Source organism: Phoxinus phoxinus (genome assembly GCF_949152265.1).
Source record: "Phoxinus phoxinus genome assembly, chromosome: 12".
Classification (NCBI taxonomy): Eukaryota; Metazoa; Chordata; class Actinopteri; order Cypriniformes; family Leuciscidae; genus Phoxinus; species Phoxinus phoxinus.
In genome coordinates this window covers 2642326-2777325 of record NC_136887.1, presented here as the reverse complement: position 1 = coordinate 2777325, position 135000 = coordinate 2642326, and the positions used below count along the sequence as shown (strand labels likewise).

General features: G+C 41.6%; 7 protein-coding genes across 16 annotated transcripts in view; 4 read left to right on the top strand and 3 right to left on the bottom strand.

Annotated features, from left to right (window-relative positions):
- Window positions 1–2355: 2355 nt before the first annotated feature.
- trim105 (tripartite motif containing 105) lies at window positions 2356–16953 on the bottom strand. Of its 2 annotated transcripts, none has more exons than XM_079629741.1 (8): window positions 16506–16953; window positions 14299–14605; window positions 9583–9678; window positions 9343–9495; window positions 8015–8095; window positions 6944–6963; window positions 6305–6411; window positions 2356–4223 (listed from the first exon to the last, which is right to left on the bottom strand). In XM_079629741.1, the coding sequence occupies exons 2-8, from the start codon at window positions 14569–14571 to the stop codon at window positions 3634–3636; spliced, it is 1320 nt and encodes a 439-aa protein (XP_079485867.1). In that variant the 5' UTR covers window positions 14572–14605; window positions 16506–16953; the 3' UTR covers window positions 2356–3633. The 2 variants fall into 2 exon arrangements, with proteins under 2 accessions (XP_079485867.1, XP_079485868.1); XM_079629742.1 differs by having other exon boundaries at window positions 14299–14589; window positions 16506–16612.
- Window positions 16954–50703: 33750 nt separating this feature from the next.
- npy7r (neuropeptide Y receptor Y7) lies at window positions 50704–59011 on the top strand (the record flags this gene model as incomplete). Its single annotated transcript, XM_079630034.1, has 2 exons — window positions 50704–51845; window positions 58048–59011. The coding sequence occupies one exon, from the start codon at window positions 50704–50706 to the stop codon at window positions 51793–51795; it is 1092 nt and encodes a 363-aa protein (XP_079486160.1). The 3' UTR covers window positions 51796–51845; window positions 58048–59011.
- Window positions 59012–63909: 4898 nt separating this feature from the next.
- Window positions 63910–78561, top strand: prelid1a (PRELI domain containing 1a). The gene is made up of 6 exons (XM_079631643.1): window positions 63910–64226; window positions 64827–64942; window positions 74664–74889; window positions 75992–76105; window positions 76910–76988; window positions 77897–78561. The coding sequence occupies exons 2-6, from the start codon at window positions 64851–64853 to the stop codon at window positions 78016–78018; spliced, it is 633 nt and encodes a 210-aa protein (XP_079487769.1). The 5' UTR covers window positions 63910–64226; window positions 64827–64850; the 3' UTR covers window positions 78019–78561.
- A 5258-nt stretch (window positions 78562–83819) lies between these two features.
- On the bottom strand, window positions 83820–93916 carry mxd3 (MAX dimerization protein 3). The gene is made up of 6 exons (XM_079630030.1): window positions 93691–93916; window positions 92959–93061; window positions 92035–92064; window positions 91833–91947; window positions 87524–87689; window positions 83820–86376 (listed from the first exon to the last, which is right to left on the bottom strand). The coding sequence occupies exons 1-6, from the start codon at window positions 93758–93760 to the stop codon at window positions 86261–86263; spliced, it is 600 nt and encodes a 199-aa protein (XP_079486156.1). The 5' UTR covers window positions 93761–93916; the 3' UTR covers window positions 83820–86260.
- Window positions 93917–95289: 1373 nt separating this feature from the next.
- Window positions 95290–113415, top strand: rnf103 (ring finger protein 103). The gene is made up of 4 exons (XM_079631498.1): window positions 95290–95915; window positions 99004–99146; window positions 105825–105940; window positions 110673–113415. The coding sequence occupies exons 1-4, from the start codon at window positions 95690–95692 to the stop codon at window positions 112012–112014; spliced, it is 1827 nt and encodes a 608-aa protein (XP_079487624.1). The 5' UTR covers window positions 95290–95689; the 3' UTR covers window positions 112015–113415.
- Window positions 113416–114674: 1259 nt separating this feature from the next.
- On the top strand, window positions 114675–132080 carry immt (inner membrane protein, mitochondrial (mitofilin)). Of its 3 annotated transcripts, XM_079630858.1 has the most exons (14): window positions 114675–114958; window positions 115960–116024; window positions 117005–117197; window positions 117644–117794; window positions 121072–121170; window positions 121644–121745; window positions 121851–121984; window positions 122547–122650; window positions 122943–123078; window positions 124201–124330; window positions 126605–126828; window positions 127482–127613; window positions 130160–130289; window positions 130672–132080. In XM_079630858.1, exons 1-14 carry the CDS (start codon window positions 114917–114919, stop codon window positions 131277–131279), a joined length of 2250 nt encoding a protein of 749 aa, XP_079486984.1. In that variant the 5' UTR covers window positions 114675–114916; the 3' UTR covers window positions 131280–132080. The 3 variants fall into 3 exon arrangements, with proteins under 3 accessions (XP_079486984.1, XP_079486985.1, XP_079486986.1); XM_079630859.1 differs by lacking the exon at window positions 121072–121170 and having other exon boundaries at window positions 114734–114958; window positions 130672–131724; XM_079630860.1 differs by lacking the exons at window positions 114675–114958; window positions 115960–116024; window positions 117005–117197; ... (6 more) ...; window positions 124201–124330; window positions 126605–126828 and adding an exon at window positions 126994–127026 and having other exon boundaries at window positions 130672–131723.
- Window positions 132081–134745: 2665 nt separating this feature from the next.
- Window positions 134746–135000, bottom strand: part of ptcd3 (pentatricopeptide repeat domain 3) — a 35487-nt gene continuing 35232 nt past the window's right edge. For 2 of the 7 annotated variants that reach the window (XM_079630490.1, XM_079630485.1), the window contains exon 25: window positions 134746–134931. The gene's annotated coding sequence lies outside the window, so the exon portion shown is untranslated. The other 5 variants (XM_079630491.1, XM_079630487.1, XM_079630486.1 and 2 more) reach the window with 5 other exon arrangements.

The window sequence follows — 135000 nt, the reverse complement described above, 5'->3', positions numbered from 1 at the left end:
TCTAATCAATTTTACACAAAATATACTTTAAAACAAACACCAGAGACCGCTTAGACAAATGTCCCATGTGCTGAGAACGCTAACCTAACATATAAACACAAAATCATTAATGTTTAAGAATCACTTACCTCCGGGCGATTCATGACAAGGGTCAGAGAGTGGCAACCTCTTGAACCACCACCACGTTCGCGCTGGAAAACTTCCGCAGTCCCCAATTGGCCAAAATGCTCTGTTCGACTTTTCTGAGATCATCTACTCTTCCCTGTGGATGACCTGTGACCTACTTTCTGTCAGATCTGAATTTTTGAACTTGAATATTTGACATTGAATTTTAGAAAACTGAATTTGAAGTTCCAAATTTCTTCATCTTGAAAACTTGAATCTGAATTTTTTTAAACTGAATATTACTGTTTGAAAATACATGTCTATAAAATTCAGCCATAAAAAACGTTTCAATTTGTTAAATTTCAAATGTTCAATATTCGTTTAAAAAAATTCAAATTCAGAACTATTTAAACTACCACCTAAAATTCAATTTTGTTAGATTAAACTTGCAAATAATTCAAATTTACACAATTCAAAGTCAAATCATTTTGTCATAATATTAGCTCCATATGACTGGAAGAGGTGAACTGGTCCTGACAGTAACACACACACACACACACTTGTGCTGCTCGCGGTCAGAAACGAGCGCATTGTAAATGAACGAGAGGAAGTTCCTCTAGTGGAAGCGTTTGGTACTGCAGCCGAACACACTCTCACTGAAAGATCATCTACTCGCATATCAGCCGCACTTCTGCAACACGACTCGATTACATTTATGGCTTTCATTTCCTCAGTTTTACAGTAAATATGTTTTTGAAAATATATATTTTATTTAAAATTTAAAATAGTATTTTTGCACATTTTTCATAATACACGTAAAATTATGTAGCTTTTAAGTAAGTTCACTTTTTAAAACTGTTTTCACTTCAGCAATAATCTGCCAAGTGTCGTCTCTGAAAATAGATCAACTGAAGTCTGTTGCTTTAAAACATTCAAGATTTAATTTTCAGGTCTTTGCTCAAAAAGTGAATTAATGGATTATAAATAGGCTACAGCGTAAATATAATGTAGTATTAAAAAATCCCCTAAAATACACAATATTAAATATAAAACATTTTCAAACTAAAATATAGTACATTTAAAGTCATGTTTGTCCACGGAGAGCAGCAGAGGACACTGATCCTCTATGGCACACGCTCCCTTCGCACTTTTCCACTTTAGAGAGACAGCATTTAAATGACACTTCCAGTCACCTAACGTCGAGAGGCTGTACATGTACACATGCACACCGAACATAATCAACTGTACATCTGTATTATGCTCTCATGTTCATGTGGATGAAAGTTTAGCAGTGTTATTAGTGTTTAAATCACGGCTGTTCGTGTGTCTAAAGCCTGTGGAGGAGCACGGAGCGTGTGTGTGTGTGTGTGTGTGTGTGTGTGTGTGTGTGTGTGACCCCTCGCAGGAGGAAGAGGATGTTGATGCACTTTTCCTGCTCCGACAGATAATGCCCCATCCTTGCTGTTTTCTGCATCCGGGATGCCACAACTCAACCACCCCCCCCCCACACACACACACACACACACACACACACACACACACCCCAAACCGGACAGACTTTATTAACCAACTCCAACCCTTCCAATTTAAATATGAGATGCAGGGGTGTACCGATTCCCTCACGTCACGTTTTAACACACATCTCGATGCTGAACTCATGATATGATATTATCGCGATACTCCAAGACACATGATAAAAGATTAACACAAAATGTAGTTGATTAAACTGCTAGATTTGATATCACATAGTGTGTGTAAATGAATAGAGTTGGACTCGTGCTGAAACCCAAAGCTCAGGACAATAGAGACGCCAGAATAACAATATTCATGATCCTGAAGATGAACACAGGATTATTGTAGATGAATATGCTTGATCTCTGTCACTGACTCGATATATTAACAATAATGTCGACACTTTTTACTGGTAACATCAGACATCTGGCATTATCAGGACACACACATAGTCCCCACTGCATTATTATACACTATATTCAACATTAGTTTAATGTAGTCCTGACACTACAACTCTCAAAACTTTCACACAGTCATTTTTATTTTGGGTGAACTACACACGACATATATTGCTGCATTTTGTATTGCAATATATTGTGACACTATATATTGTGACGCCGCTAGTGAGATGTAATTGCAGGTGAATGTTGCATTGTGGCATGCATATTTCAGTGTGTGTGTGTGTGTGTGTGTGTGTGTGTGTGTGTGTGTGGAAGAAACCACTGGACAACACACTGGAAAGAGCAAAGTATTTTAATTTGTTTCCATGCAATATCTACAATTACTTTCTGTACATATCTATAAAGGCAACGGTGAGAAGGATCATGTGTGCATGGCACAGAATGCTGTTGTTATTTTAATTTTTTTTATCAAAAGCTGGAATGATTTATATCATACAGAATTGATTTACCATTTCTTCAGCATTTCTAATTCACAAAGTAAAAGAAAAACATTAATAAAAATAAAATAAAACAGAGCACTTTCTTACTCCACAGGCTAAGGAATTTTGTCTCTATAAAATAAAATAAATAAAGCACTTTCTTACCAGACAGGCAATAATTAAAAATAATAATAAAATAAAGCACTTTTTTACTTGACAGGCAAAAAAAAAATTTGTCTTTAAAATAAAATAAAATAATAAAGCACTTTCTTACTTGACAGGCTAAAGAATGAAAGTGCTGAATAAAAGAAAATGATAAAGTAAAAAAATAAATAAAGCACTTTCTAACCAGACAGGCAAAAAAACCATTAGACTCATTTGATTCTATAAATAAAAAATAACAATTCTATCAAAACAGTAAATAATAATAAAAAGCTAAAAAAGTTCAGATGATGTTTCTTTTATTAATCAACATGTAAAGTCATGTAAAATCAATATCTTTCTCACACACACACACACACACACACACACACACACTCACACACACACACACACACACACACACACTCACAAACACACACACACACACACACACACACAAACACACACACACTCACAAACACACACTCACAAACACACACACTCACAAACACACACACACACACACACACACACAAACACACACACGCACACACACACCCACACACACACACACTCACTCACAAACAAACAAACAAACACACACACACACACACACACTCACAAACACTCACTCACAAACACACACACACACACTCACAAACACACACACACTCACTCACATACACACTCACAAACACACACTCACTCACAAACACACACACTCACTCACAAACATACTCACAAACACACACACACACACTCACAAACACACACACTCACTCACTCACAAACATACTCACAAACACACACACACTCACAAACACACACACACTTACAAACACACACATGATTCAGAATAGTCTGTGGTCCCTTTTGTGTGTTTGATGCACCAAATAAAGAGACTGAAGTAACCTCCGCTGGTAACGATTGGTCAGCGTGGTCATGAGGTCATCCGAAGAGCCGGTAACGGTGAGCTACGGAGGCCCAGTGACGCCTCAGGGCATCTCCGGCGGGAAAGGGAAGTGCAGGATGCGCATGGCGTGGGCTCTGTGGCCGTGCTCGCTGAGGCACGTGCTGAAGAAGGGGAAGGCCCGTCCCCGGGGCCCGCTGGAGAAGGAGTGCAGCAGTGCCATGCTCTCCGCGTCATAGAACGACACCCTCCGCTCCTCGCAGTGCAGGAACACCCCGATCCGGCCGGGGGCCGCGCCGGCGCCGAGCGGGGTCCAGGGCTGCGCGCCGGCGCCGAGCGGGGTCCAGGGCTGCGTGCCGGCCGAGAGCTGGTTCCCGTTCCGCAGCCGCAGGGTCCAGTACCCGTTCTCAGGACACAGCCTGACCCGGGCCCGCCGGTTCACCGACTCCAGGGACACTCCCAGGTCCCATTTGGGGCTGTTCCTCACGTCCACCTCCCAGTAGTGGCTGCCCGACTGGAAGCCCTCGGTGGCGAGGACGTTGACGCACTGGAGGAAGCGCTTGGCGTCGCACGCGTAGCTGATCATCGTGTCGCTCTCGATCACCTGCGTTTTGTTCCGGGACAGCTGCAGACTGGGGTGAGCGGTGTCCTCGTCGAACATCAGGGGCGCTGGGCCTGGGAAGAACACACACACGGGCACAGGAGTGATTATGAAACATCGAGGGCCCTATGTTAACGATCGAAGCGCATGGGCTAACGGTCACTCGGGCGAGTCCGGATACACTTCTGCTAGTTTACCGACGGCGCTCCCGGCGCTGGTCTGAAGGTCTCATCGCGAAGAGGCAAAAATAACGCAAGAAGTGCTCAAAATACAAAGTTCAGGCATTGCTCAGAGTAGCATAAGCCAAACAAGGGAGGATTAAATATATCTCTAAATCTAAATGTCTCATTAATATGTTTGACACATTCATAATCATGACTTGTGCCGGATCTTTGTGACGGCTGTTATTGGCAGCGTCACCCTCCGGTTACACCACCGCATCCGCACCGGACACATGGACATTTTATTTTAGAGAATAATCGCACAACCTATTCGATATTCTATCATTAAATAAACTAATCGAATATTCCAAAATCGTGAATCTCTTGTTTCGCTTCCCAAATCTTCTCTCACGTCTCACACATTTCTAAGGGGATTATAAACGTTTCTTCATTGGTTCGCTTAAATTAGGTGTATTATATTCGTATTCTTTACTGTGGGAAACCATAGAGACTCAAAAAACTACATTTAATAAACTTTTAAGATGCACTAGCATATCATTTGCCTCACAGATATTGACTAAAAGCCTCACAACCAAAATGTCCTTTCATGAAATAAAGCAGAATCATAGTGGAATCTGTGTGCTATGAAGATATGCTATGAAATATAACAGTACCTACAATAATATTAAAGTGTTTTTATACTGATCTGTAAGTTTTAAAACTCTGACAGACAGGAAAACAGTCAGTTTTTCATCATTTCCTGATAAGGGTGTAACCCTACATTTTTATGTAAAGTAAAAAGCTGTGAAGGCGGCTGAAGCGAGCCACTGAAGCCTTCGCTGCGCGTACATCTACTGTCACTCTGTGGCAATAACAGCATCCGTACAGCGGCCATAACTACGCCAGCTCCTCCGACTCTCCTCTCTAGAACAACTAATATCACGTAGCACTGCTAAATAAATGTGTGATGTGTCGTGGGTGAAGAACAACCAGTGATGGGAATAACGGCGTTACTAACAGCGATATTTGTGTGTGTGTGTGTGTGTGTGTGTGTGTGTGTGTGTGTGTGTGTGTGTGTGTGTGTGTGTGTGTGTGTGTGTGTGTGTGTGTGTGTGTGTGTTTTTCGAGGCGCCGGACTGGAAAAAAGCGAAGCGAATGTCGTCAGCGCGCGAGAGAGACCGAGTGTGTCCGAGCATAATATAGTTTATCATCTGCAACATTTTAATTAGTTTACATGGTTATAAAATAAAACTCCTTTGTTTGACCGGTTGTGAACACGTGCTGAAAACACAAACTAGAATTTGGCTTAAATAACCTCTGATGGTTTATGGTTAAAAATAAACCCCCAAAATGTTATATTTTATTATTATTATTATTATTATTTATATTGGTACATTGTTCAGTATTATATTGAGAACACTTTTAGTTAAACTGTTTACTTTAGTGAGGAAGAAAATACGTAAAGCAGGCTCTACAGTATATCTACCAGTTGTAAAGGTTTTATCATTTTAATGTGCACTACAAAGAGTTTATGTGTATGTATATTTTGTCTTACTATTTATTTATTTTTGGTACATTTCTTAAAAAGCATAATTTATTTTGGGATTTGTTGGCCAGTTGTGGTCTGTGCAATAAATATTACAAGTTCTAAACCATCTATTGTGTTCAGTTGTTCCACTATAGTAATAATAATATAATAATATTTAATGTTTCTCACATTGTCCCACAGCAACATTAAAGTACAATTAGATTAGAGTACAATTTTTCATAATAATAATTTGTTCTATTTAGTGGCCATTTCATTCATTTAACATTTAATATTGGGGGTCTCCAAGCTATTTCACTTATTTATTTATTTATTTTTTAAAGTAACGCAATAGTTACTTTCCCTGGTAATTAGTTATTTTTGTAACGATATAACTCAGTTAAATTTTGTGAGAAGTAACTACCGGTAGTAACTATGACTAATGACTGTTTTAGCAGACCTGGCTTACCTGGATTCAGGTGATGGAACATTTTTCTCCACACGGTGTACTGAAGAGGAGCGATGCGTTTGCTGGTGAAAGTGTCCAGGTTGATGTTGAGCTCTTGCAGAGGTGATCTGGAGTCAGCAGGGGTTTCATAATGAACACAAGACATTGCATTAAAATGCAAGCATGGTTAATTCAATGCATATTGTTTTCAAGTAGTGCAATACAACAGGCTTTTTTATTTCAAAAACATTTGGCATTATTTTACTTCCATAATCATGGGACTGCAGTTCTGTCCCTCACTAAAGCCGTTAAGTTCACAGTCTTTCCATTTTTGTGCGATTTTCTAATATTTTTTGGCTCACAATCATAGTTTGTAATGTTATGGTTCACCTGGTTGGTTTGCTTTATGGCATATAACGGTTTAACAAAGACTTTTTTTAAAAATCCCTATGGGAGAGTTTAGTTAAAATGATCATTTATAATTAACTCCCATAATTGAATATCTTTTCCCCTGTAAAACTGCTACAGAGAACAGTGAGAGTGCACTAGCATTGGCAGCAACTGCTTGCATTATCAAATTGAATTAGCGATTACACCAGGAACATGATTAGGTTTATATACAGTGGTAAAAACACAAAGCCGTTTTTAATTGCTACTCACCCAGAAGTGAGTTCTGGAAGCTGTGGAGGAAGGAAACAGAATACAGCCGGTTATTTATCTGGACAACGACAGAGACCACAGCACACGCGCACCATCTGTCTGATAATCACCAGCACATGCTCAAAATCAATATTTCCACAGTTCTGCTGTTGTGTGAGACACACGAGCTCTGCTGCGCTCACTCATAACTCATAACTCCGGTTCCTCGTGGAAATATGACATTCATCTTACTAATATTAGTTCTTTGACAGATGGATACCCTAGTGAAAAACAAGTATACTTTATTGTATTTGAAATATATTCCCTTTTTCAATGGTACATTGCACCAACACATTTTTTTACCATCTCTAAATATATTAAAAGTTTATTAGCATCATGCTTTTACCTATTTTCACAATACAACTTTTAGCACACTTTAAAATATTCATACTTTGGTATATTTTCTAAAAAAATAAAAAATAAAAAGATATACTTGAAGTGGAAATTCTGTTTATTTTTTAAAAGTGTATTTATTTGCACTTTATTAAAAATATATTTTAACTGTGTGCTGGAAATGATAATTGTAACAATGCATTGAAAGTATACTTTCAAAATACACTATAGTATATTGTACAAAGTAATATTTTGTTTATTAATGTGCATTTGTTATTGAAGACAAAGTGTGCAATTTGTAGTATTTGGATTTAGCCAAAGGTATTACTGAGCATATACTTTATTATATAGCATTATTACTCTAATATGGTATATTGCTTGTATGTTTCGAAGACACAATGAATTTGTAATGTACTTGTAACACAAATAAAGTACACTTTAATATCCAAAATCAAGCATGTAATTAGTCGCTCCACAGGCATAAAATAAAGTATACTTGAAGTTGGTCCAATTTAGCACACCATAGTAAAGTTATGCTTTACTACAATTTAATTACAGCTAAAATATGCAAAATTAGCACACTTGAAGTTAAGTGCGTCTGCATTCTTAAGGGACCGGCGCTCTGGTTGCTGGTGTAACGTGGCATGAGTGTTGTGCACATGAGCAGCTGGTGTGTGTGTAGAGCGTCAGTGTAATCACCTCCACGAGCACGGACTGGTGTGTGCCGCTGGCGGTGTGTCGGAGTGTGTGGATGTCCTGCTCCAGCTCTCGGATGGACACCTGTGTGTTGAGCGGAGTTCAGTTTACAGCAATACAGGAACAATTACAGTAGCAAAACCTCTTTGTCAAGGATAACACAATAAAGTTGCATTAACTAATTCCATTGTGGTTCTTGATTTTTTTTAACTAGACATTTTCATGACAAAATAAAAAAATACACATATGTGACCCTGGATTTGTTTAACACAGTCCCAGTCTGGAGCCGCACGGGTATATCTGTGGCAATAGCCAACTATACACTGTACGGGTCAAAATTATACATTTTTCTTTTATGCCAAAAATCATGAGGATATTAAGATCATGTTCCATGAAGATATTTAGTAAATGTCCTACCGTAAATATATAAAACATGTATTTTTGTGAGTGAATGCAGCACAATCGTGAACATAAATGCACAACTTTAAGGCGAGACGGCAGGCAAAAACTGATAAATCTTTAAAGCCCGTTTTCTCAAAATGACTTTTCTCTCATTCTCCAAGTCCGAAATCTCCACTTCAGTCGCACCGATACACACCAAACCTTCCAGTCTTGTACCTACCGGTAGTTATATTATGAAGACATTTACTGAGGGATTTGTAAATATATTATTCCTAGCCTGATTTATACAACATTTTATTCCAAAAAACATGGCGAAAATCTCTTTTTTAAGGCTATTGACAGTATATTCTGAGTTACAGGATTACAAAAGTAGATATCCATAAATCCCACTGTAATTTTTTTCATATCTAATATGTGAACACAATGAAAAAATATTTTTTAACCTGGCTTTATCCAATACTCAGATTTCGTTTTTTAAAATATATGCAAATTAGCTCATATTTAATTAGATATTGCCTAATTTGCATATTTAAACATTAAATTACAGAAAACTTGTAATAAATTTTTTTCTCATCTTAATGTAGGTAATCAACTGGGAAAGTTTCATGGTGATATCTGCTAGTTTTTACCCTATTCACCTGTAGTGTCTCGCTTTAAAGGAGATTTTCTCAATGTTTCGATTTTTTTGCTCCTCAGATTCCAGATTTTCAATAGTCATATCTCGGCCAAATATTGTCCTATCCTAACACACCACACATCAATGTGAAGCTTATTTATTCAACTTTCATATGACGTATACATCTCAATTTCAGAAAATTGACCCAAGTGACTGGTTTTGTGGTCCAGGGTCACATATATCCATGTCTATTAAGCCATCCAAACTAAAAACAATCTCTTCACTCTTATCCTAAAAAAATCCCGCTGTTAACCTGTAGGGCCTCCAGATGTTCCTCCAGGCCCTTCAGCATCTGCTCCGTCTCCTGCTTCAGCTCCTCCATCATGGCGTCCTCCTCCACCCGCAGGAAGTGATGTAATGCCTGGAAGTCACTGCGCACTCGCCCCGCCAGCTCCACTCCCGCTTTCTAAACGGAGGAAACGGAGAGTTGTGTGATTCCCAGTTTGCAGGAAGAGTCCCGTTGTGATCTGTCTCTGGTCAAAGATAGACCCACTCTTATTTTCTCCATCTGGTCTTTGTCTGCCCGGGTCATGCAGACGTAGGCCTCTCTCAGGGAGCACTGCGACTCCAGGCGCTCCTTTAACTGCCTCTACAACAGAGACGCAGACGCAGTATTAGAGAAACTCACAGAGCATTCACTGAAAAACGGGAAGACGACAGCATTATCTGATCTAACTGGGAGTCGGCATCGACAGTCAGCACCTGAGAGCAAATATCGGGTTCCGGAAGTAGAATCTCCATTCATTTTCTCCATAAGGAAACTGATTTTTAACGATAATTAATTCAGCTTTCAGAGACAGCTCTACTGTGAGCTACGAGGTTGCTGCTGTTGAAGGCGTCAGTCTGCATTATTTCAGCTTAACCGTGTTTAACCGTGGGATTCATAGTGAAAAACTACATTTCCCATGATGCTGCAGAAAATTCCACCAATCAGAGAGTTGAAAAGAACTCTTTAGCTTCTTATAAATATAATTAACAAGAACTGTCCTTTTCATAATTTTTTTCTCCAAAAATCATGCTTACCTTTTACTATTTTAACCTACAGTAGTTCATCCACGTGTAATAGGATAAACAAGACGGATTTCTGAAGGATCATGTGACACTGAAGACTGGCGTAATGATGCTGAAAATTCAGCTTACATTCTAATAATATTTAACAATATATATATATATATACAGGTGCTGGTCATATAATTAGAATATCATCAAAAAGTTCATTTATTTCAGTAATTCAACTTAAAAGGTGAAACTAATATATTATATAGACTCATTACATGCAAAGTGAGATATCTCAAGCCTTTATTTGTTATAATTGTGATGATTATGGCTTACAGCTTATGAAAACCCACGAAATCAAAATACCAGAAAATATGAATATTACATGTAATCACACAGTAATCACACAGTAATCACACAGTAATCACACAGTAATCACACAGTAATAGCATGGCCATTGCAAAATGCTAAATTGTCTCTCCTCAGAAAAGAGGACTTTGGTCCACATGCTTTATTAAATCCAGAGTCAGCGCCGCCGTCTACAGGACATGTCCAGAGCACTTCATGCTAACTTCATTTCCCAGCAGGATCTGCACCGGCCCACACTGCCAGAAGAACCAACACCTGGTTCAGTGACCATATTACTGTATGATTACTGTGTGATTACTGTGTGATTACTGTGTGATTTCATGTAATATTCATATTTTCTGGGATTTTGATTTCGTGGTTTTCATAAGCTGTAAGCCATAATCATCACAATTATAACAAATAAAGGCTTGAGATATCTCACTTTGCATGTAATGAGTCTATATAATATATTAGCTTCACCTTTTAAGTTGAATTACTGAAATAAATGAACTTTTTGATGATATTCTAAATGACCAGCACCTGTATATATATATATATATTCTTTTTTTTTATCAAAATAAATGCAGCCTTGGTGAGCATAATGACTTACAAACAAAAATATTACTGATCCCAAACTTTTGAACTGCAGTGTACATTTATTCACACTGATATGAATTGATTGGATTATCTCTCTCTCTCTCTCTCACACACACACACACACACACACACACACACACACACACTCTCTCTCTCTGACTCTCTCACACACACACACTCTCTCTCTCTCTCACACACACACACACACACACACACACACTCTCTCTCTGACTCTCTCACACACACACACACACACACACACTCTCTCTCTCTCTGACTCTCTCACACACACACACTCTCTCTCTCTCACACACACACACACACACTCACACACTATCTCTCTCTCTCACACACACACACACAGACACTCTCTCTCTCTCTCTATCTCACACACACTCTCTCTCTCTGTCTCTCTCTCATATTCAGCAAATCGGTTTGAGCGAACACATGCATTGTGATCAATATTCGTTCGCCCATTTATTGATTCCTCATCTGCTTTTAATTCCCAACAACCCTGTATTTTAGCAGATAAGTGGATTACTAATTTTGGTCTTGATCTTAACTCGGTGGGTACGGTGACGGTCGGAGATGTTTTCACTGAAAGAGTCGGAGAGTCTCTCAGCCCGTCTGACAACATCTACAGGTTGTGTTTGTCTCCCTTATTCTATATTTTATGTACAAAAGATTGTATAAGTAAATATAACAATAGGTTTTTTTTTTATTGTGCAGACAACAACACAGTTATTGTGAGTCTTCTAGAAAACAATGACACGTGCCATGGTCCAGTGGTTGATGCCTGTCTGCAGTCCAGTGGTGATAACTACACATAAACTACATAAATTCATCAACTAACCATTCAGAAATGTCCTGTTCTTCTACATGTTGCTTCTTCTTGAGTCTCTCCATCATTGTCTGACTCCGGTTTGAACATAAAAGGCTAAACGTTTTTTACATTTTCAGGACACGAGCTCTTGAAGCTCCGCCCCCTGTGCCGGGAGCAGCAGCTCATTTGCATTTAAAGGGACAGACACAAAACGGTGTGTTTTTGCTCACCCTCAAAAAATGACAATTTTAACATGCTATAAAAATATCTGTGGGGTATTTTGTGCTAAATCTTCACACACACACTCTGGGGACATCAGAGACTTATTTTACATCTTGTGAAAAGAGCATTTTACCACCGCTTTAAAAGTTCTTACAAATGCTATCGCAAATTAATGTATCTTCATAAAAATCTGTGAAAATCTTATCCTTGTCTGAAATATGTGTTTATCTCTGTGCAACTAAAGTCTGGCGGTTTAACTAAAAAATGTTTTGGCCAATGTCAATTATATTACCATTGTGTGCTAACAGGGTTGCGCTTTATTATGAAATGGTATATTATAATTCAACACAATGGTAACACTTTACAATAAGGTTCATTAGTGAACATTAGTTAATGTATTAACTAACATTAACTAACAATGAGCAATACATTTGTGGTAAAGCTTTATTTTACAGTGTCCTTGTTACAGAACTAATCCTACTCGGCCTAAAGCTGTAAGTACATGTTAATTAATATTACTCAGTACTTACGTGTATTATTACACTGTAACAATGACACCTTAAAATAAAGTGTAACCACATTTGTTACTATATTTATTAATCTTTGTTAGTTAATAATAATCCAGCAGTTCATTGTTCATGTTAGTTCACAGCGCATTAACTAATGTTAACAAACACAACCTTTGATTTGAATAACATAATATTAAATGTTGAAATTCATATTAACTAAGATTAATGCTGAAGTATTGTTCATTCTTAGTTCATGTTAACTAATGTAGTTTACTAATGTTAACTAATGAACCTTGTTAAAGTGTGACCAACACAATTATATTAAATCTTTGCCAATTGAACAAAGCAATATCAGATGATACACGCACACACACACACACACACGCACACACACACACGGACACACACACACACACACGCACACACACACACGCACGCACGCACGCACACACACACACACACACACATGCACACAGTTCATTTATGGTGTGTTGGAAATTCACTAACATGTGACATGACTATTTTAAGTCTTGTGGTTTATGAAACGAAAAAACAATCATAAGCTTTAGCTATATCTCAAACATGCGGAAGGGCATTTTCAAGAAATGTTTATGGAAATACAGAACTTGTCATTTAATGCTGACATGATGTAGGACAAAGAGAAAGTGAAAGAGGGTCACGAGTCTTGCCGTGTCCTGAGTAGAGCTGGGCAAAAAAAAAGATTTTTCGATTAATTGTTTTTTAAAATGTGGTCGATTCAAAATCGATTCTCAAACACCACGACTCGATTTCTTCCGTATCTAATTACCGTATCTATCACCCAAAAGCCAGTATTAGTCCTCCTCCACTGTTCACAGGCGTGCAGCCTCCATGTTACAGTGAATGCTGGGAGATTTATGTGTGTTTTCTCTTAAACATAAGATAACCGGACCGTGTTTGATCGAGGCGTGCCACTGTTCTGACTCGGCCAATTTTCAGCATCAATTTTTCCTTTGCATCAAAATCTTGTGTATTCATTGAATGCTTTTGTGTCCCTAAAATATAAAGAGTTTAATATACAGGTTTGTGGCTCTTCATTTATTTTGATTCATTAACCACTTGTAAAACTTATGATCACTGTTATTTTATACGTGACCCTGAACTACAGACCCAGTCTGGAGTCGCACGGGTATATCTGTGGCGATAGCAACTATACACTGTGTGGGTCAAAATTATCCATTTTTCTTTTATGCCAAAAATCATGAGGATATTAAGATCATGTTCCATGAAGATATTGAGTAAATGTCCTGCCGTAAATATATAAAACATGTATTTTTGTGAGTGAATGCAGCACAATCGTGAACATAAATGCACAACTTTAAAGGAGATTTTCTCAATGTTTACATTTTTTTGCTCCTCAGATTCCAGATTTTCAATAGTTGTGTCTCGACCAAATATTGTCCTATCCTAACACACCACACATCAATGGAGAGATTATTTATTCAGCTTTCATATGATGTTTAAATCTCAATCTCAAAAAATTGACCCATGTCGAACTGGAAATCGAAATCAAAAATCTAATCGAGAGCTTGCGAAATGAACTCGAATGGAACTGGAACAATGCGGAAGGGCATTTTCAAGAAATGTTTATGGAAATACAGAACTTGTCATTTAATGCAGACACGATGTAGGACAAAGTGAAAGTGAAAGAGGGTCACTAGTAGCAGAAGCTCACCTCCAGATGCCTGATAGACGCAGGCGTGGAGCCGGCCCTGACCTTCTCCACCACACCGGCCACTAGGTAGTTGGTCTGGAAGCTGCGGTTGGGGAACTCCTGCCTGCACTGAGGGCAGGACGCCGGACCCCTGACGCTCCTCCAGTACGCCTCGATGCACCTCCTGCAGAAGTGGTGCATGCAGCCCAGCATCACGGGCTCCCTGAAGAGCTCGAAGCAGATGGCACACGTCAGGTCCTCCCGCAGACTCGTCTGGCTCCTGCCGGACGCCATGAGGACGCAGGTCTCCCGCTGCGTTTCACACACACTTCATGAGAGAACAGAGATGAACAATGATCACCTGGGGCCAGTTGCATAAACACAGCCAATACGAGACCGTTTGCTAAAGATGCATGATATAGCCTAATAAAACCATTTTAAAAATCAAGGTAACACTTAAAAATAAGGTTCATTAGTTAACATTAGTTAGCATGAACTAATAATTAACTAATTTATTAATCTTTGTTAATGTTAATTTCAACATTTCAACAAAGTAACACATATTGCTCATTGTTAGGTCATGCTGGATAATGCATTAACTAATGTTAACTAATGAACCTTATTGTAAAGTGTTACCAAAATCATAATAGATTTGTGCTATTGTGAAATCTCAAAGACTGTGATTCAATTAATTATATATGCGCTGCGGGTCGCAAACCTGCGGGTTACAGTCAGGTTACAACACAGGAGATGCTTCTAAACATACGAACTGTAGTTCATCACGATTTCAAAATCAAAGTTTAAACCCTCGCTGTAGCATTTCTATTATAAAGAAGTGGCTAAATATTTAAGATTAGGTGGACATTTGAAATTTAAATGTTGTTTGACCAATATTAAACAAGCATTTGATCTGCTGTAAAGTGTAACAACAATAATCGCCAGGCTGTTGGCGCCTCTGCAGGCATTTGTTATAATACATTATGTCCATAACTTGATAATGTTTATATTTTGTATTTTAACAGTGTTGTTCAATAAATCCATATGATTACTTACTCTTGAACCAATTATTTAAAGTAATTTAAAGGCTATTGTTCACTTAGATTAATACAAAAATTATCCATTTACTCGATTAATCAACAAAATAATCAACCAATTACTCAATTACTAAAATAATCGCCCTAGATTAGTTAAAACCTTTCAAACCGCATCTGTATTTTTTAGCATTTTGTGACTTTAAGTTGAATAAAAGGCTATTTTTCCACTCATGAATTTCATCATTGAGTATTTCTTAAAAACAGTGTTAAAATATTGTTGTCTCGTTCTCGTGAACCCAATATCTTGTATCGTCTGCATGTCTCTTGAGGTAAGCATGTCGCCACACCGCTAGTAATCAGTTTTCGGGTTCATAGGCCAGTCTACGCTTAAATTATTTAAAAAAAGCATTACATGTCTTTAAAGGAAATCAGATGACTTGAAAGACTAGTCTAAGCAGTTTATCAACCGGTCAGTTTTCATTTTTACTACTCAGTAGGCTATATGATATTAATGGTTTCTCTTACAAAATTATACAATTGTCAACATACCATAGTTAATTTCTTATTACTACAGTAAAAACATTATAAATGATTATGGGATCAGCATCATATACAGTGAAATGGCTCAGATTATAAACAGCATGAGAGTACTGATAGGCCTATATAACAATAACATGATAAAAATCACTTTCATGCATGGTACTCCCAAGCATGCATTAGCCTACAATGACACGTCTGAAAACATGTCCTGTGTGGTTAATGATTGACGACAGTCGCAGCAAACACTTAATGTTACCATACCACGTGTATACTGAAACTAAGATATTTAGGCAGAAACTATAAGGTTAATATTGTGAATTTTTGTATGCTGTAACAGTGCTTCCGAAACTAATACATTTATCGACGAACTGCATATTAGTAGCCTTTTACAACAGCTATAAACTTTAAACGTAAACTTTTTAACTACACAATATGATAGTATATTTTTATTAAAGCAAATGCACAAACATACAGCACGTATCCTGCTGTTAAAGCTGCTGTTACGCGCTCTCGTGTGAATGTAAACAACACATTAGCCTGCTGTGAGTTAGCTACACGGCTAAACACAACTAACGTTACACTAATTACACGAAAATAAAGATGCAGGTATGAAAAATATGTGCTGCTATTAAAGAAATAAACAGTATAACTTACCCTCTGTACTTTGGTTTGGTTGTCAGTGAAGCCGCAGAGAGACTGGGAAATCAGTTCAGTAGGTTATAGTCTCTTGTGTACGTGAAGTGCTTTCGGTTCACTTTCATTCTGATTCAGACAGCCGCACAATGGGTTAAACACATGATGGAAACGAAATCAAAACTTTGAAAAGTAGGCTTAGGCCTATACCACATCTTGAAAAAAAGTTTTTTGTATTCACAGCCCTACTGTGCGGGGGGAACAATAACTAAAACCAGCCTAAGCTGGTTGTCTGGTTTGAGCTGGTCTCCCAGGTTGGTTTCAGAGGTGTTTTTTGGACACCTTTTTTTTTTAGCTGACCAGGCTGGTCTTAGATGGGAGACCAGCTAAAAAATCAGCTAAAACCAGATGCACACCAGCTTGGCCAGGCTGGAAGACCAGCTTAACCCAAGACATCAGCCTCTAGACTGCTTTTAGATGTTTTTTTCCCAAGGGGAGAGTGGGATGAGATGAGCCATTTTTTACTTATGTGGTCCCCAAGATAAGAGAAAATTAGGCAGAAGTACAATGAAAGTATCTAACGGAATTTCTGGATGTTTCCTATCATTTTAAATTAGCAGAATACATCTGACAAAGGGTTCTAAAAATATGGCTTCTTATAAAATAAAAAAATGGCTTCTTATAAAAGGATTGTTCCTGTGGCTCGATTTAACCGGTTAGGGGGAAATTGATACGGGTCAGTGGGGAAGTTGCGACATCTGGGAGTAAACTGACTATATAAATGAATCTGATTCAAACCCATGTGAAACTTTAAAGATAATTTTCCATTTTTAAAAAACAATTTAATCATCAAATTTCCTTTTACAAATAGTCATATTTCTTTTCTTGAAGGCAACTGAAACAACATAAAACCAAATGAAGGTGTAATTTCAATATATTTAATTGTTTGCATTTCTGAAACAATATGTTGAAAACCAAAGTTGTTACATTCCCAAAAACAAACTAAACAGGGAGTTTGTTAAGTAATATTAAATAAAATCTGAATTAGAATAAATTAATAGATATTCTGAATATAATAACCTTATAGTAGACTTATGGTAGTAGCCTAAATTTCATTGTAATATCTCTCGTGTCTTTGACAGATAATAGCCAAGTGCTAGTCCCTTACACAAAATGTAGTTTTTACCTATCAACATATATCACACTATTATCATAATAGAAGTTTAGATGGAGTGAAGTCACATGGAAGTCACAAGATCTGTATTTAAATAGCTAACTTCAGAGTCAAAAGTCCAAGTAAGCAGGCTTATCTATTTTCAAAGCCCTCTTAAACTAGAATGATCATGTTTCTGAATTCTGTGCTATTAAAATGTTAATATTTTCATATTTCTTGTAATAGCCTAGCTGTTGGATAAACAAATAAGTAAAATCACACTGACAGATTGAATAAGAATTGAATTGAAAAGTTTGTTCTCTGGACAAAAATACTCACAAGTATTTTTCATAAATGTCAAGTCGGGGGAAAGTTGTCGCATTTTTATGTGTTAGATAAATTCTTTTTTTCTGTTTTAGAAAGGTCTGTGACTTTTAAAAAAGGATTTACCCTGAAAAAAGTGCACTAAAGAAAAAGGTGTGGCAATATATAATAATTCAGTGATGTCACTGGCTAAAGTTTACATGTTACATGCAATTAGGAAAGCAAATGCAGTTTTAAAAAGAGATAAATTAACATTCTCCTAGTGTGTGTGTGTGTGTGTGTGTGTGTGTGTGTGTGTGTGTGTGTGTGTGTGTGTGTGTGTGTGTGTGTGTGTGTGTGTGTGTGTGTGTGTGTGTGTGTGTGTGTGTGTGTGTGTGTGTGTGTGTGTGTGTGTGTGTGTGTGTGTGTGTGTGTCTCAGGTGTGACTAAAAAATAATAAATTAAATCTACTCAATAAAAATGTGCGCTGTAAAAAATTGTATGATCAATAAGTTATGACAACATGTGTTCAACTAATTTTTAAGTCAGTTTAATGTAATTTAAGTTGAAATCACAAGTTGATTGTACTTAAAAATGTAAGGCAGGAACTTTTTTTACAGTGATTACAAGCAATATTATTAATTCAATTCATCAAATAAGAATTTAGTTAGAATTATAGAACAGAAATATCTGAATAACAGACGTCAAAGATGAATTAAGAACTCTTTATTTTTTTATTTGGCAACATTGAAGACACCGGTTGTTAACACGCAGAATCACTGAAGAAAAGAGAAGCACAAGAAATGAAAGCGTTAGCATAAATTCTGCCGGGAAGACTCAATTGTTACGTCACTTATTACCTTCTCATCTATGCAATCATATTCTTATACTCGTGGTATAAAAGATCGGTACTTACACACGTCGGAGTTCGCAGATGCTGACACTTCCATTAACCTCCATCCTCCCCAACACCACCAGGATGGTCTCTTCCCTCCATCCTCCCCAACACCACCAGGATGGTCTCTTCCCTCCATCCTCCCCAACACCACCAGGATGGTATCTTCCCTCCATCCTCCCCAACACCACCAGGATGTCTCTTCCCTCCATCCTCCCCAACACCCCCAGGATGGTCTCTTTCCTCCATCCTCCCCAACACCACCAGGATGGTCTCTTCCCTCCATCCTCCCCAACACCACCAGGATGGTATCTTCCCTCCATCCTCCCCAACACCACCAGGATGATCTCTTTTCTCCATCCTCCCCAACACCACCAGGATGGTCCCTTCCCTCCATCCTCCCCAACACCACCAGGATGGTCTCTTCCCTCCATCCTCCCCAACACCACCAGGATGGTCTCTTCCCTCCATCCTCCCCAACACCACCAAGACACCCCTCCATCCTCCCTAACACCACCATGATGGTCCCTTCCCTCCATCCTCCCCAACACCACCAGGATGGTCCCTTCCCTCCATCCTCCCCAACACCACCAGGATGGTCCCTTCCCTCCATCCTCCCCAACACCACCAGGATGGTCCCTTCTCTCCATCCTCCCCAACACCACCAGGATGGTCCCTTCCCTCCATCCTCCCCACCACCACCAAGACACCCCTCCATCCTCCCTAACACCACCAGGATGGTCCCTTCCCTCCATCCTCCCCAACACCACCAGAATGGTCTCTTCCCTCCATCCTCCCCAACACCACCAGGATGGTCTCTTCCCTCATCCTCCCCAACACCACCAGGATGGTCTCTTCCTTCCATCCTCCCCAACACCACCAGGATGGTCCCTTCCCCTCCATCCTCCCCAACACCACCAGGATGGTCCCTTCCCTCCATCCTCCCCAACACCACCAGGATGGTCCCTTCCCTCCATCCTCCCCACCACCACCAAGACACCCCTCCATCCTCCCTAACACCACCAGGATAGTCTCTTCCATCCATCCTCCCCAACACCACCAGGATGGTCTCTTTCCTCCATCCTCCCCAACACCACCAGGATGGTCTCTTCCCTCCATCCTCCCCAACACCACCAGGATGGTCTCTTCCCTCCATCCTCCCCAACACCACCAGGATGGTCTCTTCCCTCCATCCTCCCCAACACCACCAGGTTGGTCTCTTCCCTCCATCCTCCCCAACACCACCAGGATGGTCCCTTCCCCTCCATCCTCCCCAACACCACCAGGATGGTCCCTTCCCTCCATCCTCCCCAACACCACCAGGATGGTCCCTCCCCTCCATCCTCCCCAACACCACCAGGATGGTCCCTTCCCCTCCATCCTCCCGAACACCACCATGGTCTCTTCCCTCCATCCTCCCCAACACCACCAGGATGGTCTCTTCCCTCCATCCTCCCCAACACCACCAGGATGTCTCTTCCCTCCATCCTCCCCAACACCACCAGGATGGTCTCTTCCCTCCATCCTCCCCAACACCACCAGGATGTCTTTTCCCTCCATCCTCCCCAACACCACCAGAATGGTCTCTTCCCTCCATCCTCCCCAACACCACCAGGATGTCTCTTCCCTCCATCCTCCCAAACACCACCAGGATGGTCCCTTCCCCTCCATCCTCCCCAACACCACCAGGATGGTCCCTTCCCTCCATCCTCCCGAACACCACCATGGTCTCTTCCCTCCATCCTCCCTAACACCACCAGAATGTCTCTTCCCTCCATCCTCCCCAACACCACCAAGATGTCTCTTCCCTTCATGCTCCCCAACACCACCAGGATGGTCTCTTCACTCCATCCTCCCCAACACCACCAGGATGGTCCCTTCCCTCCATCCTCCCCAACACCACTAGGATGGTCTCTTCCCTCCATCCTCCCCAACACCACCAGGATGGTCCCTTCCCTCCATCCTCCCCAACACCACTAGGATGGTCTCTTCCCTCCATCCTCCCCACCACCAGGATGGTCCCTTCCCTCCATCCTCCCCAACACCACCAGGATGGTCCCTTCCCTCCATCCTCCCCACCACCACCAAGACACCCCTCCATCCTCCCTAACACCACCAGGATGGTCCCTTCCCTCCATCCTCCCTAACACCACCAGGATGTTCTCTTCCCTCCATTCTCCCCAACACCACTAGGATGGTCCCTTCCCTCCATCCTCCCCAACACTACCAGGATGGTCTCTTCCCTCCATCCTCCCCACCACCACCAGGATGGTCCCTTCCCTCCATCCTCCCCACCACCAGGATGGTCCCTTCCCTCCATCCTCCCCAACACCACCAGGATGGTCCCTTCCCTCCATCCTCCCCACCACCACCAAGACACCCCTCCATCCTCCCTAACACCACCAGGATGGTCCCTTCCCTCCATCCTCCCTAACACCACCAGGATGTTCTCTTCCCTCCATTCTCCCCAACACCACTAGGATGGTCCCTTCCCTCCATCCTCCCCAACACTACCAGGATGTTCTCTTCCCTCCATCCTCCCCAACACCACCAGGATGGTCCCTTCCCTCCATCCTCCCCAACACTACCAGGATGGTCTCTTCCCTCCATCCTCCCCAACACCCCCAGGATGGTCTCTTCCCTCCATCCTCCCAAACACCACCAGGATGGTCCCTTCCCTCCATCCTCCCCAACACCACCAGGATGGTCTCTTCCCTCCATGCTCCCCAACACCCCCAGGATGGTCCCTTCCCTCCATCCTCCCCAACACCCCCAGGATGGTCTCTTCCCTCCATCCTCCCCAACACCCCCAGGATGGTCTCTTTCCTCCATCCTCCCCAACACCACCAGGATGGTCCCTTCCCTCCATCCTCCCCAACACCACCAGGATGGCCCCTTCCCTCCATCCTCCCCAACACCACCAGGATGTCTCTTCCCTCCATCCTCCCCAACACCACCAGGATGGTCTCTTCCCTCCATCCTCCCCAACACCACCAGGATGTCTCTTCCCTCCATCCTCCCCAACACCACCAGGATGGTCCCTTCCCTCCATCCTCCCCAACACCACCAGGATGGTCTCTTCCCTCCATCCTCCCCAACACCACCAGGATGGTCTCTTCCCTCCATCCTCCCCAACACCACCAGGATGTATCTTCCCTCCATCCTCCCCAACACCACCAGGATGGTCTCTTCCCTCCATCCTCCCCAACACCCCCAGGATGGTCTCTTCCCTCCATCCTCCCCAACACCACCAGGATGGTCCCTTCCCTCCATCCTCCCCAACACCACCAGGATGGTCTCTTCCCTCCATCCTCCCCAACACCACCAGGATGTCTCTTCCCTCCATCCTCCCCAACACCACCAGGATGGTCTCTTCCCTCCATCCTCCCCAACACCACCAGGATGGTCTCTTCCCTCCATCCTCCCCAACACCCCCAGGATGGTCTCTTCCCTCCATCCTCCCCAACACCACCAGGATGGTCCCTTCCCTCCATCCTCCCCAACACCACCAGGATGGTCTCTTCCCTCCATCCTCCCCAACACCCCCAGGATGGTCTCTTCCCTCCATCCTCCCCAACACCCCCAGGATGGTCTCTTCCCTCCATCCTCCCCAACACCACCAGGATGGTCTCTTCCCTCCATCCTCCCCAACACCACCAGGATGTCTCTTCCCTCCATCCTCCCCAACACCACCAGGATGGTCTCTTCCCTCCATCCTCCCCAACACCACCAGGATGGTCTCTTCCCTCCATCCTCCCCAACACCACCAGGATGGTCTCTTCCCTCCATCCTCCCCAACACCCCCAGGATGGTCTCTTCCCTCCATCCTCCCCAACACCCCCAGGATGGTCTCTTTCCTCCATCCTCTCCAACACCACCAGGATGGTCCCTTCCCTCCATCCTCCCCAACACCACCAGGATGGTCTCTTCCCTCCATCCTCCCCAACACCACCAGGATGGTCTCTTCCCTCCATCCTCCCCAACACCCCCAGGATGGTCTCTTCCCTCCATCCTCCCCAACACCCCCAGGATGGTCTCTTCCCCTCCATCCTCCCCAACACCACCAGGATGGTCTCTTCCCTCCATCCTCCCCAACACAACCAGGATGGTCTCTTCCCTCCATCCTCCCCAACACCCCCAGGATGGTCTCTTCCCTCCATCCTCCCCAACACCCCCAGGATGGTCTCTTCCCTCCATCCTCCCCAACACCACCAGGATGGTCTCTTCCCTCCATCCTCCCCAACACCACCAGGATGGTCTCTTCCCTCCATCCTCCCCAACACCCCCAGGATGGTCTCTTCCCTCCATCCTCCCCAACACCCCCAGGATGGTCTCTTTCCTCCATCCTCTCCAACACCACCAGGATGGTCCCTTCCCTCCATCCTCCCCAACACCACCAGGATGGTCCCTTCTCTCCATCCTCCCCAACACCACCAGGATGGTCTCTTCCCTCCATCCTCCCCAACACCACCAAGATGGTCTCTTCCCTCCATCCTCCCCAACACACCAAGGATCGTCCCATCCCTCCATCCTCCCCAACACCACCAGGATGGTCTCTTCCCTCCATCCTCCCCAACACCCCCAGGATGGTCTCTTCCCTCCATCCTCTCCAACACCACCAGGATGGTCCCTTCCCACCACACACCTCCTGCAGGGAAACCCCTGAGATTAAGGCTTTAGAGGCCGCCATACTCCTATGAGCTCTGACCACCAAAGGGCACGGCTGGCCAGAGGACTCATAAGCAAGAGAAATAGCCTCGACTATCCACTTGCTGATCGTCTGCTTAGAAGCTGGAAGACCTTTCTTTAGATGATCCAAAACAGACAAACAGCTGATCTGATCTTCTCCATGGGGCAGCGCTGTGGACAGAAGTGCACAGAGGACATTCAGCTTTTCCTGGTCCGGGGTCGTAAAAGGAGAAGGACAGAAAGCTTGCAACACAATAGGCCTCTGTATATTGGTCGGCACTTTAGGGACGTAGCCCTGCTTAGGATATAGAAATGCCTTGACCATCCCTGGTGCAAACTCAAGGCAGGTGGGAGAAACCGAAAGGGCCTGAAGGTCTCCGACTCTCTTAAAGGATTAGTTCACTTTCAAAAATGAATTTGCTGGTAATTTACTCACCCCGATGTCATTCAAGATTTCCATGTCTTTCTTTCATCAGTCGAAAAGAAATTTAGGTTTTTGAGGAAAACATTCCAGGATTTTTCTACACAGAGTGGACTTCAATGGCAACCATCTATCCCAATGTTTAAAAGAAGCATCAAATGTCCGTCTCAATGCAGCTTCAAAGTCTCAACACGATCCCAGTCGAGAAATAAGGGTCTTATCCAGCGAAACCATCAGTCATTTAATTTTTTTTAAAAAATGTATATACTTTTTAACCACAATTGTTCGTCTTGTGCTGATCTGCGACGCGCCAAGCATTACGTCATCACGTTGGAAAGGTAAAAAAAAAGAAGAAGAAAAAGATGTCGGACGATTTTGAAGTTGGAGGAGAAAATGAGAGTTTTTCGCTCTTCCCTACTTTTTTGAACCGGAGTACACAGACAAATAACTTATAGATGACGTGAACGGGACCTTTCCAACGTGATGACGTAATGCGTGGCGCGGCGCAGACCAGCACAAGACGAACATTGGTGGTTAAAAAGTATATACATTTAAAAAAATATATATATGACCGATGGTTTCGCTGGATAAGACTCTTATTTCTCGACTGGGATCGTGTCGAGACTTTGAAGCTGCACTGAGACGGACATTTGAACCTTCTCTGAACATTGGGATAGATGGTTGCCATTGAAGTCCATTCTGTGTAGAAAAATAGTGTTTTCCTCAAAAACCTAAATTTATTTTCGACTGAAGGAAGAAACACACACACATCTTGGATGACATCGGAGTAAATTATCGGCAACATTTTTTTTTTAAGTGAACTAATCCTTTAAAGGATAATTCCGGTATTTAACACCTTGAGTCTATATTGTAGTTTGTTTTGGATGAACAAGAGTGGTGGACAACATTTTTTTGACAATGGTTCCTCTCTCGAGTTTTTGACTATAATAGAATTGGCCATGGACCCATTTAACATTGGAGTCAATGGGCATGTCCGAAAATGTCATTAAAACAGCCAATAATGTTCGTTTACAAAACTGTTAAACTCACCGAGTTAGTTGATGTTCCAGAAACAAAAAGTGTTGCGAAATACAGTTTCTGTCGTGTTTTATTCGTCATTAATCCCATTGAATTCTGTTGAAGGACTGAGTGCTCGTTAATATAAATGCGCTACCGGAAACGGAAAGGGGGCTGTTTACATTTGGTCGATGTAGTCTTTTTGCTCGCTTCCGTTTCTCATAAGGCTAGCGAGCAGAGCAACTGTGCTCCGGGAGAGTAAGCCAAATAAACAAACAAAACCTTGAACATATTGAAAGACGTGACCACTGACCAGTGCAATATGAAGTTGAACTCGACTGTGACCGTGAGTGTCCCGCGAGACATAAATATCGGTTATCGCCATCAAGTGGTCGGGAGTGTGCTAACGCTTCAGATTCAAATATTGAGCGGAAGTTACACGGTTGTGAAGTGTCTGAAAAAATAGTTCCACTATAGCAAAATAAACGAATTGGAATCATATATTGCGACGATATATTGTTTATAATCATCAACGAACACCACTAATCACTCGGTGAGTTGCACAGTTTTGTAAACGAACATTATTGGCTGTTTTAATGACATTTTCGGACATGCACATTGACTCCAATGTTAAATGGGTCCATGGCCAATTCTTTTATAGTCAAAAACTCGAGAGAGGAACCATTGTCAAAAAAAATTTGTCCACCACTCTTGTTCATCCAAAACAAACTACAATATAGACTCAAGGTGTTAAATACCGGAATTATCCTTTAAGGGACGAAATAGCCAGAAGGAAAATTGTCTTGAAGGTCAGAAACTTTTCTGACACCGACTCGAGGGGCTCAAAGGGAGCCACAGATAGGCCCTCTATAGCCAGGACCCGAGCCGGGAGCCGGGTACGAGTTGCAGGCCTCAGCCTCACGGATAATCAGTGTGTGGGAAAACCAAAGTGGACAGTGTGTCGTGTGCTGAGACGCAAACAGACCCACTTCTGCTTCCTTTACAACAAATGATGTGCTTTAGCAAAACACTGTTACAAAAACCACAAACTCCCATAAAAAGCCAAGAGTCAAACTGTCCAACTAAAGGAAACACCGACAACCATAATGATGACCAAACATTTTCAATAAAACATCAACATCTAAACCTGTTAATTCTCAAAAAGAACTGTAGACGAATACAGAAATAAAGTCAGTCTGGTTTGTAATAAGACGGATGTAATGTCTTTGATTTGATCTGGCGGGCGCTGAAGTCAGCTCTTCTCTTCAGTGATTCTGCTCATTATCATCCGGTGTCTTTAATGTTGTTTATGTAATAAAAAATAAATAGTGCTTAATTCATCTTTGATGTCTTTTGTTTTAAATTGTACTTATTTTTTTGTATCCTGTTTGCAGTTACTCATTTTAAATGGTAGACTTTTAAGGAACTAATTTGATTAATTCTAACTCAATTCTTATATGTTAAATTTAATAAATAATATTGCTTGATAGTGGATAGTAGATCGTGTATTATTTGTACAGATATGGCCTCATTCACACGGGTCAGTAACAAGCACCTGACTCGCCCACATGTACTTTATGGCCAGAATATGAAACAGAGCATTTGCACTCAGAAACAAAGACTGTTAGTGATATTCCAGATCACAGCCATCGCTTAGTTATCCTTCTGCAATACATGATGTCAGTTTGACAGTTTCAGTTATTCACAGTGTCAGAATGAGATTGGTCTTCGGCAGGACGCTATAATTATAATCTCGCTATGGATGACTGATGGCATGCGCTTCTGAAATAGAGATATGCTTGCCATCCCGATTCAACTGTCATACATGAACCTCAATGCACTGGCTGTCAATCATATCTGATCTGATTTAATGATTGTATTGAAAAGCGTTACATTGCATGGACAGAGCCCTCCACTAGCAGTTCCTCCCACACACACACACACACACTCCCCGCATGCAGAAGCACGCATGCACCTAAAGTTCTCCAGCTACATCTGATCTCGGGGTGCTTCGCTTTAAAAAAGAAAAGTGCATGTGTTTTCCTCCGTGCACGGATATGCATTGAGTGTGTGTGTGTGTGTGTGTGTGTGTGTGTGTGTGTGTGTGTGTGTGTGTGTGTGTGTGTGTGCTGTGCATCGGGGTTGTTTGCGAGGATGAAGCGGATCCTGAATGTTCATTAGCGTGAAGCAGTCGCGCGCAGTGGAGATGCGTGAACTTCCCCGCGCGTGAACTATCACCACCATCACCACATCCCGGCGATCGCAGGCTGATGTCTCACACACATGAGGTGAGTGCGCTGATCTCTGGCTCACAGCGAGTAGTGCTCAATGCGATGCAGAAATGTGGATGTCAGTTAAATGTGCCGCGCGGCAGGTGTCTGTGTGATCGTGCACAATTCTAAATATTAATTCGAATTTGAATTTCAGAAAATGGATTTAAAATGGCATGACATTCAAAGAAATTGATAACTCTGTAATCTACCATTTGTTCAATATGAGATATGATATACTAATAACAAAAAATGCTAGCTACAGAATAAAAACATAGGCTACTTCGTTTATTCGTTATAATACATTAAAATTCAATACATTTCACAGATTTACCCCAGATGATCAAAATCATGTCATATCTATATGCATAATTCACATTCAGAGAAATACAGTGGGTCTAATTAGTTGATAAATGGCATAATTTGTCCAAAATTAATGAAGTGATTATATGTTTTGTGCCAAAGATTTAATGAAATTTCTGTGGTGTGTGTGTGTGATTATTGAATTTCTTTGCATTCCACTTCAGTAATTCCTCTTCCTGTCACTCAACTCCACATCCCGTGGGACACGCCAACCCAACTCATGAGTTCCTGAAGTCTGCTCAGCCCAGGTTTGTAATAGATTTTTGAGTTGTTTACAAAACCCACAGAGCAGTTCATTCCTATATTAGGCCTATGTATTATTATTATAATTTAGCAGATAATAACATTAGATAATGTTCTGGTTAACATCACGCACAGTTCTCCCAGTGCTTTGGCTGTGGTGTGACTGCGTCGTCGGCTCAGTAACGCTCCTCGTGAGTTAGTGCGGTGTTGATGTGCAGGAGGAGGAGCAGGACATCATAATGCCAGTCGAGCTGATTCATGAGGACACAATCATCTGACCCTGCAACACAACACCGCAACTGGGTTTCATCTCAGAATGCTTGATATTGATATTGAATCACTTTGGATGATTTAATGCACACAATGCCTTCAAGAAAGAGTCAGTATTACAAATGCAGAGAGATCATAAGAATCCAATTTGTCCTGTCTTGATCCATTAGGAACAAGTGACTGCACTCTCATGGTTTAAATGAACATTAAAAGGAAAGGTTGTACGCACAACTAATCACTTGTTTCTTGAGGGACATGAACTGTAGATGAAGAGTGTCCTGCAGTGAGTGTGTGTCTCTGGTGTGTCTCTGCTGGACACACTCAAACATTGCAGATTGCACTGCAGGACGTGAACAGAAATGCTGAAGCACAGGCTTCGACTGCAAATTTAAAATGTCCTTTCGGTATTTGGCATATCCCTCGACATGATATCAAGAGTGACCTTGTTTACTTTCATAATTCACTTTATTTTTGACACATGATATTAAATATATGCTATTATGTCACGTCATCCGTAAATAGAGTTGCTCCAGCTGTGTGTGTGTGTGTGTGTGTGTGTGTGTGTGTGTGTGTGTGTGTGTGTGTGAGTGAGTGTGTGTCTGTGTGTGTGTGTGTGTGTGTGTGTGTCCGGTGTGTGTGTCCGGTGTGGGTGTGTGTGTGTGTGTGTGTGTGAGTGAGTGTGTCCGGTGTGTGTGTGTGTGCGTGTGTGTGTGTGTGTGTGTGTGTCTGTGTGTCCGGTGTGTGTGTGTGGGCTTGGTTTATTATGCATTGTGGGAACCGAATGTCCCCACAAGGATAGTAAAACCTGAGATTCACCTCCATTGTGGGGACCAGCCAGCGGTCCCCATGAGGGGAATGGGTTAATAAACATACTAAATTATATATTTTTGAAAATGTAAAAATGCAGAATGTCTCCTGTGATGGGTAGGTTTAGGGATAGGGGCAGTGTAAGTGTGTGTGTGTGTGTGTGTGTGTGTGTGTGTGATGGGCAGGTTTAGGGATAGGGGCAGTGTAAGGGGATAGAATATACAGTTTGTACAGTATAAAAACCATTACGCCTATGGAATGTCCCCACAAGGATAGAAATGAAAGCTTGTGTGTTTGTCCGGTGTGTGTGTGTGTGTGTGTGTGTGTGTATGTGTGTGTGTGTGTGTGTGTGTCTGTGTGTGTGTGTGTGTGTGTGTGTGTGTGTGTCCGGTGTGTGTGTGTGTGTGTGTGTGTGTGTGTGTGTGTGTGTGTGTGTGTGTGTGTGTGTGTGTGTGTGTGTGTGTGTGTGTGTGTGTGTGATCTAAACGGACACAGCAGTTTTAATTTTTGCAAATCATACATTATTACAAAAATATTAACACACGAGGGAAATCATTGTTGTGTCTGTGAAGATGTGGAAAAATAGGCATAAATCTAGATTACACATTTACCCAAATTATTATACGCCTGTTTAACCGAAGCTAATGTGTGTGTGTTTCTCCATCATCCTCATACAATGTCACTTCTCTGTGTTTTACGGCCCTGACGAGAACGTCGGTCTCCTCGGCTGTGAACCGCTCCTGGCGTGCGCCGGCAAACCCGCCGTTATAATAGCAATCCGCCGTTATAATAGCGATCCGCCGTTATAATAGCGATCCGCCGTTATAATAGCAATCCGCCGTTATAATAGCAATCCGCCGTTATAATAGCAATCCACCGTTATAATAGCAATCCGCCGTTATAATAGCAATCCGCCGTTATAATAGCAATCCACCGTTATAATAGCAATCCACCGTTATAATAGCGATCCGCCGTTATAATAGCGATCCGCCGTTATAATAGCGATCCGCCGTTATAATAGCAATCCACCGTTATAATAGCGATCCGCCGTTATAATAGCAATCCACCGTTATAATAGCAATCCACCTATCCATCCATCTTCTTCCGCTTATCCGGGGCCGGGTCGCGGGGGCAGCAGTCTAAGCAGAGATGCCCAGACTTCCCTTTCCCTAGCCACTTCCTCTAGCTCTTCCGGGGGGACACCGAGGCGTTCCCAGGCCAGCCGAGAGACATAGTCTCTCCAGCGTGTCCTAGGTCTTCCCCGGGGTCTCCTCCCGGTGGGACGTGCCCGGAACACCTTCCCGGGGAGGCGTCCAGGAGGCATCCGGAACAGATGCCCGAGCCACCTCAGCTGACCCCTCTCGATGTGGAGGAGCAGCGGCTCTACTCTGAGCTCCTCCCGAGTGACCGAGCTCCTCACCCTATCTCTAAGGGATCGCCCAGCCACCCTGCGGAGAAAGCTCATTTCGGCCGCCTGTATCCGGGATCTTGTCCTTTCGGTCATGACCCAAAGCTCATGACCATAGGTGAGAGTAGGAACGTAGATTGACCGGTAAATCGAGAGCTTCGCCTTGCGGCTCAGCTCTTTCTTCACCACGACAGACCGGTACATCGTCCGCATTACTGTGGAAGCTGCACCGATCCGTCTGTCAATCTCCCGTTCCATCCTTCCCTCACTCGTGAACAAGACCCCAAGATACTTGAACTCCTCCACTTGAGGCAGGAACTCTCCACCAACCTGAAGTAGGCAAGCCACCTTTTTCCGACTGAGGACCATGGCCTCGGATTTGGAGGTGCTGATTCTCATCCCAGCCGCTTCACACTCGGCTGCAAACCGTCCCAGTGCATGCTGAAGGTCCTGGTCTGATGGGGCCAACACGACAACATCATCCGCAAAGAGCAGAGACGAAATCGTGTTGTTCCCAAACCAGACACCCTCCGGCCCCTGGCTGCGCCTAGAAATTCTGTCCATAAAAATTATGAACAGAACCGGCGACAAAGGGCAGCCCTGCCGGAGTCCAACATGCACCGGGAAGAAGTCTGACTTACTGCCGGCAATGCGAATCAAGCTCCTGCTTCAGTCGTACAGGGACCGGACAGCCCTTAGCAAAGGACCCCGGACCCCATACTCCCGGAGCACCCTCCACAGGCCGCCACGAGGGACACAGTCGAATGCCTTCTCCAAATCCACAAAGCACATGTGGATTGGTTGGGCAAACTCCCATGAACCCTCCAGCACCCTGTAGAGGGTATAGAGCTGGTCCAGTGTTCCACGGCCCGGACGAAAACCGCACTGTTCCTCCTGAATCCGAGGTTCTACTATCGGCCGTATTCTCCTCTCCAGTACCCTGGCATAGACTTTCCCAGGGAGGCTGAGAAGTGTGATCCCCCTATAGTTGGAACACACCCTCCGGTCCCCCTTCTTAAAAAGAGGGACCACCACCCCGGTCTGCCATCCCAGAGGCACTGTCCCCGACTGCCACGCGATGCTACAGAGGCGTGTCAGCCAAGACAGCCCCGCAACATCCAGAGACTTGAGGTACTCAGGGCGGATCTCATCCACCCCTGGTGCCTTGCCACCGAGGAGTTTTTTGACTACCCCGGTGACTTCAGCTTGGGTGATGGACGAGTCCACCTCTGAGACCTCAGCCTCTGCTTCCTCCATGGAAGACGTGACGGCGGGATTGAGGAGATCCTCGAAGTATTCCTTCCACCGTCCGACAACATCCCCAGTTGAGGTCAACAGCTGCCCACCTCCACTGTAAACAGCGTTGGTAGGGCACTGCTTCCCTCTCCTGAGTCGCCGGACGGTTTGCCAGAATCTCTTCGAGGCCAACCGACAGTCCTTTTCCATGGCCTCACCGAACTCCTCCCAGGCCCGAGTTTTTGCCTCCACAACCACCCGGGCTGCAGTTCGCTTGGCCTGCCGGTACCCGTCAGCTGCTTCAGGAGTCCCACAAGCCAACCAGGCCCGATAGGACTCCTTCTTCAGCTTGACGGCATCCTTTACTTCTGGTGTCCACCACCGGGTTCGGGGATTGCCGCCTCGACAGGCACCGGAGACCTTACGACCACAGCTCCGAGCGGCCGCTTCGACAATGGAGGTGGAGAACATGGTCCACTCGGACTCAATATCTCCAGCCTCCCTCGGGATCCGGTCGAAGCTCCGCCGGAGGTGGGAGTTGAAGATCTCTCTGACAGGAGACTCGGCCAAACGTTCCCAGCAGACCCTTACAGTACGCTTGGGTCTGCCGAGTCTGTCCAGCTTCCTCTTCCGCCATCGGATCCAACTCACCACCAGGTGGTGATCAGTTGACAGCTCCGCCCCTCTCTTTACCCGAGTGTCCAAGACATACGGCCGCAGGTCAGATGAAACGACCACAAAGTCGATCATCGACCTACGGCCTAGGGTGTCCTGGTGCCACGTGTACTGATGGACACCCTTATGCTTGAACATGGTGTTCGTTATGGACAAACTGTAACTAGCACAGAAGTCCAATAACTGAACACCGCTCGGGTTCAGATCAGGGGGGCCGTTCATCCCAATCACGCCCCTCCAGGTAACACTGTCGTTGCCCACGTGAGCGTTGAAGTCCCCCAGTAGAACGACGGAGTCTCCAGTCGGAGCACTTTCCAGCACCCCTCCCAGAGACTCCAAGAAGGCCGGGTACTCTGCACTGCCGTTTGGCCCGTAGGCACACACGACAGTGAGAGACCTATCCCCAACCCGTAGGCGCAGGGAAACGACCCTCTCGTTTACCGGGGTAAACTCCAACACATGGCAGCTGAGTTGGGGGGCTATGAGCAAACCCACACCAGCCCGCCGCCTCTCACCATGGGCAACTCCAGAGTGGTGAAGAGTCCATCCTCTCTCAAGGAGTGTGGTTCCAGAGCCTAAGCCGTGCGTAGAGGTGATTCCAACTATCTCTAGTTGGAACCTCTCAACCTCACGCACAATCTCAGGCTCCTTCCCCGCCAGCGAGGTGACATTCCACGTCCCTAGAGCTAGTTTCCGTGTCCAGGGATCGGGTTGTCGAGGCCCCCGCCTTCGACTGCCGCCCGATCCTCTATGCACCGGCCCCTTACGGCCCCTCCTGCAGGTGGTGAGCCCACGGGAAGCAATATAATAGCAATCCGCCGTTATAATAGCAATCCGCCGTTATAATAGCGATCCGCCGTTATAATAGCGATCCGCCGTTATAATAGCGATCCGCCGTTATAATAGCGATCCGCCGTTATAATAGCTATCCGCCGTTATAATAGCGATCCGCCGTTATAATAGCGATCCGCCGTTATAATAGCGATCCGCCGTTATAATAGCGATCCGCCGTTATAATAGCGATCCGCCGTTATAATAGCGATCCGCCGTTATAATAGCGATCCGCCGTTATAATAGCGATCCGCCGTTATAATAGCGATCCGCCGTTATAATAGCGATCCGCCGTTATAATAGCGAACCGCCGTTATAATAGCGATCCGCCGTTATAATAGCGATCCGCCGTTATAATAGCGATCCGCCGTTATAATAGCGATCCGCCGTTATAATAGCGATCCACCGTTATAATAGCGATCCGCCGTTATAATAGCGATCCGCCGTTATAATAGCGATCCGCCGTTATAATAGCGATCCGCCGTTATAATAGCGATCCGCCGTTATAATAGCGATCCACCGTTATAATAGCGATCCGCCGTTATAATAGCGATCCGCCGTTATAATAGCGATCCGCCGTTATAATAGCGATCCACCGTTATAATAGCGATCCGCCGTTATAATAGCAATCCGCCGTTATAATAGCAATCCTCCGTTATAATAGCGATCCGCCGTTATAATAGCAATCCGCCGTTATAATAGCAATCCGCCGTTATAATAGCAATCCGCCGTTATAATAGCAATCCGCCGTTATAATAGCGATCCGCCGTTATAATAGCGATCCGCCGTTATAATAGCGATCCGCCGTTATAATAGCGATCCGCCGTTATAATAGCGATTCGCCGTTATAATAGCGATCCGCCGTTATAATAGCAATCCGCCGTTATAATAGCGATCCACCGTTATAATAGCAATCCGCCGTTATAATAGCGATCCGCCGTTATAATAGCGATCCTCCGTTATAATAGCAATCCGCCGTTATAATAGCAATCCGCCGTTATAATAGCGATCCGCCGTTATAATAGCGATCCGCCGTTATAATAGCGATCCGCCGTTATAATAGCGATCCGCCGTTATAATAGCGATCCGCCGTTATAATAGCAATCCGCCGTTATAATAGCGATCCGCCGTGGAACACGCGCGTCGGCTCTTAAAGGGAATGTGAGAGGACGCTCTGATTGGTTTATTTCACGTTACGCCCCAAACCACACCTATGAATAATGAAGCGACTTCAGATCCGCCGTTATAATAGCGATCCGCCGTTATAATAGCGATTCGCCGTTATAATAGCGATCCGCCGTTATAATAGCAATCCGCCATTATAATAGCGATCCACCGTTATAATAGCAATCCGCCGTTATAATAGCAATCCGCCGTTATAATAGCGATCCACCGTTATAATAGCAATCCGCCGTTATAATAGCAATCCACCATTATAATAGCGATCCACCGTTATAATAGCAATCCGCCGTTATAATAGCGATCCACCGTTATAATAGCGATCCGCCGTTATAATAGCGATTCGCCGTTATAATAGCGATCCGCCGTTATAATAGCAATCCTCCGTTATAATAGCGATCCGCCGTTATAATAGCGATCCGCCGTTATAATAGCGATCCGCCGTTATAATAGCAATCCGCCGTTATAATAGCGATCCGCTGTTATAATAGCGATCCGCCGTTATAATAGCGATCCGCCGTTATAATAGCGATCCGCCGTTATAATAGCAATCCGCCGTTATAATAGCGATCCGCCGTTATAATAGCAATCCGCCGTTATAATAGCGATCCGCCGTTATAATAGCAATCCGCCGTTATAATAGCGATCCGCCGTTATAATAGCAATCCACCGTTATAATAGCGATCCGCCGTTATAATAGCGATCCGCCGTTATAATAGCGATCCGCCGTTATAATAGCGATCCGCCGTTATAATAGCGATCCGCCGTTATAATAGCAATCCGCCGTTATAATAGCGATCCGCCGTGGAACACGCGCGTCGGCTCTTAAAGGGAATGTGAGAGGACGCTCTGATTGGTTTATTTCACGTTACGCCCCAAACCACACCTATGAATAATGAAGCGACTTCAGACCAACACATTTTAGATTTGTAAACCCACAAAGTTACTTGTGTTTCGCGTTTGATACTTGCGCTTCAGATCTTTAAAATAGGGCCCAATATCTCTTAAAGGGAACCTATTATGCTCCTTAACCCTCTGGGGACGAATTGGGCGGTACCGCTCAAAATGGCATACTTTTACAAATGTGCAATTATCTTCAAAACTATTAATGATAGAGAGTTGCAGTCTTTTTTGCCGTCTTCCTCAGATTCCGCTGAAAACAGTGATGTCCCGTTTGTATTAGACACACACTTCGCTGTTGCGCAATACCACTGCATAAAAAGGCCAATGAAATCGATGTTGTTAGGCAAACTCCACCAATGGAAAAATTGCCGCTGGGAGGATTATTTTTTTTACCCAATCAGAGGAAGGTTACCATGACGTATTCTAGCCAATCAGAGGACTCTGTAGCCTTCAACATGTACAAACAAACAGCGTCATGTGGACGGAGAATGAGACAGATAGCGAACGGAGCGGAGTATTACAGAGCGCACAGAGATCTATATAAGAGAGAGACAGAAGAACTTAAATAGCATTATTATTGTATTGTTTTAGCACTTTTATGATGGCAAGCAGTAAGATTTACGGCAGAACAAGCTCTGGAACAGTTAGTGGAAAGTAAATCTGCCAGGTTGTGAGTGTGTCTGTTCTTCAGAGCAAGCAGTTCTCATTTAGTTCTGAGCAGACCGCTTTTTCACGCCTGGGACTGTTTGTAAAAAAAGTTCCTTATTTCATTGTTCTTAAAACATTTGATTAAACAATTACAAGTGGCTGTCAAGCAAAGGGTTTGACAAATATTTTTTTTGGTTCAATAACTGTTCACTATTGTTGTGTGAGGTGTGATTTTCAGTAATAAATGACAAAAATCTAATTTTCGTTTTTGAAATTCACTCGATTATTGTACATTTTTCACTCATACTTCCTTTATAAACACATAACATGCATGATTATGTTAGCTTATGGTCTTCTGAATCCATAGATACCAAACACATGGTGTTCCATCTCCATTACATATGGTTTATAAGCCCAAATGTAAAAATAGAGAAAACGGACCAAAAAGGGCTTAGTCCTCAGAGGGTTAAGTCTCCAGTGTCCCCATAATCATTTATTACCCCACAGATAATTTCACGAGTTTACATGTTACAGTTTTTTTCGATTGCTAAACGACAGTGAGCACAACTGGAGCTACATGTGCAAAACTCTAACTACAGTCTGCACTACCAACAGTCACCTGAGCTAAACAGTTCACATCACCTGCAAAACTCACTCCAAGCAACACAACTCTTAACACATGGCTCAAAACAGGCTCAGTGCAGCCAAACACTGTGCACAACCCTCACTGCGATAACACACACTGTCACTCAGAACACACTGAGAGTAAAAACACTGTGCACAACCCTCACTGAGATAACACACACTGTCACTCAGAACACACTGAGAGTAAAAACACTAGCATCAAACACCAACACAGAAAATACAAACTTTTCATCTTTACAGTTTGAACAATTTCAGTGACTTCATACAAAGGAATATTTTCTTCAAAGAAAAGAGTGACATTCTTTCACATGATTTATTTACATTTTTAGAACATAACAATTCTTTAAGTTAAATGAAAAATAGCAGTTTGCTTCAATAGTCTGTAGTAATTTACGGAATTACAGTAATGAGGGAAAAAAAGGTAGAAACTAAAAGTACATGTAATTCAAACAAATAATTGAGGGGCTAATCCTGCCTCTCTCCAGCATCAGGCCACAGGTTTTCATCAACATCACATCTAATGTTCTCTCTTGCCATGCACCTGGAGAAGAACCTTCTGGAGTGCCTTATCCATCCCTGTCCTCTGGACTCGTGTCCTCACATCCGGCACGCATTGCTTCCAAAAGAGACATTTGGTCACGTGGGTGGTGACCAAACACTTTACACCTCCAGGCAGAGAAAAACTCCTCTATTGGGTTGAGGAAGGGTGAATATGCAGGCAGGTACAAAACCATAAATCTGCGACAATAGCATTTTTCTGCGCATCTGAAAATATTTTTCCTCTTCCTCCTGTTGGGGCCAGCCTTTGGGTCCTGTTGTATATTACAGTATATACAGTAATACAGTAAAAACTATATTTTACAGTCAAACTTACTGTAATATATATATCTGTGTAAATATTCTATAATTGCAAAACAAAATATATTCCTGTAATGTTCTCATTTACTGTAAGGATGTAACTCTCCTGTCTCAGCTGAAGTTGCCATCAGCAGTGTTTGAAAGACACAAGGCTGAAATCTATTCTGTTTTGAATGTGTGGTTCACAGTTTTGACAGCAGTGTGTTAGCATTTGAACAAAGTGCTGTAAAGCCACAGTGTTGTGCAGGTTGTGGTTAAAGTCATGGGATAAGTGTGTAGAGTTTTGAAAACTGTGTTCAAGCAATGGAAAACGAACACGAGTTTGGTCCACATGAACTGCGGCTGTGCAGACTGTAGTTAGAGTTTTGCACATGTAGCTCCAGTTGTGCTCACTGTCGTTTAGCAATCGAAAAAAACTGTAATGAAATCTGATGTAATATTATAATGCGTATTTGGCTTGCTGTCCGGGGGGAGGGCTCCGAGCTCAGAATTCGGCCCGACCCCAGAGTACTCCCCCATAACTTTAGAGATCATAGGTATCTATGAGCGGACCCAGCCGAATGTGGGGTGAACACTTGAGTCATTACTAGTTATCATGATTCCATGCTGTAGTTACTAATGAAGAGCCAACCCGAAAGGGTAGAATCATCTAAGTATTAAAAAAATAGTAGTTATTGATTAGTTATTAGTGAACTACCAATTAAATCTGTGTGCTATTAATTACTAATTTTTTAATCAGAGTTACTTGTTAGTTAACTGTAGTTACTAGATTGTTAACATTGTGTTAGTCATTTGTTCCTGTGTAGTTATTCATTAACAGAGGATCCGTATTTTAAAGTGTTACCCTCTTTAAATGCAAATGAGCTGCTGAGTCCCCGCCCCCTTTCCAGAAGAGGGCGGAGCCTGTACAGCTCGTGCCTCAGATACTCTGCTGAAAACTAAAACATCTGTTTGGTTTTGATTATCATCTCTATCGCGGTCACGCTCACATGACATGGCAGTTCTTCATCATCATGAAAATGTATTATCTGCATGCATGTTAACCCCTTAAGCCGCACCCCCTTTTTTTAATAGACATGAAAATCCACATCCCGAACTTAAATGGTTGTAATTCAAGAATGCTTTGGAATATAGATGTAAGATTGGTCTTGTTTTAAAGAAAACTTTTGGCAGATTTTTGTAGAAGTGACATAAATTAAGTGTGTGTGAGTGAGTGAGTGAGTGTGAGTGTGTGTGTGTGTGTGTGTGTGTGTGTGTGTGTGTGTGTGTGTGTGTGTGTGTGTGTGTGTGTGTGTGTGTGTGTGTGTGTGTGTGTGTGTGTGTGTGTGTGTGTGTGCATCAGCTTGTCTTTAGGAGATGAAGAACTGAGGGATTAAAATGTTGTAAAGTGACGTGGAGATGATGGTGTTTTATTACACAGTAAAACAACGTTGGGTTATTTTTTAACCCAACCGCTGGGTTACACATATTAGGTCACTATGTTGGGTTATTTTCCAAAATTGTTGGGTCATTTTTACAATAATTAGGTAATTTCTAGTAATAACCCGGCTGTTGGGTGAAATATGTTGTATGTTCACCTGTGTATTTTGAATTTATTTACACACTCAAAAAAATTATGGATTGTTTTAACCCAATTTTGGGTTAAATATGGACAAACCCAAACGTTAAAAAAAATGTTTTGTCCATATTCGGACCAAATTTGGGTTGAAACAACACTGTTATATTTTGTTTTAGCTGGATCAATGTGCACTGACCGCCACAGTGTTCTTGTCAGAGAACTCAGAGTCATGGATAGATGATAGCATTTTAATGATTGCTTTGGCATCAATATAACATGGACATGTGCAAGATTTTTTGTCCTTTACTCGTACAATGTCCTTATAATGCAAGCAATCCCGCGAACTTTCCAGTCAGAACGGCTGGTTCAACTCTATGACGCTACTTATTCTCAGTCTACTAAATCAGCGTAGGCTCCGCAACTGCACTAGTCGCGCACTATCCAGTGACGAACAGCGCTGATTCTGTGTGCATCTCCGTTATTATGCTAAACATGGAGAATTCAGAACAGCCGCCCCCACATTTGAGAAGCAAATGTGATGATCAGTAGAAATCTTTATGTTTGCGGATTTTCTGTATTATCTGGCAGCCCGGGAAGTGGGATAAGACGGGCTACAGGTCGTGTGTAGATTTTATCCCGTACTTGGACTTCAACAGTTCGTACACAATCATCTCTGCTTTTAAGGAGTTTCACCACACGACCTATAGGCCACTGGGCTCGTGGTAGGTTGGGGTCAATTATCATTACCACGGTATCCAGTGCAAGGGGCTCTGTTGGATGCTGCCATTTGTAGCGGGGATGAAGGGTTGGCAGGTAATCTCGTAGGTAACGGATCCAAAACTGATCTATCAAGTTCTGACAATGCCGCCATCTACGTCTTCCTATGGTCTCAGGAGCGTAAATGGCTTGTGGCAAAGAAGCGTCCCGCCGCCCCATGAGAAGCATATTTGGTGTTATAGGGTCGGGATTAGCCACATCAGCTGAAACATACCCTAGAGGCTTGGAATTGAGGATACCTTCCACTTCAACTAGCATGGTGTGAAGTACATCTTCTGACAATGATTGAGCTCCCACAGCGACCTGGAGTGCACTCTTAATGGAGCGAATCTCCCGCTCCCATGCTCCTCCAAAGTGCGGTGCATTAGGGGGATTGAATTTGAAATCAATCTGGTAATTTGCCAGTTGTTGTTGAAGCTGTGGTTCCAATTCCTTGAAAGCTGTTTGGAGTTCCCTGTCAGCTCCTTTAAAATTCGTGCCTTGATCCGAAATTATTTCTGCTGGTTTGCCTCGCCGGGCAATGAACCTACGGAGGGCTAGTAGGAAGGCATCTGTATCCAGTGAATTAAGGAGATCCAAATGAATAGCACGTGTCGTCAGGCACTTAAAAATCACTCCCCAACGTTTCTCATTTCGTCGGCCTATCTTGGCAATGAATGGCCCAAAACAATCTACACCTGTTGAGAAGAAAGGTGGGCTGAATATGCGTAGACGAGCCTTTGGTAGATCTGCCATTTGAGGAACTTTAGGCTGTGCTCTCCATCTCTGACATTCTGGGCAGCGAAGTTGGTACCTTTTAATGACTTGTCGACCTCTAAAAATCCAATACTGTCTTCTGATTTCTGCAAATAATCTCTCAGAACCAGCATGTAGAAGCTGTTCATCATAGTCTTTAATTATAAGCATGGTAGCGGAATGACGAGGGTCGAGGACAATGGGATGAATATCAAGATCACTGACATGCTGTAACTGCCGTAGCCTCCCACCTACTTTTATGAGACCTGTTGTTTGGTCCAGCTCTGGTGATAGATTTCTAAGTCTGCTGCTACTATGAACTGGCTGGCTTGCTCTTAGAGAAACGAGCTCTTCTGGAAAACTTTGTTCTTGGCAAGCTCGCAGTAGAATAGCTTCTGCTTCACGGTAACTGTTGATCAATTGAGTCTGGTTTGGCTCTGCCGCCCCGTGGCATTGCTGACGTACAGCCTCGACAAGGTCTTTCCATGAATCAAACTGGTTTGCGTCTGGAATATTCTGTGGTACCGATGCAAAACTACAGAAAGTCCGATTTTTTAGTTCGTTGGACTTATGTGGCTGAGTTATGTGTGGTCTCTTAGGCCATTCATCTGAAGCTTGCAAGAGGAAAGACGGCCCATTACTCCATCTGCTCGGTCCAGTAAGCTCTAGAAGGGTTTTGCCCCTTGTCAAGTCATCAGCTGGGTTATTAAGTGAGTCAACATAACGCCATGATCGCTGATCTGTCAGTTCTTGTATTTCGGATACACGTGTGCCGACAAATACCTTGAACCGGCATGACTCTGACTGCAGCCATTCTAGAACAGTTGTAGAGTCTGTCCATAGTGTGGTCCGTTTCAAGAAGAGTGACAATTCTGTCTGGATTAATTTTTTCAGCTGTGCTCCAACCAGCGCCGCGCACAACTCTAACCGTGGCATGGTCTGTTGACGTTTTGGGGCCACTTTTGACCTGGCCATTATGAAGGAGACATTGGTAGCGCCTTCATTGGTTGTAGAGAGGTATGCTACCGCTCCATACGCTCTTTCCGACGCATCGCAGAAAACATGAAGGTGGTGCTCAAGTTCAGGATTATCCATTGCTTCAGAAACATAGCAACGCTGGATTGAAACTGAACTGAGGTGTGGTAATTCACTCTCCCAGACATTCCAAGACTCACGCAGATCTGCAGGGAGATCTGGGTCATCCCAGTCTCTTTTCTTTGACCATAGCTGCTGTATGAGAATCTTGGCTCTGATGGTATAAGGCGTGATGAATCCCAAAGGGTCATACTGACTTGCTAGTATCTTGTAAACTGTGCGCATTGTTAGTGCTGAATGTTTAATAGGTCGATGTCTGTAACCCAATGTGTCTGTTCTACAATTCCAGCAGAGTCCTAATGCGGGTTCTTGAGGGTCACACCGATTGTGATCAAGCCACAGTTCCATATCCTGGGATCTAGCATCAGATGGTAAGTGAGCCACTACTGATGATCGGTTACTCGTCCACTGCCTAATTTCAAATCCGCCATCTGCCAGCAGTGCACGCAAGTCATCCACTCTGTTCTTGGCTGCTTCAGCAGTAGGTAGACTCTCCAGACAATTATCAACGTAGAAATTGGATTTGACAGACTGGATGAGGTCAGTAGTGCTGCGTGGGTGTTCTTTGACGTGCTTTTGTAGTGCATAGATAGCACAGCAAGGACTACTGGTTGTCCCGAACGGTAGCACCTGCCATTCATATACTCGTGGCGGGATCTCCCGTAGTAAATCCCGCCAAAGGAATCTCAGTAAGGGTCTGTCCTCAGGTAACAGTCGAACCTGGTGAAACATACCCTTGATGTCTCCACTGATCGCAACACAGTGCTGTCGAAATCGCAGTAAGACCCCGAGCAGGGATGGTCCCAGGTTTGGTCCTGGCAGGAGCTGCTCATTGAGTGAAGTACCTTTGTAGACGAATGAGCAATTGAACACCAGACGTGCCTTGCCATTGTGATAGACGAGATGATGTGGCAGGTACCAGGATTCCTCCGATTCATTAGCTGCTTTAGCTGTGATCTCCTTTACATAACCTGCTTGAATTAGTCTATTCATCTCCCCTTGATAGTCGGCTGCCTTCTCTGGTTGATCCCGGAGTCTCCTTTCGGTACTGCGGAGATTGGCAAGCACAGATTCCTGAGGAGCACGGAGCTTGGGGGAATCGTCAGTTCTTAACAAGGGAGTGGCATAGCGCTGAATTCCATCGATTAACACCCTGCAGGTCTTGCCATCTAGGATCTCAATCGATTCCTGGTCATGTTTAGATTGCGTCAACAGCTTTTCATTGCGGTAAGGTAGAGAATCTAACTTCCACAATCGCTCCACATCTCTATGGAGGGTATCATAAGCTGCTGCAGTGGTAATAAAATAACTCTGATGAGTGGAAGTTGACCGATTTGAAAGACCCTCAGGACCTTGAAGAGCCCACCCAAGTTTTGTACGGACTGCAACTGGTCCAATCTGAGTGTCTACATGAATTGTTTCCACTGCAGTAATCAGAGAGCTATTATCTGAGCCAATCAGTAACAAGGGCTGAGCATTCTTGAATGACTGCAATGGAATATCTCTCAAGTGGACATATCGACGTTGAAGAGCTTTCACTGGGTAGCTCTGTTCCACAAGATCTAATCCATCTGCAGTGAAGGCATTCTGGATTCTGTACTTGACTACTGGATTGCTTCTAGAGGACACATCAAAGGTAACAACTAAACCAGTTAGGAATGTGACATCAGGACGGATAGTACGTAAGGCTAAGGTTTCCTCTTTCCCTCCTAGCTGAAGCTGTTGAGCAGCGGCAGGTAACAGCATGGTACGTTCAGCTCCGTCATCTAATATCGCAAAGGTCTCGATTGATCTGTCCTTATTATGTAGTAGCACAGGCACGACTTTCAGTAGTACTCGACCTGAGGGACTGGAAGGTGTGAGATAGATCCTACTTTTTAATGCACTGGTGTGCTTAATCTTGGATCGCTGTTCAGTGATTCCATGGAGGACTTGGAGATGTATCTCCCCACAGATTCCACATGGTTTCTTTAAATTACAGTCCTCTGGCTGATGGGAACGGCCGCATTTCCAGCACCGTTTCCCTTCTGCTATCCATTGCATGAGGTTTTCTGTAGATTGCTCCTTTATTTCTGAGCACTGGGTTATGTAATGCTCTTTGCTATGGCAGAATAGGCAATGGACTTTGGATTTCTTCCATTGAGAAGGCTGAGATACAGACTTAGGTGATTTGACACTTTGGGGTTCTGTACCATGGTAGACTGAAGCACTCTGTCTTTTAGATGAGGTTGAATCCTTACCCTGAAGTGAGTAGGAGGATCTCTCTTTCTGATAACGCTCAACTAGTCTACTGGATAGACGCTGTTGTTGAGCTTTACTCTGCAGCCAACCAGAAAAATCCTGAAGATTATATGGATTGAGGCTGGCGACATTCAATTTGCCTTGCATCTGTAAGAACTCAATGAAATTGTCTCTGAGATACTTGGGTAGTTTGCTGAGGAGCCGGTCTACATGGGAGCAACAGCTGAGTTCAATGCCTCTCTGGCCCTCCAGGGACAGCAACATACTCACAAGAAGATGAACCCTTAAGGCAAATGACTGGAAACTACTAGCTTCGCCGACCTTCACATCTGGAGCGTTGAGTATGGCTGCTATTTCACTCTGTGCTAATTGATGTGGCTGCCCGTAATGCAACTGTAGAGCCTGCATTGCTGCGGTATATGGCCGAGCTTCATGTCGACAAGACTGACCAATCATTTGAGCCTCTGGAAGTTTAAGATGTTCAAGTAGCACGTGATATTTGTATTTCTCTGACAGCTCAGGATGTGGGTCTAGTAGATTATCCAAAGCTAGTTTCAGATTAGCGAAATCCCTTTCACTGTCTACAGCAAAGTCTGGTATGGAAGGTTTTGGCGCTCCGTACAAATTAATGGGAGGTGGAGGAACTGTCTGACAATTATCATATTCTGGCCAAATTACTTGTTGTGCTGGGTAGTGAACACCATGTGCACCAGCATAACTAGGCTGTGCTGCGTAGGAACCAGGATAATTCGGACGACAGCCCGCATAAACGGTAGGTACAGAGTTTTGCGTCGTATGTATTGCAGTCTGATGATTAGTGGCCCATTGCTGCTGGGACATAAAAGGGCCGCTTTCAACTCCTAATGACCTTCGAAGTTCAGGAGGTGACTTATCTACATACTGCCTTTGTAGGAGCAACTGTCCTTGTACGGCAGTATCAGATGCTATAGGGAGTTGGGGAGACACAAAGCATGATGATTGAATTGAGTGGACTGAACTCATATCATTCAGTGCAAGTGTTTGCTGGGCAGACTGAGCTCTTATGGTACCCTGTGCCACGTCTCCCATAACTGGAACTTGTGAGATCCGAGGTAATTCAGCTCCCCTTTGTTTAGAGCTCATTTGGTCAGGCGGAGATGCTGGACAGTCAACAGGTGTCTTTGTGAAGTGTGGAGCAGTCGAAGTAATGTTATGAACAGACTCAGGGGAAAGTGCTCCCTTCTGAGGTGCTATATCTGCTTCTTGGAGTGAGAGGTTATCTGCTTCCTCCTCCAGTAGGAAAGCATTAATACGTTTTAACATATCCTGTCGACGCTGCTGCCTTTTCTCATAAAGAGACAGTCTGCTTGTAAGCTGTGCAATCTCGGCTGACTCCTCCCTCTCAGCTGCAGAGATGTTTTCCATCAATTCCCTCAGGGACATTTTATCCGTTGATTGAACTTGTTCTGCTTTACGTACTGGTGTAGACATACTCGGCAAGGATAATGCTCTGTCCACAGCTTGGTTTGCTGCTGAAGGCACTGTGTGTGTTTCTAGTGAGTTTGGTGGGGGACTAGTTGACCTTGGAAAGTTATAGTCCATAACATAGTCCTCCAGGTGCGCAGGAAGTTTACTATGTCTCACTGGTCTCCCAGCTGACTGGTCTGGACTGGACGGGTTATCATCAGGCAATGACATATCTGTAGTAGTCAGAATCCGGCTCGAAGGACCATGTTATATTTTGTTTTAGCTGGATCAATGTGCACTGACCGCCACAGTGTTCTTGTCAGAGAACTCAGAGTCATGGATAGATGATAGCATTTTAATGATTGCTTTGGCATCAATATAACATGGACATGTGCAAGATTTTTTGTCCTTTACTCGTACAATGTCCTTATAATGCAAGCAATCCCGCGAACTTTCCAGTCAGAACGGCTGGTTCAACTCTATGACGCTACTTATTCTCAGTCTACTAAATCAGCGTAGGCTCCGCAACTGCACTAGTCGCGCACTATCCAGTGACGAACAGCGCTGATTCTGTGTGCATCTCCGTTATTATGCTAAACATGGAGAATTCAGAACAAACACAGCATTTTTTTAGTGTACAATTATGTATATTTACATTAAATTCTAGACTCTCCAATATTTAGTGAGTACTCAACGGGAGAGTGAGTGTGTTATTGAACAAATGAATTAAGAAAGTTAAACAGAAAAAAAGTTATAGAAGTTTGAGTTCATGAAAATGTACAATGTTAAAACTTTAATTATTCATATTTTATTTAAAATATATATTTACAAAACCTGGTGGACTCTAAAAATGCAAAAAAAGGTTGATATCTCAGAAATTAATCTTTCAGTGAGATTTAGTTTGGGCGCAGTACCACACTTCTCCACTAGTGGACATTACTGCCCATATAAGGGCGTCTCATCTCCATATGTGGTTTGAGTGATTCTGAACCATTATTTTTACAATTTTCATACAATTTATGAAGTAGACATCCTATTCAGAAGTAGTGTTGGAAGTTTGGCAGATTTGGTAATGAATTCATCCTCTAAGAAACACAGAAGATCACGTATGTGCATTATAGCTCGCTGACACATCACTAATGCTGAATCTATTATTATTTTCTTTATATTTAAAACATTTTCAGAGCTTTTTTTCCTAAAAGAATTGAATGGATGCTATCTTCTGAACTCTTGGCATGAAAACAAACTGAGGTTTCTACCATTCTTTCATGATTTTTCATGTTCGTCACTATTTCAAAATAAAGGTCTGAACACGCCTCAGGAGTATGAACATATTCTTGCTGCAAGTTGATAAATTACGGCTCCTCTGTACTTTATTTTGAAAATCAGTCACCAAATATATTTGTACATATATGTAAACTAGAGATTGTAAGCTTTCAAATGAGATTAGTTTTGGTTTAGTATAGGATATGTTATGAGGATGAGCCCAAGCACAGAGAGTATATGCAACACACAACATTTATTTAAAGACAAAAAAAGGCAAAACAAGACAGGTTAGACTACTTTAGACGGACAACACTAGACTAAGACTCAGACAATAAACTATACACTAAACTAACAGTAAACACAGGATCAAACACTTCTTTCCAGACAAGCCTTTCAACGGGTTACTCATGGGTTGTTTAACATAAAGCATGACAATGAACCGGCACAGGACAGCAAACACAAGGGGATTAAATAGGGAGAAACTGATAATGAGGACAGGTGACACAGATGAAACAATGAAGACTAACGAGGAGAACAAGGGGGCGGGGTTTAGTAACGAGACAACACAAGCACACACAAGGCCATGTGCTTGCACACGAAACATGGGTCTGTCATGATCCTGCCTCAAGACTAGAGAAAATCAAGGACGAGGCAGAATCATGACAGGATATTACTGTTTTTAAATATGTAATGCCAATATAAGGGAAAGTCATTTCAGTTTCAACTTCTGATTTATGGTTTTCTGAGCGCACACATCTGAAGCAGCGCACAGAAAGCTGGATGCCAGACGGAGTATTAAACTAAGTGTTACGTTTAAACTCAAACCCAAAGTTCACATAAACACACACTCGGTTATATCTGTGAATGTAAACAGCAGGGAAAGAAACCGCATGTGTATATTAGATCTGTGTATGAGTGACAGCAGCGTAATGTACAGTACATACTGCTATATATGCTGTTAATATCAATCAAACAACAACAGATAAACACAAAATCACTCACTGAATAACTTTAGCAGCTTTAATAAGAATAGATTTGGTACTTGAATGCTGCAGTTAAACGCAAGGCTGGTTGTGTACACACACTGTGGACACATAAATATGTTCAAAAACAATATAAAAGTGAATATTTAAGCCTAGTAGTCAATGTTTTATGAGCAGGAGGATAATCTCTCTCTCTCTCTCTCTCTTTAGTTATGAGAAATAATCATATTCATCCGTCACGCAGAGCCGAAGCACAACTACAACAATGTTCTAAGTTACATAGTTGTACTTTTAACCAAAAGTCAAACAGATAGCAGTTATTATTAGCATATAAGTGCTGTTATGAATGGTGTGTCAGCAGTTGTCAGTTCAGGAATGGCTCGTTCCCTTTTCCAATGAATATTTTGGTAAATACATATTGGGAAGAAATGTAGAATGTGAATGTCTTTTAATGTTGACTTTAAAGGGGTTCAAACCTGGCAATGGTTATAAAGCAAAGCATTTTATGCTCATGGCCAGAAAGCTTTAGTACACACACCTTCACATCTCTGAGCGGCTATAGCTCAGTAACAAATGGAGGCAATACTTTTTTTATAAGGAAACAGTAGAAATGCCCATCAGCTAAAAACAGTGTTACAACCTAGTTTCCTTTTTTTAATTCAATGCTCCCTGAAAAGATGGAGTGTCCTGCAAAACCGGTGTCATCTCGTGTGGAGGAAGACCACATTAGAGCAGTGTTTGTGTTTTCAGTCTCCATGACCTAAGATGTCGAGGTCTTTATTGGCAATTTTCATTTTCCCCTTGAGCAAATAGCTGTCCATACAGTTTGAATCATATAATCCGCTTAAATGACAATATGTGCACTTCTAAATGTGCTCATGAGCTCCAGTCACTCTCGGAGAAAGCTCTGCGCTGTGTAGCTCTGAGCGGCTGTAATTGGGTTTTAATGAAGCTCTATCCATCTCTCATGAGCAGAAAAGGGCCTCGTTAACCTTTTTGTAATTAAATATAGTTCAATATTTTGGTAGCATAGTCGTATTTTAATACTAGCTTTAATTGAACATGATAAACAAAACAAAAAAACATAAAAAATGGCTGTGTTTGTGTAAACTGTGTGAAATGCCAATATCTCAGCTGCCATTTTTCAGTCTAATGATGCCATTATCTAACTCTCAGTTATGTGCCTCGCGGTGTTGTAATGATATATGACGGCTTACCTTCCACGCTACATATTTCATCAGGTGTGCATGTCTCGTTCACTTCTACTCCAGCTGCGCGCGCCAAGAGAAAAGACATTGTTCATATGTCATCTAAAAATCCTCCGTGCTGAGAATGAGATCTCTGACGTGCATTTATAATTGAACATGTGCAATGAAATGTGAACTGCTTTCCCCCCCGTTTCATATGTTCTTAAAACAACATGTGTGACTCCAACAGACTATTGAACAGTTCAGTGTTTTGTTTTTCTGAATGTCATCGTTATGCACTAATATCAGAGTATCATTCAGAGCAAGTCTGCAAACACAAATGTGGTGCAAAAAGTAGTTCTGGGTTTTAAATGGTTAAAAATACTGTTCGTATATGTATATTCTGAATGTCATCACGTTATGCACTTTAAAAAATGCTGGGTTGTTTCAACCCAATTTTGGGTCAAATATGGACAAACCCCAAACGTTGGGTTAAAAATGTAATTAAAAAAATTAACCCAATGGCTGGGTTTGTCCATATTTGACCCAAAATTGGGTTGAAACAACCCAGCATTTTCTGGTCCATCAGACAAAATTACGAAAGAAACCCATCTGATAACAGGAGCAGTGTTGTGGAGAGTGAACTTGATTTAGTTCTTGACACAAAACAATCTGCTGTTTTCTGACCACACTCGCCTCCCTTTTCCCATTACACAACATTAAAGTAGAAATAACTGTCTAACAGTCATGAAAGGGAAGTTGCGCTGGTCTTTTCTCCTCTATTGTGTCGTACATCGAGTGAAGCGCTTCAGGAACAAGAACACATGTGGGCGGGGCTTGAGTGTGTCTGTGGGGAGTTGATTGGACGGTTGTGGTTTGCTATTGGCTGATCTCATGTGAGTGACAGGTTATAGCCCCGCCCTCTTCACCAGAGAAGAGAAGAGATGCTGCAAGTTTTTGCAAGATTACGAGGCACACTATAATGATATGCACTGATAAATCATAAGAAACTGCAATATTCCATTAAAAAGCAATAATTGTCCATTTTGATTTCATGGTGACTTTAATAGGAATGGGGTGATTAGCATATACTAAATATGTTTTATGATGTACTAATACACAGAGGAGCAAATAGTATAGTGCAAATAGCCTCTGCCAAGTTGTAAGCATCATTGTAATTTTATTACAAGTTTAATTCAGAAATTAACCCTTGTGCATCTTTATGGACATTGTGGTCTTTTTGATAATTTTGTCTGTGTTATTAATGCCATCTGCATATATTTTGGCACAGGAGTGTATTTTTATTGGAATTTTACTATTTCACCCTCATTTCCTTTAATAAATCTATTTTACACTAGTAACACACTATAGTTCCTCTCAGGACCTTCAGGACACAAATGCGCTTTTTAATCCCAGGACGTTTACCAATAAAATGATGCAATATTTGATACAGTAATAGGCTTTAATTCTGTTGGCAAGGCTTAAAAAAAAAAAAAAAAAAAATTACCAGATGGCGCCATTTTCTCAGGTTTCGCCTATAAAGCAAAAACTCACTTTATTCCTGTTTTCTGCTTCTGCATATTATACAGCCAATTGGATAAATTATGCAGCTATGATTGTGTGTGTGTTTGTAATATTTGAGAGAGAAAAACTCAAATCAAGCACAGTGTGTCCCAGTGAGTTCTGCATCTAATGGGGAAATGTGAACACACTCTCACTGGAAACTCATTATATCAAATTTCTTGAGATATCAACCTCACATTTGGAACACGACTTGTTTAGATTTATGGCTTTGATTTTCTAGCAGTTTTAGAGTTCAACACGCTTCATAAAATACACAATCATTCATAAACTTAAACCTTGAAACTTTTTATTGGTTTTACTTTTTAAACTTTTTTCCCTTAAACACTAATCTGCCACGCGTCTTCTTTAAAATCAGACCAAACTTAATTCTGTGCTCCCTAGCCTCACAGTTTTTTGAAGTTTGTTTTTTAAGTGAGTAGAAGAGGTATATTCAGGTCAGTGGATGTATGAAATGCGATTGACCTCCACATATCCTGGAAACAAAATGAACATTTTCTCTTCTTTCTGACAGGTTGATGTAAATCCAGGTCAGAATGGGCCAATCAGATCAAGCCAATGCAACGGAGGACACGCTCCACGATGGAGATCTGGGAAACGCCAGCAGCATCAACACTTACAGACCAGCGTTTGTGGACGACGTCACCAAACACCTGGGCGTCCAGATCTCGCTCATCTTTGCATATTCACTCATAATCCTGCTAGGACTTGTGGGTAACACCCTGGTCATTTACATGATCGTCCTGTACCGAAACATGCGCACCGTCACCAACTACTTCATCGCCAATCTGGCCTTGGCGGATCTGATGGTGGACTCGGTGTGTTTGCCGTTCACGCTGGTTTACACGTTGCTGGACGAATGGAAATTCGGCGCGGTGATGTGTCACATGGTGCCGTACGGCCAGGCTCTCAGCATCCACGTGTCCATTCTCACGCTAACGGTGATCGCCGTCGAGCGCTACCGCTGTATCGTCTTCCACCTCGGCCAGCGCCTCAACCGCTGCACTAGCTTCATCATCATCGGCCTGACCTGGACGCTCGCCGCCGTGCTAGCTGGTCCGCTAGCCATTTTCCGAGAGTATCGCTACGAGGAAATCCCATACATTGACTTACGCATCGCGGTTTGCTCGGAGAAATGGCCTAGTGGCACCAACGTCGTCTACAGCGTCTCAATGCTCCTCTTGCAGTACGTGGTCCCGTTAGCGATCATCAGCTACGCTTACGTGTGCATCTGGATGAAGCTGAAGAACCACGTCAGCCCGTCCACTCGTAGCGACGGCCTCGTGCGCCGGAAGAAGACCACTAAGATGCTAGCGCTAGTGGTCGTGGTCTTCGCCGTCTGCTGGCTTCCCTTCCACGTGTTCCAGCTGGCCAGCGACCTCGACTTGATTCTCAAGTTCAAAGAGTACAAGCTCATTTATACGTTGTTTCACATCGTGGCGATGTGCTCGACGTTCGTCAACCCGCTGCTCTACGGCTGGATGAACCAGAACTACAGGAACGGCTTCCTCATGTTCTTCCGCTGCGAACACAAGCCCGACTCCATCTACCCCGATGGGTCCTTCAGGACTCGCTCGCTGAGAGGCATGATCGTGGCCCACGAGGGCCCGCCCGCGGCTGCTGTCTGATCGTCTGCAGAAGAGTATTGCAGTATGTGTACATATACAGTATATATACGGTAAGGGATAAAGGCACATTTGAGTTTAATCTCCTTTAAAGTCTGCGTGAACTGGAAGTTGCAAACGACTTGTGACGCATTTCCGAGTGAAAGGGAATATTGAACAGAGGGTTTTACTCCAGCGCTCCTCCTCTCCATCTCTCGCCCACAGCAGAGTAACGGTTTGAGGGAGTGGTGAAGCGTTTAACCAACCCAAGCCGTCAAGCCTATGTCATCAGAAAAAGACCCATTCCAGACCCGGAAGTAACTTTTCAGACTTTGATTAAAGATAACTTCGGCAAACTATTTTTTTCCGTATATTAACTTGCACGGATTAATTGTTTACCACAAGACTAGTAATATCCGCTAACAAAGTAAATGGGGTCAATTTTGATTTCATGCCGACTTTAAACCACTAGATTGGCACAAAAACTCATTTCCTAAACATCTACGGTTCAGTTTGCATGTGGGAATTTGGCTGCCCTTATACAAAATACAGTGCTATGCATAAGTTTAGACACCCATGCTAAAGTTGACTAAAAAGAGGAATAAAAAATCATCTTTTGGAAATTGAACTTAATGCCTTAATTTAAAAAAATAGGAAAAATCCAACCTTTAAGGACACCAAATTTATTTGTGAATGAATAATGTATCGTAAATAAATAAATGTTCTTCCTTAAAATACAGGGTGCATAAGTTTGGACACCCCTATGTTAAATTCCCATAGAGGCCGGCAGATTTTTATTTTTAAAGGCCAGTTACTATATGGATCCAGGATACTCTGCATCCTGATAAAGTTCCCTTGGCCTCTGGAATTAAAATATCCCCACATCATCACACACCCTTCACCATACCTGGAGATTGGCATGGTTTTATTTCAGTTAGCCTAACAGCTGGTTTGATTTGCATTGAGAGATGATCTTATGGAAAGTACTCCATGCCAATCTCCAGGTATGGTGAAGGGTGTGTGATGATGTGGGATATTTTAATTCCAGAGGCCAAGGGAACTTTATCAGGATGCAGAGTATCCTGGATCCATGAAGTAACTGGCCTTTAAAAATAAAAATCTGCCTGCCTCTATGGGAATTTAACATAGGAGTGTCCAAACTTATGCACCCTGTATTTTAAGGAAGAACATTTATTTATTTACGATACATTATTCATTCACAAAGAAAATTGGTGTCCTTAAAGGTTGGATTTTTCCTATTTTTTTAAATTAAGGCATTAAGTCCAATTTCCAAAAGATGATTTTTTATTCCTCTTTTTAGTCAACTTTAGCATGGGTGTCTAAACTTATGCATAGCACTGTAAGTATACTTTGCGATAAATTTATTAAGTATACTTATGTACGGTTCAGGAATATTTTAAGTATACTTATGTTGAAAGTATAATGATGTTAATGTTCTTGTGCTAGCTAAATTGACCAACGTTTAGGGTATAAAAGTACACTAAAAGTGAACTTTTAGGTATACTGATAGTTTACTGGTCAACAACTTTTTTTAGTTTATGAAAGTGCACTTTGAAGTATACTCTCAGTAAACTGTAGTTTAGTAGTTTTATACTGCAGTATACTTGTACGTTTTCTTTAAAGTCCCCCTGTAGTCAATCGTTGTATCCCTTAAAACTCATGTCTTTAAATATCTTGAATGTAACTCGACACCCTTGCCTCATTTAGTATGCGTGGTTCTATGAATATGCAAATGAGCCCCGCCTCCACTCACTCACTCACTCAGGCCCTGTTTACACGTACATGGTTATTTTGAAAAACGGAGATATTTCCCTTCGGTTGTGCCCCTTGTTTACACGCAAACGGAGAACTCTCCTCTGAAAACGATTCTTTCTAAAAACTCCGGCCAGAGAGGAGATTTTGGAAAACTCCGTTTTCACGTTTGCATGTAAACTGAGAAAAACTGAGTTTTAGGCAGTCGACCTCACAGTATGCGACAGAACTTGCACTGCGTCAAAAGTGCGACCTATATTTTCGGGATTCTGATTGGCTAACGTGGGCTTGAGCTTCTCGTTACACTGCCACCTATAGGTTTGGCATGCTCTTGACGGCATATACACGGGTTCGTGAAACGAACACTTTTCTGAAGAGAGAGAGGGAGAGGGTGAAATGTCCGTTTATTAAAATAACCGGCCACGTGTAAACGTAGCCTCAGAGATCCACTGGTTGACGATCACACGTTGATCTGATTGGTTACAAGGTAGTGTGTGACGTCAGAAACACCAGCGATTTCAAACCGTGTTTTTGAGACTGTCTTTGGTTCACTGCAGTTTTAAGCAGAAAATACTCAGCAATGCTGTCCACTTATGAACTTACACATGGTGTGTGTTAAAGGGCTCCTATTATGAGGCTAAGTAAAACTCAGTTTTAGTGTGTCTCCTTTAAAAGTTAATGAGATGCGGTTCCACGCACAAGGGGCGGAGCCTCCTTTTTTTCAACTTGGAAAGTTTACAATGACATTTAACATCAAACAAATTAATAATAAGACTTTTATAAAAAAGAAGACTATTCGAGTGTGCTATTAGTATACTTCTCTTAAAGTCCCCCTGTGTTGAAAATCCATCTTTTAATGTAGTTTATGTGTCTATGTGGTGTTTTTAATATGCTTTAAAGGGCACCTATTATGCAAAATTCACTTTTACATGGTGGTTGATCATAAATGTGTGTTGGCAGTGTGTGTACACAACCACCCTATAATGATACAAATCCAACCAGAGTTTTCTTTTTAAATCCCCATAAATCATAAGCACTGTCTCAGAACGAGCTGTTCTCAGAATCAATGCAGTGTCCCGTAGAGTTGCACAAGCCCCGCCCACGACTGTTGATTGACACTGCAGTTTGAGCACAGACCCGCCCTGAGTGATCTGGACACAGGCCCCGCCCACGACTGTTGATTGACACTGCAGTTTGAGCATAGACCCGCCCTGAGTGAGCTGGACACAAGCCCCGCCCACGACTGTTGATTGACACTGCAGTTTGAGCGTAGACCCGCCCTGAGTGAGCTGGACACAGGCCCCGCCCACGACTGTTGATTGACCCTGCAGTTTGAGCATAGACCCGCCCTGAGTGAGCTGGACACAAGCCCCGCCCACGACTGTTGATTGACACTGCAGTTTGAGCGTAGACCCGCCCTGAGTGAGCTGGACACAGGCCCCGCCCACGACTGTTGATTGACACTGCAGTTTGAGCATAGACCCGCCCTGAGTGAGCTGGACACAAGCCCCGCCCACGACTGTTGATTGACACTGCAGTTTGAGCATAGACCCGCCCTGAGTGAACTGGACACAAGCCCCGCCCACGACTGTTGATTGACACTGCAGTTTGAGCATAGACCCGCCCTGAGTGAACTGGACACAAGCCCCGCCCACGACTGTTGATTGACACTGTAGTTTGAGCGTAGACCCGCCCTGAGTGAGCTGGACACAAGCCCCGCCCACGACTGTTGATTGACACTGCAGTTTGAGCATAGACCCACCCTGAGTGATCTGGACACAAGCCCGCCCACGACTGTTGAAAGACACACAGTTTTAGTGTGTCTCCTTTAAAAGTTAATGAGATGCGGTTCCACGCACAAGGGGCGGAGCCTCTTTTTTTCAACTTTGAAAGTTTACAATGACATTTAACATCAAACATAATACAAACAGAGATTGGGGAAACGTATAACAGATCTTACCTTATACAGAGTAAAGCATTAAATTCTACAAATTATTGTTTTCAACAAAAGAGATGTTTTTATGCATTTCTTATTTCTAGTGATTGAATTTAATGAGTCATGGAATATTTTAAGATCTTTACAAAAAATTAAAGGAGGGTGTTATAGACATTACTGTAGCTTTATGTATATGAAACTTCCCAAGAAGAATTAATTACTTTAATGTGTTATCAATTATATCTGAGCCAGTATTACAGTCCAAGAAGAAGATCATAGCCTCATCTATTCTGATTATTTTGTAGAATAAAATCAAAAAACATCATAGATATCTGCTTCCAAAAGTCTTCAGAGTATTTACAGTTACAAAATAAATGTATAAGCGTTTCAGATTCAAGATTACAAAACCAGCTCGCCTCAGAGCCAGGACAATCTCATCTCACAGAGAGATGATCATATCAAAACAGAAACTCACAGTAAGGGTGTTCGAGTCGGACAATAATGCCCACAGAGCTAGAGAATATATGCTGGATAGAGATAGAACAGGTGTGTTTATTTTATTATAGATTTTATTATAGATTATGTCATCTGCTCCACTATTAATACAAGCCTGCTGTAGTTAACCCCGTCTGAACGATGACCAAAATATACTGATGAGTTCAATTAAGTTTATTGTACATCACACAAAAGATGAAGCGTTAGTTTTACTGCAGAAAATCACTGTAGGAATAAACACAGTATAAGAAGTGCGCATTAAACTGCAGTGTCAATCAACAGTCGTGGGCGGGGCTTGTGTCCAGCTCACTCAGGGCGGGTCTACGCTCAAACTGCAGTGTCAATCAACAGTCGTGGGCGGGGCTTGTGTCCAGATCACTCAGGGCGGGTCTATGCTCAAACTGCAGTGTCAATCAACAGTCGTGGGCGGGGCTTGTGTCCAGCTCACTCAGGGCGGTCTATGCTCAAACTGCAGTGTCAATCAACAGTTGTGGGCGGGGCCTGTGTCCAGCTCACTCAGGGCGGGTCTACGCTCAAACTGCAGTGTCAATCAACAGTCGTGGGCGGGGCTTGTGTCCAGCTCACTCAGGGCGGGTCTACGCTCAAACTGCAGTGTCAATCAACAGTCGTGGGCGGGGCCTGTGTCCAGTTCACTCAGGGCGGTCTATGCTCAAACTGCAGTGTCAATCAACAGTCGTGGGCGGGGCCTGTGTCCAGCTCACTCAGGGCGGGTCTATGCTCAAACTGCAGTGTCAATCAACAGTCGTGGGCGGGGCTTGTGTCCAGCTCACTCAGGGCGGGTCTACGCTCAAACTGCAGTGTCAATCAACAGTCGTGGGCGGGGCTTGTGTCCAGCTCACTCAGGGCGGTCTATGCTCAAACTGCAGTGTCAATCAACAGTCGTGGGCGGGGCCTGTGTCCAGCTCACTCAGGGCGGGTCTACGCTCAAACTGCAGTGTCAATCAACAGTCGTGGGCGGGGCTTGTGTCCAGCTCACTCAGGGCGGGTCTATGCTCAAACTGCAGTGTCAATCAACAGTTGTGGGCGGGGCCGGTGTCCAGTTCACTCAGGGCGGGTCTACGCTCAAACTGCAGTGTCAATCAACAGTCGTGGGCGGGGCTTGTGTCCAGCTCACTCAGGGCGGGTCTATGCTCAAACTGCAGTGTCAATCAACAGTTGTGGGCGGGGCCGGTGTCCAGTTCACATTTAGGGCGGGTTTATGCTCAAACTGCAGTGTCAATCAACAGTCGTGGGTGGGGCTTGTGCAATTATACGTCACACTGCATTGATTCTGAGAACAGCTCGTTCTGAGACAGTGCTTATGATTTATGGGGATTTAAAACACTGGTTGGATTTGTATCATTATAGGGTGGTTGTGTACACACACTGCCAACACACATTTATGATCAACCACCATGTAAAAGTGAATTTTGCATAATAGGTGCCCTTTAAAGCATATTAAAAACACCACATAGACACATAAACTACATTAAAAGCTGGATTTTCACCACAGGGGGACTTTAAGAGAAGTATACTAATAGCACACTTGAATAGTCTTCTTTTTTATAAAGGTCTTATTATTAATTTTCAAGTAATTAAATCAACAGTTTTTCAACTGAAGAATATGTATAAGTGATATTAAATAGCTGACATTTGACATGACATGGTGAGATTTAGATGGCCATTTATTAATAATGTAATTTATGAAGTTTGGTATGCACCTTTTAAATAGTCACCATATTTGTAATCAAACCATCATATTTAAAACAATATAACATTATTAATTTCATATAATAAAATGTAATGTTTTGTTATACCATGGCATGAAGCAATATTGTATTCTCCCACAAGCAGCGTAAAAAGCTTAAATATTTTTTCTGTATTTGTATTTATTTATTTAATGACAAAAATAAATTATTTTATTTACCAAACTAAATAAAAAATGGTACAAACTTTGAAGTGATTGTCGTGAAGATATGAAAAAGCCTCGTTGTTCCCTACGCTGCCTTTACACAACGACGAACACGGCAGACAGTATAAGCGGTGTTATTGTCTCATATCATTTTGTGCAGGTTTAATGTCCATTTATCATCCTCCAAGCTCGTGCAAAACTCTGATTCATAAGCCCGGAGTCAGCCTGGGTGCTGTGGAGAGGCTCTCACATCTGGAAACATCACACAGCCAATCACACGAGCGGAACATGTCATGTGACTGATCAGGATATCACACCTGGAGATACACGGCGCCACAGTTAATCGACTGAGCCATTAGTCATGTGACTAATCACTGAGATGACGTCATCACAGCTCTGATTGGCTGACGGCACTACAAGAGCGCACACAATCCCAAACCCTTCAGACTGTTTTGAGCCGTTACGAAGACCTTTTCATGCTTCAGAAGAGTAAAATATTCGTGATATATGGACTTTATGTCGTCAGAAAACAGCTGTCATTGCTTTGTAAAGCTCCTGCCAAAACTAACCAGCCCAAACCTGATGGTTAAAAATATGTTCATCCATTGCATTGTGGGATACAGTCTCTACGCAAGGCTTGTTGTGTAATGCACATTTTGGCAGTTCTGGGTGTTACTCTACATGCATACATTACATCTGCATACTATGCATATATATAGGCTACTGCAGAAATATCAATTTCGAACCAATGAGTGAACATTAAACTAATGAGTGTCTTTGTTGTTCACTTATATTAACAGTTTGGAGATGAGTTTAAATATTCAAGGAAATAGTTTGAACTGGATGAATTTGATTTAGTGAAAAGTCTTGCATGTGTTGTGTTGTGTTGTGTCAGTTTCATAAGGCCGATCCTTCATGTGAATAAATTGCTTTAGGCTATGATTGTATTTATACTGTAAACTGTGAAGGTTATGATGTGCAAATCGGTAATGTAATCTTGCTTCACTGGCATATGTAATGTAGCCTATTCTGTGGAGCCAGTGAGATATGAAATTATTTGAAGTATTGCTTATTTAACCCGATCTGTGAGAAAACTGAATGCACTGGATGAAAGGAAAATAAAACTACAGCTACATTTGCATATTGTTTTTATCTGTCTGGTGCCTTATCGAATCTGCTCATCTAGCGCGAGACAAAGCCTTGGCAACACAAGATCTGCTTCTGCAGCATTCGGCTGAATTATGAAAACAAGGCAATAATGTCCACATTGCAGCTGCTGTATTATTCATCTCCTGTACACAACTCAGAGCTGCGCATGCTGTTTTATTCTGTGTGTGTGTGTGTGTGTGTGCGTGCGTGCGTGCGCGCGCGTGTGTGTGTTACTGCACACGGGGCACAAAGGGAACGAAACAGCTGCGACACACACACCTCTAGAGCTATGAGGATCTGCACACAGATGGACAAGAAGAGTGTGTTCATCACACTAATGTGTCCTGTCCACCAACATGATTGGGTGGTTATTTTGAAATGTGGCAATTTAAGAAAACTACTTCATCAGGAGAGTGAATTGGAGGCTATTTTCTGAATAATTTTGTTCTAAAAGCAGCTAAAAAACCTGTGTGCAAATTGAAGCTTTTACTGTGTAGGCTACATCTCCAGAAATATATTGTGTTGTTGTTGTTGTTGTTTGTTTTTCACCACCACAGTAAATCTAAGTAAAAAGAAGAAGAATGGCTTGAATGATTATAACTATATGTTCCTGTCAGGCTGGGTGTAATCTGATCAGTGTCTGCCCTCTGCTGGACAGAAGCGGAACACCTCGAACCAAACTAAATACTAGTATAAATAGTTCAAAAAAAGATTAAAAAGTAAAAATAATTATTTAAAAAAAACAATGCTAATGCATATTGTAGATATTCATATCTTGTGTTTATTGTTTAAATATATCATTCCATTTCCAGTTTAGCAATTGATTTATTATTTTACCAGAATAAAATCTTCACTGGTCTAACAGTGTGATCTATAATAAATCAAAGTAATGAATGAAATGCGTTTCAGAAAAGTGATTAAACTACACAGTTTAGTTGTTGTTTTTTTTAAACAAGGGAATAAACAGAATCTATTTAATATAATAAATGCTCTTCTTCTTTGTTCATCAAATAATTCTGCATAGAATGTCATGGTTTCCACAACAATATGAAACTTTTTTCAACATTGATAATAATATGAAATGTTTCTTGATCATTAAATCATCATATTAAAATTAATTATCATAATGAATGATCATGAAGACTGGAGTAATGATGCTGAAAATTCAGCTTTGAATTGTAATAATATTACAGTTTTTACTGTATTTTTGATCAAATAAATGCAGAAGAGAATTAAAAATCTTACAGACCCCAAACGTTTGAACAGTAGGCTAGTGTACAATAGTACATTTACTATAATTAAGGTAGTCACTGACTAATTACAGGCGATATGAGAGCACAAATCACAAAATATTTAGTGGTCATGAAAACGTCTTCAGATTTAGCATATTAATTATGCATTCACCTCATAAATCATGACACTGCTCTAGCCAAAGTGCATGTAAATTCAAGTGCATGCTTTTAAAATGAGAAAGTATTGGTATCGGTATCGTTATCGGCCCTGTATTTACTACTTGGTATCGGATCGATACTGAATTCTGCGGGATCGCCCACCCCTACAGGCCAGCAGATGGCGATATCACTTAACATGTCATACGCATGCGCAAGATGACACACTTTCCACAAATTCACGTTTGTGTTGTTTACAGAGGGTAAGCCATCAAAACCTTGCACGTTGTTTTCAAGAGCTTGCGCTTTAAGTTCCTCTTGTCATGTAGGCCTACACGAACCGCCAAAATGCATAAAAGTGGTGTCATGTATACAAACCTTTAGTTTTCATTGTGTTCAGTTGCTGTTTTTTCCTGAGTTTCATTGATCCTCCCGTTCACACACTCCTCCTTTGTTTGCTCTTAGCTCTCGGTTTCTGTCAGTTCTGTCCTGTCCTGTCCATCGTCTACATGTAATGTGCGGTTGTATATCCTCGGTGTGTTGAATATTAAAGTCTGTTCGAGTATCTCCTTTACAGTCATCCTTCCGTGACAATATGCATATAGGTATTAATTGTTATTTTGTGAATTAATTAAAAGATCTGATCAAACTAACGTGACTCCTGATCTAATTTGCGTACGAAGTCACATGATGAATCTGAATTTTGACAGAGAACAGCCCAAAAGAAATCTGATTTAAAACAGTCTTTTTTTCAGTCCTTTATTTACAACAGCAAGCACATGTTTATAGTGGCGGAGGCCACTTCCAGATGAAGAACAAGTTAATACGATCACTTTTTAATGCAGTTTATCCAGAATAAGAGTTTGTTGAGAGGATGCTGTAAGTTGTTGGCTTCATCTTCTCTGCCACTGACTCCTGTTAATCTATAGCCTATTTAAATATGGATGTAGCTATCCAGTCCTTCCTGGCCAATATTTTCTCATAGCCTACTTTAAAGTGCATCTGTCCATCATAAAAGTGCATCTATCCATCATAAAAGTGCATCTATCCATCATAAAAGTGCATCTGTCCATCATAAAAGTGCCTCTGTCCATCATAAAAGTGCATCTATCCATCATAAAAGTGTATCTATCCATCATAAAAGTGCATCTGTCCATCATAAAAGTGCATCTGTCCATCATAAAAGTGCATCTGTCCATCATAAAAGTGCATCTGTCCATCATAAAAGTGCATCTGTCCATCATAAAAGTGCCTCTGTCCATCATAAAAGTGCATCTGTCCATCATAAAAGTGCATCTATCCATCATAAAAGTGCATCTGTCCATCATAAAAGTGCATCTATCCATCATAAAAGTGCATCTATCATCATAAAAGTGCATATATCATCATAAAAGTGCATCTGTCCATCATAAAAGTGCATCTGTCCATCATAAAAGTGCCTCTGTCCATCATAAAAGTGCATCTGTCCATCATAAAAGTGCATCTGTCCATCATAAAAGTGCCTCTGTCCATCATAAAAGTGCATCTGTCCATCATAAAAGTGCCTCTGTCCATCATAAAAGTGCATCTGTCCATCATAAAAGTGCATCTGTCCATCATAAAAGTGCATATATCATCATAAAAGTGCATCTGTCCATCATAAAAGTGCATATATCATCATAAAAGTGCATCTGTCCATCATAAAAGTGCATATATCCATCATAAAAGTGCATCTGTCCATCATAAAAGTGCATCTGTCCATCATAAAAGTGCATATATCATCATAAAAGTGGATCTGTCCATCATAAAAGTGCATCTGTCCATCATAAAAGTGCATCTGTCCATCATAAAAGTGCATCAATCCATCATAAAAGTGCATCTATCCATCATAAAAGTGCATCTGTCCATCATAAAAGTGCATCTGTCCATCATAAAAGTGCATCAATCCATCATAAAAGTGCATCTATCCATCATAAAAGTGCATCTGTCCATCATAAAAGTGCATCTGTCCATCATAAAAGTGCATCAATCCATCATAAAAGTGCATCTATCCATCATAAAAGTGCATCTATCCATCATAAAAGTGCATCTATCCATCATAAAAGTGCATCTATCCATCATAAAAGTGCATCTATCCATCATAAAAGTGCATCTATCCATCATAAAAGTGCATCTATCCATCATAAAAGTGCCTCTGTCCATCATAAAAGTGCATCTGTCCATCATAAAAGTGCATCTGTCCATCATAAAAGTGCCTCTGTTCATCATAAAAGTGCATCTGTCCATCATAAAAGTGCATCTGTCCATCATAAAAGTGCATATATCATCATAAAAGTGCATCTATCCATCATAAAGTATTAGTATTATCTCTCCACTTATTCATTGAATACAAATGATATTTTTTATAAAAGTTCTATTTCAGGGTTTATTCCGGATGGATAGAGTAATATTTTAAGATTTTTTAAAAGTAAAGTATGTTTGTGTATAAAGTATTTTGTTAAAAATTGGTTATGCACACATTTATTAAATTATTGATCATTGTCAATTGTTTGGGTTACTATAATGAATTAAGAAGAAAGGCTTAAATATTTACTAGCAATAAAATAAATCACGTGTTTAATTTTTAATGCATTTCTGTTCGCATTTGAAGATCCAGTCATGTGGATGAAAAGCAAGAGATGGTTTTGGTTTCTCTGTTTGAAGACTCCGGTTACACTGCGTACAATGCCTTAATGTTCATGAATAATTGAAATGTTCAAAACTTCATGACATTAAAAATATCTTCTGCAACAAAATCTGCTTGTTGTCCATGCTGCTGAAATACTGGACACGCAAGACCTGACGTTCATCATTGAAATAAGGGTGTTGCTTATTTATAACTCATAGGGTTATAACTGAGAAAATGAGTAGCAAATGCTAAAATCTCATTACTGTTTTTAATCAATAAAATGTGTACAAAAAAAATCAGTACAACACCCAGCACCAGTAAAAAACTCGTATAACTCTGGCAAATAGGTTGAATATATATATAAAAAAAGTAGGTGAATTATAGCATTTAAAAAAAATAAAAAAAATCTAAAATTGAGTTTTGTGGCGACTAGGATAATGCACCAAAATCTTTGGAACATGAAAAAAATAAACTTTTGGTGAATTAATTTGTTCTCTCTCTAAAATAATGATGTTGTACAGCGCATGGAAAACATATCGGTGACATTTAATATAATATAAAGAGATAATTTTCAGACAATTAATTGTATTAGGTTTTGCATATGAGTATATTACACATGATCAAATACAATAGAAATAGAAAATAGCGAGAAAATAGAAATCGCTCAGTATTATAGTATTTCCCATTCGGATCACACGATTTTGTTTTGTTCATATGGCAATGAAGTGACCCAAAAGTCGAAGTTTCGTACCAATTTGATGTAGCAAAACATTAAAAAAAAAAAAATCAAAACGTAATATTTTTCGTGCTAAAATAAATCACCCACGACCGCATGTTCGATATCCCTGATATTTAAAGGTCCGAAACCCATTGTTGCATTTCTCAGACTTCTCTTTTATCCACAAAACGACTCTTCTAGAACTTATGTATTTTGATTATAACCCACGTTAACATGATGTAATATTAATAATGTCAGGGTTGTGGAGGACTCCTCGCAACTGGCCCAGTGGTCTTCCGGAAGTGTCGTCACTGGCTGACCGTGACCTTCCATCCTCTCGTCTGTCACGTAGTCATGTGTAGACGACACACGCGAATGATTGTGCAATGTAGGAGTAGAGAAATCACCTCGTACAACGACACACTCTGTTTACTCTGGTAAGTGCTCATTCATATTCATGTTGTTGGTTGTTGTTGCGCAGATAGATCGTCATTCAGAAAGAGAGTGACAGTTAAACATGCGTTAGCCGCGAGCTCAGCTAGCATCCGGTTCACAGCTCATACTCGTCTCTTACATTATTACTCCAATACTTTTGAGTACTACTACTCCTAATAATATAAAAGGTCGATTAATAGATTTTCATGTGTCCATTAAAGCGTGTATTTCTATGGCTGTGTGGGTTTTTAGGCACATCTTGTCTAAACTCTGAACTCTAGCTCTTCCTAAACTCTTATTTGGATTCATTGAGTTAAATCTAGTCAGCTGTCTACAGTTCTGGGAAGTTCTTATATCTAGATCTTCTTAAACCCCCCGAGCTGGTTTTGAGGAGATTATCAGTGATCTGCTTGCTAAGATAGTATTCTCCAGCTGTCAGTCATCTGGCATTTGTAGGTGTGCAGCTTTGAGTCATATACTGTATATCTGCCACGCCATAGATCAGGTTATGCACTCATATGCTAGAGTTAAGAGTTCCCCATGCCCGTCTTGAAGATATCGTTTACATCTCAACTATTAGCTGTTTTTGTCCTTTGTTTCAGTTTTTAGCAGGTTGAGTGGGAACAATGGTGAAGTACTTCAGCTGTACAGGCTTTCTGAAGAGCTCATGGGACCAAGTGTTTCTGGCGTTCTGGCAGAGATACCCCAACCCTTACAGGTGCTGTTACAACACATATTCATCATGTTATTATTATTATTATACCCCAACCCTTACAGGTGCTGTTACAACACATATTCATCATGTTATTATATATTATTATACCCCAACCCTTACAGGTGCTGTTACAACACATATTCATCATGTTATTATTATTATTATACCCCAACCCTTACAGGTGCTGTTACAACACATATTCATCATGTTATTATTATTATTATACCCCAACCCTTACAGGTGCTGTTACAACACATATTCATCATGTTATTATTATTATTATACCCCAACCCTTACAGGTGCTATTACAACACATATTCATCATGTTATTATTATTATTATACCCCAACCCTTACAGGTGCTGTTACAACACATATTCATCATGTTATTATTATTATTATACCCCAACCCTTACAGGTGCTGTTACAACACATATTCATCATGTTATTATTATTATTATACCCCAACCCTTACAGGTGCTATTACAACACATATTCATCATGTTATTATTATTATTATACCCCAACCCTTACAGGTGCTATTACAACACGTATTCATCATGTTATTATTATTATTATACCCCAACCCTTACAGGTGCTATTACAACACATATTCATCATGCTATTATTATTATTATACCCCAACCCTTACAGGTGCTATTACAACACATATTCATCATGTTATTATTATTATTATACCCCAACCCTTACAGGTGCTGTTACAACACATATTCATCATGTTATTATTATTATTATACCCCAACCCTTACAGGTGCTGTTACAACACATATTCATCATGTTATTATTATTATTATACCCCAACCCTTACAGGTGCTGTTACAACACATATTCATCATGTTATTATTATTATTATACCCCAACCCTTACAGGTGCTGTTACATTACATATTCATCATGTTATTATTATTATTATACCCCAACCCTTACAGGTGCTGTTACAACACATATTCATCATGTTATTAGGGCCCAAGCCTTGAAAAGGCGAAGGCCCTATTGTTTTCCAAAGGATTATTCTTCTTAACTATTATTATTATTTATTATTATTATATTACTACCTTTTGGGCACTTTTGGGGGCCTTAACGTGCTCAAAAACTCTTGAAACTTTGCACAAATGTCAGAACCCGCGGCCATTAGAGCCGGACTGAAGCTGGGACCCGGGCGTGGCAGGGGGGCTCGACAGCGCCCCCTGGAACGCGGTCCGAAAACTTGGTCCATAAATCAAACACGCTTGCGTGTAATAATATGAAACTCGGTACACTTATAGATCTCATCGGTTCATATATCCTTCGTGCTCTGACTTTTTACCCCAGTCCAACAGGAAGTCGGCTATTTGGCGTAGTTTAAAAAACACATGCAATGGAATTTAAAATACTCCTCCTAGAAAATTCAACCAATCACCACGAAACTCGGTGTGCATGAAGTCAAGACATGGAGGATGCTAAATTGCGAGGGGATTTTTGATATCTCGAACGGTTTGGCCGTGGCGAGGAAACGAATTTATGGCGAATATTGGAAACAGGAAGTGTGTTATAACATCCTCATGCATTAATTGATCTTGATGAAACTTCAGCAGTGTGTTCGCTGTAAGAGGCCGATCACATGGATGTGACTATTGTGAGTCAAAGTTATAGCGCCACCAACTGGCAGCAGGAAGTGTGTCACTTTCAAAATGCTTTGAAATCACCCTCTTATTTTTACCCGATTTGCTTCAAACTTCATCTGTATAATGTAAACACACGGCAGATATAGACCTGTGAAAGGATTATTGATATCTTAAATACTGTTGCCATGGCAACGCATCAAACTTTAATATTCTTTTTGGGTGCATTTGAGGCTCTTAACATGCTTCAAATTGCATGAAACTCAACATGCATATCAGATTTATTAGGTACTAGGCATGTGTGAAGTTTCAGAAACGGGCGCGGTGGAGGGGCTCAGTAGCGCCACCTTTAGTCAAAAATGGGGTATTAGTTTTACCTACAGTAACAAAAATCGGTATTTATATTTATCTCCCCGAGCCGGACAACTTTCTAATTTACAGTCATTGGCTCCGACCAACAGGAAGTCAGATATTTTGGTTTGAATGTGATTTGATGGGAATTTTGCCAGTCTCTCTCAGTGTCTGTGTGTGTGAGAGAGGAGGGGGGCTTTATTTTAACCCTTTCTCTGCTGTGTGGGACTTCTCGGGCACTTTTGGGGCCCTTAACGTGCTCGAAAACTCTTGAAACTTTGCACACAGGTCACAACCTGCGACCATCAGGGCTGGGCTGAAGCTGTTACCCGGGCGTGGCAGGGGAGCTCAACAGCGCCCCCTTGAACGTGGTCCGAAAAACTTGGTCCATATATCAAACACGTTTGCATGTAATAATATGAAACTCGGTACACATTTAGATATCATCGGGCCGAACAACTTTCGTGCTCTAAGTTTTACGCCAGTCCAACAGGAAGTCGGCTATTATGGGTTGTATGAAAACGCATGCCCCTGGAATTTGATATACTCCTCCAAGAAAAATTATCCTATCGCCACCAAACTCAGTCAGCATGAAGTAAAGACATTGAGGACGCTAAATTGCGGACGGATTTTTGATATCTCGAACGGTTTGGCCGTGGCGAGGAAACAAAGTTATGGCGAGAAAAGAAAAACACAATGTGTTATAACGTCTTCATACATTTATTGATCTTGATGAAACTTCAGCAGTGTGTTTGTTGTAAGAGGGCTATCACATGGATGTGGCTATTGTGAGTCAAAGTTATAGCGCCACCAACTGGCAGCAGGAAGTGTGTTACTTTCAAGATACTTTTGACTAAAGTGGGGGGGTTATTTTTACCTACAGTCACAAAACTCGGTCTGTATATTGTGCTTATCGATCCGGACATCTTTCTCATTTACAGTCATTAGCTCCGACCAACAGGAAGTCAGATATTTTGGTTTGAATGTGGTTTTGTCTCTCTCTGACAGAGTTCCCCCTGCCATTCTCTCTCTGTGTGTGTGTGTGTGTGTGTTAGTCCAGTGAGATACTGGAGGAGGAGGGGGGGGGAAGGAGGGAGGGCACACACACAGACAGCCCCCCCCCCCTTTTCTGTGTGTGTTTGTAGGGGAGCAGAAAGACTCACACTGATACAAGCTCTAAAGCAGACTTCTTCTCGACAGTCAAAGCGGGGTTACGTTATTGCCCGTCGTGCACAGGAACCCGAAAGGCAACGGGGTGGCGGCTTTTTATATATATATATATATATATAAATAAATATAGCTGCAAGCAGCGATGGAGGGCCCAAGCCGGTGGCAGCGCCAGCCCGGTGCCTTTAGTGTAACTAAAGGCACCAGGGTGGCGGTGCCACCGGCTTGGGCCCGTAATCGCTGCTTGCAGCTATATTTATTATTATTATACCCCAACCCTTACAGGTGCTGTTACAACACATATTCATCATGTTATTATTATTATTATACCCCAACCCTTACAGGTGCTGTTACATTACATATTCATCATGCTATTATTATTATTATACCCCAACCCTTACAGGTGCTATTACATTACATATTCATCATGTTATTATTATTATTATACCTGAAGGATAACAAATTTTAAGAGTCTATTTCATTTTAGGTTTAACTGATGATTATTGAGTTTCCAGCAGCAGATTCTGGCCAGACTTGTAAATGAGTCAAATCATTGAATTCTCTCACCTTTTGTTCTGCAAATTACTTTCAGAGCCATTTGCTCAAGGTACAGCGGTGTCTTTGTCTCTATGATAATGTTAAGGTTTGAGCAATCAAGTCAGGATGATTGGATTAGCAATACAATAGCTGATTGGCTCGGTTTCTCTAGAGCAATCTAGAGAACCTGCCATACCGGTTTTTGCTGGATAAGAAGACTCCTCCCCCTGGGAATGTATATAACTACAATGTATACTGTTTAGATTCAGACTGTTTGAAAGAATTGCAGCCACGCGCAATAAAGAAGAACTTCTGCTTGAACGTGATCCAAACGTCTCCTGGTATTTGCTTAGAAGAAGGAAAAGTTTCCTACAGTTTTGGTGCCTTGTGACCCGGATAGAGCTACTCACAAAGATCTGACTGAGTTCCAGCTTCCTCCAAACTGAATCCAGCAAGCTCAAACAAAGATCTGCTTTCCAGACTGCATCTTTTGGAATCCAGAGCAAAACTTCCAGCTGAACAAAGCAAGGTCTGGTGAGTGCGACTATCCAAAAGAACCTACAATACCAGTACAAAAGTGTGATCCTCTGCGCCGACAGAGAAGCGTTAAACAAACAGCTGCAAGTGTTGTTAACTAAGTTATCCTCTAAAGTTTTTCTTTTAGAGATGAAAGTTATCCTCTGTTCTTAGGCAGGGAAGTTTAGCATTACGCTAATATTTTGGGTATCCTCTGTTCTCAGGCAGGGAAGAATAGCATTACGTGCTAATATTTTGTTTGTGTGGTAACACCCTCTACGTTTGCTAGAGACGATTCATTTTATAATATTTTTGGTATCCTCTGTTCAGGCAGGGAAGATTAGCATAAATTGCTAGTTTATTTTGTTTATCCTTTGTTTCACAGAGAAGGTTAGCATTATGTGCTGATAGTTTGGTTTATCCTCTGCTAGGCAGGGAAGATTTTAACAGATACATGTTAAGATTTGTGTGTATCCTCTTGCTAAAGAAGGCCTGTCTTTGGTAAGCTAGAGAAGATTAGCGTCATGTGCTAATAAGATTGTACCCTCTGTTTGTAAGACAGTAGAGAGAAGTTTAGTGTTTGTTTGTGTGGTAACAGAAATTCACAATGTTTAGGAAAAGTACTAGACTGACTACCCCTTTATGGACAGATAGTGAATTCAAGTCTTTGTTATCAGAGCACATGGACTCCATAGTGACTGAGACAGTTAGATTGGATTTGACAAAGAAATTTGGTGTTGACCCAGAAAAAGTATGGTCTATTGAAGATTGCAAGAAAGTGTTAGGTGCATGTATCAGGAAGAATAACATCAAGGGAATAATTTGCTGCCACAGAGAATTTAGCTTATCCATTGCCCAAGAACAAGCTCAGTGTATTGCTAAATTAACTGAACAGAACAAACAATTGCACACTCGAATGTCCTGTCTCACAGACAAGGTGGGCCATAACAAGGCCTCAACCAAATGTGACTCAGAAGACCAACAGTCAGATCAAAGCTATCCTGATTCACAGTCTTTTGATAGAATAGAGGACAATGCCAATGCAGATGTAAATGCAGTTGAAGTGTGTGTAGCTAGACAAAAGCCTCAGGGAAAAGGTGTTGACACAGTTTCATTTGCAACCCCCATATTGCCATCAAAAGCAGTCAAAACATCTTTAGGTCCTAAAGATATTGAGAGAATTGCTGAAAGTTTGCCATCAGTGCAAATACATTTTTCTGAGTTTAGGAGAGAGTTGTCCAAAAAGATGCGGCTCTATGATATGACTCTAGCTGAAGTCACCCAGCTAATATCACAGATCTTGACTGAGTCAGAATTCAATGATTTTGAAAGTGCTGTAAACAATTCTGAACTGCAACAGGCCAGTAAAGATGATTTGAGAGAAGGTGTCTTGAAAATTCTGAAGAACATTGTTGGACCACACATGGACTGGTCAAAGCTCACTAATTGTGTACAGAAGAAGGATGAAACTGTTTGTGAGTACACAGAAAGGTTTTGCCAGACCGCTGCAGCTTACAGCGGAATTGCTGACACGTCAGAGAAGGTGCTAGGTGATAATGGTCCCCTAGTTCGCACATGGTTTCAGGGTCTTCTGTCAGAACACAAAAATGCATTGCCTTACTTAGAAATAACATGGTGCAGTAGAACCCTGGAAGACAACCTGGACAGTTTAGTCATTTGGGAAAGAGACTCTGATGTCAGAGAGAGAGTAAGAATTGCAGCAGTTACTGTTAAGGTCAACTCAGAGAAGCCAAAGAAACGCAAAAGTCCTAGAGAAGCCAGTTGTTCTTACTGTGGCAAGCACGGACATTTTGGAAGAGAGTGTAGAAAAAACAAACAGAATTTTAGAGACGTTAACAATGTTACGCAGCTTTTACTCAGTCTGCTTGCTACTCTGAAGCAGCCGCTGCCCTTGTCATTAAACTTGTGGGGCAACTTGTTGAGGTGTTAGCCATTTGGGCTGTGAGTGCTTAATTTCCCCAGTAACTTACAACAAAGATGAAAGACTTGTTTTTGTTTAATAGCACAAAAGGAAAGTGACTGTCTCAGTTTTCCATTGGGGGACACTGATTAAGTAAACTCACAGCCTAAAATGTTATGTTACAGCACAGGCTTCATCAGTAATGGTGTTAGGTCAGACTGTAAATTTAAAAAGCCCTCATGCAGGTACTAATGAATCAAGCAAAAGAAATTGGTTAACGACCCTCACAGCTCCGAATATTGTATTACAGCGTGCACCAGTTACGAACCCATCCTCATGTATGATGTCTGCAATGACTGAAGTTGTGTTAAAGGATGAAGGAGAAATGACTCACAATTGTGTTACGTTTACATACACACCTACGAGGGAAGTAAAAGAAACTCCCATAGAAAATTTAGTTTGAAAATTGTTGTTTTGTTGATGGTTCAGCTCAAGAAACAAGCCGTTAGAACCTAAGTGGTACAGACCACATCGAGTGATGTTGATTACAGCAGCTACAGTGTTGTGTCAGGGAAGGAAAACTTGGACTCATGTGTCACAATGTAAATTTGTTCCTCCAGCTACAGGGAGAGGATAGGACACATGGAACAGTGAGGAGCCCAGGGAAGAACCGGAAGCAACAGGCTTTCGGGGGCCAACCCTTGCGGTGAAGACATTTCCCTTATAGGCCCTCCCCCTCCACTAGTCCATCATCACCTCACTGTTTCGTTAGGTGTCTCATGAATTAGGGAAAGAAGGAACAGCAAATAGCAGACTCAGTTTGAACAGAGGATAAAACCAGTCTTTACAACGAATACTGCTCTGTTGCCGTTTTCTCTTTTGTTTTCTTTCTTCCTCTGTGCAGATACCACTGGATGGCTGTCCTGAGACCGATATGCACAGACCTCCTCACCTGTGTATGAAGCCACAAAACTTCCAGAAAACGACTCGACCCACTGCTGAGCCAACTATCACGAAGAAAAATAAAAAAATACACAACGCAGAGAATCACATACGTTCCGTATGTCAACAGTGGAACCTTCAGTCATCCATCGAACATGATCAAGATTGTCACACTACTAACCATCATGGACATCGCGCAAAGTGTAGACTCCAGAAACAACATATTCTTAGAGCTAATGAATATGTCAAGAACGCCTTGTTTGCTGGAAAGAACGTTGCATGGCACATGCAACTTCAGCTTCTGCCACAAACAAAGAACATGGCTGCTTTCCAGGACTCACTTGTGCACAACCATGGTGGTGAAAGAACTTTTGGAGCTTTAATCCCATCTCACAGGTTTAATTGATCCAACAGAGAACTTGAACAAAATCCAACAAGACATTCTTGATTTTTCAGCAAAATTCCACCAGATGACTGAAAGTTTCACGAAACCTAATTGCATGTTTGTTTCTGTGTCCGCATGTAATTACAGAAGAACTACACAGAATAAGTTATATGTGCCTGTAATTTACACCAGTTACAAGAATGAACTTTTAAGTGTTTAAATTTGTATATTATGTGAGAGTTTTAAAGAACTCTCAAACGGGGGACTGAAGGATAACAAATTTTAAGAGTCTATTTCATTTTAGGTTTAACTGATGATTATTGAGTTTCCAGCAGCAGATTCTGGCCAGACTTGTAAATGAGTCAAATCATTGAATTCTCTCACCTTTTGTTCTGCAAATTACTTTCAGAGCCATTTGCTCAAGGTACAGCGGTGCCTTTGTCTCTATGATAATGTTAAGGTTTGAGCAATCAAGTCAGGATGATTGGATTAGCAATACAATAGCTGATTGGCTCGGTTTCTCTAGAGCAATCTAGAGAACCTGCCATACCGGTTTTTGCTGGATAAGAAGACTCCTCCCCCTGGGAATGTATATAACTACAATGTATACTGTTTAGATTCAGACTGTTTGAAAGAATTGCAGCCACGCGCAATAAAGAAGAACTTCTGCTTGAACGTGATCCAAACGTCTCCTGGTATTTGCTTAGAAGAAGGAAAAGTTTCCTACATACCCCAACCCTTACAGGTGCTGTTACAACACATATTCATCATGTTATTATTATTATTATACCCCAACCCTTACAGGTGCTGTTACAACACATATTCATCATGTTATTATTATTATTATACCCCAACCCTTACAGGTGCTGTTACATTACATATTCATCATGTTATTATTATTATTATACCCCAACCCTTACAGGTGCTGTTACAACACATATTCATCATGTTATTATTATTATTATACCCCAACCCTTACAGGTGCTGTTACATTACATATTCATCATGCTATTATTATTATTATACCCCAACCCTTACAGGTGCTGTTACAACACATATTCATCATGTTATTATTATTATTATACCCCAACCCTTACAGGTGCTGTTACATTACATATTCATCATGTTATTATTATTATTATACCCCAACCCTTACAGGTGCTGTTACAACACATATTCATCATGTTATTATTATTATTATACCCCAACCCTTACAGGTGCTGTTACAACACATATTCATCATGTTATTATTATTATTATACCCCAACCCTTACAGGTGCTATTACATTACATATTCATCATGTTATTATTATTATTATACCCCAACCCTTACAGGTGCTATTACAACACATATTCATCATGTTATTATTATTATACCCCAACCCTTACAGGTGCTGTTACAACACATATTCATCATGTTATTATTATTATTATACCCCAACCCTTACAGGTGCTGTTACAACACATATTCATCATGTTATTATTATTATTATACCCCAACCCTTACAGGTGCTGTTACATTACATATTCATCATGTTATTATATATTATTATACCCCAACCCTTACAGGTGCTATTACAACACATATTCATCATGTTATTATTATTATTATACCCCAACCCTTACAGGTACTAACAAAATACACACACCTAAACATTTTCTAGTTATATTTTTGGTCTGTCTGAATACTGGATTTTGATTGGCTGGGTGGTGTGATTAAACAGTTCAATGCACAGGTATTTCCAGTCAATTTAATCACCAGTCTTATACGCCCCACACACACACACACACACACACACGTCACTCACATGCGTCACAAACACTAACAAGTCGTAACTGATGAAAAAATCACTTTTATCCTTCCAGTCAAATATTGCGTTGCAAACATCAATAACAGCTTTAAGTTGTCAATGCTGTCAAATGGCCATGGTATAAGCAGGATAATCCACGGCTAGCTGTGCGTTAAACCATGAGAATGCACTCTGCTACGTGTTTCTCTTCTCTGCCTGCACATCGAGCATTAAAATCATTTAATACACACAGCTAGCCGTTATCCCTTATACACACCCATACAGGCCCAAATAAAAAACACACATACACGTGTGTGTGTATATATATATGTCCTGAGTATCCAGAGTTCCTTTATATGTAACTTTTTAAGTACTTTTATTTTGATGAATGTATTAATTTTTTACATAAAGAAGGCTTTTGTGTGTTGGTTATCTCAATAATCAGTGTTTTTAACTTTGTATATTCAACTTAATTTATTTTTTTGTATTCCCCAGTAATCATGTTTTAACGGAAGACATCATATTTCGGGAAGTCACTCCAGACAACTGCCTGATGTCCAGACGTCTCTTGACCAAAACCAGCCGGGCTCCTCGCTGGGCGGAGAGGTTTCTGCCCGCTCACATGGCCCAGAAGGCCTACATCCTCGAGGACTCCGTGGTGGATCCTCAGGGCCGGACCATGACCACGCTCACCTGGAACATCAGCCACGCTCGAGTGATGGTGCGCCGTCACACACACACACACACACACACACACACACACACACACACACACACGGCTGCTCCCCAACACACCAAAATCTAAGTCACAAGCGTTCAGATTTTACACAAAACACAATGAAGCCTATTTTTAGAGCTATTAATATGTTGTGCATTCTGACAGTACTTTAACGACAATAAGCTCTTCATTTTCCCTTTTTATTTCTGAAATGGAACAAAAACTGATTAATTATAGCTGATCATTTTAAATAACATAAACATTGTGTCTAGATTTCCATTACTGCATTACAGTAGAATAATAAGAGTTTACGAAATAAAACATTTGAATCGATGAAAAAAAATAAGAATCGGGGTGGAAATATTTAAAATATAAATATAAATATTGAAGAACAACATGAGGTGACAGTGGCCAAGAGCTGCTTTAAAGAGGACCTGTGATGCTCTTTTCAAACTCTTGCTGTAGTTCTCAGGCTCGACTAGAACAGGTTTTCCTGATTATTTTCCTCATATTCTCCATTGTTGCGGCTCCTCTCTTCCCAGTCTGTCAGTAACGCTGTTTACTTCCTGTCTCTATGAAGCCCCTCCTTCTGAAAAGCACACTGTGCTCTGATTGGTCGGCTGGAGCAGTGTGTTGTGATTGGTCGAGCGCTTCGAGTGTGTTTGGGAAATGTCCCGCCCCTTACCATAACCGCCAGTTTAACACACTACTAACTAACTCAACCAGGCCCCGCCCCTTTATTCTGCGTATTAATTATTATAATGAGGAATATTGAGGCGTGTTCGTTCCCGGAAGAAACTCAAGACTACAGTGGAGGCTTTTCAGGAGTTCAGAAACACTGACACTGATATAGAGGATAACTCAGAGCTTTCTCATGATCACACAGCAGCATCACACACTGAACACAGATGAACATGACACAAGCAGAACATGTCCTCTTTAAAGACTCTTCATTGTGCGATATATAAAAGAAGACTAATAATTGCTAGTGCATGAGTTAATATCGTTAACATGTTTAGTTTCTATATTCCTGCTTAGTTGAATGATTACCTGTCCTGACTACACATGAGCTACAGGAGATGAAGTGTGTGTTCTGTGTGTGTAGAGCGTGGAGGAGCGGTGTGTGTATAAAGTGAACCCTGAGAACAGCAGCTGGACCGAGATCGAGAGAGAGGCCCGGATCTCCTCCAGACTGTACGGCCTCTCGAAAGCCGTTCAGGTCAGCGCCGAGTGTGTGTTCATCGCCAAGAAAGATTTCTTGTTCTTTTTTTAACATTTATTATTATCAACGTAATCATGATACTTCTTTTTTCAGGATTCTTTGATTATAATATATATTTTTTTAATAGAAATATTTAGTAACATTATAAATTTATTGACTGTCACTTTTTTTAATTTAAATTATTTATTTTCAATTTCTTAAAGACAACACTACGGAAGCCCTGAACCGCAACGTAAAAAAAAAAAAAAATCTGTAAAAAAAAAAAAAAAAGTGGAAAAAAAAATGTGACAATTTTTTTCTAGCATTTCGCGATTAAAGTCGAAACATACATTTCGAGATTAAAGTCGAAACATTACGAGATTAAAGTCGAAACATTACGAGAATACAGTTCCGTAGAAGTTGCGTGTTTGTGGAAGACTTCTAATTTCTACGGAAGACTGTATTCTCGTAATGTTTCGACTTTAATCTCGAAATATTACGACTTTAATCTCGAAATATTTCGCCTTTAATCTCGAAATATTTTGAGAAAAAAAATGTCAAAATTGTTTTTTACATGTATTCTTTTTTTGTTTTACGTTGCGGTTCAGGGCTTCAGTACAACACACAGTACAATGCCGCCAAACCAGTAACTATACATGAAAATAGCTCAATCTTTCTACGCAGTGCCATAGTACAGCTTTTAGAGAGATTCATCACAGTAGTGAGTAACTTTCTGCTGTTCACGTGGATGTTCACGTGTGGTGTTTAGTTTGCAGTTCAACTGCCTACTCAAAGTGCTTTCCATTGTTATCCCATTTTCAGGAATTCGGACTTGCCCGATTTAAGAGCAATGTTACTAAAACCATGAAAGGCTTTGAGTTCATCCTGGCCAAGATGCAAGGTAAGATCCCAGCTAGAGTTCAAGTGTGCAGGAGCTGTTGAAGAGCAGTTCACGTCAGAATTAACATTTCCTGATACTTTACTCGTCCAAGATGTGCATGTGTTTCTCTCTCCAGTGGAACAGAAATGCAGGTGTGTGAGGAACACACTCCAGGATGTTCTCCATATAGTGACTTCAACGGTCCAGCGGGTCGAAGGTCAGATGTGAGTTTCAGCTTCAAAGTCTCTCACGATCCAGCCGAGGAATAAGAGTCTCATCTAGACAAACCAGCCGCCATCTTATAACTAAATAAACATTTATACACTTTTATCCACAAATGCTGGTCTTGCACTCGCTGTGATGCGACACACATTCACGGATCACGTAATCGGGTTGAAAGGTCAAGCGTGACGTCCGCAGAAGAACCGACCGAGTGTTTACAAAGAGAATGTGCAAAGACTGAGTCAAACGCCATTTACTAAATAAACAAAAGGTAAAACAAAGATGTCGCATGATTTTGAAGCTGGAGGAGAAAATGAGATACTACACTACATTTATAAACCGGAACACGCGTGACCTTTCAACCCGATTACGCAATGTGTGTCGCATCACAGCGAGTGCAAGACAAGCGTTTGTGGATAAAAGTGTATAAATGTTTATTTAGTTATAAAATGGCGGCTGGTTTGTCTAGATGAGACTCTTATTCCTCGGCTGGATCGTGAGAGACTTTGAAGCTGAAACTCACATCTGACCTTCGACCCGCTGGACCGTTGAAGTCACTATATGGAGAACATCCTGGAGTGTGTTCCTCACACACCTGCATTTCTGTCCCACTGGAGAGAGAAACACATGGACATCTTGGATGAGTAAACCATCCGGACTTGTGAAGTGAGCTGCTGCTTTACCGGTTGTGTCCGGTTCTCCTGCAGGTGAAACTCCCACACGGACGCTAGCAGAGACCGCGACGGTGAAGGCTCGCGAAACTGCGCTCGCCGCTAAAGTGAAGGCTAAGGATTTAGCCTCTCAAGCGCAGAAGAAGCAGTATGTATGATGAAGAAACACACGGCTCTTCCGGCGCTAACGTCTCGTGTCATTCCCACACATTTGCACACGAGAGGCATTACCTCTGGATCTCAGTGTGGATTTAGCGAAACCAGTGTGCTCTTCGACTGAAATCCTCCAGTGAACTCGGTTTAATGCGGCAACATCCTCCTCCTGCTTCATCAATCTGATTTTACATGAGACTTTGCATTGTTCTGATTGCTAAATTAATTTTTTTCTGATTTTGTTGTATTTCCATCATTGTCTGCTTGAATCTTCATATTCACTCAATGTGATTTGCTGCTTCAAATTGAAGTTCTATCATTGACGGTCCACGGTTCCAGCAGTCATTGCCGGCGCGGTCACAAGCGAATTATTGTGAACATAATTAATAATTAGGGCTTGTGAAAGTTGTCTCAGAATGCCAGATGTCGAGTGTTTGAAACAAGAAATGCATTTAATGCAAAGTTGAGATCGCTTATATAATGTTTTATAACTCTTAACAATTGTTTGTTCAAACGTTATCACCAATAAATATTTTCTATATATCTGACATATTGTTCTCTTTTGTGATTTCCTTTGCACTGTGATCACTATTGTTATGAATCAATGCCAGTGTTTGTAACACTCATAGATGTACATAATAAAGGCTAGATGTCACGGCGGAGTCTCGAACGGCATCACCCGGCGGCCATCTTGTCACAGGTAAGCTTTTTGTAAGGCGAGTGATCTGCACGAACACAAATACTCTTATCTCGCTGAAATCTTGACGGATTTACAAACGGTTTGGTTTCTTCCAAACGTTATTAACGTGGCTATAATTCTGGATAATTGAACATGTTGAAATATATAATATTAGAATTATTTATAAGTGCGCAGTGTCATAACTACATCTCTGACGTTTATAACAAACCAACCCGTTTGAAAATCGGTAGAAAATTGAGCAAGTTATGGTTATTTAAAAAGTACATGCACCATTAAAACAATGTTATGAGTGAGCGAGCCCCCTGTGGCAAGATGGCCGCCGTGTGCGGACGTCGATCTCCATTGGCCAGCAGCGATACATACATGAGCGCGGACGAGACATCTAGCATTTATTATATGATATCTATGGTAACACTAACCAAAATCAGCATGAAAGGGAAGTTGCACTCGTCTCTTGTGTCGTATATCTGCGTGGAATAGTTCTAGAACAAGAACAAAAGTGGGCGGGGCTTGATTGTGACTGTGAGTGACAGGTTATAGCTCCGCCCTCGTCATCAGAGAAGAGACGCTGCAAGAGGAACTTATTCTGATTCAAGAGTACCTGGGGCCTGTACCATGATGGTAGTTGAACAAACTCGGGGTTACAGGATTACTTTCAAGTTGACAAAACCAATCCAACCGGGCTTCGTTGGTCCCATGATGCTGATCATCAACTTTCTCTGTTAACTCAGGCTTTTGATCCTGAGTTTAGGAGTGACATCAGTAGCGAACTATGGGGTTATTATTGTTGCAATATTCCAAATAAATAGATTAATATTCACAAATAAATGTAAAGAGATTCACAAAAATTATAAAATTCACAAATAAATAAAATGAGATTTGCAAATAAATAAAATGTTTACAAATGTTTTATTATTTTACAAACACAACTCTGCCTGACATTTATTTGTGAACCGCTTTCTGTGCATTTGTAAATCGCTGCACACATTTGTGAATCTTTAACTATTTATTTGTGAATTCGATACATTTTTGTGAATCTCTTTACATTTATTTGTGAATATTAATCTATTTATTTGGAATATTGCAACAATAATAACCCCATAGTGAACAGCCAATCACATGTTGAGAAGCAGTGAAACTCTGCGGTTCATTTCTCGCGAGAGAAGCAGCGCGATCACTTCTCTCTTCTGCAGAATATTACGAGATTGAAAATGTACACAACAATAAGAAAATAACTGTCTGTGAAAGAGGACAACTAAAAGAAGAAAGTCTTGCTACATCAGTGCAAGTAAAAGTTGTGAAGTTAGTTTATACAGTTGATAAAGGTATAGAGAGAAATGAACATTTAAGCTCACATGAAGTCATTTTATAGCTTTATCTATTGATTCTAAAGCGTATTTATATTATCTTCATATATTTATTCATTTAAACTGTGTAAAAATCATTGATAAACTAAAATTGTACGTGTGATTGATTAATAATTACATAAATAATATCTAAATCATACAATATTGTTATATATTACCAGGTTAGCTGTGGAGGAATGAACCGCTCGTTTTAAAATCTTCCTGGTCTGCTGACATTAGTCATGACATCTCCTTCAAACATTACAATGCTCAGGATAACTTTCGTTAACTTTGTAATAAGTAAATCCATTTAATCAGCTAATTACTCTTCCACAGCGATGCCACAAAACAACACGTAACATGCATGACGTCTGTGTTTACAAATTCGCTGTTTTATTGTTTACAGTCATGGAGAGAGGATAACTTACTCGGTTATGTACGTTACTAACGTACGCTAGCAGACGGTCGGTTAAGCCAGTCTGTCTGCTTCCTGACCTGAGCCCCAGATTGTCATGTTTGAGCTCTAGGACTATATGCCATATTACTAGAGAGAAGAGCAGCACTGTCCCAGGAGGGATGAATACCATCTCTTTTCAACAGGTCAGGTCTGCCCCAAAAACTTTTCCAATTGTCTATGAAATCTGTATTATTTTGCGGACACCAATTAGCCATTGAGTGAACACAATCTACTAACTATCTCATCACTCCGGCGAACAGGAAGGGGGCCAGAGCAAATTACAGTGCTTGACATCGTACTTGCGAGTTCACACACCTCTTTAATATTAATTTTGGTGATCTCCGACTGGCGGAGTCGAACATCATTAGTGCCGACGTGAATAATAATCTTAGAGAATTTACGTTTAGCATTAGCCAGCTCTTTTAAATTTGCTTTGATGTCAGGCGCTCTGGCTCCCGGCAAACATGTGACTATGGTGGCTGGTGTCTCTATTTTCACGTTCCGTGTGATCGAATCGCCAATTACTAGGTTGTAGTAACTAGTTCTGTCAATGTTGAAATCGGAACGGAAGAGCGGTGTTTTGTCCCGTGACTATAGCGTCGTACCGTCACCCATCTGCCCTGCTGCACGGCTCTACCGAACAATGTACAGTGTTCACTAAACTAGTCGCATCCAAAGCAGTATCTACAGCCCTTGCACTCTTACTATCCTCAATTAAAGTTTGGATGCGTGTCTCTAGTTCGGAAATCTTCTCCGTCAGCCTGACTGTCTCCTTGCATCTATCACATGTAAATCCTGTGCTGACAGAGAAAGCTACGCTATACATGACACATGAAGTGCAGGTGACAATAAGAGGAGAGGATGACATGATGACTTACCGTGTTTGTTGACTGGCGCGAGCAAATTAAATAAATAAAGAGCGCACAGATGGCACGCTAACAGGCTAGCGAAATACTAGCGTTTTGTGCTAGCAATGAATTAGACTGACAGGTTAATAGGTGATGGTGAGTAAGTTATATTTCGCTTAAACAACGGTGAATGATAGTAAACAGAGATTCAAAACAGAAAGATATACGAGGCTTACAGACGCAAAACAACTGAGCAACTCAGCAGTATCAACAAGGAAGTAGCGACTGTAAAACCCAGACTGGCTTAGCTATCTCTATAGCCCCCTTTGCTAGCAGGCTTATTATTTCGGTGCGAAGCCCGAATTGGTCTCGGCGCCTCGGCGTAACCCAGCTTTATAGTGTTCATTACCCAATTTGACACTTTGGGAATGGGCCCGTGTGGATAGGGGTTGAATGAAAATTGGGGATGGGCCGCCTAGCATGGGGGGACCTTTTCCCCGTGTTTTTTGCACACACTCAGTACAGGGCTGGCTCGCCGGGCCTCGGCTCGACTGATCTGAGATAGAGTGACAACTGGGGATCAGGGGCCACCTAGTGAAGGGGGACCGGTTACCCGGCTGTTGTGTGTTTGAAACATACTCTTTTTGTGCTTTATTTGGGTCGCTGTTAAAACAGCAGTTGTTTGTAGGAGTGCGTGCAGTGCAACTGCATTGACTACAGTAGAAAAATCTCCAGCCGCCAGAGCTAAACAGGGAGCCGCAAGATTTGAGCGAGTTATCTTTGAGGGTGGTCCGGCCGCGGCGAGACTCTCTTTTCTCTCCCGTTACTAGGAGGTCTTCGGAGGCTCAGGGTCCAACACAATCCTGGGTCGGGGGCCCTGTGGGCACTGCTAGCGATTAGCCGCTCGTGAGCGCTGCTGGGTATCAGCCGATGAGAGATCCGAGGCACTGGCTTCGCTAGCTGAGGAGGCGGCGTTCTTCTGGGTCGACTCGAAGCTGAACTGGAGCATTTGGGCAGAAAGTGCCGCATACCTGGGCCGAAGAGGCCAGTGCTGGAGACTGGCGAGTCGAGGAACGCTGTCTGTCCGCCTCCTTGATGTCAGTGAGGTTCAGCCCTCGAGCAGCTCGAGCTTGAGCAGTGGGCGGGCAGAGATGAGCGGCGACCGCTTCTTCGAGGGGAGGCAGCTTCTCGTACCCCTTTTCCGTTGCGGAAGCGGAAGAGCTTGTGCGCGCCGAGTAAGGGGCGCGCCATGATTTCGTCAGCTCTTCGTGCACCTCAGGAAAAATGGCGCTGGTTTGTGACGGGAGCCTGCTGGCGCCTGGGCAGAAACCATCCATCCAACCGGCTTTTAGTATTGCGTAGTCGCCGGATGGCCGCAGGAGGACAGCGACAGAAGAAAAGCGGCTTCCTCGAAGAGACGGCGGCGCTGGTCCGCTGCAGGTAAGGCTTGTTCCAGCTGCTTGGCTTGAAACGTCAAAGGTCGCTGAAGGAGATTAAATCTGATGCCATGGCGAAAATGGTCTGCTTTTATAGCGTAAGTCACGCCCATCGTGGCGGGCTCTGACGCGCTAGCTCCGGTTTGGTTCGCGTTTACAGTGTCCTTGTTACATGTGGTTACAATCAGCATTGGGGAAAGTTACTTTTACAAAATTGCGCTACTTCTTTAAAAAGTAACTAATTGTGCTAGTTACTTTTACATAACTTTTTCTCAGCGGCTGTGAGTGAGTGAGTGGAGGCGGGGGGCTAATTTGCATATTCATAGAACCACGAATACTAAATGCGGCAATGGTGTAGCTACATTCAAGCTGTTTTAAGGCATGAAGTAATTTTTCTCAAGGAAAAACGTTTAAATATGTAATTTTGTTGAGTTTTAATGGACACAATTTTTAAGATACTGGTTAATAAAATCAGATTAAATACAGTGTTATTTAGCATTTAATTATTACAGGTTTGCGGAATAATCTGAGTTTGCATTTCAGTTTTTATTATTTTCTATAAATACTGAATCCGTTTTGAGCAAGTGATACGATTATGCTTACATTTTTAGTCTAACAAGAGAGGAAACAATAGAGCTGTCAGTTAATACACGGGAAGCAAAGTTACTTATTGAAATAACTAACTCGCACTTTTTTTTTGCAAATTTTTAAGTAACGTGTTACTTTACTAGTTACTTAAAAGTAATCTGATTACATATTTACTCAAGTTACTAATAATTTGTTACTCCTAACAATAAATTATGCATAATTAAATGCAACTAACCCTATACTAATTACATGTAGTAATTAATATTACTCCATACTTAAATATATAATTACACTGTAAGATGAATTGTAACAATAATTTATAATAAACTGCAATATTCCATAACAAAATACAAGTGCTCACATTTTCTTCAGAAATAAGTTGAGTTTCAAATGTATAACGTATGCAAAAAAAAAAAAAATCACAAGTCAAATTAAATACATAAAATATTTATTTGTACAAAATGCTTATGTTGGTAAAAAATAATAAAATGCTACATATGGGTACAAGGAGAGACATAAATACAAAGGTGTTCCTGGTCCAATGACATACAAATCATTCATAAGGCTTTTGGTGTTCAGAACTGTATATACAATGTACATCTGTGTACATTAGCACAATTACTGTACAAACATCGAAAAACAAAAGGCATGTTCATAATAGTTTGCATAAATGACTGATATGAGCATATACTGAACAGTTGGCGAATACAGCCGGTGTATTTTGTCGAGACTACCAACACACTGAATTGCAGTTTAAAGGTGTGTACTAAAAACATGAGCAGACGAACACATCTTAGGGGGAAATGATGAAAATCCACTATACAAATTAAAAAATAAAATATAAAGACTAAAAAACACTTCACTGTTTTCTTTAGGGCTCAACATAAGCGTGTCGATGTGTGTGAACAGCACCAACTTCAGTTCACCAGTGAACCAAAGCACAGGACTAAACCAAGAAGCGTCACAGAGCAGATTATGATAAACTCACCTGTACCGTTACCCCGTAACACACCCGCGGAAGAGAGCTAACGCTTCATCTTACAGTGTCCTTGTTACGTGTACTTACCATAGTAACAACAGTACATTATGCATAATTACATGCAACTAACCCTATAGTGAGCACATGTAGTTAATATCACTCAGTGCTTAAATATGTAATTACACTGTAACAATGACACCTTAAAATAAAGTGTAATGAAAAGAAAATCAAATGCACTGCTGCAAAGGACAAAAGAAAGCATTAACGTATATACCCGAATATAAGACGACCCCCCCCATTTCCACTTATTTTTGGGACAAAAAGAGATTTTTGTGGAAAAAAATCTATTTTTCAACCGAAAATAATTTTATTTGAAAATTTCACTGATAATTAATTCCCTCTTCAAGCACGCGCACCTTTCTCTCTCTCTCTCTCTCTCTCTCTCTCTAGCACGCGCGGCACAGTGTTTTAATTCAGTTAAACACAGATATTATATTGCTTCTCTAATTTTACATGCAAGTATAGCCGAAATCACAGCACAGATATTGGGTCTCATTCACGAGCAGAACGAATGTGTGTGTAACTCGTGTGTAAAGTGGTTCTGGCGTAAATTTTCGGATTCATTAAAATGTTGGTATTTTCCAAATGTTAGTTTGTACGACAGAAATCTGCACCTGCTCCCGGCCACGCGGAAATATGCGTTTAACATCCGAACGTTTTGCTCAATAATAAGCTGCAGTTTAATTCACCTTAATACATATTTACACAGCATTTTGAACAAATATGATATATAGTAATTACATTCGGTGTTTCTTTTTACTGTTATTATGAGAGCCAGTGATAGCATCTGCAGACGGACACTTTAATCACATTATTAATTGCTCAATAGTGCTGGATATAGTTTTTCGAAGTGAACATTAGTTTCTTGCAGTCGAGCTTCATGTCGAACCGTTTTCTCTTCACTTCTGGGACTGTTCGATTAACAGATGAAACTCCAGGAACTGCGTCTGTAAGTTTTAGGACCGGATACGCCACTATGTATGAAATTGTATTGAAAATAAAATGTGGCGTTTTGAATGAACTTCTGATAATAAAATATGATCTGATAATGAGAATTTTTGCTTTTGAGAAGACATGTTGAAATCCTTCGTTTGGTGTCATAATGTGATGCCCATATATGGTTGTCAGTCGGATTTAATGGGCGGGGTTTATGCTAATTGAGAATGAGCGTGCACGCGCGTCACATTTACGACTGATTGGAATTCATAACACACACACACACACGTGTCTTAACATCTTGGAAGGGAAAGCTGGTTTTGTCTTAATGGGTCGAGTTTCAGTCACTATTTCATATTCATTCGTTCTTTCTCCCTTTCCCCCGTGATTTTGTCTATATCGCGAATATAAGACGACCCCCCATTTTTCAGAACAAAAACCTCGTCTTATATTCGGGTATATACGGTACTTCCTTCTGAACGCAGCGTTGAATTAGCCTCCCCCAAATTTTAGATATATTTTTCAATTAGAAAGTAACAGCATCAAAAATGCATGGACATAATCTGCAATCTCACACATTAGGAACAACACACATCTAGAGAGACTGCGCAAGTGCTCATGCGTATGCTTTGTGCAACGTATCAAAACTCGGGATTAAATAAGCCGGACTGAAGCGTGTAAGTGCAAGCCGATGGGAGCGGGTCCAGCGCACCGGACCTCCTCGCCGCGCGCGGCCTCCAGAGTGTGTGTGTGCTAGAGCACCATAACGCCGGCGGTGTGGAGACAACACCGCGCGGGATATATTCCAGTCGTGCTCAGGAGACGTCTGCTGATGTTGTCAGAGTCAGAGACATAAGGCTGTTCTGTGATGAAGAAGATGATGAAGAGGAGCATCAGTCATAACCAGGAGTGGTCAGATGTAGAGTAGCTGTGGTCCACTCCAGCGTGAGCCGAGACCAGGCCGTCACACTCCAGCGTCCACACCATGCTCTCCACATCGATCTCCACGTCCTCTGCAAACACACACACACACACACACACACAGATCAGTGTTACACACTCAAACACACTCTCCACATCGATCTCCACGTCCTCTGCAAACACACACACACACACACACACACAGATCAGTGTTACACACTCAAACACACTCTCCACATCGATCTCCACGTCCTCTGCAAACACACACACACACACACAGATCAGTGTTACACACTCAAACACACGCTCCACATCGATCTCCACGTCCTCTGCAAACACACACACACACACACACACACAGATCAGTGTTACACACTCAAACACACTCTCCACATCAATCTCCACGTCCTCTGCAAACACACACACACACACACACAGAGATCAGTGTTACACACTCTCCACATCGATCTCCACGTCCTCTGCAAACACACACACACACACAGATCAGTGTTACACACTCAAACACACTCTCCACATCGATCTCCACGTCCTCTGCAAACACACACACACACACACACACACACACAGATCAGTGTTACACACTCAAACACACTCTCCACATCGATCTCCACGTCCTCTGCAAACACACACACACACACACACACACAGATCAGTGTTACACACTCAAACACACTCTCCACATCAATCTCCACGTCCTCTGCAAACACACACACACACACACAGATCAGTGTTACACACTCAAACACACTCTCCACATCGATCTCCACGTCCTCTGCAAACACACACACACACACACACACACAGATCAGTGTTACACACTCTCCACATCGATCTCCACGTCCTCTGCAGACACACACACACACAGATCAGTGTTACACACACACTCTCCACATCGATCTCCACGTCCTCTGCAAACACACACACACAGATATTTTGGTCTTCAACACGTCCTGTCAGTCAGTTAGCAGGAGTGTTCGCTAGTTTGCTAAAGCTAGGAAGAGTCAGGACATTAATGTAACTCAGATTGTGCTCGTCACACACACCTAGGATGGCTTGAGGGCGAGTAAATCATGGGCTAATGTTCATTTTAAAGTGAACTACTCCTTGTTTAAATCAGCAGCCCTGAATAAACACGTGACCCTGAAAGCGCAAGTATGACCCCGGTGAGCTGTGAGTGTGTGTGAGCTGTGAGTGTGTGTGTGTGTGTGAGATGATCACCTCTCTCCGAGTCGGATCTCTCCGAGGACACGGTGGAGCCCAGGCTGTCGTTCCTCATGCGCTCGGATCCGCCCTGCAGTTTCTCCAGTCGCGTGCGCAACTCTCTCTGCTCCCAGCGCAGACGGCCCTTCAGCAGCTCCGAGCGCTCGTCCTGCTCCTGCAGCTTCTGCGCACACACACACACACACACACACACGCTCAGTAAACCTCTGCTGCATCGCCAGGATCAGGCATATGTAATGGGGCAAAATAGCATTGTTTGCTGTCAGACACATGGGTTATGTCACTGTTTAGCAACATTAATGCACGCCTCCTCCTGAAGTGACGCGCCGCGTGCAGTGCATTATTTTCAAGCCGCATCCTCGCTTCATTCTCAAATGTTACTGTTTGCTAAAGTGGTGTAGAACTATATATGAAACTATGACTGGGGAATCAGCACACGCAGTCGGCTCTCCACAGTAAAGCGGCGTGTTGCTGCCGGATCCTCCTCTTTGTTTACTTCGGGAGTTCTGTTGGGATTTTCCCGCACGTTAATTGGCTTTATGCACAGCTGCACTACTTCCTGAACTTCAGCCAGCTCCTTTGTTTCCTGTCTGCCATTATTGGACAAACTGATTAATCCAGGTGTGCCTGACCAACAACAATAATCAGACACACCTGGATTAATCAGTTTGTCCAATAATGGCAGACAGGAAACAAAGGAGCTGGCTGAAGTTCAGGAAGTAGTGCAGCTGTGCATAAAGCCCATTCGGACAATCGAAGTGCAGTTATGAAAAGACCCATCTGGCCAACGAGTGATGTGGATGTTGTGCATTACACCGTATCCTAACTACACACGGCGCGCGATAAATGTGTCTTTTCCGTGCTAATCAGAGTAGTTGTGCTAACCAGCCGCGACGACTCTACTTTAGAAACGGTTTGTATTTTTCTGTGACGTCATCGCGCTGGAACAACAAACACAAAGTGTGCCGATGATAATCTCAGGCACTGTTTATGTGCTTTATTTAAAGGGGTGGTTTACTGCTTTTTTTCTTTGCATGATTGTGTTTATGGGGTGCAATATAACATGTCTTCGTCTTTTTTTTATTTTTTTAAGCCTTATTTTTCATAAATTTGACCTTTATTGTAAGCCGCTTTCTCCTCTGTCATTTGAACGACCGGTTGACTTCCTGATTCTATGAAACCACTCCCTCAGAAACAGGCATGGGCTCAGATTGGTTAGCTGGGCCGGTGTGTTGTAATTGGCTAAACTGCGTAGTGCACGTTCTCCGGAAACTTCACGCCCATCACCTTTACGGGCGAAAGTTGCATGTGCTCCGGTCAAATGTAAATAATGGTGTCAATACTGCCGTCAGTTTGAGCCAGAATCAGACCCAGAAAGCGGCAATGAAGAGAGTCAAGCAGAACCTCCCCAAACACTCTTACAAAACGTTTCTGAATGGTATTTTTTTTATTAAATTATTATTCTATTATTATATAATAATTTCGATACGCTGTTACTTGAAAATGCCACTGCTGACACTTGTTAGCTTTTGAGATACGGGTTTCTCCTGATTAAACATTTAATATAACTGAATAAATGACTGAGTAATACCGCAGCTGAAGTTTGCTGTTGCGATTACATATATATTTTTAAACTTTATACACGTTTGTCTTATACACACAAAATAGCATCGAACTAACTGGCTAGCTACTATAAACAAACAGCTTTGGCATTGGTTTACGTTCTTGATCAAATCGAAAAATTACTTCATAAAGTATATATGGAAAATACATTTACAAAATTAGTACATAATTACAAATTGCAGGTTCAAAATGTTTGTACGCGTTTGTCATAGACACACGAAATAGCATAACTAAGTGGCTAATGCGAGCGCTGGCATTTGTTTACGTCCCTGATAAAACTAAAACATTACTTCTGAAATTATACATGCAAATACATTTAGAATGATTAAGTCTTACTTACAGGTTGTGGCCCAACAACGGCTGCCTCTGGTTTTAAAGTTGGAACTGCTTCATGTTTTAGTCACAGTTTCTTGTTTAATCCGGCATTGAATTCGTGGAGATTCTGGAAGCTGTCTTCCGTAAAATGCGCAGCACAGAGAGCTACGATTACTTTTCAGGAACATAATAAAACAGAAATTTTAGCCATTGTTGACGAACTACAGCGTCCATAGGAAGCCCGAGCACAGAAGACCTGACAGCTGGGTGAGAATAACACACTTTCGACGGCATGGCTACAGCTCTCCACTATAACTCTTCCTCTTCCACGAAGCCGCAGAAATATGGCCACGCCCCATTTTTTTTGCTTATTGCGGAGGGAGGGTTGATGTAAATGTATGGGTTAGCTACGTATAAAACCCGGGAAGTATCTCGTTGTAGTCCCATTCGAGTCGTTTTTGTAGGCATTAAACTTCCTGATTTTTAAAAGACGATATCTCTGCTTACGTTGAACTTTCAGCACAGCAACTTTGCAGATACTGTTCATGCACCAACAGCAACATTACACACTATTTAAAATGAAAAAAGTGAAATCGCAATCAACCACCCCTTTAATGTTAAAAGCGTGTCGTGTGACTGTGAATATCATTTAGTGCTCCAGCTTTGAGCTGTAAAAGCAACACTGGAGAATTCACCTCAGATCTTGAGATTAAACAAATGGAAACAAGAACGTTCAAACTGTGAACAAACAAGTGTATTATTTGACAAATATTGTTTTAGTCACTCAGTAGCCTATGAATTTTAAATATTTGTGGATTTGATTATGTAGCTACTTATCCATTCTCGCCGCGAGACTCCGCCCACACGCTGTTCTGATTGGCTATGCACTCACCACGAGACTCCGCCCACATGCTGTTCTGATTGGCTATGCACTCACCACGAGACTCCGCCCACACGCTGTTCTGATTGGCTGTGCACTCGCCGCGAGACTCCGCCCACACGCTGTTCTGATTGGCTATGCACTCACCACGAGACTCCGCCCACACACTGTTCTGATTGGCTGTGCACTCGCCGCGAGACTCCGCCCACACGCTGTTCTGATTGGCTATGCACTCACCACGAGACTCCGCCCACACGCTGTTCTGATTGGCTATGCACTCACCACGAGACTCCACCCACACGCTGTTCTGATTGGCTGTGCACTCGCCGCGAGACTCCACCCACACGCTGTTCTGATTGGCCATACACTCACTGCGAGACTCCGCCCACACGCTGTTCTGATTGGCCGTGCACTAGCCGCGAGACTCCGCCCACACGCTGTTCTGATTGGCCGCGCACTCTGCGAGACTCCGCCCACAAGCTGTTCTGATTAGCCGTGCACTCGCCGCGAGACTCCGCCCAGACGCTGTTCTGATTGGCTGTGCATTCGTCGCGAGACTCCACCCACATGCTGTTCTGATTGGCCGTGCACTCACCATGAGACTCCGCCCACACGTTGTTTTGATTGGCTGTGCACTTGCTGCGAGACTCCGCCCACACGCTGTTCTGATTGGCTGTGCACTCGCCGTGAGACTCCGCCCACACACTGTTCTGATTGGCTGTGCACTCACCGTGAGACTCCGCCCACATGTTGTTTTGATTGGCTGTGCACTCGCCTGAGACTCCGCCCACACACTGTTCTGATTGGCTGTGGGTTTTGATTGAATTTTACGCATCTCACAGTTGCGTCTAGTGTGGACAGAATTATTTGTCGCTGGATCTTATCGCATCGCGTCTGGTTAGGACTCGGTGTTAGACTGTCAATTTATTTAGCATATTTTTGCTGCTACTGTTAAATGGGTTTATGTTCTCTGCATTTGAACCATAGACTGTAAAACAAATATGTTCGCAGTGTGTGTGACGTCACCCGTAGTGTTTCTGAAGAGCGTTTTTGAAGCCCAAAGTGGGCGGAGCCTGATAATCAAACATGTACAAGCTAGGCGGATTAGCTGAGGTGACGCTAACAGACAAACAGCTAGTAGTGACATCAGAGCAATCCACCTGTCACTCAAGTGGACACGCCCTTAATTATGCAGAACTTTTAGGCTTAATATCATTTAAACGGATGAGATATAAAAATATTCACCCCCTCACAGTCGTCATGAAGGGCAACATTAGCTTTATAGACCAGAACCACTTTCTGCACCCGGCTGTAAACATGTTTATTTCTGCTGTAAAGTTGGGCATTTTAACATGCGGGTCTATGGGATTGAGTCTCTAGTGGCCAGTGGAGGAACTGCAGTGTAATCACTCAGTGTCGGACTCGAGAGAGAGACCGGGAGGTTCTGCTCGGCCTGATGACTGTCAGTGTGTGGGAGAACCGGCTCACCTTGATGTGCAGCTGGGCTTGTCTGAGCAGGTTAAGGGTTGTGTTCCTCGCAGAGTCAGAGGACAGAGGAACCTGCTCCTTCAGCTGATCCAGGCAGTGTCTCAGCTGAGCTCTCCTACACACACACACACACCTACATGAAGCATTTCAAATTCAGAACAACAACAGGATCGCAAGTGGAGTGAGAGTAAAGCGTGGTTACCTGTGTTTCTCCAACTCATTGTGAACAGACCTGAAAACAGAAACAAATAGCTTTATTTTTTGCCATAGTTGTTCATATGAAGGAAATATCAGAGATTTATTTTCATAGGATCTGTGCAATTACTATTAACCTTTGTTAACCCCAAAAATGAACATTTGGAACAAGGTGAGACTGAATAAGGACAGAAGGAGCGTCCCAATTCATGTACAGTCGTATTCAGACTCCAACATTTCTCACATTATCAGTTTATATTCACTTTAGTTATGAAAATGGTGATAAAATATGACGAAGTTATGAACTCAGTGGATATCTGACAGGTTTTGTCCGTCTGGTAAATTTAACTACACAATTAGATAACACCAGTTTAGCTCAACCAGTGACCAAGCAATGCTTCATTGTGTTCAGTGTGTGTGTGTGTTCAGTGTGTGTGTGAAAAGAGCATTAGCAGTTAAAGAAGAAACTCTTCAGCAGAACATGATCCGCTCAAAGTGTCAATCATTTCTGGTCCCAAATTTTATATAATGTCACTGGTAGTCTCTGTATGAAGAGTTTATGTGTATAATATGTCACAGTTTACTTTATTTTGCTCTCCTCACTCACATAAATGAACTATAGTGTCCTGCACACACTAGTGAAACAATATCTGGTGTCTGAATAATGTTTGGTTTGTCTGCACTTCTGCACTTGCTGTGTTTTGTAGTGTGAGAAACATGTTCACATTGAAAACCATTAAGAAGTTGACTGTAAATATCCCAATGCACTTAATTAACCGAACAATTAAGTGCATGCACAGTCTAAATAATCATGCATTTACATAACAGAGCAAAAGTGAATGATCGGAGTACAATAACTTAAATATTTTATGAATATCAACGATCTCGTTGATCAATAGTTGTACATTAACTAAGTAGATCTGTCACTCACCTGCTGTTCCCGGGGGAAAGGCTCTTTGACTTCTGCTTTTTTCTCTTATCTGAATCTCCTTTACTGTAGAAGGGAAGCACTGAGGCATAACCGTGCTCAGCCTCTGAAAATATACAATACATACAGCATACTTCCTTTCATGCAGGATCCATAAACACAAGCTTGAAATCAGACATTTTAGACATTCACACTGACACTTGACTGATTATACATCGAGAAACAGCGGGAGTCTGCTCTCATCAAATCAGCTGTGTATGTGTGTGTGTGTGTGTGTGTGTGTGAGCGCTTTCTGATTTTGGCGCCATCGAACTACTTGACATTTTTGAAATCAACGCGTTCCATTCTGTGCAGTGTATCCGTTACCCGTGACGTGTTTTTTGATACATTGTAACGTTAACTCGCTTTAGAATAACGGCAGCGCTGCTACATTTTCAAATGTGTGACGATTTCGCGCCTTATTGTGTACAATACAGAACTGAAATGTAGGTCACAAGAGCCAAACACAACAATATCAGCGATAAAAGCTCTTTTCACCACTCTACAAACACACACAATACACATGTGCAACGAAGAAAACACTCCTAAAACCTAGATGAAGAATTACTCAGTGCAAATATTAACGAAGGTGTATAAAAACACACACACACACACACACACACACTCAGTCAGACTGTCCGAAACGGCTTCGGTTTCAATGCAAACAACCCGAGAAGGAAACAACGCGACTCATACCTCTCTCCTTGCGCTCCAGATACTCCGCTGCCTGCAGGAGCACTTGGATGTTGCACGAATTCACCTCCATTTCTGACAAACAATGTAATATTTTGAAAGCGCCGAGAGCGACACGGATCTATTGATCTACAGTGGAGAGAGAGCTCGGCTGACGGCTGATCCAGCGCGCCACGTCATCACGCGTCACGCGCGTCACGCCCTCCTCCACGCTCGCGCGACCGCTCCCTCCTCACACACACAAACAACCGGTGTTTATCGGTATCTTCTTCAAATAAAGCCGATGACAGCTTACACTAGAGATTAGGGGCACATATTATTTCACACACACACTCGTGAAGTGAACTCAAACTGATCGATCACGGGACAAAAATTAGGACTTTTATTTTGACACTCGTTTTCGACGCTCTTTAGATCCATACACTGTGAAGTCTAGATTAGAACAGCGCAAAAATAGGCATAAAATCGCATATAACTGCAAACATATGTTGGTAACACTTTACAATACGGTTAATTAGTTAACATTAGTTACCTACCTTAGTTAACATTAACTAAGTATGAACAATACGTCTTCGGCATTTATTAATCTTAGTTAATATTCATTTTAACATTTACTAATACGTAATTAAAATCAAAGGTTGTATTTGTTAACATTAGTTAATGCACTAATGTGAACTAACATTATTAAACAATGAACAGCGGTATTATTATTTACTAACATCAACAAAGATTAATAAATACAGACAGTAACAAATGTATTGCTCATTGTTAGTTAATACATTAACTAATGTTAACTAATGAACCTTACTGTAAAGTGTTACCCACATTTTAAACAATTATATTTAGCTTGAACTAAAAAATAATAGAAATTGAATGGAATCAAAATAAATAATTCTGATAAAATACAAATTCATTAACGTAAATTAAAATTATACAAAATAATTAATAATTAAGTCGAGCGTGTAAACAGATATAACCATCACGGGTACTTGAGCTAAGAATACAGAATACAACCTTTATATGCTGTCTATGGTGAGAACCCGAGGACTTTTATTTTGTTACACGTTTTTATTGACGCTCAAGTCAAGAACACTGTCAATGTAAATGAAACTTTCATGACACAACTTTCACGAATTAAATAAAAAAATAATCAAAATAAAAAAAATACCATGCAATAGTTTACTGAAGGCCTACATGCCATAATTCGTTTTTAATAATTTTTTATTGCAGACCTTATACATGATCAGGGAAATTAAACATGGTTGTTTGTCTTTCAATGAACAACAACAACAACAACAACAACAAAATATCTTGGATTTGCGTACATCAAAATATATAATTACTCTGAAAAGTAAAAGAAAATAAAGATGATAAGAAAAGAAAAGCACAATAATAAGATTAAATAATATCTTTGAATAAGTCGTCATAATGCATCAAACATTTTTCCACTTTCTGAAGTCTAAGGAGAGATGACATAAAAGAGTTACATTCAGCAAGTAAAAGAGGAAAGTGTAAAGGAGACTTCATTTCATTTGTGAGTGAAGCATTTTGCATACAGGATGATAAAGAGATTAATAATAATAACAACAAACATAATTCAATGTAGCGCGTCTTTGCACCGGAAGTGACGTCACACGCGCGTCAGTTTGTTATGCGCACCAGCTGACCGTCAGCCAGAGACTACCTACAGACAGCGCTGCTCACACACACACATTATCATTCTCCGGAATCACGAACTTAATATCGGTACCGTAGTGTGAGGAGTGGATCATGTCGGGACAGTGAGTGTGTGTGAATGAAGACCGCGGTTGGGTCCGTCCGTCGCGCGCAGCACCGAGCCACCAAACGCAGGCCCTGCTCGACTGTTTATATAATTATATTATCAGACGATGGAAGCGATTCGCTGCTTCGGAAGTAGTTTGTCGGATGTCAGTCTCGCTGGAGACGTATAAGTGCGTCGTAATACCGAACTGCCAACGAGCATCTCCCGTCTGCGAGAAACATGTGGTGGAAACTGTTCTTTTTGCTCCTGTATTTCTTCATGTTGTTCATCCTGGCTCGGTTCTTCGAAGCCGTGGTGTGGTACGAGACCGGGATCTTCGCCACACAGCTGGTGGACCCGGTGACGCTGAGCTTCAGGAGGCTGAAGACCATCCTGGAGTGCCGAGGACTGGGTTACTCGGGCCTGGCGGAGAAGAGGGATGTGCGGGAGCTGGTGCAGAACTCGGGTGAGCGAGTGTGTGTGTGTGTGTGTGTGTGTGTGGTGTTCAGTCTCACACAGGGGCGATTCTAGGATTTTCATTTTAACTTTTAAAAAAAGTAACACTTTCTGCTCACTATTACCCAGTTACCCCTTTCAAGTAACTAGTAAAGTAACTCATTACTTTTAAAATTTACAACAAAATATCTGAGTTACTTTTTCAAATAAGTAACGCAAGTTACTTTGTTTTCCCATTTATTGACTGACAGGTCTCCTGTCCTCATGTTGAGACAAATCAAAGTGCAGAGGCGTTGTGTGTGTGTGTGTGTGTGTGTGTGTGTGTGTGTGTGTACATGATGTTTATTGTAGTTCTAGACTAAATGTGAGCATTTACTCCTTTCATTGCACAAAAAAATATTAAATATTCCTCAAAATGAATAAAATCAGTGAAATGCAGAATCAGAATACTATGCAAACCTCCAATAACTAAATATGTTAAATAAAACATAAATTTTTATGCATTTAATCTCACTTTATTGACCAATGTACTTGCTTCTGACCTTCGATGATTCGGTTAAATAAGCAAAAATGACTTCGATAGAAAGGTTTTCTGGTGTGCTTTCCTCTACTGTACACATGTCCTTCAGCCTGAGGATTATTATTTCACTTTTGGTGTGAAAGGGTCTTTACATTTGCCCAAAAAATTTAACTTTTGTGTGATAAAAAAACAAGCCCAGCCCAGGTGGGAAAAAAAAGTAACGCAAAAGTAACGTAACGCATTACTTTTCTAAAAAAGTAACTAAGTAATGCAACTAGTTACTTTTTAAGGGAGTAACGCAATATTGTAATGCATTACTTTTATAAGTAACTTTCCCCAACACTGCTATTACCTAGTTTCATTAACATGCATATGGCAGGGTTTATCATCACTGAGGTCCTGAATGTGAGTTAGGGGGTTTGGGGGGAAATTTTGATTTCCATATATCTACATAATGTGTATTTTAAGATGTTTTGAAGGCCAAAATAAGGCTGATTATTTCTCTCTCCTCATCAGAATCACATTATCTTGTGTGACATTATCTTGCCCTGGCTCTTCCCCTCCTCTTCACTTTTGTCTGTCAGTGAAGAAAGTAAACGTATGGGTGAACTGATAGGTTGATTTTTAGCCTATGGATCATATTCTCAGACGCGTTAATTCGCTGAAAGCGACTAAATAACTATTAAATTCATTCACAATATAGGCTACACATGCATGATTGATCTTATGCCTAATACAGGGCTTTATAATCAAATAGGTCCTACATTTGAGGTTGTTAGAGGGTTAATTTTTTTTATTTCTCTGATATGTGCATTTCAAGATGTTTGAAGGCCAAAAAAACGATAAGAAGAAGCTTTAAAACCATGTTAGCGGGCAGTAGATTATTTGTCTGCTCTCTCCATCACCCTTTCTTATTCTCTCAGTCTCCTCCTCTTGCCCTGTCTCTTCCCCTCCTAAAGCTGAGCTTTTTTAATTTACTGAAGGCTACAAATTGTATTATATTAATTCTCAATATGTACACATTCATTATTAATCTTGTGCCTAACATGGTGAAAACGGCTTTGTTAATGTGTCTTGTCCCCTCACAATGGCCCTCATTTATGAAAAGTGCGTACACCAAATTTCCAGCGTACACCCAAAACCACGGTGACTTTGAGATTTATCAATATGGGCGTTAGCGTACGGCACGCTCGAATCCTACGCCAGCTCAGGAGGTGTACATGTACGCACGGTTTAAGTTAGTGATGAAATGCGCAGAAAAACAATTCCTAACACCACAAAACGCACTGACAAACTAAAGATATGATATATTATGACCCACTGTAAAAGAACAACAACATAGAAATGATAAACTTCAGTGTTTATTTGTGTGAGTTAAGCCCGGCAGGTGCGCACGGACTGGGTTCAGGAATGAAGGGCTTTCAATGACCAAAACGTAATTCAGACTGACAAAATAATAAAAATTACATTCTTCTTCTTTTAAATAATAATAATAATACAAATAATAATAATAACAAAGACATTCTTCTTCTAAATAACAATAAGCGTCATTAATAATCAAAATCATAATACTAATAAGAAGATATTACAAATTGTCATGCAATTATTCACATCATCATCACTTGTACACCCCATCACATGTGACGTCATGCGAAATTCAACGCTAATAGTTTCCAAACACGTGCTGTACAATAATGCATTGTGATAGGTCATTTGCTCAACCAACCAGCGATTTGAACTGGATTTCCACCGGAGAAGTTTCTCCTCTTTGCCGTCTTCCGCGTGTCCATGGCGTAAAATGAGGGCGTGGGGGAGGCGGAGACGTGAATATATAGGGGCGTGTTCATCTAATGACGATCGGTTTCAGCCGCGGCATTTATCAAGAGGCAGGTTTGCGTACACCTGAATTTCAAAGGTACGCACAGCTTCATAAATCAGGCGGTGAGAGGAGTGTAAGCATAATCTTACGCCAACATATACGCCCGTTTCCACGCAAGATTGATAAATGAGGGCCAATGACAGTAAACTAATTATTACATTACATGAGTCACGTTTCTATGGCCTATTTCAGTTCAAAATGGCGAAAATAGACACAAGTTTATTAGGTTGCCTGATTATTTTTGTGATTCGTTTAACATTTATGACCTAAAAACTGTCAAATATGAAATGTTTAGTTTAGCTACTTACATCTTATCCCGCACTGGACCGTAAACTGAAGCTAAAATTCGCTCAGCAGCTTCTGTGAACATAAAGCCCGCCTACTTTGATTGGTCATCTCAAATATTCTGATATTGACGAGCAATGACAGAACACACACACACACACACCCTGTCCTCTTTCTGACGTGCGCTCTTCTCAGCGGCGTTGCGGATTGAAGAGGAAGAACGCCGAATCTGATTATAACAAGACTGGAGCAAACACGAATTTGTAGCCTACACTTAATCACACATTTTTAGGGGGCTAGGCAGAAGTTTAGGGGGGCTGAAGCTCCCCTAAAAAGGGCCCAGTGACGCCTATGGTCTCACACACACATATTCTGTGATGTATGGACTGATTGTAGGATGTTGTGCTCCTGAAGGTGAGCTGATGCAAGGCGAGCTGTACTCGGCCATCAAGAACGAGGAGCAGCAGACCGGACCCGACTCCAGCACGTCCTTCAGCGGAGAGATGCACTTCTATGAGTTAGTGGAGGACACCAAAGACGGGATCTGGCTAGTCCAGGTTAGTGTTTATCTAAACGTGAGGAACGTTCATTCACAGGGACAGCTCACCCACAAATCTGCATTCAGTGTGGGGGAAAGTTACTTTTAAAGGAGAACTCCGGTCAATTTTAACATTGAGCTCAATTTTTTGTAAATTTGGAGTGCTGTCAATACAGAGAACAACGACAAAAATCGGTGTTCCCTACACCGTGTTATCCTCTTTTTAAAATTTGCACCCTATTGACTTGAATGGGGCAAGTTTTAAACCTGCTTTTATTTCTCTTATCATCCTTGATGTGTCATTACAAGTGCCCAGCCATGTTGAGTGATTCCTTCAGAGTGAACACGAGTGAATCTGACTGCAGGAGATGTGAAAGATATTAATAAAAATGATGTTAATTCAACAAGCGCACAGACCTGTATTTACTTCCTGTTTTCGGTCGAAGTCAAAAGTAGTCGATTGTCGAGTTCACGCGCGTGATCATCGGTAACTAAGCAACAGTGGAGACTCAGACTGTCAGCTGTCAGCCGAAGACGGTGCTGTGTGGTGTTTGAGAATATCAGCTCTGATGGATATTTGTAAAAAAAAAATCATCTTGGTTACCTATGATCACACGTGTGAATTCGACAATCGACTACTGTGGACTTCGACCGAAAACAGGAAGTAAATACAGGTCTGTGCGCTTGTTGAATTAACATAATTTTTATTAATATCTTTCACATCTACTGCAGTCAGATTCACCGAATTTGCACTCCAAATTTACTGAAAATTGAGCTCAATGTTAAAATGGACCGGAGTTCTCCTTTAAAAGTGATGCATTATTAGGGTTGGGAACCGTTCACATTTTAACTGGTGCTGATATTTAGTGTACTTTAGGCATGCTTACCTCAATCACTGTAAAGTCGTTTGTAGAAGTGTTATTAGCCGCGTTTCCACTGAAATTACCCGGAACAATTTGTCGCAGGAACTTTTTTTTGCCCCAGACCGGTTGCTTTCTGCGTTTACACCGCGGTCTAAAGTACCGGGGAGATTATAACTGCGCGACGGCTCCTCCCAGTCTGCGACGCACAGTAATCAGTTTTGAGCGCCACATTTATAATAAGTATGGAGGAGATTCAAACTGTGCTGAGGTTGTGTTTGTGATGTATTGCGGACATTGAATGTGAGACGGCTGGGACGAACGCGCAGAAAATTTCCTGTTACACAAATACGCTTAATAAAGCCTGAACCTCGTCGTCGTTCCAGCTGTGTGTTTTTTTTTATTTTTTTTATTAAATTCCATATTTGCAGACAGACTCTTACTGCATGAAGCCACGAACCGCAATAGATTTTTTAAAATGCCGGATAATATAGAATGCTGCGTGGAGTCATCCAATCAAAATGCGGCGTGAACACAACCAATCAGCACGTTCAGCGCACAAGTCCCGCCCCCGAAAGTTCCTGAACTTTAAAAAAGCACTACCTCGCCAGCAGGGACTTTCTGAGGGGGAAATATTTACCCGGAACTTCATTTAGACCCTGATTCCTGCGGTGTAAACACACCGAGTCCCAGCCCACAGTTCCCAGTTCCTGCGGTGTAAACACACCGAGTCCCAGCCCACAGTTCCCAGTTCCTGTGGTGTAAACACACCGAGTCCCAGCCCACAGTTCCCAGTTCCTGCGGTGTAAACACACCGAGTCCCAGCCCACAGTTCCCAGTTCCTGTGGTGTAAACACACCGAGTCCCAGCCCACAGTTCCCAGTTCCTGTGGTGTAAACACACCGAGTACCAGCCCACAGTTCCCAGTTCCTGTGGTGTAAACACACCGAGTCCCAGCCCACAGTTCCCAGTTCCTGTGGTGTAAACACACCGAGTACCAGCCCACAGTTCCCAGTTCCTGGGGAAAGTTCCCGCGGTGGAAACGCGGCTATTGACATTATGCCAGCGCTGCCTAGGGCGCTGCCAATGTTTGTGAAAGAAAAACTACCACTAGAGACGGTGTCTGGTTAGTATTGATCTGCAGAATCCCTGACAATATTAAAAGACATCTGAAAACTCCTTATGTGACTGAAATTAAAATAAAAAAACTCTACTTGTAAGTCATTACAAACATCATAGTGAGTGATGTTAGTAGGTGTACGTATATCCCAGCCCTTTCCCGTGAGCACTTAACCTCTTAAAAAATGATAAAAATAATAATAATAGTTCTTTAGCCCTCCCTCGTCTGGCTTACTCAAAGCAATGCCTGGACTCTGTATTGTGAGCACTTCTTGTGGTGTTTTTGCCTCTTCACGATGACTTGCTTGCTTTATTCCTCATTTGTAAGTCGCTTTGGACAGAGGCGTCTGCTAAATGTAAATCTAAACGTGAGAAACTAACATTTACAGGGACAGCTCACCCACAAATCTGCATTCAGTGTCGGAGAAAGTTACTTTTAAAAGTGATGCATTACAGTAATGCGTTACGGTACTTTTGCGTTACTTTTCCTCACCTGGACTGGGCTTGCCTGTTTAACTCTCTCCCCGGCATTGACAGAGTTTCCCAGCAAACCCTTTAAATTGTCAATTGAAAATACGGCCAATGGAAATTTTGCAAAAACATATAGTTCACAAAAGTTTTTACGCTCGCATGAGGCGTTTTTTCAGGCAATCTGAAAAGGAATATTTTGCAAAACAGTTTTCCTCGTTTACTGGTCACTGGTGTAGCCGCCTACGTAGAAGTTGATCATTCTTTAAAGTCGGTGCGGTGTGTTTGGACTGAAACGAGAGAGATTTCTTTATTAACCTGTTAGCCTTCAGCGCCACTTTTGAAAAATCCCCAGAAATTGCATACCCAACCTAAAACAGATACAGTTCCTGGACACTTTTTACTAAAAGCCCAAGTATGTTCTCATTTGAAAGCTGACACCTGGCACTTTATTGGAAATGTAGAATGAATTATTGTCATAATGAAAAAAAAATTATGAATAGCTTCAAAGTTGTGTAAGTTATTAGAAATTTATTTTTATGAAACATCTTCATGAAAATTAAATTGAAGTTGGCCCGTCAGCACTCTAGAAATGCACTCCAGCTAAAGACACATGTCTGACCATGTTATATTTAAAATTTGAAGGTGATAAGTCTAAAACTCTGTATTTTGTTAAATGTTTTTCAAGATCATCTCAAATGACTTTGTTGAATTGACTCTAAAATGCAAACTTGTGTTTATTGTCATCTATTAGCATCTATTCAGTGTCTATTGTCTCTATTGTTTTGTGGTGCAAACGAGACCCATTCAGTGACAGTCTCTCTCCTGCTCACATTCACACCTCTCCAGCCTGCTTATGGCCATAAATATCTCTGGCTAATCACGGTTTTTCACCCCCTAATTTCTTTCATAATCCTCACTTCACATTTGAAACTGTATCAAAAGCCTTTCTTAAATAAAGAAATATTTCAGTAAGCATTCCGATTTAGAAAAAAATCATAAAAAATAACAGCTAGATGGCAGGTGCAACTAGAGAGCTAGCTAGCATGTTAGCTTAGCACACCATCAATACACGACAATTTATGAGATTAAAACCATGTTTGTGCTCCAAACTTACTTTATAGCGCAAGTCGAGTGTTTTAAATAATCTTCTATGAGCTTATTTGGCTTCAGAAAAGAAAATCAGACAAATAAATGAGTTTATGGTATTCTGCACGCCAATAAATCTATATTGATTAGCATTACATTATAAATATAATCTATTATTATAAAAATACCTGACATGGCTCGAAGAACACAGGTAAATCAAATATCATTGCAATCATGTTTATTGTCTTCAAAACATCTTTATCTGCATGTTACAACGATCTCTGAAAGCTAGCTGTGTTTATGTAAGTGACGTCCTGGAAGGTCACATGGTAGGGCTCTTCTTCATGTGCAGTGCATCCGTATATGGATTATTCTGTGTATCTCTGGCGCCCTCAGTCTGCTGTATGGATTGAAAACACAGTACATCAGAGTATCCAGCGCGCATATGATTACATGGACGCATTTTGATATAAATTCAATAAATATTATTCCTGTCTATAGAAATCTGATGTAAACCTATGAGAATCTATCAATATTTCTCAAAATCTGCACATTTTTGAGCCAAAAGCCCTGAGGAACGTTGTTTTGTCACGCGTTCTCATGACAACACGGAGTTTTTTTATGAATGGACGCGGCTGAAGCTCATAATTCATATTAAAGGTATCGACTCATTTTTTCAATACATAAATCCTGACACAAATTAAGACATAACTGTCACTATAAGTTTCTCAGAATACAATAGTGGTCAAATACTGAAACGTGAGACTTATATCTTTTTAATGATGTATAGTTTGTCAAGGTAATAACATTAAATCTGATAGTAACTTTGAACTATATAAAAAAAAAACGCTTCAGTGCGTCCTCGCTCTGGTGAAGGCTAACAGGTTTTAAGGCGAGACACTACAGGTGAATAGGGTACAATTTAAAAATAATAGATCTATTATTAATAATATTTAATATTATTAATAACAATAATTTAATATTATTGCATTAATAATATATCTATATCACCATGACACTTCCTCAGTTGATTACTTACACAAGTATATAACAAAAATGTATTACAAGTTTTTGAAATTTGTATGTTTAATTATGCAAATTAGGCATTATCTCATTAAATATGCGCAATTTTGCATATATTTTCACGGGATAGATCTGAACATGAATTTAAGATAAAGCCAGGTGCAAAATTCTTTTTTCATTTTGATTACACACAAGATGAAGAAAGATGTTCAGAGGGATTTCAGGATATATGCTTTCATTACATAGGAAATCTAAATATACTGTCCATAGCCTTAAAAAATCGATTTTCGCCATATTTTTATTATTAAAATGTGACATAAATCAGGCCAGGAATGATTTATTAACACATCCTTCTGAACATATCTTCAGAATACTGCTAAGTGTATAACTGGAGAGTTTGGTGTACATCGGCTGAGATGTGTCACTGGAGGATGACAAAAAACTAATTTTGAGAAAAAGGCATTTAAAGATTTGTAATGTAAAAATTCATACTTTTTTAGTGGAAACAACTATTTCCTGACACTATCTCATCAAATCATTAGCAACAACAATACACACCACCTAAATCACATCAAAACTTATAAACACAGCATTTATGGCCTTCAACTGAGCAGAAAAACAGTCAAACACACACATCTGAATGTCAGAGCGCGTCACGTGATGCATCTGAACCAATCACGGCGTCAGAAATTGACATCAGCCAATGAGATTTCACTTTTAGAGTTAAATGCCCATTGTACTTTCACGATTGGTTGCTGATAAAAAGGAAATGACCATATTTGGATCCGACAGCATTGTACAGGAGAGAGAGCGCTTTCTAACGGTGTGTGTGATGATAGGGAGCAGAGAGAGAGATGTTGATTTATAACGCCAACTTTTGTTGAATTTATGAGAAATCTACAGACGCAAAATAGACAAAGTTAGTAAAATAAAGACCTAAATGTGTATTTTGGACTTTTTTTCACCACAAGTCTGAAAGAAGACATGTTATTGAAGACAAATATCCCCAAATCTCAAAATTGACCAGTGAAAAAAACCCGATGTTTTTGCCTGCCGTGTCTCGCCTTAAACTCGTAAAACACAAAGGAATTACGGGAATACTGGATCCTAAACAACAAAGAAACGCCACAGTTTATCAAGAGCTTGAAGCAGAACTGAGGGAGAAACTCCTCATATGAGCCGCTATATAGACGGTATATACGTAAACCTACTAGCATCCGTCGCCATGATGTTTGGAATTATTTATCACGAGAGGAAAAAATTTAGTTTTAGTCGCATTACATCGGTTAATGGAAACACTGTCATTTCGCAATAGTTTTTTATCGATATTTAGAAAATATCGCAAAAGTATGGTGGTATTAGTATATCATACTGGATCACCAAAGGTCAGCAGCAAAGTGAGAGGAGTATGCTCACATTAGTCTAGAACTAAAATCCCCATCATGTGTACACACACACACACACACACACACACACACACACACACACACACACACAGTGACCTGCATTACTTAGTAGACTAGTTTCTTAGAAAAGTAGTCTGATTACACATTTTTTCCATACAAATAGCTTATAGTAATATCCACACGGACACACACATTTTTAAAATCAGCCTTTATGGCGCATGCAGCTCTTACCCGCTGTTATGATTATGTCACTGCTGTGCGGAACGACGTCGTTTACATATTTAGGACATTGTCTATTGTTTAAAGGTGGTTCAGAAACTGAAACCTCAGCCTACTCGTTTCCCTGAAGTATAGCGTCTCTATCCTGTGCTCACGCTACGCTAGTGTACGGGTCGAAGCTAACAAGCGTTAGCAGTTTCTGCTGTATAATGAGCCGTGTCCTGACTGTGTCATTGCAGATACTGGGGAAACTGGAAAAATGAGAATATTGTGAAAAGGTTTTCATAATCTGTCAGCCATAATCATCAAAATTATAACAAATAAAGAATTACTGAAATAAATGAACTTTTGCATGATATTCAAATTTTTCGAGTTTCACCGGTACATAGACATGAATGTTACTTCTGGAGATATGTATTTGTTTATATAAACATATACAATTGAAATCGAATGCATGTTGTGTGTGTGCAGTGTGTATATGTAGTGTATATCAGATAATTGTCCTGTCCTCAGGTGATCGCGCAGGACAGAAACCCGCTGCTGAGCACGGCTAACTGGGGCAAGATGGTGCAGAAAGTCTCCCAGTTTGGGATCCGCACTGGGACGTTCAACTGCTCGAGCGACACCAGGTGAGAGAGGTCATCCGCTCGTCCTCTAGCGTGCGCTCACATTCAGCCGATCCCCCGAGCGTGTCATGTGACATATCTGACGTGCGGGAGTGGAGTTAACATCCCACCCAATCAGGCCTTTCATATTTATATATATATATGTACAGGTGACACTCGAAAAATTGTAATATGGTGCAAAAGTTCATTTATTTCAGTAATTCAACTTAAAAGGTGAAACTAATATATTATATAGACTCATATATATATATATATATATATATATTTATTTCAAGCCTTTATTTGTTATAATTGTGATGATTATGGCTGACAGCTTATGAAAACCCCAAATTCAAAATGAGAATATTGTTAAAAGGTTTTCATAATCATTACAATTAGAACAAATAAAGGCTTGAAATATATATATATATATATATATATATATATATATATATATATATATATATATATATATATATATATATATATATATATATATATAGGAGTCTATATAATATATTAGTTTCACCTTCTAAGTTGAATTACTGAAATAAATGAACTTTTGCACCATATTCAAATTTTTCGATATAAAAATAATTATGTTCTATATAAATACCATTATCATTTGTAAGAACTTTGCATATTTAATCTTATCACCACATCAGACACGCATTTATATTCCTGCATTTTTTTATTTATATTTTTTTATATTAGGGCTATACAACAATTAATTAATTGCATCCAAAATAAAAGTCTGTTTACGTAATATGTGTGTGTGTGTTCTGTGTATAATTATTTTGTATTTATAAATACACACACACACACACACACACACGTATATATTTTAGAAATATTTGCATTTATATACTGTATGTATATGTTTATACATAATTTGTATTATATATAAATATTTTATATACGGTAGTAATAACACATTTTTCTTAAATATATACATGCATGTTTGTGTATTTATATAAAATAATTATACACAGTACACACACACATATATTACCGTATGCAAACAGACTTTTATTTTGGATGCAATTAATTAATAGTTGCACAGCCAAATATATATATATGTAAGGAATAATTGACCGGTCACATGATCATATGTCTTAGTCCGGTGTCAAAATTAACTTTTCAGTTTTTGTCATATTTAGTCAACCTTGTCCAGTTTATGTTTTGTTAAGTTTTAGTCGATATCGCCCGGTTCCACAGAGAAGGCTTGATCTAGTGTCTGACTAATGCATGTTTGAGATGTTTTAACTGAAAGCATGTCTTAAAATATGTGACACAAAACCAGTCACATGGGTCAATTTTTTGAAATTGAGATTTATACATAATCGGAAAGCTGAATAAATAATCTCTCCATTGATGTGTGGTGTGTTAGGATAGGACAATATTTGGTCGAGACACAACTATTGAAAATCTGGAATCTGAGGAGCAAAAAAATGTAAACATTGAGAAAATCTCCTTTAAAGTTGTGCATTTATGTTCACGATTGTGCTGCACTCACTCACAAAAATACATGTTTTATATATTTACTAGGGCTGTAACGATTTACGATATTAAACCGAAATCGCGACACTCAGATCCACGAACCTGTGTCGCGGTGTGAGAAGGCAGATCGCGATCGACACACCCCTTCCCAGACTTATCTTTCTCGTCCAGAATAGATCCTAGGGCTGTGACGGGGTCTTTTACATATTAGGTATGGGAATTTCAAGCAAAAATAATATTCGAAGATCGCTGGGTATCATTTGATTATTATAAAAAAAATCGCACCTCTCCCCCACACGCACGCACGCGCGCACGCACGCACGCACGCACGCACACACACACACAAGCAAACACACACACAAGCAAACACAAGCAAACACACACACAAGCAAACACCAGAGCAAGTGAGCAAAGCGCGCAGTGTGTGTGTGTGTGTGTGTGTGTGTGTGTGTGTGGCACCGGCGCGCGCGTGAACTGGAGCTCACCTCATAAATTAATCGAAACTTATATAGAAAGCTTGAAATACTTTTACTTGATTTAACGTTAATTTAAAACATAAAGAAATGGCTGCTTAGGCTAATTCGTAGGAAGTGTGCATTTCTCTATAGGCGCGTTCACTTTGTGGCAAGCGTTATTCCTGCGCTTGAGATGCGGGGTCGGAATAGGCAATATATTATTTGTGGTTTACAGCACAGACAGTAAGCCTCGGTTACCTCAGAAGAATTTTTAACATGCTCGAATCATCTCCACAATGGAGTATAGTTCTGTTTGTTTTTCAAAAGTATTTTGTTACAAGAAAACAGAGTTATAGCTTTAGCTATTTATTTATTTATTTGGCTTTTAAAATCCTCCCTCCTCGCAAGAATCGCGGTTTGTATCGAATCGTGGGTCAGAAATCGGGATACGAACCGAATCGTGGGTTTGCTGTATCGTTACAGCCCTAATATTTACGGTAGGACATTTACTAAATATCTTCATGGAACATGTCCAGCGTCACGTGTGTCTGGACATTATTTTGTCTCAAGAATGTCAAGATGCACACCAGTGATGTTTTTTTTTCTAAGGTATGTTTATAAAAGCAACTTAAATCCCCTAAACTAAGGCCTAATCCTGTCTCAATTATTATTATTATTATTATTATTAATCTAAGCCCTGTCTGTGAAACCACACCTAAGTGTCTGGGTATTTTAGTCTAGACTGTTTAAGACACATTTTCATCATGCTGTATAATGTTTAAACTGATAATAATGATTATTGTGCTCGAAATTATAATCGCAATGATTGTTGTCATTAGCGAAATTAATTTTTACGTCACTTGCAGCAATAAGCACAATTCGAGAGAATGTCATGGTTTATTTTACTATGATTTATTACAAGCTATAAATGAACTCTCTCTGCATTATGAAAACTGGTAAAACTTCTCTAAGAAATAAAAAAAAAGTGACGTTCTTAATAGTAATTACGACAATTCCAAATTTCTTTAATGTTTTTCTATTAAAAAAACAGCAAATTCAGCAACCACAGTCACACACACAATACAGTGGAGAGATTCATGTGTGCGTTTATTGCAGTTTAATCACTGAGAAGGTTTATTCGCACGAACATAAGCACATTTCTTCAAAGTAAAACGCCGGGTAGAAAATGCACAGAAAAGCTCTGAGATCTGGCAACCGCACACATGAACGCTCGAGGCTTGTACCGCGCGCGGTCTGAGATAGTCTGGCCTTCTTACACAAGTAAAGAAAGGGACTTTGGTCAAGTGTTTATTTTTAATTACATTTTAATCTCTTAGTCTTTTTTCGTCAACATGTTGATATAGTAATGGTGTAATGACCGTGGGCGTCTCTTAGTCACGGCACAGGAATTTCCCTCATAGTTTTTATTCAAATTAGACTTTCTTCCTTCATTCTCATTCAGGACATATTTTTACTGTAAGCCACACAAGAAATATGTGAATTATTTAAAATATGTGAATTATTTAACCCTTATGGTGCTCTTCGCGTGTCGGTCACAGATGACAGAAATATATTTTTTTATTTCAATTAAAGGTAGGGTAGGTCAGAATTGTCTAAAAAAACTTTTATTCAAATTTGTTTAAACTGTCTTTATATACCAATACATAATTAAAATGCAAGTACTCTGAAATAGAGAGTATAAAAAACTGAGTGACTCTAGTGTATTTAATCTTCAATAAACACAGCTCATTAATTCCATTCACTCCCACCTAAACACGGGAGCGCGACTGCGGCAGAGCCAGTAATAGCGGCGGTAGTCATGGCGACGGAGAGTGACAGTCGCGCAAGCCAATCACTTGTTTCGTCCCGGTAGGAATTAATGAGCTGTGTTTTTTGAAGATTAAATACACTATAGTCACTCAATTTTTATACTCTCTTTTTCAAAGTACTCACATTTTAATTATGTATTGGTATATAAAGACAGTTTAAGACAATTTGAAAAAAAGTTCTTTAGACAATTCTTACCTACACAACCTTTAAATTAATGTACTGTATTTTAGTTTGATAATGTTTTTATTTTGTATTTTTAGGGTGCTAAGTTATATTTACGCTGTATTTATAATCCCCTTATTCACTTTTTGAGTCCTGAAAATTTTATTTCCAAGTTAAACTGTCATAAATCTTGAATTGTTTATTAAAGCAACAGACTTAAGTTTGATCTATTTTTCAAACATGGCAGATTATTGCTGAAGTGAAAAAAGTTTTAAAAACTGAACTTAAAAAAAGTTACTGAATTTTAAGTTTATTGTTATGAAAAATGCAATTTTTATATGAAATTATATATTTTCAAAAACATGTTTTACTGTAAAACTGAGGGGAAATGAAAGCCATAAATGTAATCGAGTCGTGTTGCAGAAGTGCGGCTGATATGCGAGTAGATGATCTTTCAGTGAGAGTGTGTTCGGCTGCAGTACCAAACGCTTCCACTAGAGGAACTTCCTCTCGTTCATTTACAATGCGCTCGTTTCTGACCGCGAGCAGCACAAGTGTGTGTGTGTGTGTGTGTTACTGTCAGGACCAGTTCACCTCCTCCAGTCACGGCCATCATTTATTTCTGTGTTCACACGGCAAGTGCCAAAACCTTTACCAAGATCCGTACCATTCCCATGAAGAATAAAAAAACTTTTTTTTTCTTTTTTTTTTTCTTTCTTTTTTTTTTTACACAAGAGCACCAGATTCAGAAATCCAAAATATGTTGCCATTATCAGAAAAAGATGCATTGAATGTTTCCCTGTTGTCAGGTACTGCCACAAGCGCGGCTGGATGAAGTCCACCCTCATCATGTCGGTCCCGCAGACCTACGCCTCCAAAGGGAAGGTGATGCTGAAGGAGTACGACGGCAGGCGCATCGAGACCGAGCACATCTTCAAGTGGATGACGGCGCACGTGGCCTCGCGCATCAAGACCGTCCGCGGCTCCCAGCGCTTGCGGGACGACTGGTACCAGATGGAGAAGCAGCCGGTCAAGATGTTCCTGTTCGCCAGACTCCTCCAACCGCCCGCGTTCTTCTCCGCGCTCAGCATCAAGTTCACCGGCCGGATCGAGTTCATCTTCGTGGACGTGCGCGACTGGGAGAACACTAGCGTTCTGGAGGAGATCGGCGTCCGGCACACGCCCTCGTACATCCTCAAAACCCCCGAGGGCATTTACCGATACGGGAACAGCACCGGGGAGTTCATCTCCCTACACGCCATGGACTCGTTCCTGCGCTCCGTGCAGCCGGAAGTCAACGACTTATTCATTTTAAGCTTAGTCATGGTTAACCTAATGGCTTGGATGGATCTGTTCATAACGCAAGGAGCCACTATTAAACGCTTCGTGGTTTTGATTAGCACGCTAGGCACTTATAACTCGCTGCTCATCATCTCGTGGCTGCCGATCCTCGGGTTTCTCCAACTCCCGTACTTGGATAGCTTTTACGAGTACAGCTTGAAACTCTTGCGCTACGCAGACACCACGACCATCGCCTCGTGGGTCCGGTCCGACTGGACCTTCTACTCCTCCCACCCGGCTCTGTTCCTCAGCACTTATCTCGCGCACGGGCTTCTCATCGACTACTTCGAGAAGAAGAGAAGATGCAGCAACGAAGACCAAAACGCCAACAACCTGGAGTGGCTGTCGAGTCTGTGGGATTGGTACACCAGCTACCTGGTGCATCCCATCGCCTCGTTCCAGAACTTTGAGTCCGACTGGGACGACGACCCTAACTTCCTTTTGGAAAGGTTGGCATTCCCCGATCTCTGGCTTCACCCGCTGGTTCCGACAGATTACATCAAGAACCTGCCAACCTGGAAGTTCAGACTGAGTCCCGGCCCGAACGCTGACCCGGAGGCGCGTGACCCGGACCCGGACTGGTCCGGCTGGCCGTGTGGGATGCTCCACTGCAGCGAGTGTGTGGTGTGTCTGGAGAACTTTGACACGGATTGCCTGGTCATGGGTCTGCCGTGTGGTCATGTGTTCCACCAGCAGTGCATTGTGGTCTGGCTGGCCGGTGGGCGGCACTGTTGCCCCGTGTGCCGGTGGCCCTCGAACAAGAAGCGACCCGCGAGACCGCGCGCAACCGAACCGCTGGATCCCGAATAGCCCTCAATCGTTTACGTCTCTCTTCCTGCTGGTGTTGTCAAGAGGACCGACTTCGGTACCAAATCGGTGCTGAAATTTTTAAAATGTGACGCGTTGAGCGGAATCGTAAACTCCTCTGATTGGCCGGTGTGTTCATGAGCTCATCAGATATGTCTGTGATTGGCTACAATGACCAGCGCACCGGCGCGTTTGAGTGTTTTGAAAGCACTAGCAGGACGTGTGTGTGTGTGTGTGTGTGTGTTTTGAAAGCACTAGCAGGACCCGTGTGTGTGTGTGTGTGTGTGTGTGTGTGTGTGTGTGTGTGTTTTGAAAGCACTAGCAGGACCCGTGTGTGTGTGTGTGTGTGTGTGTGTGTTTTGAAAGCACTAGCAGGACCCGTGTGTGTGTGTGTGTGTTTTGAAAGCACTAGCAGGACCCGTGTGTGCGTGTGTGTGTGCGTGCGCGTGCGCGTGTGCGTGTGTGTGTGTGTGTGTGTGTGTGTGAGAGCGCTCGCTGAAGAGCCTCATTGATGTATATTTACATGTTTTTGAAGCGCTGATCATTGTAGCCAATCACAGACATATCTGATGAGCGCGTGAACACATCGGCCAATCAGAGGAGTTTACGAGTCCGCTCAACGCGTCACATTTTTTCAATTTCAGAACTTGGTACCGAAGTCGGTCCTTTTGCCAACACTATTTCCTGCACTTATTTAAAAAAACGAAGAAACAAACAAATGACTTGATGTGTTTAGTCTTTAGATGCATAACATTGGCTCCTGGGGTTTGTGGGTGGTTTTAACTTTGCACAGTGTTTAATTGAAAAACGCATACTTCCCAATATTTTTTTTTTTTTTTTTTTTTTTAAGGGAAAAACTTGATTTGGGTCAAACGCCTTGTGCTTAGAAAAAGAAAAGAAAAGATTTTAAAAGCTAAAAATGATTAAAATACTGAATGGTTTTTGTTGTAGCACTCATCATGAGTCCCAGTGAGACGCATCCATGTGCTCCTGTACCTGAGAATCACATCGTGTGTTCAGTGTGTCTCCAAAATGTGGTCGAGTCCCCTCACTAAACCATGGGGGAGATGCGAGTCTTTATAAAGGTTTAACACTCGGGGCATGTGCGTATGATGTTCTGTTTTCTGAAAAAAAGTGATCGCTTTACATAACTTGAATTAAACTGCCCTGTGCACAATTAAAACATGGCTTTCGACATGCAGATCTTCATGGCTCCATTGGCATTTTATGTTATTGTCTTGTTGGAGCATGTTAGTTTTTTATTATTTTCCGGCATTAACACTAACACAGACTTGACCCCTTTGACTTCTGCTGTTCGTCAGAGTCTGAAAGTGATCTGGGAACCTATACCTGTACTGATGTTCAACTCAATAAAGTCCCGTTTCTCACCGGTGTTACAATGTGGATCCGCTCAGTTTTGTCAAATCACAACCATTTTAGTTGAATATACATCCCATATACATCAATGGGAAATATGAATTAACACACATTATTATTATTGCAGAAATTGTAATTTACATGCAGGAAACTTCAATAATTCACCATGGTAGCACCCAAAATATATATATTTACAGTTATTAATGATGTTTGTTACGGTTTATTGAGGTGCTATTAATTTTTATATTAATATATATTTTTCATATTACAGTACTAATGAGAATGAGCAGCATTTTGCATTGTTGTTATGATAATTTAGGGTTTAATTGTGCTACAAACAACATCGCAATGCAAAATTGCAAATTAATAAAAATAAAAATTTTCCCGGACTTTATGCTAGATATATTTTTTATGTTTTTTTGGGGGGTAAAATGCGTCCAAGTGAGATTTTCCTAAAATTTCCTAAATAAATAAAGGTGAAAATATAATAAAATTACAGAAAGATCTTTCGGAAACACTGTTTTACGTGTTACATGTAGTTACCGTACTGTATTAATAATTCTAAATGCATAATTACATGCAACTAACCCTCAGCCTGACCCTATAGTGTAATACTCAATCCATTACAGTGTATAATTACAGTATGTAAATGTAGTTCATTATTATTAATCCGTACTTAAATCTATAATTACACTGTAACACGGGCACCTTAAAATAAAGGGTTAAGCTATATGGTTACACCTTTTTTAAGGTGTCATTGTTAAGTACTGAAAAATATTAATTAACTACATGTGCTTATTATATGGTTAGGGTTAGGTTGAGGGTTAGTTGCATGTAATTACGCATAATTTACTGTTATTCCTATGGGAAGTATAAGTGTTACCCACTATTTTAAGGCGTCCGTGTTACAGTGTAATTATACATTTAAGTACTGATTAATAATAATGAACTACATTTACATACTATAGGGTTAGGATTAGGTTAGTTGCATGTAATTAAGCACAATTAGTAATTACTAGTAGGTTACACTTTATTTTAAGGTGTCATTGTTACAGTGTAATTATATATTTAAGTACTGAGTAATATTAATTAACTACATGTGCTTACTATAGGGTTAGGTTGAGGGCTAGTTGCATGTAATTATGCATAATTTATAGTTATTATTATTATAGTAAATACATGTAACGTGTAACAAGGACACTGTAAAATAAAGTGTTACCTCTATACCTCAGCGGTCTCAACGAAAGCTCCATGCTTTCTATAATCTGTGTATTTAACGGAAGAATGAGTATCACTGCATTGCTTATATGAGTGAGTTTCGCATTTTCTCTTCTACGAGCTCGTGACGTATATGTTGACGTTGTGCGTGCCTACTGCGCATGCGCTGCTCTGTCACACCGCGCACCAGTGCTGCTGCTGGAGCTAATCTACTGAGTGTGCTGGGGCTAGTCGCTGCTGTCGAGGTTGATCACATTGATAATGTTTTGCTGAAACTGGTGGCATATTTCTGATCTTCAGTCCCGGAATCATGCTGCGCGTGTGTTGGAAAGGGGCGCGTGCAGCGGCGCGGGTGAGTTTATCCCGCGAGCGGTCATTCAGTGACCCACAGCGAGGCCCGACGGCTCGTGTCGTGTTAAACTGCGGTTAACACTGTCTTCTTGAGTGTGTATTCAATTAACCGCGGATTATATTGAAACTAAACCGGAATGAGTTGAGGATTTCATCAGTTGGGGTTTGTTATTTGTAGTTTAGGTGTCGCACCGGTATAGAACGCTGTTGTACGTCAAACGACGTAACGTGCGCTCGAAAGAGGCGTTTATAATATGATAGGCAGATCCGTCGAACCAATGAAATCTCACGATTAAGTGAGTGACGCCCCCCTCCACCAATAGAAACCTAGCATGTACACTGGCGTAAAAATGGGCGGGCTTTGTATGATTCATATTTTCTGACACACAAGCTAGCCAACAGTTGTCTGACAATCTTTAGTTTTTACATGTATTCGCCTTTATTTACATTTAACAGTATTTTATTCGCATTTTATTCACGTAGAACAGTTTAAGCGTAGATCTATACTACAGACCCTGAACTGTTTATTGGTTTTGTCCAATAGAAGGACGTGACCTTGTCATTGAAAAGTTCAGAAAGTTTCCCACACTAACGCCGACGTCACGTTCACCACGGCGCTTTTATGCAAATGAGTGTAATTAATAATCGATGCTGTGGAAAGAAGCTGATAAACTTTCAACCGTCTTACTGACATTGAAGAAATAGAAACTACTCATTCATTCATTCATTGTTGTTTATTACGTTTACTGAATGTCTGATAAGTTACACACAATGATGATTTCTTGTTTTGAGAGCCACCAATATATATATATATAATTTCATAAACTTGCTTTAACTGAATATTTAAATCTGATATTAGTGGCTATTTGCTATTAATCGATGTAAAACAGTGGTTGTACTCAGGGTAAAAGAAGCAGTCTCTTGAATAGTGAATGCTGTAGTTGCTGATCTAATGTAGTGTGTGTGAGATGGTGATGTGTGTGTGTGTGTGTTTCTCTGCAGTGTGGTAAAGTGCCGGCCCATCCGCTACAGCACTGCCGCAGATACACCACAGCTGGAGACTCCGGGTACCACGCAAACACTAACACACACACCCATATTGCTGACTTATTTATTTTAAAATGTTGGGTGTTGTAACACATTGTGCATGGCAATGGCTGGTGACTTAAGAAAATGTACCGGCCATAATTATTTTTTACCGGCCATGAAACTGTTTTTGCAAAAACAGACAGTAATGACACCAAAACTTTAGATACCAGTGAAAATTCACAAATATCTATTCCAATTTCGAGACCACAGCTAAAACTACTGGTCTAACTAATATACATGTAAAACAATATTAAAGATAAGTAAACAGTCATTATTAAAGGACAAGTAAATAACCAAATTACAAGCTAAAGCACAAATAAACACAATATAACATACGGATTAAATAAACAGTGCTTTTCAGGTTTTTCAGGTCTGATAGTATTTTTCAGGGTGAAATTTAATAAAGTAAGCAAATGTAAAATAACACTATTCTTCACTGTATAAATTAAACATCCTTATTGATTAATCCTTGAGTTATTCAGTCGAGAGCAGTGTGTGACTCTCTGTCCTGTGTTGTGATGAACATTATAAACACACACGTCACAGGAATATTAGGCTTCTGTCACTTTAAGAGTGAATGCACGGATCTAATACACTGATACACACGTTTACTTTCTCACTGTTTACGTTCTCTTGACACATAACCGACTATGTTCATTCATAATCAAGGCTTACAAACCAACTCTGGTCTCTGGTGCGGTTCGACTGAAATACGAATGCAACAACACAGCTCAAAAACATCTAAACATGCCAAAAACAGGACAAGATGTGACCCTAAACACTACAGAATGCTCAACATTACCTGGTTCTTCTTTACACTTAAAGAACGCTAAGTGAATCGGGTCTAAGTGTATAATTCTCTGTTTTGGCCCGGCCCTAAAGAACCTGGAGAACTGTGAACACAGCTTTAGTTTGAGCTTGGTCTGCATGCGTCTCAATCAGAGTTTCTGCCACACAGATCTTCTGCTGGGAAGATAGTGGCCGCCGGTCTCCTGACGGTGGGCGGCGGTGTTGGCGGGACGATCCTCTATGCCAAGTGGGACCCGAAGTTTCGTGCGGGTGTAGAGAAGAGCGTTCCTTACTCTGACCAAGTGTTTGAGACGGTGCTTGGGCCGCCCGCTCCTCCCGCCGCTGCTGCACTGAAGAGACCGGTAAGAGTCACTCTCTCGCGTCATACACATCAAATGAAAATAGGGAAATTATGATAATATTACTAAATGTTATTTACTTGACCAAACAAAACAGTGAGAATCAAGAAGGTAATTATTTTTAGTTTTGTTGATGTTGTAAATGTAATGTTCCGATCATAACAAATGCACATGAGCAGCAGTAGGAAGGGTGCCGCAAGTGAGGTTTTTTTTACGACAGTGTTGTGAAGTATATGCGCCCCACAGCTGTAGGGGGAGCTCGTGCGGAACACATGCGACAACAAAAGTGAAAATCAGCAAAGAAATGACTAGAGTTGCAGAGTTCTGCTTTAAAAAGCGTGAATCTGTGAAAACGCTGACGCGTGCACATGCATATCACACGTTCAGTCTATAGGTATCAATGCTTCTGTCGGATGGATGTAGGCCATCAGTGATTTTTCTTTTAACAGGGAAAGATCGAACCCCTGCAAATCTCGTCCGTGTCAGAAGCTCTGAAGGAGTCCAAGCAGCCGAAAGCTAAAGCCTCGAGGCCTGACCCGGCTCCTGTGGAGGCAGCGGCACCGGCAGAGGAGGCTCCGGCACCGGCACAGACGCTCCAGGGTGAGCGAGACTCACACACACACACACACACACACACACACACACACACACACACACACACACACACACACACACACACACACACACACACACACACACTTCCAGTCTGTGCTCGTCTTGACCACTTGTCTACTTGCTTGACGTATTTCCTCTAGGCCTTTACCTGAACACTTGGGCCAAATAAAGACTGCAAGTGTGTGTAGAATAGTGTTGTCAAAAGTACTGACTTCGGAACCAAATCGATACTGAAATTTAAAAAATGTGACGCGTTGAGCGGAATCATAAACTCCTCTGATTGGCCGTTGTGTTCACAAGCTCATCAGATATGTCTGTGATTGGCTACAATGATCAGCGCTTCAAAAAAAATTTGTAATGAGGCTCTTCAGGGAGCGCTTACACACACACACACCACGCGCGCGAGCGTTTGCTTTCAAAACACTCAAACGCTCCCATGCGCTGATCATTGTAGCCAATCACAGACATATCTGATGAGCCCATGAACACACCGGCCAATCAGAGGAGTTTATGATTCCGCTCAACGCGTCACATTTTTAAAATTTCAGTATCGATCTGGTACCGAAGTCGGTCCTTTTGACAACACCAGTGTAGAACTTTTGATCACTCGATGGGACACACTTGTAGTCTTTACAGAGCTTTTATTTTTTATATTTTCAATACTTTGCCATTTAAAATAAACTTCTACATGTCTGTTCAGGAGTCGCTGTGTAACATCGCTGTTGCAAATGTACAAAACAGGCTTACACACACCATACTCATCTTTACACCAATAACATGTGCAACACTTTGTTTTTACTACCAAATTATATGCATGTAATTAATTTAAATTGCAGTGGAATATTTTCCTCGGCATCGCGCTGTTTCGAGGCACATGAGTTCCCGAACACAATGCATGATGGGATACGCTTAGCCTCGAATACCCCTCAGAAGCGATATTGGAGATAGTAGTGTGGGTTTAGTGTGCATTAAGGGTCCTGCACTTTGGCATTTTTAAGGCCTGGGACAGTCTTGTGCACTTCTCATCAAGTGTGTGTGTTTGGACTAGGCGTTCAGACTCGAGCAGCTCTCAGATGGTCAACCGCTACACTCGAACGGTGCGTCACATGGGCGAATAGCTTACTGTCAACAGTATACAATAGTAAGGAAGTGTGGATATTGTGATGTTGGGATTGGGATTTCATCAATTAAAAAAAGTTACACAGGTCAATAAAGGACAAAATGTCTGTCAAAAAGCTGTCATAAAAATGTGAGGCTTGGGAGCACTGACTTAAGTTTGGTCTCATTTTAAAAGTTTAAGTTTATGAAATTGATTTATGAACATTATTTGTTGAACTCTAAAACTGGGAGAAAATCAAAGCCATAAATCTAATCAAGTCGTGTTCCAAACATGAGCTTCAGTGAGAGTGTGTTCGGGCGCAGGGACAGATTCCCCATTAGATGCAGGACTCACTGGGACACAGCGGCCGGATCTGTGACGCGCAGTGGAGTTTCTCTCTAATATTACACACACTATTTTTTATTACACGCATAGAAACCACACTCTGACATCCATACCAACACACACACACACACACACACAAATTATTAGGGCTGTAATCAACCAAAGGAAATCTTGGTCGACTGAAGTCCTGAAGTTTTCGACTAAAAATGACGTTTAGGAAAAAAAAACGTTAAATTAATTAGCTGCACACTGTGCACAGTACTTGGTAGCCTTGTTGTCCGCCTAAATGAATTATAAATAAACATAAAAAAATAGTAGGCTATTTGCAGTATATTAAATCGTTTTTGACCCAATTATTTTGCACTGAAATGAGTCTAACACACGAGTCTGTCGGCTCTGACAGCGCTGCATCACGCGCACCTGTGCAATATCATAGCCTATGATTTCCGAAAATAGTACTGTTGTCAACTAGTGATATCATCACAAGAACTTTTGAGGAATATGCAACATAATTTAGACAATTGTTTTTATCATATGTATTATAATAACTGACAGCTCGCAGAGTGAGGCTGAACACAGGAGCGCAGCTTCGCGGCTGAGACACGAATAGACTATTAACTTAAAGCTTTACTCTTAAACACAAAAGGCACGTCCATTTTAATAAATAAAAAAATATTTATTAAAGAAACCAGATCAAGAGCAAAAACGAAATAAAGTGCATAACTGAAAATAAAGCATCTAGGCTCAAAACTAATACAAACAGTGGGCACAGCGCATTGGGCTCCAATCCTTTTTTCCCGTTTTCTATAAAAAAAATAAAAAAAAATGCTGCCACACTGCCGATGTCTTTGTTGACATGGTAGAAGAGGACTGACTATGAATTAAACGCTCACAATTAAATAAATAATATTCAGCTAACCTTCTAGTAGCCGTCTCTCTTCTCCGGTGGGTTGGGCTAATCCAAAAGAAGTGAAAACAAGGGGGGTGTTCTGAAGACAGACTGTTACCTGTGGAACAGGGGTGCTCTGAAAACACCCCCATTAGCAATTAGTGCTTTCCACCTGATGAGACGAACGCGGCAAAACTGATGAAACGAACGCGGGAAAAAATCGACCAATCAGAATTTTGGTCGAGCCAGAACCTATCGACCAACAATCGACTAATCGACTGGGAGATTACAGCCCTACAAATTATAGCTGCATAATTTATCCAATTGGCTCTATAATATGCAGAAGCAGAAGAGTTTTTGCTTTATAGACCAAACCTGAGGAAATGGCTCCATCTGATGGTACCAAAAATAGTACAAATTAAAAAAATGTAAGCCTTGCCAACAGAATATAAGCCTATTAACAAAGATTGCATCATTTTATATTAAAAATTGCAGTTTCAATGGGGACATTTTTGTTCTGAAGGTCCTGAGAGGAACTATAGTGTGTTACTACTAGTGTGAAATAGATTTATTAAAGGGACACTTCACCGATTATCAGTAGAAACCCGGTAGTATTTTCGAATGACCGTGACCGACGAATAATTTCACATATCTACTACATAAATGACCCAATTTAAATACACATTCATCTTTCCAGCGGTGAAGTATCCCTTTAAAGGAAATGGGGGAGAAATCGTACACACATGAAAATACACACCTGTGCCAAAATATAAGCAGTTGGCATTAACACAGGCAAAATGATCAAACAAAAACGTCGCACAAGGGTTAAAGCACACACACACACACACTGAACAGTGTCCTGAACCCACTAAAGCGAGTGCTGTGCTGGATCTGATGTGTGTTCCTCATGAGTCCCACTGTTGTTGCAGAAGCCTCAGCCGAGGCCGCTCACATTATCTCTGCTATCAGCGATGTGCCCTCTATGCCCGCGCCGGGTACGAGCGACGAAAGCCCCGCGCCGCCGGCAGGTCAGAACCGGCTCTCACACACACGCCTGCTGCTCCCGACAACTGATACACACCCTGTGTGTGTGTCTGCGTCAGATCAGCTGCTGGGCATCAGTGTGTCTTCCTCTCTGCATGTTCTCAAACGCCATCCATCCTCAGTGTGGTCATGTGACTCATGCTAACGTCTGTTGTGTTTTCTTCAGTTCTTCACTAACACAATGTGCTAACCAGTATTCTTTCCCATCAACTAACTAATGTCTATCCCATTTTTTTTTTTATGCTCTGTGACCTGTGTGTGTGTGTGTGTGTGTGTTTGCATGCATCTTTCTAGTGCGCTGACTTCACTGGCTGCATTATTGTCTTCATCATTTCGCATCACCCATTTGTTTTTGTTTTTTTTGGTTGAGATGGCAAACTCACACCTGTGAAACATGATTATATTTCCACTGTAATCTGTGTGTAATCTCAGTGTGTGTGTGTGTGTGTGTGTGTAGCTGAGGTGAGTCATCATGAGCCTGTGCTGACGGAGAGACCCGCGGAGGAAGTGAGCGCTCGACTGGAGCAACAGGACCAAGCGGAGCAGCACGTGCTCACGGGTGAGTCTCACACACACACTTCAACCAGTGTGGATTATTTCATGGTTTTGAAAGAAGTGTCTTATGCTGACCAGCAGATATATTGTGAATGTTGTGTAATTGCAGCTCTGACGGCGGGGCTGGAGGAGTCTCTGGGCAGCTCCGCTAAGATCACGCTGCAGGCCATCGGAGCCCAGGAGGCGGCACTCACTGCCATCACTGCACACACTGACCAACTCAGAGAAGCCATGGACGCACAGGTGAACACACACACACACTCATGCACACTCACTGCAGAGCAGATCAATCACAACAGACTGGGTCATCTGACTAATCAGAGCAGAGTAGACCAATCACAACAGACTGGGTCATCTGACCAATCAGAGCAGAGTAGACCAATCACAACAGACTGGGTCATCTGACCAATCAGAGCAGAGTAGACCAATCACAACAGACTGGGTCATCTGACCAATCAGAGCAGAGTAGACCAATCACAACAGACTGGGTCATCTGACCAATCAGAGCAGAGTAGACCAATCACAACAGACTGGGTCATCTGACCAATCAGAGCCGAGTAGACCAATCAGAGCAGAAGGCTCTTGGAAAGAGTGGTTTAGAGACTGAATCCTTATTATGAGAAAAGAGCTGAAGCTGCAATATATAATGAGAAAACGTTACAGAGTGTGGGCGGTCCATGTGTGTTAGACATCTGAGGCTGTGACGAGCTGTTTTCTGCTGGTCATAACGTGTGTGTGTGTGTGTGTGTGTGTGTGTGTGTGTGTGTGTGTGTGTGTGTGTGTGTGCGTGTGTGTGTGTGCGCAGACTCCTCCAGATGAGAAGTCTGCTCAGTGGAAAGCTCTGACTGAAGCTCTGAGCGAGAGAACCAGAGCCGTGGATGAGGCTGGAGACGCCCTGCTGAAAGCCAAGTGAGATCAACACACACACACACACACACACACACACACACACACACACACACACACACACACACACACACACACACACACACAGGTATAGAGGAGGACACTGTGACTGGAGCCTCACTTCACACTATCAGCTGTTTATGTCATGTTAATGTTGGATAGTATATATCGCAATCTTATTATTTTTGTTAGAAATTAAATGTGTCTGTGTGTGTTTTCTAATGTCAAAAGGAATATACTGCACAGAGAAAGGCTTAACCGCATAGTTTTGTTTATTCCTGTTGTGTGTGTGTAGAGGAGAGCTTGAAAAGCTTCGTGAAGTGATCAACGGCGCGAAACAAAGGAAGATTGCCTCCGCGAGACCGCAGATCCTGGCGGCGGAGGAGAACCTGCACAGCATGATCGTGGATCTGGACAAAGTGGTCACCAAGGTGAGCATCTCCATCTGACTGTGGGAGTGTGCTGAGGAGAAACCGGCACACACTGTCAAACATTATTCAGACACCAGATATCATTTGATATTTTTACTGGTGTGTGCAGGACACTATAGTTCACTAATGTCAGTGAGGAGAGCAGAACTGGTTTCAGTTTAGTTTATTCCTGAAGCACATTTAGTGACCGCAACACGGCTGACCAAAGTGCTGTGCAGTACAAAATAAAAAGACCATAAGAGAGCAGATTAAAGGAAACAGAACAAAACAAGACGTTACAATGCATTAAAAGACAATTTATAGTCCAGTAATATGATTTTAAACTCACTTCTATAATTAACTGGCATCCAGTGTAGGTCTTCCAGAAGGGGAATTGAGAAGTTCATTTTTGACTTCCTTTAAAAATCGTGCAGCTGCATTTTGAACCATTTGTAAATTAGAAATTTGAGCCTAGCGTAATAAAAGCATGGATTGGGACTTCCAGAGACTTCTCAGATAGAAACAGATTCATTTTAGCAAGCAAGCGCCGAAGAGAGAAACTAGAGCCAATCACAGAGCTAATGTTTATTGAACTTAAGAGAGAAAAATAAAGTAAACTGTGACATATTATACCCATAAACTCTTCATACAGAGACTACCAGTGACATATATTGAAATCTGGGACCAAAAATGATTGACACTTTGAGCGGATCATGTTCTGCTGAAGAGTTTCTTCTTTAACTGCTAATGCTCTTTTCACACACACACTGAACACAATGAAGCATTGCTTGGTCACTGGTTGAGCTAAACTGGTATTATCTAATTGTGTAGTTAAATTTACCAGCTGACAGATATTCAGCATAATTCATGTGTGAGAGTCTAACAGAAGTGTGTGTGTGTGTGTGTGTGTGAGACAGTCTAACAGAAGGACGGACAAAACCTGTCAGATATCCACTGAGTTCATAACTCTGAGTTCTGCTCATATTTAATCACCATTTTCATAACTATAGTGAATAAACTGATAATGTGAGAAATGTGGAAGGTGTGTGAGGAGAATAGAGTCTGTAATCCCTTTAGCTTTATTCTCACAGAGGCGCATCAGTGTTGTCTCATCTGCAGTGTGTGTGTGTGTGTGTTGTGCAGGTGCAGACGGCGCAGTCGGAGGCGAAGGTCGTGTCTCAGTACAGTGAGCTGGTGAACGAAGCCAAAGCCCAGTTCCAGCAGGAGCTCGCCAACATCACTCCTGAGATCCAGGCCAACTGGAAGGGCCTCTGTAAGATCACACACACACACACACACTCATACTGACACACACACACACACACACACACGGCCCTCTACAGGGGGGGATCTTTTGGCACCTCACGATTCGATTCAAATCGATTCTCGAATTTTCACCAAATTCCGATATGTGCACAGATTTGATTGTTGTTCACTGTTTTGTGTAACTTTCTTATCTGACTTCGTTAGACAGTTTAATCGGTCTAGAAGGAGAGAAACATCCTAATGAATGTGAACATTGAAATTTATTTAGTTTTTCTTCCCATTTTAGTCGACCCAATATTATAAAACTCATGCCCTTTAAGCTGACTGCAGTTACACAGTCTGTGATAAAGCAAGGCAGGCAATTTTATTTAAAAAAATTATATTAAAAATAAGAACGAAGCAAATTACAAACATAGGACAAATACAATAAGTTTTTTCTGGTACTGTAGCATATGTTTATTTAAGAAATATTACCGAAACTGAATAATCAAATGTAAAAATAAAACACTATAGTCTTCACTGTATGATTTAAATATAAATTGATGCATATTAAAGGTGCATAGCGCAAGATTCTGAGTTTTTGCCGAACTATGCCACCTCTGGCGGCAAGCGAAACTGCAGCCAGAGATGTGCACGCTCATGGACCACACGCACGCTTGCATGAGCACGAGCTGTTCATAACCAAAGGAGCATCAGCCGCAAATCTTTTGTTTATAATCATAATGTCTTCAGAGGTAATAAAGTTATAAATCCCGTTTGAGCCCTAGAGCAGACCGGAGATCTCTCCATTTGTTGAAAGCCTTCCCTATGTTTACTCTCGTCTTATTCCGACGCCCGTCTGAGTCCAATTTGGCCCTTTTGGTTGCACTAGACAAAAGTTTTCTTTTTTTTTATCTTACGTGGAGTTTGCGTTGGTGTTTGAAATGAGCTACAAGCAGGTCTCTTACAATCCATCTTCTACGGAGAATGCCGGCGAATACACAAACCTGCCAGACATCGCTGTGAGCGTGCCGTGAACGCGCATGACGTCACGCCCAGTCTCAAACTCCGGCCCGAATCCCTCTTATTTATTTTACTTTACAGGATTATAGAGACAATCTCAGTGATCAGAGAAGGGCTCATTCAGCCCATCAGGCAATTGTTTAAGCATGTACGGGTTAGAAAACAGGTATTTTTAACATGAAAAGTTGCTTAACGCACCTTTAAAGATAAAAAAGTGATTCAGTCAGAAGCAGTGAGTGATTATTTATTATTAGCATTAATGAAGCGGATGGCAGCAGTTTATGAGGCTGCTGTCCCTTTAAGAATGAATGCTCGGGTCTCGTACACTGATACACGTCCGACTTTCTCCCATTAGTTTTCATTCGCGCAGGACATAGCAGTCTCTGTTCACACTGATTACTCATGTGTATTTGCCATAACGGTGTGTGTATCTGTGACAGAGAACTGAGTTTGAGATCGTGTGTGTGTGAGGCTCATCTGTGCTCGTCTTCATCTGTGCTCGTCTTCATCTGTGCTCGTCTTCATCTGTGCTCGTCTTCATCTGTGCTCGTCTTCATCTGTGCTCGTCTTCATCTGTGCTCGTCTTCATCTGTGCTCGTCTTCATCTGTGTGTCCGTCAGCTCCGCATTCAGTCCTTGTTCACGGCTTCTGTGATTAACCTCAGTAACTTTAAGCAGTACTGTGAAGTTAAAGAAGTTAAACACTTAAAATCGAGTTTTGAAATTTGTGAATCGATACAAATCGGTAGAAGACTTGTTGTGTACTCCTGGTGTTGAGAAGTGTTCTGGTGGATGGGGTCACGAGTGGACGCCTCTAAACACAGGAGTGAGCGGCTCTGAGACGCTTTGAGCTCGTCCACTTTCTCCACTTCCAGAGGGAGCTGAACACACACTGCTGTCGTAGTGCAAACGCTCATGTGGACGAATGTGTTCAAACAGCCACAAAACACGTCTTCTCTCCGGAGACTGACCTCATGCGGGAACATTATGGGCAGAGCGATAGCAGACGGGGTTACACTTTACCGGCTGAAGACAAGTTTGTTTTGAAGATGAAAAACACACAAATCACAAAGTTCTCTCTCCATTCCTGATTTCTAACACTTTTTTATTTTTTATTTTTATTTTAATCGAAATTTGTAATCGATAAGAATCGGAATCGTTAAAATTCAAACGATACCCAACGCTAGCGGTACTTGTATAGATCAATGATGCAATCGCTTTTGGTGTGTGCACTCATGCCAGACCACAGCCAAGCTAGCTCTGCTCTGTTGTGTTTCCAGCGGGAAAGCTGAGCGCCGATGACCTGAACTCCCTGATCGCTCACGCGCACCGGCGCATCGACCAGCTGAACCGCGAGCTAGCGGAGCAGCGCGTGCGCGAGCAGATCCACATCGAGACGGCGCTGGAGCAGCAGAAGCTGGAGGACCAGAGAGCGCTGGAGAGAGCCGTGGCGTCAGCACTCGAGCACAGCCGAGAGGACATCAGGATCCAGCAGGAGAAGAAGGTGCTCACACACACACACACACACACACACACACACACACACACACACACACACACACACACACACACACACACACACACACACAGCTGAGAGGACATCAGGATCCAGCAGGAGAAGAAGGTGCTCACACACACACACACACACACACACACACACACACACAGCCGAGAGGACATCAGGATCCAGCAGGAGAAGAAGGTGCTCACACACACACACACACACACACACACACACACAGCTGAGAGGACATCTCTCAGCAGGAGAAGGTACACACACACACACACACACAGCCGAGTGCTGCTACACACACGCACGCTGTAACACACTCATACGCTGAAGCTAAACACCGCTCCGCTCAAACGCTGGGATACGTTACTGTGTTAGTTTTTGGAAAGAGGCTCTTCTGCTCACCAAGGCTGCATTTATCTGATCAAAAATACAGTAATATTGTGAGATATTATTACAGTGTAAATCAGTTTTCTCTGTGAATATATAGTCCAGTGTAATTAACTCCTGTCAGCATCATTACGCCACCCTGAGAAAGCCTGGCGAGACATTTTGATGCAGATTTAATAGCATGAAAGTGGAACTTTTTAAAATTGGAGCAGTTCTAAAGCTTAAGGTGTGTGTGTGTGTGTGTGTGTGTGTGTCAGCTCCAGGAGGTGCGTGAGGTGCTGGAGGCGGAGATGAGGACTCAGCTGAGGCGTCAGGCGGCGGCTCACACTGATCACCTGAGGGACGTGCTGAAGGTCCAGGAGCAGGAGCTGCGCGAGGAGGCTCACGAGGTACACACACACACACACACACACACACACACACACACACACACACACATCTCACATCACTCATTTAACAATTAAAGCAGTTCTTCACGACATAAATGTGATGGGCTACCTGTTACTGACTCCATTTTAGTGTTGTCACGATACCAGACTAAAATACCTCGATACCGATACTGAGTCGACACCATGGGGAAAACTAAACCAGTAAAAGTTATTGAAAAATATGACAGAACTTACAATTCATTGTTTTATAAATTAATTTAAAAAAAGCTTAAAACTCTGTTCCTGCCCTGCTTTTGGACCATTACTTCCCCTTTATAAAATAATAATTACATGCCAGTGTGTACGTCCTTACAGAGATGTTTGCATTATTATCAATCATGTTAACATTTGCTAACCTTTCACAATTCTGCACAGGTTTGGGATGACCAAAATCTCACTTCATGAAATGAGTGATTTAATGTTTTTTAAATGTAATTATATAATTACAATATAGATATTTAATTTAATTGTATATTTGCTATTAAAAATAAGCAAAAAAGCTAATTACAAACAATATGACAAATACTATAATAGACAAATAAAATAAACAGCGCTTAATTTCTTTTCTGAATGCTACTGTTAATAGTAGTGTAGTGTACTGTAGCTGAAAAAATAAAGTCTTCACTCTATAAATGAACTATAGACTGATTCTTAATAAATAGATCAAGTTTGTTCAGTCAATTATTGGGTGATTGTCTATTTTCTTTCATGAACATGAATCACACAGAGTATAAGGCTGCTGGTCCGGCCCTTTAAGACCTGCACGTAGCCGATTTATTTATTTTACAAGCGGTTGCCGTTCACTAAAGACATACCCGACTGTGTTTATGTGAATACTCGCCAGGACGAGCATTTTTATCTAGAATTTTGATTATTCAATCCTAATAATGCGCGAAAGAGAAGCGCCTAACTGAAGTGGCGATCGCATGCTGTGTGAAAGTGTGAAAGGCACGTGCGCGCGCTTCAGGTCTGAAGCCAGGTTTATACCCCCCGCGTCCGCACGAGCGCGAGGCAAAAATGACGTAATTGCGGTCGTGCGCGTTGGGTGCGCAAGGGCCCATTTCGCCTGGCGGTGTGCACAGCAGATTTTGTAACAGCGCGCACGGCTCCGCATCCGAAGATGAACGACTTCGAGCCGAATCTGGCCGAGCACGACCTTCTCATCACACCAGCACCCCTAAATTAGTTGCTTACGTTTAAAAAATGAGCATACAATAGCATAAAAAGCCTTTTTAATGATCATAAAGGTCCATGTTTAATACAAATGTACACAAAAGTTAATGAAATGTTTAGTGAAATTAGAAAATATTCAAGAGATCGTTAATTTAGTTGTATACATACATGTTCCCATATAGGCTAGCCTACATGCATTTTGTTTTAATGTCACAAGTAATAATCTCAGGGTTTACACAATTATTTTGGTGGTGGTATCCTAAAATAAATTGTCACGTGTTTATCTTTCTTCTTCTCACCGACAACAGCGAGCGCGTCAAGCATAAACGCCTCGACCGTTTGCAGAGTCTGCGGAGACTCGCGCTGCGGAGCCAGGGCTTCAGTCCGGCAGCGCACGCACGTCCCGCGGTTTATTCTCTCATGCGTGCATGTTTCGCTGTATATATTTTACTGTTCTGTTTCTGTTGTTTAGTGAATGTAAACAGTGGAAGCAGAGCTCTGCACACACACACACACACACCCTGACTCCGGCTGTCACACATCGACGCAAAATAAAGAAATACTGCTCTTATTATTTAGAGTGCTGACACTCTTAAAGTACCGGTACTAATAAAATTTTATATCGTACCGATTTTAATAGCTGGGTATCGCGATATCTTTCTAGTGCCGGTGTATTGTGCAACACTAACTGTAGCAATATTTACATCTTAAACCCCAGGAATCCATCTTTTAGTCTGTGCTGTTTTCATTGGATGCGTGAACATAACTTTACTGAACATTATTTGTAGCGCCTCCCGTTAAGTTCATCACAATAAGCGCTGTGCTTTGAAAGCTGAGACTTAGTTTCATATCAAAAGTAACACGTTCGGTCAGTTTCATCACTGAACTAGTGTTTGTGTCTCTATAATAAGCGATCATCTCGTCCTCTTTACTGCTGGTTACAGCCGCAAGTGAACATCAGCTGACACACACAGAGCAGCTTCCTGACATCAGTCATGTCTCGTGTCATCAGCAATCAGTGTATCGACCAACAAACTGGAGTAGAAACAGAACTATACAATTACTGAATATACACATGGCCTTTTGTAGAATTTAAATGTTTGTATACAGATCAGTTTTTTTAAAGTCTACATTTGATTAATTTGTTATTCAACTTTATTTTCACTTTTGGTTAAATGAAAACTTAATTTCGGTTTTGGTGTTTCTGTAAAAACATGCATCACTAATCCATTAATTCCATAACGATCTCTAGTGTTCTCCAGTTCTACTGAACCGGAATTAAAAAGAGATGCTATTATCCATCTAAACGTGTGTGTGTGTGTGTGTGTGTGTAGGTGCTGAGCAGTAAGATGATGGAGCAGGAGACTCATTACCGCAGACTGACCCAGGAGCAGCTGGACACCTTCACGCTGGACATGAACGCGGCGTACGCCCGTCTCAAGGGCATCGAGGAGGCCATCGACAGTAAGCGTTCGCCAGCTCGCTCCTCACACACACCTCTTCCTTCTCATTGGGGGGAGTTGAAGTGTCCACCGTTTAGCGGGGTCCCGGGGCGTGCTCTAATGTGTTCTCCTCTGTCTCCAAGGTCATGTGACCCTAATGTGTTCTCCTCTGTCTCCAAGGTCATGTGACCCCTAATGTGTTCTCCTCTGTCTCCAAGGTCATGTGACCCTAATGTGTTCTCCTCTGTCTCCAAGGTCATGTGACCCTAATGTGTTCTCCTCTGTCTCCAAGGTCATGTGACCCCTAATGTGTTCTCCTCTGTCTCCAAGGTCATGTGACCCTAATGTGTTCTCCTCTGTCTCCAAGGTCATGTGGCCCTAATGTGTTCTCCTCTGTCTCCAAGGTCATGTGACTGCTGAGGACGAGGCCCGCAAGGCTCACCAGTTGTGGCTTTCCGTAGAGGCTCTGAACTACACGCTGAAGTCCGCCGGTGCCGACTCCCCCACCGAGCCTCTAGAGGGCGCTGTGCTCGCCATCAAAGAAACCTGTGCGGAAAACGAGTTCGCCCAGGCGTTAGCCACCGCCATTCCCGAAGAGTCTCTGAGTCGAGGCGTCTACAGCGAAGCTAGCCTCCGCGCGCGCTTCTACGACATCCGCCGGCTCGCGCGCCGCGTGGCGCTCATCGACGAGACCCGCAACAGCCTTTACCAGTACTTCCTGTCCTACCTGCAGTCCGTCCTTCTGTTCGAGAGAGAGCAAGAAGCGCCGCCGGCCAAACTAGCGGCCGAGGATCTCGACACATTCAAGCTGCTCGCCTACGCTACGTACAGCATCGAGCGCGGGGATCTGGAACTAGCTGCGAAGTTCATCAACCAGCTACGCGGCGAGTCACAGCGCGTGGCGCAGGACTGGCTCAAAGAAGCCCGGCTCACTTTAGAAACCAAGCAGGTGATTAGCCTGCTCTCAGCGTATGCTAATGCCGTGGGGTTGGGCACCACGCAGGCCCCTTAGCCACACCCACATGACCTTAGCCACACCCACTGGCCCCTTAGCCACACCCACAGGCTCCGTACCCACACCCATCACCCATTGGCCACACCCACACTGTGGAGATTATGTAAATTACGAGGTGTGTCATTTGCCTGCTGTTAACGGAGCCTTCTGCTCAGCTGATTAATTTATTAATAGTTTCGTGTACTAGCCAGAAATCTGTCCGAATTACTTTTGCAGGAAGTCTTTGCACTTAAAACCGTTCCTAAGTGGCCCAGCATCCAGAACAGCCAGTAGCGGCCCTCGTACACGCGGAGAAACGCATCTCAAGGTTTTGTTGATCTTGACAGTGGCGGCACTTAGTGTATATGCTGCGGATGGTAACCTGTTCACGATGCACGTGTACCGCTTCAGTTTCAAAGTTATATATTTACTGGTTGAGATCAATAAATCATGGTTGTTGACAAGAATGGCATTTCAGTTATTTGCATGTGTGCGTTTTAAAAACAGTCAGATCTGGTTTAGCAGGGGTTCTCACTTAAAGTCCGCCTGTGGTGTAAATCCAGCTGTTAATGTAGTTTATGTGTGTATGTGGTGTTATTAATCTGCTTTAACACACACCATGTGTAAGTTCATAAGTCGACAGCATTGCTGAGTATTTTCTGCTTAAAACTGCAGTGAACCAAAGACAGTCTCAAACACACGGTGTGAAATCGCTGGTGTTTCTGACGTCACACACTACCTTGACCAATCAGATCAACGTGTGATCGTCAACCAGTGGATCTCTGAGTGAGTGAGTGAGTGGAGGTGGGGCTCATTTGCATATTCATAGAACCGCATACTAAATGAGGCAAGGTGTCGAGTTACATTCAAGATATTTTAAGACATGAACACATTTTTTTCTTTTTTTTAAAAAAAGAAAGAAAACTCCTCATCCTTCCCTCGGGTCACTTTGACCTGGAAATTTGGTTTGAACATTTAAAAAAAAATGTGTGTGTTCATCAGAGGGGTTTATAGGACTTTGTCACATTTGAACCATTAATACACACAAAAAAAAGTTTTTTTGGTTGAAAACCAGTTTTGACAATTTGACCCCCTTAGTAATGAATGAAATGCGGGGAATGCTTCAGTACACACAGAAAAGCCTGAAAATGCTCAATTCAAACCAAAAAACATGTGTGTCTGAATGCTGAAGAGAAACTGACTTTAGGACCCAGCGGAACGGCTCACTTGCTCCATATAGAGATATAAGCCCATCTAGGCAAGTTTATTTATATAGCACATTTCATACACAATGGTAATTCAAAGTGCTTTACATAGAAGAAATTAAAATAATCAAAAGAAATAAGAATTTAGAATAAATAATAAAATACAGTGCAGACAGTCGGACAGTGGCACAGTGCTCATTCAGTAAATGCACAGCTAAACAGAAGTGTTTTGAGTCTGGATGTGAATGTGGCTACTGTAGGAGCACACCTGATCTCTTCTGGAAGCTGGTTCTGGATCCAGCATAATGGCTAAAGCGGACTCTCCTTGCTTTGAGTGAACCCTTGGTATTTCTGATGTGATCCTAATGATCTGAGTGATCTGTTGGGTTTATATTCAGTGAGCATATCTGCAATGTATTGAGGACCTAGGCCATTAAATTATTTATATACCAGTAATAATACTTTAAAATCAATCCTAAATGTGACTGGGAGCCAGTGTAAAGACCTGAGGACTGGTGTGATGTGTTCATGTGTTCTGGTTCTGTACGAGCTGGACGTCTTCAGTGAGGAGTCCATTACAATAATCCACCCTGCTGGTGATGGAAGCGTGCACAAGTTTCTCTAATAGGCCGGGAGCCAGGTCCACTCCTCAGGATGTTTTTATAATTGAATGGATGCTATCTTTTGAACTCTTGGCATGAAAACAAACTGAGGTTTCTACCATTCTTTCATGATTTTTCATGTTCATCACTATTTCAGAATAAAGGTCTGAACACGCCTCAGGAGTATGAACATATTCTTGTTGCAAATTGATAAATTACGGCTCCTCTCTAATTCATTTTGAAAATCAGTCACCAAATATGTAAACTAGAGATTGTAAGCTTTCAAATGATATATAGTTTGTCAAGATTAGTTTAGGTTTAGTATAGGATATTACCGTTTTAAATATGTTATGGCTGATGCCAATATAAGGGGTTAATCCCATATCTGGAATGGTAATGCTGGGAAGTTCTGTTTTCTCCGATTTGGGGTACAGGGCAGAACTTTGGTTATACCAGCTGTAATCCACTAGACAGAAAGGTCATCTTGGTCTTAAATTGAAGCTTATAAACTTGGGAAGTTTTTCATGTACATTTGAGGCAGTGATATGTATAATAAAATGCTTGAAAATGATCACTTTTGATGACAATTTGTCAGACGGACAGACATTTTTGGTCTTTTGGGGTACGTTGAGGGTGATATTTGACAGCAAAAAGGCAGAAATCCCCAGAATCTTTTTCTGCTAGTGTACGCTATGTGTCAGGATACACCATGCTAAATCTTAGGGTTATATGACCATTTATGTAGCTGCAGTACCTTAATATTCACAATTACATCATTCCGTCAAAAAGCTGTTCCCAAAAAGGGAGTTTTTTGGCCCGAGACCAAACGGGGCCGAGTCGGGGGTGGTCATTATCAACTTGTGATGGCCTAAGGTATAAGATAATAGGAAATAATAGTGAAAAAAAGGTAGTAAAAAACATCCTGAGGAGTGGACCTGGCTCCCAATTAAGTCCTGACTGGAAACAAAGCCTCTAATTCTTGCAATATTCTTCAGATGATAGTATGCTGATTTAGTTATTGCTTTGACATGACTACTGAAGCTAAGGTCTGACTCTAGAGACACACCAAGATTCCTGACTTGATTTTTAGTTGTTTGACCTCTAGAGTGAAGGTATGCGTTCACCTTGAGAACTTCATCTTTGTTTCCAAACGCAATGACTTCAGTTTTGTCTTTGTTTAACTGAAGAAAGTTTTGGCACATCCAGCTGTTTACTTCATCAATGCATTGGAACAGGGAGTCAATGGGGCTGTAATCGTTAGGCGATAGGGCTGAGTAGATCTGTGTGTCGTCTGCATAGCTGTGGTAAGAGATTTGGTTCTTTCTCATTATTTGGCTAGAGTCATGAAATATCATCTTATATTATTATTATTATTCCACAAGAGGTCAGCCAAGACACAATGTAAGATATTATGAGCTGAATTAAAAGGTTTATGCATGAAATTGTGAGTTATTTTGAATTAAGTTGAAAGAATGTGAGATGTGCTTAAATGACTATTTGATTAAATCAGTAATTTAAAGGTAAATAAAAAAACATCTCCAAAAAATTGCATTAAAAAGAATCAAAACGAAATAAAATATGCTTTCTGGACAGAAAAGAAAAAGTATAATTGAGGGTTAAATGTGTAATTTTGGTGATCAAAGATGAGTTTTAAGGGATGAAATTAATGACAACGGGGACTTTAGAACTACTTCTTTATTGAGTTTTTTTTCTTTTGAAGAGTTACAACCAAACATGATTAAAGGATTAGTTCACTTTTTAAAAAAACTTTTGCTGATAATGTACTCACCCCGATGTCATCAAGATGTCCATGTCTTTCTTTCTTCAGTGGAAAAGAAATGAAGGTTTTTGATGAACACATTTCTCCATATAATGGACGTCAATGGGCCCCAAACGGGTCAAGGTCCAGATGACAGTGTCAGCGCCGCTTCA

Excerpts from the sequence above, each read along its gene's own strand:
- trim105 (XM_079629741.1), bottom strand. The coding sequence starts at position 14,571 with ATGGCGTCCGGCAGGAGCCAGACGAGTCTGCGGGAGGACCTGACGTGT. Across the intron at positions 8,096-9,342 it reads AACATCTGGAGGCCCTACAG|GTGTCCATCCGAGAGCTGGA; the intron begins GTTAACAGCGGG and ends CTCAACACACAG. Across the intron at positions 6,964-8,014 it reads ACCAGTCCGTGCTCGTGGAG|CTTCCAGAACTCACTTCTGG; the intron begins GTGATTACACTG and ends CTTCCTCCACAG.
- prelid1a (XM_079631643.1), top strand. The coding sequence starts at position 64,851 with ATGGTGAAGTACTTCAGCTGTACAGGCTTTCTGAAGAGCTCATGGGAC. Across the intron at positions 64,943-74,663 it reads AGATACCCCAACCCTTACAG|TAATCATGTTTTAACGGAAG; the intron begins GTGCTGTTACAA and ends TGTATTCCCCAG. Across the intron at positions 74,890-75,991 it reads TCAGCCACGCTCGAGTGATG|AGCGTGGAGGAGCGGTGTGT; the intron begins GTGCGCCGTCAC and ends CTGTGTGTGTAG.
- mxd3 (XM_079630030.1), bottom strand. The coding sequence starts at position 93,760 with ATGGAGGTGAATTCGTGCAACATCCAAGTGCTCCTGCAGGCAGCGGAG. Across the intron at positions 92,065-92,958 it reads CTTTCCCCCGGGAACAGCAG|GTCTGTTCACAATGAGTTGG; the intron begins GTGAGTGACAGA and ends TTCTGTTTTCAG. Across the intron at positions 86,377-87,523 it reads GAGATCCGACTCGGAGAGAG|AGGACGTGGAGATCGATGTG; the intron begins GTGATCATCTCA and ends GTGTGTTTGCAG.
- rnf103 (XM_079631498.1), top strand. The coding sequence starts at position 95,690 with ATGTGGTGGAAACTGTTCTTTTTGCTCCTGTATTTCTTCATGTTGTTC. Across the intron at positions 95,916-99,003 it reads GGAGCTGGTGCAGAACTCGG|GTGAGCTGATGCAAGGCGAG; the intron begins GTGAGCGAGTGT and ends GTGCTCCTGAAG. Across the intron at positions 105,941-110,672 it reads AACTGCTCGAGCGACACCAG|GTACTGCCACAAGCGCGGCT; the intron begins GTGAGAGAGGTC and ends CCCTGTTGTCAG.
- immt (XM_079630858.1), top strand. The coding sequence starts at position 114,917 with ATGCTGCGCGTGTGTTGGAAAGGGGCGCGTGCAGCGGCGCGG. Across the intron at positions 114,959-115,959 it reads GGGCGCGTGCAGCGGCGCGG|TGTGGTAAAGTGCCGGCCCA; the intron begins GTGAGTTTATCC and ends GTTTCTCTGCAG. Across the intron at positions 117,198-117,643 it reads CTGCTGCACTGAAGAGACCG|GGAAAGATCGAACCCCTGCA; the intron begins GTAAGAGTCACT and ends TTCTTTTAACAG.